General features: G+C 39.6%; 4 protein-coding genes and 1 long non-coding RNA gene across 17 annotated transcripts; 1 reads left to right on the top strand and 4 right to left on the bottom strand.

Annotated features, from left to right (window-relative positions):
• Positions 1 to 28,056: 28,056 nt before the first annotated feature.
• TMEM267 (transmembrane protein 267) lies at positions 28,057 to 67,988 on the bottom strand. Of its 9 annotated transcripts, none has more exons than XM_008963357.5 (3): positions 67,673 to 67,934; positions 37,023 to 37,408; positions 28,057 to 29,935 (listed from the first exon to the last, which is right to left on the bottom strand). In XM_008963357.5, exons 2-3 carry the CDS (start codon positions 37,332 to 37,334, stop codon positions 29,600 to 29,602), a joined length of 648 nt encoding a protein of 215 aa, XP_008961605.1. In that variant the 5' UTR covers positions 37,335 to 37,408; positions 67,673 to 67,934; the 3' UTR covers positions 28,057 to 29,599. The 9 variants fall into 9 exon arrangements, with proteins under 9 accessions (XP_008961605.1, XP_008961603.1, XP_014200409.1 ...); XM_008963355.4 differs by lacking the exon at positions 67,673 to 67,934 and adding an exon at positions 67,356 to 67,489; XM_014344923.5 differs by lacking the exon at positions 67,673 to 67,934 and adding an exon at positions 59,646 to 67,442.
• C4H5orf34 (chromosome 4 C5orf34 homolog) lies at positions 65,942 to 100,094 on the bottom strand. 2 transcript variants are annotated; one of them, XM_003811002.4, is made up of 13 exons: positions 98,324 to 100,094; positions 92,681 to 92,912; positions 92,113 to 92,202; positions 89,292 to 89,938; positions 87,227 to 87,322; positions 85,930 to 86,053; positions 78,047 to 78,138; positions 77,080 to 77,149; positions 76,261 to 76,431; positions 75,756 to 75,850; positions 74,176 to 74,274; positions 71,450 to 71,490; positions 65,942 to 70,662 (listed from the first exon to the last, which is right to left on the bottom strand). In XM_003811002.4, the coding sequence occupies exons 2-13, from the start codon at positions 92,873 to 92,875 to the stop codon at positions 70,469 to 70,471; spliced, it is 1,914 nt and encodes a 637-aa protein (XP_003811050.2). In that variant the 5' UTR covers positions 92,876 to 92,912; positions 98,324 to 100,094; the 3' UTR covers positions 65,942 to 70,468. The 2 variants fall into 2 exon arrangements, with proteins under 2 accessions (XP_003811050.2, XP_008961601.2); XM_008963353.5 differs by lacking the exon at positions 92,681 to 92,912 and having other exon boundaries at positions 70,260 to 70,662.
• Positions 67,465 to 100,483, top strand: LOC117980300 (uncharacterized). Its single transcript, XR_010112198.1, has 4 exons — positions 67,465 to 67,554; positions 71,586 to 71,684; positions 97,702 to 97,777; positions 100,092 to 100,483. It is a non-coding gene; the product is annotated as an uncharacterized LOC117980300 (long non-coding RNA).
• LOC103784877 (elongation factor 1-alpha 1) lies at positions 78,316 to 80,130 on the bottom strand. Its single transcript, XM_055113987.2, is given in 2 exon segments — positions 78,316 to 79,251; positions 79,253 to 80,130. Coding segments are annotated over 2 exon segments (1,386 nt in total). The 5' UTR covers positions 79,997 to 80,130; the 3' UTR covers positions 78,316 to 78,609.
• An 8,478-nt stretch (positions 100,484 to 108,961) lies between the features above and the next one.
• On the bottom strand, positions 108,962 to 140,642 carry PAIP1 (poly(A) binding protein interacting protein 1). 4 transcript variants are annotated; one of them, XM_055112396.2, is made up of 11 exons: positions 140,467 to 140,642; positions 138,601 to 138,770; positions 130,501 to 130,686; positions 125,784 to 125,896; positions 120,808 to 120,919; positions 118,706 to 118,831; positions 117,432 to 117,538; positions 116,749 to 116,866; positions 115,634 to 115,688; positions 111,678 to 111,771; positions 108,962 to 109,339 (listed from the first exon to the last, which is right to left on the bottom strand). In XM_055112396.2, the coding sequence occupies exons 1-11, from the start codon at positions 140,501 to 140,503 to the stop codon at positions 109,246 to 109,248; spliced, it is 1,212 nt and encodes a 403-aa protein (XP_054968371.1). In that variant the 5' UTR covers positions 140,504 to 140,642; the 3' UTR covers positions 108,962 to 109,245. The 4 variants fall into 4 exon arrangements, with proteins under 4 accessions (XP_054968371.1, XP_008961606.1, XP_003811056.1 ...); XM_008963358.4 differs by lacking the exon at positions 140,467 to 140,642 and adding an exon at positions 140,104 to 140,414; XM_003811008.5 differs by lacking the exon at positions 140,467 to 140,642 and adding an exon at positions 139,590 to 139,971.
• Positions 140,643 to 144,179: the final 3,537 nt, after the last annotated feature.

Raw genomic sequence — 144,179 nt, 5'->3', positions numbered from 1 at the left:
TTTAAAAAATAGTATGTTCTCTTTTGATTACAAAATTATACTAGGGCCATTGTAGAAAATTTGGAACATGTAAAAAAGTATAAAGGAGTAAACATTTTAAATATAAAAAAATAGCTTTCTTGATCTATTGGCATATATTCTTCCAGTCTTCTTTCTGTATGTATCTAGTAATTCATTCATTGACTAAACCTTGATAAAGGAACTGCTTACTATATGTAAGACACTGTGCTAGACATTGAGGACAAATGGTGAACAAAAGGGACATGGTCTCTGTCTGCAGGGAGGACACACAATTCAGTAAGCCACAGCAATAAAGTCTGCCTAGTGCAAACACAGGAGAAGCACAGTGCTTAGGGTGTTGTTGCAGAGGCACTTCACCTAGTCTGGGAATTAATCAGCTCTAAAACATGATTTTTTATTTTTTTAGATGGAGTCTTGCTCTGTCAGCCAGGCTGGAGTGCAGTGGCACAATCTTGGCTCACTGCAACCTCTGCCTCCTGGGTTCAAGCGATTCTCCTGCCTCAGCCTCCCGAGTAGCTCCCAGGCAAGTGCCACCATGCCCAGCTAATTTTTGTACTTTTAGTAGAGATGAAGTTTCACCATGTTGGCCAAGCTGGTCTTGATCTCTTGACCTCAGGTGATCCGCCACCTTGGCCTCCCAAAGTGCTGGTATTACAGACGTGAGCTACCATGCCCAGCCTAAAACACAATTTTTAACTGCTGCCTAGTTTAGTATTTCCTAATACAGAGGTATTGTACTTTATTGAACCAACCAACTGTTCTTAATGCTGAACATTAAGACTGTGGTTTGTTTTTTGAGACAGGGTCTTGCTCTGTCACCCAGTCTGGAGTGCAGTGGCACAATCTTGGTTTACTGTAGCCTTGACCTCCTGGGCTCAGGTGATCCTCCCACCTCAGCTTCCCGAGTAGTGGGGACTGTGGGTGCATGCCACCACTGGCTAATGTTTGTATTTTTTTATATAGATGGGTTTTTGCCATGTTGCCCAGGCTGGTCTCAAACTCCTGGGCTCAAATAATCCACCTGCCTCAGCCTCCCAAAATGTTGGGATTAAAGGTGTGAGCCAAGGCATCCAACCAAGATTGTGAATTTTTTTTCAACTATTATAAATAACTTCTGCAATGAATGACATTCAAACCTTTATACTTATTCTTTAGAATGCATTAAAAATTTTTTTTTGAAAAGCAGAATTGCAAAGTAAAAAGGAATCCTTATTTGAAAGGCTTTTGATACACATTCATGCTGTTAAGCTGAAACATTTACCTAATTTTAATTTTTTCTCGGCAACACTTTCCACATCTTGCCAGCATCTTGCAATGATGGCTCTTATTATATAAAGCCTATCACATGCATTACAATGGCTCTGGAGAGCATATGACAGGGCTCTTTCATCCTCGGGAAGACATTGTCAGGCATGGTTTTTCCCAAGTCAGGATTTAAGGACTTTTTTGGACAGAGGTTTCAAAGCCCTCAGTGCACCTTCTGTAAATAGGAAAAGGTATCCCTCTCTGGGTGGACAAAGCCTCCAGACCCACAGCTTCACAAGCAGAAGGTTCTTGCAGAAACAAAAGTCCCCTTTCCTCTATTAAAAAAAAAAAAAAGAGGGGGAGTGGATACTTCTTTGGGTGGTTGCATATGGGACGTATAACTTGGCAAGCAAAGCCCATCCTGCATATCCGCCCCACTCCTCCTTCCTCAGCAGGTAGCTTTCTGCAGTGCAAACTGCACAACCAACTGCAGCCCTGACCTTTCTGTTTTTTCTTGAGACTCTGATCTTGTTGCCCTTGCCTGGACAACCTTCACAGCCTTTCCCATACTATCTAGGAAACTCTTCCTCATTCTTTAAGGCACAGCTCCAGTGACACTCTGTGCATCTCTCTGCTGCCCATCCATGTTTCCCCATGCTCCGGTGGGTGACCCTCTGCTCTCACAACCTTCTAGGCTGGGCCTTGAGAGCAGGAAACCCCTCCCATTAGCTTTGGCTCCTCTAGTGCGGCTCAGGCCCAACACACAGAAGGTGCTATATTCTCGTTACTGAAAGGAATGCCTGTTGACTCACTGTTACTGTATTACGTCTTAGGTTTAGAAACTTTTGTTCTGACTAAAAATATACATGTTCTTTGTAAAATATATATATGAATATATAATTAGGTTTTACACTATATTATTTTTTGAAAATACAAAAATAATCTATAACCAGATACCCAATTCATATTACAAACCATCATATAATCATTTACATATAATAATTTATAACCAACAATCCAATCAAATGTTAAATAACTCTTTTTTAACATTAGGATGTACATCGTTTCATATTTTAAAAATTTGTTTGTAAGTGTATTTTATTTTTACAAAAATAGAGTCATGTAACACTTCCTGTTTTGTGACTTTTTTTCAGTTAATAAATCAGGAATCATCACCCATAGCTATATCTATATATTTGTATAGTTTTTTTCTTTCAGTGGTTTGACAGTATTCAATCACATGGTTTTGTCATAGTTTATTTACTTGATTCTCCCAGTTGCTGGATATTTAGGTAGTTTGATTTTGTCTCTTTCCTGACGATTATTATTATTGTGGAAATGCTGTGACAGTCATTCATATACCTTTTGTTCATCCATTTCAATATTTTCTTAAATAAATAAATTTACTTATTTATTTATTTTTCCGAGACAGAGTCTTGCTCTATTGCCCAGGCTGGAGTGCAGTGCTACAATCTCGGCTCACTGCAACCTCTGCCTCCCAGGTTCAGGTGATTCTCTTGCCTCAGCCTCCCGAGTAGCTGGGATTACAGGTGTGTGCCACCACGCCCAGCTAATTTTTGTATTTTTAGTAGAGACGGGGTTTTACCATGTTGGTCAGGCTGGTCTTGAACTACTGACCTTGTGGTCCGCCCTCCTCGGCCTCCCAAAGTGCTGGGATTACAGGCTTGAGCCGCTGCACCTAGCTGTTCTTAAATAAATTCTTAGGGCCAGGCATGGTGGGTCTTGCCTGTATTCCCAGCACTTTGGAAAGCGAGGTGGGCAGATCACTTGAGCCCAGGAGTTTACCACCAGCCTGGGCAACATGGGGAAACACTGTCTCTACAAAAAATAAAAATAAATAGCTTGGCATGGTAGTGTGTGCCTGTAGTCCCAGCTACTCGGGAGGCTAAGGTGGGAGGATTGCTTGAGTCCAGGAGGTTGAGGCTGCAGTGAGCAGAAATTGCGACATTACACTCCAGCTTGGGTGACAGAGTGAGACTCTGCCATGAAAAAAATAAAATAAATTCTTAGAAGTGAAAATTGTCAAAGGGCATGCCCATTTAAATCACTTTTTCATATATAGTGCCAAATTATCTCACAGTATTGAAAATATCTCTGTACATGCCTCTCTCCTCCAATAGTGTGGGCTCAGTGAAGGCAGGATCTCCAGTGCCTCGCTCAGTGCTCGGCAAATGGTAGATGACTAGTGTTCACTGACTGAATAATGAGTTGGATAACTTAAATGAGAAGGCCTTCATTACATAAGCAAAACCTTGCCAGTGTGGTCACAGAAGTCTACAATTGGTACTCTTGGCCTTTTCTGAAAATCTATAGCCTAATTGGCAATAATATTTTAAATTTTCATTTCTCAGAAGAGATTGTTTTATATACCACAGTGAAAATAATAAATTACTCTGGGAGGATAATTAGTTGTAAAAATATATCACCAGAAGATTTATAGTTTTGAAACAAGGACCAAGGGCAGTGAGAGAGAGAGAGAGAGAATTTCAGAAATCTGTATTTAGAAACAAGATGGAACATTTTCCAGCTGAGATAGCGTTTAGGAGAGCCAGGTTTGATTCCTTTCAGTGCTGTGGTTTCATAGCTTACATTCTGTAATTAAATGTGTGATGAGGTATGCCAAAGTAAACAGAGAGGAAAGAATGCAGGACTAGTCATTAGGAACAAAGTTTGAACCTGGGGCCAACGGAGGGAATTTCCCTTGCACTGGCTTTCTTATTCCTGGTTAACGCTATAGTTTCCTTTCTGGCTTAAATTTATAACTTTTTCTTTTTTTTTAGCATTTATGCTTTCCAGATATATGAATACAAATTCATTCCCATATCACCATCATCAGCTTTATTATATGCTAAAGCATAGAAGTTAGGTGACTTGCCTAAGGTCAGTCAATAATTTGGGAACCATAGAGCAGAATGGCACCTCGTGCTAATAGGAATAAAAACACCCCCAGGGAGATCAGAAAAAGGAGAGCAGTGAGGGATGATTAATGTTTCTAGATGTTAAAATATATTATAAATTTACTGTAATTAAGTTAGTGTATCACTGATGCATAAATCCAGAAGACAAAAGGCTCGTGCCAATTTAATATATTGCAAAGTTAGTATTTTACATCAGGGAAAACCGTGGATTATTCAATGAATGGTTTTGAAACAACTGGTTAACTGTGTAGAAAAAAGATAAAGTTAAACCTTTAAATTCCACGTATATTAAATATATAAAGTGAAGAATTAAAATGTAAAACCACCCAAAGAAAATATGGAAGAGGTTTTTTTTTTTTTAAGTTTTACAGCAGAGAAGGTCTTTCTAGGCATAAGACAAGACTCAGAACCCATTAACAAAAAAAACTTGACCTTATAAAAAAGTGAAATTTCATCATGGATAAATAAAATTCAATAAAAGACAAACGGTGAAAAAAGTATACCAGGGGATGATATTTGTAAGGCAGAAGACAAAAGGCTCTTGTATTAAGAGGTCTTGTATATCAATAAGGAAGAAGCCAATGGCTCAATAGAAAAACAGGCTATGGATGGCCGGGTGTGGTTGCTCATGCCTGTAATCCCAGCACTTTTGGAGGCCGAGGTGGGTGGATCACCTGAGGTCAGAAGTTCGAGGCCAGCCTTGTCAACATGGTGAAACCCCGTCTACTAAAAATACAAAAGTTAGCCAGGCGTGGTGGCGGGTGCCTGTAGTCCCAGCACTCAGGAGGCTGTGGCAGGAAATCACTTGAATCCAGGAGGCAGAGGTTGCAGTGAGCCAAGATTGCGCCACTGCACTCCAGCCTGGGTGACAGAGGGAGACTCCGTCTCAAAAAATATATATATTATAATAATAATAAAAGACAAATAGGCTGTGGATATGGATGGGCAGTTCACAAAAATAAAAAGGGCTTATAAACTTTTTTTAAATGCTCAACATTATTCAAAGTTACTTAAACACAAATAAAAACAAATGAGAGTGAGATACATTTTCACCTGCCTAACTGGCAAAGATCAAAGTGGTTCATATTACCCGGTGTTAACAAGTATTTCGTCATACATGGTTAGTAGGAGTATAAATTGGTGCAAATTTTTAGGATGTATTTGTCAATACCTATTAATTTAAAATATATACTTAAGAGTTTCACTACTGAAATGTATGCTACAAATGCAGAAAAATGCATGCAAAAATGTAAGCACAAGAATCTTATTGTAGCATTATCTTAATAGCAAAATATTAAAACAACCTGCATATCTATCAATAGTGAACTAGGAAAAATGATGGCACATCCACACAATGAACTGTAGTGCAACAATAAAAAGTAACGTAAGGAAAGATCTCTGGCCTGGGTGTGGTGGCTCACCTGTAATCCCAGCACTTTGGGAGGCTAAGGCAGGTGAATCACCTGAGCTCAGGGGTTCAAGACCAGCCTGACCAACATAGTGAAAACCTGGCTCTACTAAAAATACAAAAAATTAGCTGGGCATGGTGGTGGGTGCCTGTAATCCCAGCTACTTGGTAGGCTGAGGCAAGAGAATTGCTTGAACCCGGGAGGCGGAGGTTGCAGTGAGCCAAGATTGTGCCATTGCACTCCAGCCTGGGCAACAGGAGTGAAATTCTGTCTCAAAAAAAAAAAAAAAAAAAAAGATCTCTGGTCTTTAAGTGAAGAAAACAAGATGCAAAACAGTGAAAAATATCTGTCTATCTCTCTACTATGTGTGTACATATAGGAAATTCGTATGGACAACACATAGATGGATATAAATGCTTACACATGCATAGATGATTGTGGAATGATAAAGCACAAGTTGTTTTTTTTAGATGGAGTCTCACTCTGTCTTCCAGGCTGGAGTGCAGTGGCGCAATCTTGGCTCACTGCAACCTCCACCTCCCACGTTCAAGTGATTCTTGTGCCTCAGCCTCCTGAGTAGCTGGGATTACAGGTGTGCACCACCATGACCAGCTAATTTTTGTATTTTTAGTAGAGACGGGGTTTCACCATGTTGGCCAGGCTAATCTCAGGTGATCCACCTGCCTTGGCCTCCCAAAGTGCTGGGATTACAGGCATGAGCCACCGTGCCCGGCCAAAAGCACAAGTTCTTATTAGTGGTTGTTTCTGAGGAGGGTGAAGGTCTGGAATGGTAGAAAAATATCTCCTTTTCATTGTATATACTTTATTATGGTTTGAATTTTTACTACTTGCATTAGTTGCGTATTGTTGCATAACCAATTAGCAGAAACTCAGTGGCTTAAAACAACACCCATTTATTATACCATAGTTTGCATGGACCAGGAGTCAGGGATGGCTCAATGGGTCCTCTGCCCAGGGTCTCACGAGGCTGCAATTAAAGTGTCGGCCTGGACTGCAGTTTCATCTTAGGTTTGGGGTCCCTTCCAAGCTCAGGTGGTAGTTGGCCTCGTTCACTTCTTCACAGCTGTTGAGCTTACAGCCGCTTGCTTCTTCAACACCAGCAGGTCAGAGTCTCTGATCTCTAGATCCTCTTTTAAAGAGCTCACTTCATTAGGTTAGCTCCACTCAGAATAACATCCTTTTGAATTCACTTAAAATCAACTTTAGGGACTTTATATCTGCAAAATTCCCTCACTTTTGCCATATTCTATCAACTAGAAGTGAATCACTGCTTCCATCTGGATTCAAAGTGAGGGAATAATACAATGGCGTGGACACCAGGGAGCAGGAGTCACAAGGGCCTTCTTAGAATTCTGCCTACCACATTAGTATTACCCATAATAACCATCACCCAAACCACCACAACATATGGAATACTTACATAGAGCTTATTTTGTAGTGGGCACTGTTTCAAACATTTTGCATGTATTAAGTCACTTAATGATCAGAACAATCCTATGAAGTAGGTATTCTTATTACCTTCATTCCAGGGATGAGTTTAACTTGCCCAAGGTCAAAGAGCTTATAAGTGCTGAAGCTAGCACTAGAACCCAGGCAGTCTATGTCCAGAGTTCTGTGTTCCTCATTATATTATGTATACATTTTTCAAATACAATGTTTAAAAAAAAAAAAAAACTTGCTTTCCAGCCTGGGCAACAAAGTGAGACCCGGTCTCTACAAAAAAATCAAAAAAATTAGCAGGGTGTGGTGACACACACCTGTGGTCCCAGCTACATGGGAGGCTGAGGTGGGAAGATCACTTGGTCCCAGGAGGTTAAGGCTGCAGTGAGCCTTGTTTGTGCCACTACACTCCAACCTGGGTGACAGAGCCACACTCTGTCTCAAAAAAAATTTTTTTTAAAGTTTTTCAGTTACTAAAGTTCTATAACAAATATGTCAAACTTGTGGCTTAAACAACCACAGCATTTATTTTGCTCATGAATCTGTTCTTTAAACAGGGTAAGGCTTGGCAGGGATGACTCATGTCTGCCCCAGTCAGCACCAGTTGGAGGGTTTGGAGGCTGGAAGCTGGAATCATCTGGAGGACTCACCTCATTCCCATATCTGGCAGTTGATGCTGGCTGTCGACCAGGGACCTTAATTCCTGTCCACATGGGCCCCTCCATGTGGCTAGTTTGACTACCTCACAGCATGGTGGCTGGGTTCCAAAGTTAAGTATCCCATGAGTGAGAGAGAGAGCCAGATGGAAGCCATGTTGCCTTTTAGGTTCTGTCTTGGAAATTAAGTTCACTTCTGTTGCATTTGATTAGTCAGAGCAGTCACAAAATCCTATCCAAGTTTAAGGAGAGGGAAAATAGACTTCACCTCTTGACGTAGAGTGTCAAGGTTCTGTAAGAGCATGAGGGCCTGAAATATTGCTGTCAACCTTCCACAAAAAGGTTGATTAATTTATTCTCCTCTCTCACAGCTAGCCTGTAACCAAACCATTCCAATAATTTATCTATCCTTTTCTTTAAAAGCATCAAGAAAAAGATGCCACAACCTTAAGTAATAAAACATCAAAGTATTGTCCATTTTTCTTTTTCCTGTTTTAGTATTCCTGAAGCACTTTTCTCCTTCCACTTCCTTTAGGGCAGTGGTCCTCAACCTTTTTGGCACCAAGGACCGATTTCGTGGAAGACAATTTTTTCCATGGACGGGATGGTTCCAGGATGAAACTATTCCACCTCAGATCATCAGGCATTAGATTCTCATAAGGAGGGTGCAGCCTAGATCCCTAGCATGTGCAGTTCACAATAGAGTTCAAGCTCCTATAAGAATCTAATGCTGCCGCTGATCTGACAGGAGACAGGGCTCAGGCTATAATACTTGCTTGTCTGCCACTCACCTCTTGCTGTGCAACCGGGTTCCTAACAGGCCATGGAATGGTACTGGTCCATGGCCTTGGAGTTGGGGACCCCTGCTTTAGAGTGAAGAACAAGTGAAATTTTAAGCTTAGGTATTGGTCACTGACTTTGATGATTGTTTTCCTTCTTTGGGCTGACACTATAAGGTTCTTCAGGGAAGAATTCTGAGTTAGAAATGTCTAGGACACCTCAGCTCATCTTCTTAAAAAAAAAAAAAGGGAGGAAGGATGAAATAGATACAGCCATTCAGTCATTCATCCATTTAACAAAAATGTGTTGAGTCCCCACCTTGTGCTGAGCACAGCCCTAGGGAATGTATCCATCCTAGAGATGGAGACGACGTCTGTATCCTAGAGATGGAGACAATGTGTCTGCTCTCAAGGTGATTTTCTTTCATGGGGAAAGTCAAACACAACCACTCTTACAGGTCTTCAACTGGGTCTTCGTCTTGTCTAGGATTGACTAGACAAGCCTTGTAATTAGAACGCGTGTGGACATGCACCACTTATTATCAGTTAGTGTAGTAGGCTCAGTCAAGGCAAACACCATCTTAGTATAGTAGCCCCAGGATATTATTAGTTAATACAAAACCAGTTCAAAGATACGTTAGTGAAAGGGACCAACTAGTCCCTCTCAGCAGTCCAGTTGAGTGCTGGAGTTCTCAAAACTAATGTAAGCATTCAATATTAATTATTAAAATTAACTATGCAGTTCCCAAACTATGTGCTGAGGCAACCTAGAATGCTGAAACAAACTCAGTGGTGCTGTAAGATATTTTAAAATTTTCAGAGAAACAGAGACATCTGTTGGACATGGCACAACTAATACCATTAGGTTGTTCAAATCTAACTAAATAAAAGAAACTGGCCAGGCGTGCTGACTCACATCTGTAATCCCAGCACTGTGGCAGGCTGAGACGGGCGGATCACCTGAGGTCAGGAGTTTGAGACCAGCCTGACCAACATGGTGAAACCCTGTCTCTACTAAAAATACAAAAATTAGCCAAGCATAGTGGCAGGCACCTGTAATCCCAGCTACTCGGGAGGCTGAGGCAGGAGAATGGCTTGAATCTGGGAGGTGGAAGTTGCAATGAGCCGAGATTGCGCCATTGCATTCCAGCCTGGGTGACAGAGCGAGACTCTGTCTCAAAAAACAAACAAACAAAAACAGAAACTGGTATTTCTTTCGGACTAGTGGTGCAGTTAAAAAAAATTACTGAGACATTAAGGGCATCAACTGTGAGCCAAGAAAGTGTGGGAACCTCTAGTATGCCTCATCCATCAATTTTCCTGATATTTCCTTGTTTTTTTTCTAAGTGAACACGTACTGCTTGAGTCATTCTTTCTTTGGGAGAACATCTTCACCTGCCTGGGTCTCCTGCAGGGCCTGCTGCCTGGGCCATCAGAGGGCCTCTCCACGTGGACATCATTTCCAATCTCTCCCCACTGCTACTACCTCCCTGCAGCCTCCTCCCCATAGCTGACCTGGCTTCAGTGTTCCTTCACCCCAGGCTCTGGCATCCCTCTGTGGAAATAATCAAGTGTTAATCCTTATCAGTGCCATCTGGGGATATGCAGAATTTGCATCCTGGTCCCTTCCTCTCTGCCAAGTTATTGTTACTCAGCAAAAGGTAAGGGTGAGGGAAACACTGTGAAGTTCTTCCCTTCTGGGCTATGGTTGGTTCAGCATCCCCAAATTAATTTTCTGTTGAACCCCCAGTGAGGTGAGAAAGTCCTATCCCTTTCACTAACGTATCTTCGAACTGATTTCTTATTAACTAATATCCTAGGGCTACTATACTAAGATGGCGTTTGCCTTGACTGAGCATACTACACTAACTGATAATAAGTGGCACATGTCCACACATGTTCTAATTACAAGGCTTCTTTCCTGGCCTTTGTGGTGGTGGTGTGGGGCGGGGGCAGGGGTGGGGAGATGAAGTAGCTGAATAAGAAAAGGACAGGAAAAGCATTTAGCTCTTGCCACCACATTAATGTGATAACCACACAATAGAAGGATGCAGAAGAATGTACTCAAGTGGGAGCCGTAGCTCCGTCTTGGAGTCAGATTGAGAAGGTCTAAGATATTTTACAGAACAGGACACACTTGAGGAACTCTCTCTTAAGTAACGGCTACCCAGATATTTAAGTGGTGGAGGAAGAGCTTCTCGGAGAACAGCATGCGCTTAGGGAGCCAGACCATGTTCAGTTCTAGGCACTGCAAACAGTCCAGCGCTCTGCGCAGAAGCTGGACTTGATCCAAAAAGGGTACAATCCAGGAGACAGGGAATGTGCCTGGTTTGCTTAAGGTAGGGGTGACTTGTTTAGATATTATTTTTAGTGGGTTTTTGTTGTTGTTGTTGTTGCTGTTTTGGTTTTTTTGTTTGTTTTTTTGAGACAATCTCTCTCTGTCGCCCAGGCTGGAGTGCAGTGGCCCGATCTCGGCTCACTGCAACCTCTGCCTCCCAGGTTCAAGTGATTTTCCTTCCTCAGCCTCCCTAGTAGCTGGGACTACAGGGGCCCACCACCTGTATTTTTGTATTTTTATGCCCCACTAATTTTTGTATTCTTAGAGATGGGGTTTTACCACATTGGCCAGGCTGGTCTTGCACTGACCTCAAGTGATCAGCCCGCCTTGGCCTTCCAAAGTGCTGGGATTACAGGCATGAACCACTGCACCCAGCCTTCAGTGCTTTATTTTTAGATTGTAAATAGCCCATATTAAGAGGCAGCCCACATTATACTGAGTCTGTATAGAGGCTTCTTAGCTGCTATGCCTCTAACCTCTGAAGTTCTTGATGGGAAGTGTACATAGCTACAAGACACCAATTAAAATCTGGGAGCTTTTGGATTCAGCTCCCAATTATCACCTCTAGGAAGAAAGGCAAGCCTGATCATGCCATTCTCAGGCTTAAACCTTGCAATGCTTCTGCATTGCCTCAAGGTAAGTTCCTAAGTCCTTAAAAGGTATACAGGGTTCTCCAGGACCCAGTCCTGGTTAGCTTACCGACTTCAACTGTTGTCACTCTCCCACCTCAAACACTCTGCTCCTGTGTTTCCTACAACCCCACTGACCAGCTGCCACTCAAGGCTTTTGTAAATGCTATTCCCTCTGCCTTCAGGGAGCTTCTCAGCAGTTCTCCATCACCTTATTAACTTTCACCTGAAGACCTCTTACTCAGCTACTGGTTCTCAGGGAGCTTCCCTGTCTGCCCTAGGGGGACCTCCAAGCCCCTGTGCGTGACCTGACTGCAGCACTTACCACCGTATACTGAAATGTCCTGTCTCCCTGTCCATTTTCCAACTAGCCTAGAGATCTTTTAAGATGGGGCCTGGTTTTTTCCACCATTAGAATATTAGTTTTTAATACAAGGCCTGCTACATAATAGGAACACATTAAACATTTGTTCAATTGCTAACTGAACCAGTATTCTGTGAGGGCAAATATTGTATTCATTTCAATCAAAAGGGCTATGAACGTTCAACTGATAAAAGACTTTTTTTTTTTTTTTTTTGGCAACGGAGTCTCACTCTGTCACCCAGGCTGGAGTGCAGTGGCATGATCTTGGCTCACTGCAACCCCTGCCTCCCAGGTTCAAGTGATTCTCCTGCCTCAGCCTCCTGAGTAGCTGGGATTACAGGCATGTGCCACCACACTGGCTAATTTTTGTATTCTTAGTAGAGATGGAATTTCACCATGGTGGCCAGGCTGGTCTTGAGCTTCTGACCTCAGGTAATCCGCCCACCTCGGCCTCCCAAAGTGCTGGGATTACGGTGTGAGCCACCACGCCTGGCCCTGATAAGACTTTTATGAATTAAAATTTTTTTCATGGAGAATAGAGAAATGGTTTTTCTAAAGATGCAGTAGTTCTACATGGAGAAAATAAAGGACAAATACAACCAAAAGTGTTGATATCGAGGGAGAAAAACATATCCCAAGAATGAACTTAACTGACAAGGCAAGTTGCAGGCCATTTCCCCAGAATTTGAGGAGCCCCAGCATTACTTGGACAAAGAGCTGGAGAGTATTAAAAAATAGAGCAGGAAGGAATCTTGGGAAGCATCTGGCCTATCCCTCGTTGGCTCAGAACAGATGAGTGACTTCTCCAAAGACACCAGGAACACAGCGATGTCCAGGTCATAGTGACTTTAGAAAGTGGTTTCAGGAGTACGGGAGGTGGCCCACCAGCTTGTATTAAACAAAGAAAACCACTAACAAACTACAACAACTGAAAATACTGAAGCAATCATAGCAGGTAGAATATAGTAATGGCCTCCAAAGATTCATCCCAGTCCCTGGAACCTGGCAAAAGAGGCTTTGTAGACTTGATTAGAACCTTCAGCTGAGGAGATGATCATGGATTATCCAGGTGGGCCCAGTCTAATCACATGGGTTCTTAAATCAGAGAACCTTTCCTGGCTGTGGTCAGAGGAGGGTGTGACTATGGAAGGAGGATGAGGCAGACATGATATGAAAAGGGATTGATCTGCCATTGCTGGCTTTTAAGACTGAATAAAGGGCCACAAGCGAAGGCCTGCAGGTTGTCTGAGTCAGTTTGGGCTGCCATAACAAAGTACCATAGACTAGCCAGGCGTGGTGGCTCATGCCTGTAATCCCAGCACTTTGGGAGGCCAAGGCGGGTGGATAACCTGAAGTCAGGAGTTCGAGACCAGCCTGACCCACATGGTGAAACCCCCGTCTCTACTAAATACAAAAAATTAGACAGGCATGGTGGCATATGCCTGTAATTCCAGCTACTTAGGAGACTGAGGCAGTAGAATTGCTTGAACCCAGGAGGCGGAGGTTGCATTGAGCCGAGATTGCACCATTGCACTCCAGCCTGGGCAACAAGAGCGAAACTCCGTCTCAAACAAACAAACAAACAAACAAACTAAAACCATAGACTAGGTGGCTTATAAACAACAAAAATTTATTTCTTATAGTTCTCAAGGTCGAGTTTCTGATGAATGTTCTTTTCTGAGTTGCACACACTGAATTGTCACTATAACCTCCCAGGGTAAAAGAGGCAAGAGAGCTCTCTGGAGTCTCTTTTATAAGGGTACTAATCCCATTCATGAGGGCTCTGCCCTACCAACGGCCCCACCTACCAATGCCATCACAGGGGGATTGTATGCATTTTGGGGGGGATACACTGAGTCTATAGCACAGGTGGTATCTAGAAGCTGAAAAAGACAAGGGAGCAGATGCTTCCCTAGAGCCTCCAGATGGACACTTTCCTGCTGATGCCTTCATTTTAGTTCAGTGAGACCTGTGTTGGATTTCTGACATACAGAACTACAGGATAATAAATGTGTCTTGTTTTAAAGCACTAAGTTTGTGGTCATTTATTACAGCAGCAAAAGAAAAGTAATACTGGATACACAGACAGAAACTCATACCCTATAACCCCTAAGCAGTCCAAGTAGGCAGAATTCCCCACTTCCATACTTCCTTTCCACCCTTGTGTAGTTTTCAAAGATATCTTGAAGTTGATTTTCATCTGATCTCACCTGGATTGGTATGTGGAGAAGGAAGCAGAGGGCTTGCAGAGTGGTTTGTCTTAGATGTCACACCCTGGGAATGGGAGAGCCCTTTCCAGGATTGGCCTGGGGCCCAAGCCATCTTCTCTGGAGGCCAGATTGCACAACAGCAACCTATGCCAATCATTTTAGAATCTAGAGAAACATCAGAGTCTCTGCTGGCCAGGGAACCAGGCCTACCACTGAGAGACTATTGTCAGACATTGAGCAATCAGCTGTGGACCTCCAGGAAGAGGGAACTGTGGTATTTACACATGGCTTTCCAAGAGAAACAGGGCCTCTGCGGCATACAATGTGTTCCTAATAGTACTCTCAGGAATACTTTACTACTGTCATTAAGATATGTTATATGTGCCTGTTATGTAACCACTGTCTCACATTTTAGACTTTATTTAGTATCACCCAGATATTTAGGGGAAATTTTCTCTCTGCCTTCCACTTTATGTGCATGCTGTCAATATCACTGACCTGGAAACTTGGGCAGTGCTCAATATAAGACCAATTAATACTAAATGAGTAAGGGGGTGTGAATTCAGATGACCACCTTCTTTGAAGGCTCACACAGAAGTCTTAGGAAGATCACGGTATGTGCTAGACCTCTAAACTGACATTCCCCTCCTGTTCAGGCATTTGTGGGGTTGATGGAATTGGAATGCTGCCCAGACCTTGAAGCAACAATATTAATTGTGATACTGGATATGTAAGTCAAACTGACTCCTTGCAAAGTCAGAAGAAATGGTAAAATGCTTCATACACTCTTTCATTATTATTGTTATTTCAGGCAAGTAAAGAAATGCCAAGGAGATGCAGGTGGCAGAACCTTTGATTTATGCAACGTGCAAAGTAATTGTGGAGACTGATTATTAACATGAGTTTCTCAGATCAATGAAATGGCTGTGAAGTTTCTGGCTTGGAATAGATCTTGGTATGTAGCTGGAGTCTGATGAAATAACAAATTAAATAATAAGGACAGCTATGTGGGCTTAACTGAGGTGCTGAATCCAAAGTGGAAACAGAGTAGCTTATCAGTAGCTCGGCTCACTGACCCACGAGAACAATCAGCACCAGTCTGAGGTGTGTTACAGGGAGAGTCAGGTGCTGGTGTCAGGCCAGACCTGCTCTGTAGACTGAGAATTGCATTTGTGATAGCAAATGGAGATACCTCTATGTAATATAAAAGTATACATGCTTATTGTAAAACATGATACAATATATAAAGTAAAAGCAGAAGTTCCTCATGACCCACTCCCCGAACTCCTAAGGTGACCACTGTAAATTGCCTGGTAGCTAGGTTTCAGAATTGTTTTCTACACTACACACATGTATATGCCTATTTTACAAAAATGGAATCATCTTGTTTTATTACTGGCTTTTATTTTTAAAATATTTCATACAGACATTTTTGCATATCATTACATATATCTACTTCATCCATTTAAATGATTTAGCCATTAGTATTCCATTGTTTGCACAATAGCTTAGGCTACTAATCCTCTAGTCAGACTTTCAGGTGATTTCCAGTTTTGTCTCATTTTATTTTTGCCATCTGAAGCAACCAATATAAATCCCTCTCCTTTGTATACTTACTTGTTTGTTTCTTAGAATAAATTCCTAAAATAGAATTTCTGAGTGAAATGGCTTGTACTTTTAAAGCATGTTACCAAATTTATCTCTAGCAAGAAAGTGTGACTTTATTGTTTCACCAACAGTGCCCATTTCCTTACACCTCTTGCCAATACTATTATCAATCTTTTTAAAATGTACCAAACTGAGAATTTTAAAAAACCCTTGTTGATGTTTTATTTTGCATTTTAGTTACATTAAATATCTTGGGATTTACATTTTAATAGATTGTTTCTATAACATAACAATTACAATACTTGTAATAATTTGCAATAATCAGAAATAAGCATTTCTTTCTTTCTTTCTTTCTTTTTTTGAGATGGAGTTTTGATCTTTTTGCCCAGGCTGGCGTGCAATGGTGCAGTCTTGGCTCACTGCAACGTCTGCCTCCCGGGTTCAGGCGATTTTCCTGCCTCAGCCTCCCGAGTAGCTGGGATTACAGGCGCCCGCCACCACGCCTGGCTAGGTTTATTTTTTTTGTTTTTTTTTTTGTATTTTTAGTAGAGATGGGTTTCACCATGTTGATCTGGCTGGTCTTGAACTCCTGACCTCAGGTAATCCATCTGCCTCCGCCTCCCAAAATGCTGGGATTATAGGCGTGAGCCACTGTGCTTGGCCAGAAATAAGCATTTCTTGATGTAACTGAAAAGTTAAAAGTACTCCAATCACAAAATATCTATAAATTCATAACAAAACTAGGTGAAAATCAGCCTGTTACCACATCTGCAGATTCCATTAGAATTAAGTTCAGTATGTCTTTTCATCACGTGAAACAGACATAATGAGTCACACAGAAGAAATTACAAATTAAGATATTCCTTAAGGGCTCTAGCTTTAGAACTTTGTGAATAAAATTTAGATCAACATTTTCTTTTTTTAAGGTCATGATTTGGGCCCAGAGGAAAAACCATAGGAAAATAAATAGAAAACTTTTGACAGACACATTATTATTATTATTATTATTTGAGATGGAGTCTGGCTCTTGTCTCCCAGGCTGGAGTGCAATGGCATGATCTCGGCTCACTGCAACCTTTGCCTCCCAGGTTTAAGTGATTCTCGTGCCTCAGCCTCCCAAGTAGCTGGGATTATTAGGCACCCACCACCATGTCTGGCTAATTTTTGTCTTTTCAGTAGAGATGGGTTTCACCATGTTGGCCAGGGGCTGGTCTCGAACTCCTGACCTCAAGTGATCTGCCCACCTCGGCTTCCCGAAGTGCTGGGATTACAGGCATGAGCCACCGTGCCTGGCCCAGACACATTATTGTTTGGCCATATATGTATTATATTTTGTAGTTAGTGCATCACAGACCATCTAACATGATAGACATTTGGCAGGATACTCTGCCACACTAGTAAAATCCCATTAAATTCCTCTTTGTCTCCCCCACATGCATGTGTGACAACATTCAGAAGAGGGCACAAAATATATAAAATAGTGAACACTGCTTGCCAAATGATGCATAATTGCTTTCAGTCCCGTACATTTCCATTGAGATCCAACCATATATGGTGAGGAAGAAACCAGCACAATTGTCAAAAGTGCTTGCGCATGGTAGCTAAACTCCTCAGCATGGCACCCACACCAGCCATCAAGGAGTGAGAGTCACTTCTATGCCCCATAAATCAGAAGACTTTACTGGTTTCTAATTTGTGGGGTAGACATTTAGACTCATCATATTTGCATTTTACTGCTTCATAATCTGGTATATGAAATAGATTGCTAGGTGGCTAAGTTTGCTTTTCAGGGAGAATTTAAAATGCAACACAATATGCATCATTATCCATGCTCAGGAGGCCATGGCACTTAAAATATGGCACAGTTATATGTGAAAGATTCTACAGAAGTCCACACTCAGAGGTTTGAGCATGTCACCTACTCCATCATCCTGATGTTTTGTGTTGTTGCCATAAAATTGTGCAAGGTGCCAATGAGCCTTATAGTTCTGTTATACCACAAATCAGACTGTATGTGCAGACTATGCATACAGATAATGTGGAAAAAAAAAACCCTTGTGTTTTCTTTGGAACAAGATATAAAAAGCAGAAAGAATTTGAAATTCTCTTGAAAGCTGTAAAAGTAGGCTTGACAGTCACTGGGCTCATCCAGTTTGAAGGCAGAGCACAGGACTGAATGACCTCACTCATCATTCTGTAGCTCTGGGAAACAGAGTCTGTCAACTGAAACTCTTAGTAAAAAAGTATATCCTTCAATAAAAGTCCATAGGATGGATTGAAAAATACCCCTGGGTTTCATATAAGTTGAAAACATAAGCCAGGTGCAATGGCTCACACCAACACTTTGGGAGGCCAAGGCAAAAGGATCATTTGAGGCCAGGAATTTGAGACCAGCCTGGGCAACATAGTGAGATCCTGCATCTACAAAAAACAAAACAAAACAAACAAACAAACAAACAAAAAACATTAAAAAATTAGCTGGGCATGATATTGCACCTGTAGTCCCAGTTACTCAAGAGGCTGAGGTGGAAGGAGTGCTTGAATTTGGGAGGTCAAGGTTGCAGTGAGTTGCAGTCATGCCACTGCACTCCAGCCTGGGTGACAGAGCAAGGCCTTGTCTTAAAAAAAAAAAAAAAGAAAAGAAAAAAAGAAAAGGAAAAAAAAAAGGCCGGGAACGGTGGCTTATGCTCGTAATCCCAGCACTTTGGGAGGCCAAGGCGGGTGGATCACGAGGTCAGGAGATCGAGACCATCCTGGCTAACATGGTGAAACCCCGTCTCTACTAAAAATACAAAAAAATTAGCCGGGCATGATGGTGGGCGCCTGTAGTCTCAGCTACTTGGGAGGCTGAGGCAGAAGAATGGTGTAAACCCAGGAGGTGGAGCTTGCAGTGAGCCGAAATCGGGCTACTGCACTCCAGCCTGGGTGACACTGCAAGACTCTGTCTCAAAAAAAAAAAAAAAAAAAAAAAAGGAAAATGTAAACCTTTACCAGTTCTGCATACTTTGTGGCTTGTGCTGTCTGCTTTCTCTTCTCTAAGGTTCTAAGGTGCTTTCTCTTCTCTAAGGAATTGGTCAAATCTTCTTTATCAGGCCATCTCCAAAGACTCTAACCTGCTGTCAGTTGGCAACACTTGGGTCAAGGGTCAAGGGCACCCTCCTGTGGTATGTCAGTGTGGGGGAGGGAAGAGAATAGAGTGGGGTCATGAGGTCAGTATGATCAGTTATGCTTAAGCACCCACCCAAGTCTATGCCACTATCAGAAAGCTGTGGTGTAGCAGACATTCCATGTTACAATATTACACTACAATGTTCAGTAGTGAGTAACACGTTATCAAGTACCTGGCTGAAGTTAGATTGCATGAGTTGTAGTAAGCCAAGTCAGCATGCTTCCGTAACTACTTCAAAGACATATGGCCTAAAGTAGAACTGGGAAAAGCCCTCTACATAGACTATTCTGGATTGACTAATTTTATGATACACGAGGAAGTGCACAGTAATTTACACTGTACTGTACATTGCACTGATGGGTGACTGAACTTATACCACTGTACCGGTAGGGCCTTGGCAGAGTTAAATTGTACCCAGCAGAGGGCTGATGGACTTGGTGTTGAGGGTCATTTAAGAAATATTAAAGATATCGATAAGGCAGAACAGCTGGCTCAATTAAAAAAAAGAGAGATGAGGAAAATGAAGTTAAAGAAGCAGGATGGGTCTTCAAAATATCATTCCTGAACAGCAGCATCAACATCAATTGGAAATGTGTTGGAAATGTAAGTGATCAGGACCTACCAAATCAGAACTCTGGGGATGGGTCCCAAGCAGTCCAGGTTTTAACAAGCCCTGAATGTGATTGTGATGTATGGTAGAGTTTGAGAACTACTGGTCTAGAGAAAGGAAACAAAGCTTAAGATCTCAGAGGTGACCAGTATCATCTAAGAAGGAGATACAGGGGCCCACTGTACTGATAAGTGGCTGATGTGATGTGGCAATGAGAGTAGTGGCATAGAATAGGGGAATGCACAAGTCCAGGTTTTAGGCAGGTTATCTGTAACTGGGAAAGATAAAAGCAAGGGTTGGAATAAAAGGAAAAAGGGGATCCTTTTTGCTCATATCATCAAAGAAGGGGAAAGTGAGTCTTAGAAGGTGAGGAGGATTTGAAGTGAGCAACATAATGAGCTATCAAATGAAAAAAACTGCTCTCCCTCTCCCTCTCCCTCTCCCCATGGTCTCCCTCTCCCCATGGTCTCCCTCTCCCTCTCTTTCTACAGTCTCCCTCTCATGCTGAGCCGAAGCTGGACTATACTGCTGCCATCTCGGCTCACTGCAACCTCCCTGCCTGATTCTCCTGCCTCAGCCTGCCGAGTGCCTGCAATTGCAGGCGCGTGCCGCCACACCTGACTGGTTTTCGTATTTTTTTGGGGGAGACGGGGTTTCGCTGTGTTGGCCGGGCCGGTCTCCAGCTCCTAACCGCGAGTGATCCGCCAGCCTTGGCCTCCCGAGGTGCCGGGATTGCAGACGGAGTCTCGTTCACTCAGTGCTCAATGGTGCCCAGGCTGGAGTGCAGTGGCGTGATCTCGGCTCGCTACAACCTCCACCTCCCAGCCGCCTGCCTTGGCCTCCCAAGGTGCCGAGATTGCAGCCTCTGCCCGGCCGCCACCCCGTCTGGGAAGTGAGGAGCATCTCTGCCTGGCCGCCCATCGTCTGGGATGTGAGGAGCCCCTCTGCCCGGCTGCCCAGTCTGGAAAGTGAGGAGCGTCTCTGCCCGGCTGCCATCCCATCTGGGAAGTGAGGAGCGCCTCTTCCCGGCCGCCATCACATCTAGGAAGTGAGGATCATCTCTGCCCGGCCGCCCATCGTCTGGGATGTGGGGAGTGCCTCTGCCCCACCGCCCCGTCTGGGATGTGAGGAGCGCCTCTGCCTGGCCGCCACCCCGTCTGGGAGGTGAGGAGCGTCTCTGCCCGGCCGCCCCGTCTGAGAAGTGAGGAGACCCTCTGCCTGGCAACCGCCCCATCTGTGAAGTGAGGAGCCCCTCCGCCCGGCAGCCACCCCGTATGAGAAGTGAGGAGCCCCTCCGCCCGGCAGCCACCCCATCTGGGAAGTGAGGAGCGTCTCCGCCCGGCAGCCACCCCGTCCGGGAGGGAGGTTGGGGGGGGTCAGCCCCCCGCCAGGCCAGCCGCCCCATCCGGGAGGGAGGTGGGGGGGTCAGCCCCCCGCCAGGCCAGCCGACCCATCCGGGAGGGAGGTGGGGGCGTCAGCACCCCCACCCGGCCAGCCGCCCAGTCTGGGAGGGAGGTGGGGGGGTCAGCCCCCGGCCCGGCCAGCCACCCCGTCCGGGAGGTGAGGGGCGCCTCTGCCCGGCCGCCCCTACTGGGAAGTGAGGAGCCCCTCTGCCCGGCCAGCCGCCCCGTCCGGGAGGGAGGTGGGGGGGTCAGCCCCCTGCCCGGCCAGCCGCCCCATCCGGGAGGTGAGGGGCGCCTCTGCCCGGCTGCCCCTACTGGGAAGTGAGGAGCCCCTCTGCCTGGCCACCACCCCCTCTGGGAGGTGTGCCCAACAGCTCATTGAGAGCAGGCCAGGATGACAATGGTGGCTTTGTGGAATAGAAAGGGGGGAAAGGTGGGGAAAAGATTGAGAAATCGGATAGTTGCCGTGTCTGTGTAGAAAGAGGTAGACATGGGAGACTTTTCATTTTGTTCTGTACTAAGAAAAATTCTTCTGCCTTGGGATCCTGTTGATCTGTGACCTTACCCCCAACCCTGTGCTCTCTGAAACATGTGCTGTGTCCACTCAGGGTTAAATGGATTAAGGGCGGTGCAAAATGTGCTTTGTTAAACAGATGCTTGAAGGCAGCATGCTCATTAAGAGTCATCACCACTCCCTAATCTCAAGTACCCAGGGACACAAACGCTGCGGAAGGCCACAGGGTCCTCTGCCTAGGAAAACCAGAGACCTTTGTTCACTTGTTTATCTGCTGACCTTCCCTCCACTATTGTCCTATGACCCTGCCAAATCCCCCTCTGTGAGAAACACCCAAGAATGATCAATAAAAAAAAAAAAAAGAAAAAAAAAGAAAAAAACTGAGAACTCTGACAGTGGTGAGCAAAGACCAGTTGGTTAAATGGGCCAAACTAAGTAATCGTTCCACCAGCCAAAAGAAACAGGAGCCAAGGGTGTCTGCCTAAGGGTCGGAGTGGGAAGGTTGCTGCCTCAGAAAGGGCCGAGTTAAAGAGGTGAAAATAAAATGGAGAGTTTTGACCGGGCACGGTGGCTCACGCCTGTAATCCCAGCACTATTGGGAGGCTGAGACAGGCGAATCACTTGAGGTCAGGAGTTCGAGACCAGCCTGGCCAACATGATGAAACCCCATCTTTACTAAAAATAAAAAAATTAGCCTGTTGTGGCAGGTGCCTGTAATCCCAGGCTGAGGCAGGAGAATCTCTTGAATCTGGGAGGCCGAGGTTGTAGTGAGCCGAGATCATGTCACTGCACTCCAGCCTGGGCGACAGAGCGAGACTCCATCTCAAAATAAATAAATAAATAAAATAAAATAAAAAAGGGAGTTTTTACCCATTCACAACAGGGATTCTTTTTTTTTATTATTATACTTTAAGTTCTAGGGTACATGTGGACAACTCGCAGGTTTGTTACATATGTATACATGTGCCATGTTGGTTTGTTACATATGTATACATGTGCCATGTTGGTGTGCTGCACCCATTAACTTGTCATTTACATTAGGTATATCTCCTAATGCTATCCCTCCCCCTCCCACCACTCCACCACAGGCCCTGGTGTATGACGTTTCCCACCCTGTGTCCAAGTGTTCTCATTGTTCAGTTCCCACCTATGAGTGAGAACATGCGGGGTTTGGTTTTCTGTCCTTGCAATAGTTTGCTCAGAATGATGGTTTCTAGCTTCATCCATGTCCCTACAAAGGACATGAACTCATCCTTTTTTATGGCTGCATAGTATTCCATGGTGTATATGTGCCACATTTTCTTAATCCAGTCTATCATTGATGGACATTTGGGTTGGTTCCAAGTCTTTGCTACTGTGAATAGTGCTGCAATAAACATACATGTGCATTTGTCTTTATAGCAGCATGAATTATAATCCTTTGGGTATACGCCCAGTAATGGGATGGCTGGGTCAAATGGTATTTCTAGTTCTAGATCCTTGAGGAATCACCACACTGTCTTCCACAATCGTTGAACTAGTTTACAGTCCCACCAACAGTGTCAAAGTGTTCCTATTTCTCACATCCTCTCCAGCACCTGTTGTTTCCTGACTTTTTAATGATCGCCATTCTAACTGGTATGAGATGGTATCTCATTGTGGTTTTGATTTGCATTTCTCTGATGGCCAGTGATGATGAGCATTTTTTCCTGTGTCTGTTGGCCACATAAATGTCTTCTTTTGAAAGTGTCTGTTCATATCCTTTGTCCACTTTTTAATGAGGTTGTTTGATTTTTTCTTGTAAATTTGTTTAAGTTCTTTGTAGATTCTGGATATTAGCCCTTTGTCAGATGGGTAGATTGTAAAAATTTTTCTCCCATTCTGTAGGTTGCCTATTCACTCTGTTGGTAGTTTCTTTTGCTGTGCAGAAGCTCTTTAGTTTAATTAGATCCCATTTGTCAATTTTGGCTTTTGTTGCCATTGTTTTTGGTGTTTTAGTCATGAAGTCCTTGCCCATGCTTATGGCCTGAATGGTATTGCCTAGGTTTTCATCTAGGGCTTTTACGGTTTTAGGTCTAACATTTAAGTCTTTAATCCATCTTGAATTAATTTTTGTATAAGGTGTAAGGAAGGGATCCAGTTTCAGCTTTCTACATATGGCTAGCCAGTTTTCCTAGCACCATTTATTAAATAGGGAATCCTTTCCCCATTTCTTGTTTTTGTCAGGTTTGTCAAAGATCAGATGGTTGTAGATGTGTGGTATTATTTCTGAGGGCTCTATTCTGTTCCATTGGTCTATATCTCTGTTTTGGTAGCAGTATCATGCTGTTTTGGTTATTGTAGCCTTTTAGTATAGTTTGCAGTCAGGTAGCGTGATGTCTCCAGCTTTGTTCTTTTTGCTTAGGGATTATCTTGGCAATGCAGGCTCTTTTTTGGTTCCATATGAACTTTAAAGTAGTTTTTTCCAATTCTGTGAAGAAAGTCATTGGTAGCTTGATGGGGATGGCATTGAATCTGTAAATTGCCTTGGGCAGTATGGTCATTTTCACAATACTGATTCTTCCTATCCATGAGCATGGAATGTTCTTCCATTTGTTTGTGTCCTCTTTTATTTTGTTGAGCAGTGGTTTGTAGTTCTTCCTTGAAGAGGTCCTTCAAATCCTTTTTAAGTTGGATTCCTAGGTATTTTACTCTCTTTGTAGTAATTGTGAATGGGAGTTCACTCATGATTTGGCTCTCTGTCTGTTATTGGTAGAGGAATGCTTGTGATTTTTGCATTGATTTTGTATCCTGTGACTTTGCTGAAGTTGTTTATCAGATTAAGGAGATTTTGGGCTGAGACGATGGGGTTTTCTAAATATACAATCATGTCATCTGCAAAGAGGAACAATTTGACTTCCTCTTTTCCTAATTGAGTACTCTTTATTTCTTTCTCCTGCCTGATTGCCCTGGCCAGAACTTCCAACACTATGTTGAATAGGAGTGGTGAGAGAGGGCATCCCTGTCTTGTGCCAGTTTTCAAAGGGAATGCTTCCAGTTTTTGCCCATTCAGTATGATATTGGCTGTGGGTTTGTCATAAATAGCTCTTATTGTTTTGAGATGTGTTTCATCAGTACCCAGTTTATTGAGATTTTTTAGCATGAAGGGTTGTTGAATTTTGTTGAAGGCCTTTTCTGCATCTATTGAGATAATCATGTGGTTTTTGTCTTTGGTTCTGTCTATGTGACGGATTGTGTTTATTGATTTGTGTATGTTGAACCAGCCTTGCATCTCAGGGATGAAGCCAACTTGATCATGGAGGATAAGCTTTTTGATGTGCTGCTGGATTCAGTTTGCCAGTATTTTATTGAGGATTTTTGCATTGATGTTCATCAGGGATATTGGTCTAAAATTCTCTTTTTTGGTTGTGTCTCTGCCAGGCTTTGGTATCAGGACGATGCTGGCCTCATAAAATAGGGAGGATTCCCTCTTTTTCTATTGGTTGGAATAGTTTCAGAAGGAATGGTACCAGTTCCTCCTTGTACCTCTGATAGAATTTGGCTGTGAATCTGGACTTTTTTTGGTTGGTAAGTTATTAATTATTGCCTCAACTTCACAGCCTGTTATTGGTCTATTCAAGGATTCAACTTCTTCCTGGTTTAGTCTTGGGAAGGTGTATGTGTCCAGGAATTTATCCATTTCTTCTAGATTTTCTAGTTTATTTGTGTAGAGATGTTTGTAGTATTCTCTGATGGTAGTTTGTATTTCTGTGGGATCAGTGGTGATATACCCTTTATCATTTTTTATTGCATCTATTTGATTCTTCTTTTCTTCTTTATTAGTCTTCCTAGCAGTCTATCAATTTTGCTGATCTTTTCAAAAAACCAGCTCCTGGAGTCATGGATTTTTTGGAGGGTTTTTTTGTGTTTCTATCTCCTTCAGTTCTGCTCTGATCTTAGTTATTTCTTGCCTTCTGCTAGCTTTTGAATGTGTTTGCTCTTGCTTCTCTAGTTCTTTTAATTGTGATGTTAGGGTGTCAATTTTAGATCTTTCCTGCTTTCTCTGGTGGGCATTTAGTGCTATAAATTTCCCTCTACACAGTGCTTTAAATGTGTCCCAGAGATTCTGGTATGTTGTGTCTTTGTTCTCATTGGTGTCAAAGAACATCTTTATTTCTGCCTTCATTTTGTTATGTACCCAGTAGTCATTCAGGAGCAGGTAGTTCAGTTTCCATGTAGTTGAGTGGTTTTGAGTGAGTTTCTTAATCCTGAGTTCTAGTTTGATTGCACTGTGGTCTGAGAGACAGTTTGTTATAATTTCCTTCTTTTACATTTGCTGAGGAGTGCTTTACTTCCAACTATGTGGTCAATTTTGGAATAAGTGCGATGTGGTGCTGAGAAGAATGTATATTCTGTTGATTTGGGGCGGAGAGTTCTGTAGATGTCTATTAGGTCCGCTTAGTGCAGAGCTGAGTTCAAGTCCTGGGTATCCTTTTTAACTTTCTGTCTCATTAATCTGTCTAATGTTGACAGTGGGGTGTTAAAATCTCCCATTATTATTGTGTGGGAGTCTAGGTCTCTTTGTAGGTCTCTAAGGACTTGCTTTATGAATCTGGGTGCTCCTGTATTGGGTGCATATGTATTTAGGATAGTTAGCTCTTCTTGTTGAATTGATCCCTTTACCATTATGTAATGGCCTTCTTTGTCTCTTTTAATCTTGTTGGTTTAAAGTCTGTTTTATCAGAGACTAGGATTGCAACCCCTGCCTTTTTTTATTTTGCATTTGCTTGGCAGATCTTCCTCCATCCCTTTATTTTGAGCCTATGTCTCTGCAGGTGAGATGGGTCTCCTGAATACAGCACACTGATGGGTCTTGACTCTTTATCCAATTTGCCAGTCTGTGTCTTTTAATTGGAGCATTTCGCCCATTTACATTTAAGGTTAATATTGTTATGCGTGAATTTGATCCTGTCATTATGATGTTAGCTGGTTATTTTGCTCGTTAGTTGATGCAGTTTCTTCCTAGCATTGATGGTCTTTACAATTTGGCATGTTTTTGCAGTGGCTGGTACCAGTTGTTCCTTTCCATATTTAGTGCTTCCTTCAGGAGCTCTTGTAAGGCAGGCCTGGTGGTGACAAAATCTCTCAGCATTTGTTTGTCTGTAAAGGATTTTATTTCTCCTTCACTTATGGAGCTTAGTTTGGTTGGATATGAAATTCTGGGTTGAAAATTCTTTTCTTTAAGAATGTTGAATATTGGCCCCCACTCTCTTCTGGCTTATAGAGTTTCTGCCAAGAGATCAGCTGTTAGTCTGATGGGCTTCCCTTTGTGGGTAACCCGACCTTTCTCTCTGGCTGCCCTTAACATTTTTTCCTTCATTTCGACTTTGGTGAATCTGACAATTATGTGTCTTGGAGTTGCTCTTCTCAAGGAGTATCTTTGTGGCATTCTCCACAACAGGGATTCTTAAGCCTGCCATTAAAGAAAGCTGGGCTTGGGGATGAGTAGAACATAGTTCAGTGGCAGAAGTTGTCCAGAAGCCAGCATGAATAACACAACTCAAGAAAAGAGAATGGTAGACTGGGAGGTTGGATCAGTGAAACAGCAAAGAGAGAAACACTAGGTGAAGGAAGTTAGTCTAGAGGATGGAGAAAAATTCACACGTGCAAATAAGGTACAATCTAACTTTCAATCACAACATTGTATTGACACAAATTCTTTCATTGGAAGCAAAAACAAAGTGCGGGCATGGGGAGGTGGTTGCTAGCTTTCCAGACATTACAATCACAACTTTTGTGGTCCATTTAGAGAAGGGGTCCCCAACTCCTTGGCTGTGGAGAGGTACTGGTCCATGGCCTGTTAGGAACTGGGCCACAGAGCAGGAAGTGAGTGGTGGGTGAGCGAGCATTATCACCTGAGCTCTACCTCCTGTTAGATCAGCTCCAGCAGTAGAGACCCATAGGAGCAGGAAACCTATTGTGAACTGCACATGTGAGAGATCTAGGTTGAAAGCTCCTTATGAGAATCTAATGCCGAATGATCTAAAATGGAACTGTTTCATCCTGAAACCATCCCCACCCCCCACCCCCCCCACCCCCGCCATCTGTGGAAAAATTGTCTTCCACCAAACTAGTCTCTCCAGTCTCTGGTGCCAAAAGGCTGGGGACTGCTGATTTAGAGGACAAGGAAGATTTCCGATGGTAGAGGTAGGAACCAAGATGAATCCACACATAAAATGTGCAGATTGTTTAAGCAAGGAGTTATGTTCAAAAGTGAATTCCCATTCTAGTAAAGAAAAGTTATGACAACCCAAAAAATGCCTATGTAGCATTCTTATGTATTTATTTTATGTTTATTTTTTAAGACAGTCTCCCTCTGTCACACAGGCTGCAGTGCAGTGGCCCCATCTCAGCTCACTACAACCTCTGCCTCCCAGGTTCAAGCCATTGTCTGCCTCAGCCTCCCGAATAGCTGAAACTACAGGTGCACACCAGCACGCCCAGTTAATTTTTGTATATTTAGTAGAGACGGGGTTTCACCATGTTGGCCAGGCTGGTCTCGAACTCCTGACCTCAAGTGATCTGCCTGCCTCGGCCTCCCAAAGTGTTGGGATTACAGGCGTGAGCCACCACGTCCGGTCACTATGTAGCATTCTTAAATAAGGCCCTATATTTTTAATAATATTTATTTGTTTAATATGAAGAAAGAAAAAGTAGAAAAGGTTTTGCAATTTAGTCAGGAATTGTTACACAAGATACAGACTTTATTTCCATGGATTTCTGAAGCCAGTGCTTAAAAAAAAAACTCTAATCAAATTTACCCCCACTATATAATATTTACCATTATACCAACCAAACTTATACAATAATTACTCTTGAAAAATAAGTAGACTGTAATATCTAATCAATTGCAAAATATAATAGATTGCAACCAATTTGTTAACAACAAGAAAAAAAACTCCCCTAAAGAGCTTGAAACTTCATAATAATTTACAGAATTCTGTTTAACTTAATATACAAGAAAATCTGCTGTGGATAAGGCATTGCTTTATGAACCCTCCATCTTTCCTCAGAGAATAAGGCACCAATCACTAACATTATAAATCACAAAACTGTAAGAAAATCTGAAGACAGCAGATGCCACATATGCCACAAAGAAAAGCAGGTACCTTTAGGGCACTGACTTTAATAAACTGTGCAAATATAAGATGTATAGCAACTAAATTTTCCTTCTCTAATAAAGAGGAATCATTTTAATAGAAGATCAACCTGAAAGAAAAAGGAAAAAGCAAATTTCCTAAAACTTTATTTTGAAAAAAATATATGCTGTCTTTCAGTATCAGGCAGAGTAAAATATTTTAGAATAGTATATAAAATAGTATATAAACAAACTGATAGCAACTAAAATAATTTTAATGGTACATTCAGGAATTTACATTTGAAATGACATTTCTGGTCTTTTTTTTGCATAAATTCAAATGTTATGGTTATGATCCAAATATCAACATTTTGTTAATGTTACTTATTATTTTCAAAACAGTTAAAACTAACACACGAGATTCTAGGCTAGAGATACCAAAAAATACTACTTCAGTAAAGTGTTACTGTAGCCAACATGTTTTAATAATTATTTCCTAAATTAATTTCTGAAATAATAAGCTAGATCTAATGTTAGCTACTGGATATTATAATGATGTGTCACAAGTGCTCTGAAGGTTTTGCCAGTAATCATAACTCATAAAGTATTCTGCAAATTAAATTTCACTCAGGATCAACATATATGAAAATAAATACATGTTAGCATTAACTATACATTTGTATAGTTAAATGATTCATATCATTTATTTGGTGATTTCACTATTTCAATATCTCAGGAAAATTGGATCCAAATATAATGTTAACTCTTTACAAATTAGTTACCCTAAAATTTGAGCTGTTTTTCGTTAGGAAATGGAATAAATTCCAGGTATATTTCCAGAAAATAAACTGGATGTTAATCTAAAAGAACTACTAGTAAAGCCAGATAAACAGAAAAAAACAATAAAAATATATTGTGGAATAAATGAAACTCTAATATTGCACTAGAGTTGTCATAGAAGAGAAGTAGAATAATAACAAGTATAATTTTTAAAAAAGTTGTATATGCTTCCTGAGCAAGAGGATTCCAGAATTATAATAACTAAATAATATAAACACCTAACTGTATTTTTAAAAATTAACTTTAATGTTGGCTACTCTTAATTATCATCATCTGAGCCATTTGCTTCTCTAAGACTGCCGTGTACCTCAGACATCAATACGAACTCCATGTTTTGAAGACATCATTTGTCTGGTTCCTGTTAAATACATAACGAATGAACAGATGTGAGGTAAAGATGATGTGATTATTACATAAAGCCAGAATGGCAAAGGAGAAGTTTTTCCAAATGGGCATATCCACAAACCATGACGAATCCCATCTCGGATATGATGTGAAGTCCAGGATATAAATAACATCCAGGGAAGAAAGCACCATGAGTCTTTGAGCTTGAAAAGGTGCATAGTAAATTTCAGGGTCAGAACCACAACGGGAATCACAGTAGAACAGTGAAGGAAAGGTCTTCGCGGGAGAGTCAAAGCAGCCTGAGGGAGCAAAGTAATAGCGAGTATCATTTCCTTTCTAGCAAAACAAAATTTTATACATGCTTCTTAATATTTTAAAATATTTTCCAGAGTCTATTGGACATGCAAAAGAAACATGTTCTATGCCACTTCAGGATACATATACCAAAATTATATATATATAAAAGAATATAAAAGTGTGAGCAGGATATCCTTTACATTAAAAATAAAATCAAGGTCTCAGGAATATGGTGATTAATTTTTTAAGTTTCCCATTATTTGCTTAGAAAATTCACAATATGAACATAATTTATAATCTAAGTGTACAGTTTGTGTAATTTGGAGTTTTATATAATTATCCAGGGCCTCTAAGAGCACTGTAAAAATATCTCACAACCAAATAAAATATTCTTTAGTTAAGGCAAAAGAGGGAAATATTTTTGTTATATCCATTTTATATTAGCTATAAACACTTTTGGAATTTATTTACAACATTTAGAAAAATTATATTATTTTAAATACATATTCTAAAATTGAGTTAAATAAACTTCAGTAAATTTCTTTTTTTTTTTTTTAGGTAGAGTCTTGCTCAGTTGCCCAGGCTGGTGTGCAGTGGCGCAATCTCGGCTCACTGCAATCTCTGCCTCTCGGGTTAAAATTCTCCAGCCTCAGCCTCCCGAGTAGCTGGGATCATAGGCACCTGCCACCATGCCCGGCTAATTTTTGTATTTTTAGTAGAGACAGGGTTTCACCATGTTGGCCAGGCTGGTCTCGAACTCCTGAACTCAGATGATCCACCCACCTTGGCCTCCCAAGGTGCTAGGATTACAGACGTGAGCCATGATGCCCGGCAAACTTCAGTAAATTTCTAAACCACTATCAAAATGTATACTCAATATCTGAACCAATAAAAATTTCAGGCTTAATCCCTGAATGATTCATGAGTAGGGTTTTGTTCTCACCTGCTTTAAAGACTAATTTGCGGCGAGATAATCCCTAAACAAAAATAAAGCTGAGGATAGTTATGATTGTCTAAATCTGAATCTCTGCACATATCCTCTAAAAGTATTATAAAACATGAAGGACAAATAAAACTACACAAAATCTCAAACCCTCAGCATAAACAGAAGCCAGAGAATGCCCATATTTGAAATTACCCATAAGTATTAACATAAACACCAAATCAGTGGGTTCTCTCTCTCACACTTCCATCCAAGTCAGGAAAAACTATATTGAAGAGAGAAGAGGGGAAACCTAAGATTGATCTAAAATTACCACTAGGAAGTTCAGTTTAAGTGTGAAAATACTGAAGAGTGTCCTGGTAGGTCACAGCACTAACTGCAGGGAAAGGACTTAAGAGTGGACCTTCAAGACTCTGAAAGGTATTGATTCTGGGGGAGACGATGGTAAGAAAGGGAGAGACACCCTTTGGAGACTGGATGGTGAAAAGGAAAAGAAGAAGTAAAAGGAAGAAATGTAGTTTCCTGTCCAAAAAACACAAACAAAAATCAGACAATGTTCCGACCACATGAAAAAAAGTTACCTATTAAAGAGACTCTACCTTGTCCCACTGTCAAATCAGACCACCCTTGAACAAGGAATCCTATAAACCCTCTCCTCAAACGAGTATTCTTTACCTCTCACCTACGGTCTGAACATCAAAGAGTTTATTTTATGCTCCTCTTTCCCTGCCTTCTCCTCCACATTTTGTTTTACTTCTACTTCATCAGAACATGTACCATTTCTGTATTATTATTCTACTTTTGTCTTCACCTTTGTTTTTAAATTCTATATCCACAATATGTTAAGTTCATCACTGGTCCTTTTGCTAACACTGCCTTAACCAAGAATATGTTAGAATAAAGAATCATGTAATATCATGAAATGAAGTGATAAAATAGAACAAATCTATAAAAAGCTAGTATAGGAGGAAAATCAGAAACAGAATAAAAATATCAGGCCACGTGGAGTGGCTCACGCCTGTAATCCCAGCACTTTGAGAGGCTGAGGCGGGCTGATCACCTGAGGTCAGGAGCTCGAGACCAGCCTGACCAACATGAAGAAACCCCGTTTCTACTAAAAATACAAAATTAGCTGGGCATGGTGGTGCATGCCTGTAATCCCAGCTAATTGGGAGGCTGAGGTAGGAGAATCGCTTGAACCTGGGAGGTGGAGGTTGAGGTGAGCTGAGATCATACCGTTGCACTCCAGCCTGGGCAATAAGAGTGAAACTCTGTCTAAAAAACAACCCCCCCCACAAAAAAAACCATCTCTTGAACCCTGTTCCTAGTAACAAATACAAAACAAAAAAGAATATTTTTTAAACTACATAAAACATAAGAAAATTATATCACAAGACTCCAAAGTAAGTTAAATCTCAAACAACCATATGGGGACATAAAAAAATCTTGAATCAGAAATTCAAAAATGGAAAAAAAAAGATTAAAAAAAGATAATAATTGATTAAACTCAGTATGGAAAAAAAACAAAAACAATCTAATAAATGACTATATTGCAATGTATCCAAGGGAGAATAGGTCAAATGAAAGTTTAATAAGGCACATTGAAAAAATTAATACAAAAATTAGCTGGGTATGGTGGTGCATGCCTGCTATTCCAGCTACTCAGGAGGCTGAGGCATGAGAATCCCTTGAACATAGGAGGCAGAGGTTGCAGTGAGCTGAGATCACACCACTGCACCCCAAACTGGGCAACAGAGTAAGACTCTGTCTCAAGAAAGAAAAGAAAAAATGCAGGAAACCAACCAAGAGAATAAAAATGATATGAGGAAAAAAGTAAAAACAGGTAGAAAATAGCTGAAATAGAATACAGGCAAAAAGAAACAACATATGTGTAACTGTAGTCCCTAAAGAAGAAAAACAAAGAAATAGAATGGAACTAGTATTTAAAGCTATGATCCAAGAAAACGAAAAATAAAAATGCGAATCTATTAAAAGAGCCCATCTGAAAAAACTGACTCAATGATAAGCTTCAAGACAATTTAGTAGAGCTATTACTGTAATAATGATAAAAGAACATTTTTTAAGCCCTCCACGCAAAAGATAAAATAACTTGCAAAGGCAATAGTATTACACTGGCATTGGATTTCTCCCCCCAATAAAAGCACTTTTATGTACTATAGTAATAAAGGTTTAGTTTATAATCCATATTAGTAAAATATAAATCATAGAACTGATTGGAAAGACTGGAGACACCTTTAATAGGAAGTACAACATTTTCAACAGGATGGGATTAAGGAGCCTATGGTAATCACTACTTGCAAGAAAGCAATAACCTGATGTTGAGTTATGCTCTGGATATGTTTACAGCCACACTGATTCTTTACACTCTTATTTGTGAATTAACATCTATTTATATTAATAGCTGCTAAAAAAGAAACTGGAAATTCTTGTTGTTGGCTGATGTCTAAAATATCAATGTAGCGTTTTTTTGTTTTTTGTTTTTTTGACAGAGACTTGTGCTGTCTCAAAGCCCAGGCTGGAGTATAGTGGCACAATCTTAGCTCACTGTAACCTCAAACTCCTGGGCTCAAGTGATCCTCTTGCCTCAGCCTCCTGATTAGGTGGAACTATAGGCATACACCACCATGCCTGGCTAGTTTTTTATTTTTTGTAGAGATGGGGTCTGGCCCTGTTGCCCAAGCTGGTCTTCAGCTCCTGGCCTCAAGTGATCCTCCCATCTCAGCCTCACAGTGTTGGGGTTACAGGCATGAGCCACTGTGCCTGGCCTTTGATTTATTAATAGAAAAACAATGAATAATGAAAGAAAATGGAATTATCATAGAATCATAGAAGTAAAAATAGATCACTGTCATGAATACTTATTCAGTTTTGATATTTATTACTGATAATCACATACCACCTTATGGTGGATGTAAAATATTTTAATACTTAATTCAAAAATAATGATTAATACTAGAACTATGCTGTACTTTATGTGCACTATCTCATTTGATCCTTATAACAACTCTATGTGGTAGGTAGCATTTTACAGCAGAGGAAACTGAGGCAGTGAGGCTAGTTACTTCCCCCATACTGTGCAGTTAATGAGTGGCACAGCTGGGATTTGACCCTGGGTCTGTCTAACTCTATAGTTCATATTCTTAACAATAGTGCTTCTAAGTGAATTAAAGGATAAATACGTTATGCAGCCTAAATGCTTTTAAAAATTATAATAGAATAAATTCTAGATGAACACATTTATGAATCACATATTTTATAATGTTTCATAGCTTATCCCAATCTCTAACATTTATTGTTTTTTTGTTTGTTTGTTTTGTTTTTTTGAGACAGAGTTTCGCTCTTCTTGCCCAGGCTGGAGTGCAATGGTGTGATCTTGGCTCATTGCAACCTCCACCTCCCGGGTTCAAGCAATTCTCTTGCCTCAACCTCCCAAGTAGCTGGGATTACAGGCGCCTGCCACTATGCCCAGCTAATTTTTTTTTTTTTTGTATTTTTAGTAGAGACGGGATTTCACCATGTTGGCCAGGATGGTCTCGATCTTTTGATCTCACCTCTGCCTCCAAAGTGCTGGGAGATTACTGGCATAAGCCACCGCTCCCGGCCCATTTACTGTTAATATTTACCAGGCCATGTCACTTATCATGCTTATTTAATCCTCACAACAACCCCACAAGGTAAGTAATGTTATAATCCACATATTACAGATGAAGAAATTAAAATTTAAAGAAGAAAAGGGAACTTAATTAAACTAAAGAGCTTCTGCACAGCAAAGGAAATAATCAATAGAGTAAACAGACAACCTACAGGATGGGAGAAAGTAGGGTTCATTTGAAAAAGGGCTCATATCCAGAATCTACAAGAAACTCAAACAACTCAACAAGAATAAAACAAATAACCCCATCAAAAAGTGGGCAAAGGACATGAACAGACATTTTTCAAAAGAAGACACAGAAGCAGCCAATAAACATGAAAAAATGCTCCATATCACTAATAATCAGAGAAATGCAAATTAAAACCACAATGAGATGCCATCACACACCATCAGAATGGCTATTATTAAAAAGTCAAAAACCAACAGATGCTGGCAAGGATGCAGAGAAAAGGGAACACTTATACATTGTTGGTGGGAATACAAATTAGTATAACCTCTATGGAAAACAGTATGGAGATTTCTCAAAGAACTAAAAATAGAACTACCTTTTGATCCAGCAATCCCACTACTGAATATCTTCTAAAGGAAAATAAGTTATTATAAAAAACTAATCATTGCCAGCCACAGTGGCTCGTGCCTGTAATCCCAGCACTTTGGGAGGTTGAGGTGGGAGGATCACTTGAGTCTAAGAGTTTGAGACCAGACTGGGCAACATAGGGAGACCCTGCCTCTACAAATAATTTTTTAAAAATTAGCCTGGCATGGTGGCGTGTGACTATGGTCCCAGATACTCAGGAGGCTGAGGTGGGAGAATTGCCTGAGCCCAAGAGGTTGATGCTGCAGTGAGCCGTGATCACACCACTGCACTCCAGCCTGGGCATCACAGCAAGACCCTATCTCAAAAAAAAAAAAAAGAAAGAAAAAAGAAAAGAAATCATTATATAAAAAAGACACCTGCACTTGTATGATTATGACAGCACTATACACAATAGCAAAGTCATGGAATTAACCTAAGTGTCCTTCAGTGGATGACTGGATAAAATGTGATTGATATATAATCACACCATGGAACACTACTTGCCCATACAAAATAATAAAATCGTGTCTTGTACAGCAACATGGATGGAACTGGAGGCCATTATCCTTAGTGAAATGATGCAGAAACAGAAAGTAAAAAAAACACACATGTTCTCACTTGTAAGCGAGAGCTAAACAATGGGTACACATGGACATACAGAGTGGAATAATAGACACTGGAGACTCCAAGAGGTGGGAGAGTGAGAAGAGGTGAGAGATAAAATACTATTTGTACAGCATTAGAGTGACGGGTACACTAAAAGCTCAGACTTTACCGCTATGCAATACATACACGTTATACAACTGTGCTTGTGGCCCTAAATCCATTAAAAAAAAAAAAAAAACTAAAAAAAAGAAAAGTACTCTACTAACACCAAACAACCAGGATTCAAACTCGTCTTCTCATTTCAATCTTAAACAAAATGTTATGCTAACTCTACTCATAGCACAAAAGTTTGTCTTTAATTAGCATTACTGATTCTTTACTGATTAAGTTTCTAAATAAGTGAAACAATTTCTGAGAAATACCTGGTACTTGACGCATAATAGGAAAAAGTGAATATTTCTCATTCATTCCACAAATATTTCCTGAATATCTACTAGGTAAGCCAGGCATTGTTCTAGGCCAGGGGTGAATGAAACAGAAAGTCCTTGCTCTATGAGTTTAGATTTCTTTCCTGAAATGTTTATAGATCATAAGCACGTAAAATGCAGGCAAATCTTCTGACATTTAGAAAATATTATCTGAACCAACATTTTAAGTTTAGTTCATTTGTGAACTATATAACTGAACTCCTGAATGCCTCAGTGAAATTCCTCAATTTCTCCACAAGGGACTGTGTTCTAGCCAGTCCAATTGAAATACATGCCTTTCGCTCCAAAAGGGACTGGGAGAATTAATCTGTTCAAGTCATTCCTCAGGACTGGGAATCATCTTAAAGCTATTCAACTTTTACGGAGTACTTAGGAGCTGCATACTAACTGTAAAACATAAAGAATAAGGGGGAAATGTTAAGTGTGCTCCTGAAGAAAGTACACTGATACAGAAAGAACTAGGACAGCCTTGAGAATCACCCCTGTTAATTTAAACCGGTTTGCTAATACTTTCTTCAAGACCTGGCTAAACGCATCCTCTGTAAGCCAGCACTGAACTCTTTAGGTACAGTTCATGGGTCTTTGCTCTATGTGAATCCATAGCAGTTTGTGATGGCAAATAATTTGATTAGCAACATGTCTGTGTGCATCTTTAGGCAAGTACTAAGTGGTCAAAAAGGTTACATGAATGTGCTTTCCTATTTTAAGACAAATCCTCTCTAGTTCTAAATGATGCTGTAAAGATCAGCAAAATAGTGCTAAGGAAATTAAAGATCAGAAAAATTAAGCCTATGCTTTTTACCTTTAAAGACATGGATCCAGCTAGAAAAAAGTGGTCTACATCAATAACAGAGGCTAAAAATCCAGCTAAAATGATTTCTCCAAAGTCAGTCTTCTTCTTGATTCCAATGACTACCGCCCATGACCACATGCCAATTACACAATGTACTGCATTATCTGAGAGAGCACGAAGCCAGTCATTTTGCTGAATTGTGGAAAACTGAAGAAGTCTGTCAGCTACAAGGCAAAATGCCCCCAGACCAAGGCTGGAAATAAGAGATTCAGTGCTACAAGTCTGCAGTAAAGCATGGGTCTTTTCAGTCTCGGATGCCATGACAAACAATATGTTAGTATAGACTAAAAGCCATCAGGAATGAACAGTCTATTCTTGTTTACATTTCCAGCACCCTAAAGGAGAAAGTAGAGAAAAATATGAATGAAGATTATGGACTACCATATAATATTTAAACAAAACAGTATCAGCAATAATTTCACAAACATAAAACCAAGATGTAAATACTGGCAACTTTTACGTGTTATATATAATATGTCACATAGCCCAAGGAGAATAGATTTTTTTTTTTTTTTTAGGAAAAGCAGGGTACACGGTATGTATCAAGGAGAATTTCAGAAAGCCCACCAACTGCAATCTATTGCTTTAAGGTCATCAAATAGTTCTATCTCCCAGCTGTGTGTAGTACATGGTGGTGAATATCCGTTGGGTTTGTGTACCCAACAACTACTTTCCATACTTCTGACAACAGTAATCCCTTCCTTTGGGAAAACTTTCTCACATTAAACTCCAGAGCTCACCAATTAGAGTTTTCCATTTCCCTAATAATGGTGACTAATCTAGTAATGAAAGTGGTCCAGGCTGAGCCAGATTCCTTTCCAAAATTTGTCTTGTGGTAGAGAAAGTTCCTCTTCTTGGAGGCCATGGGCTCCATTACACGAAACAGCCTAGGAAAATAAAATCCCAGAGAGACACAAAGGAGAACGGCTAATAGAATCATGACGACAGTGAGTACTTATGTCCAATGTCTAAAGGTTCTCAGAGCTACCCTAGATCTTGCAGCTCCCCCTCCACTTCAATGAGCTACCCCAACATTTTCCCATCAAATCCCCTTTACATTTCTGATGCCTTGAACCAAATAACCTTAACTGATATAAAAATGCAATCATAATTCTATGCTGAGTTCTCACATGGCACAGAATATTGACATTATTTACCTAGCTAGAAAATATCTGTCTACCTAAAGTGTGACACATGAAGTTTTTTCTTTTACATTGTTTGTTTTAATCCTGAGACTAAAGAATAACTGATTTATTGATAATGACTCAACTTCTATTATGCAATAAAAGCTATACATAGCTCATTATATATATTCTAAAACTGCAGAGGACCTAGAAGAATAAAACAATTTTGAAAAAGAGAAACTAAGTTGGAGGACTACTTATACCATCTTATTTTAAGTTACATTATAAAGCTACAGTAGGCTGGGCACAGTGGCTTACACCTGTAATCCCAACACTTTAGGAGGCTGAGGCAGGAGGATTGCTTGAGGACAGGAGCTCGAGACCAACCTGGGCAACATAGCGAGACACTGTCTCTACAAATAATAAAAAATTAGCCAGGCGTGGTGGTGCATGCCTGTAGTCCCAGCTACTTGAGAGGCTGAGGTGGGAGGATCGCTTAAGCCCCGGAGGTTGAGGCTGCAGTGGGCTGTAATCGTGCTACTGCATGCCAGCCTGGGCAACACAGAGACCCTGTCTTAAAAAAAAAAAGCTACAGTAATCAAAACAGTGTAGTATTGGTATAATGACAGACATACAGACTAACAAAACAGAATACAGAGTAGGATCAGAAATAGAACCAAACATACCTAGTCAATTTTATTTATTTATTTATTTATTTATTTATTTATTTATTTATTTATTTATTTTTTGAGATGGAGTCTCACTCTGTCGCCCAGGCTGGAGTGCAGTGGTGTGATCTTGGCTCGCTGCAACCTCCGCCTCCTGGGTTCAAGCAATTCTCCTGCCTCAGCCTCTCAAGTAGCTGGGATTACAGGTGCCCGCCACCATGCCTGGCTAATTTTTTTGTTTGTATTTTTAGTAGAGATGGGTTTCACCATGTTGGCCAGGCTGGTTTCGAACTTCTGACCTCAAGTGATCCACCCACCTCAGCCTCCCAAAGAGCTGGGATTATAGGCGTGAGCCATCGTGCCCAGCCAATTTTTTTTTATTTAAGACAGAGTTTTACTGGAGTGTAGTGGCACAGTTATGGCTCACTACACCCTTTACCTCCCAGGTTTAAGAATTTCTCCTACCTCAGTCTCTTGAGTAGCTGGAGCCACAGATGTGTGTCACCATGCCTTTTTTTTTTTTTTTTTCAAAGAGACAAGGTCTCCCTGTCTCTAGAGAGGCCTCGAACTCCTAGCTGGTCTCGAACTCCTGGCCTCAAGTGATCCTTGGCTTCCCAAAGTGCTGAGATTACAGGCATGAGCCATCATGCCCAGCCTGGTCAATTAATTTTTGATAAAGGTGCAAAGATAAATCAATGGAGGAAGAATATTCTTTTCAACAAATGGTGTGAGAACAAATGGATATCCATATGCAAAAATCATAAACCTGAATCTATATCTTACTCCATATACAAAAATTATCTCAAAATGAATCACAAACCTAAATGTAAATAAAACATAAAAAGATAAAATTTCTGGAAAAAAATATAAAGTATTTTTGTGTCCTTGGATCACGCAAAGAGTTATTAGATACAATACCAAAAGCTTGATCCATTAAAAAATTGGTAAGTTGAACTTTATCAAAATTAAAAGCTTCTGATCTTTGAAAGACAATGTTAAGAGAAAGAAAAAACAATTTTTAAATCTTATATCTGATAAAGGACTTACATCCAGAATATATAAAGAACTCTCAAAACAGAGTAATAGGAAAACAAACCAATACAAAAATGGACAAAAGATGTGAAAATGGGTACCTACCATTGATGATATTCAGATAGCCAATAAGTATAAGAAATATGTTCATCACCATTAATTATTAGGGAAATGCAAATTTTAAAAATTAGATATCACACACCTGTTAAGATGGCTAAAATTAAAGACTGACAATCCCAGATGTTGACAAAGATGTGGAGCAACCAGAACTCATACACTGCTGGTCGGAATAAAAAACAGTATGACTATTTTGGAAAAACAGTTTTCCAATTTCTCAGAAAGTTAAACGTACTCTTACCATATAACCCAGTCATTCCACTTCTAGGTATTTTCCCAAAAGCTTATGTGTACACAAAGGCTTACACATGAATGTTCATAGCAGCTTCATCTGAATTTGTTCCAAGTTGGAAACAACTCAAATGTCCACAAACATGTGAATAAACAAAAGGTGGAATAAAAAGGAACAAACATGTGATACACATAAAAACATGAATGAATCTTGAAATGATTATAGTAAGTGAAAGAAGTCAAACAAACAAAAATTACACAGTTAAAACCCATAGAACTGTGCGACATAAAGGATGAACCCTAATGTAAAGTATGGACTTTAGTCAATAATAACATATCAATATTGGTTCCCTACTTGTATCAAATATACCACACCATTGCAAATATTAATAATGGGGAAAATGTATGCAGGGCAAAGGGCATCTATAAGAATTCTCTATAATATTGGCTCAATTTTTCTGTAAACCTAAAACTACTATTTAGATTTATGTATTAGTCTGTTATTGCATGGAACTACCTGAAACTGGGTAATTTACAAAGAAAAGAAGCTTAATTGGCTTACAGTTCTGCAGGCTGTACAGGAAGCATGGCTGAGGAAGCCTCAGGAAACTTACAATCATGGTGGAAGGTAAAGAGGAAGAAGTCACGTCTTACATGGCCAGAGTAGAAGACTAAAGTGGAAGGTGCTACACACTTTAAACAGCCAGATCTCGTGAGAACGAACTCACTATCATGAGAACACCTAGGGGGATATCTGCCCCCATGAACCAGTCACCTCCCACCAGGCCCCTCCTCCAACACTGGGGATTACAATTTGACATGAGATTTGGGTGAGGACACAAATCCAAACCATATCAGTTTATAAAGTCTATTAATTAGAAAAAACTTACAAAAACTTAAAAATAAAGTCAATTTATTTTAAAAAATTAAATAAATGAACCACCAACAAATATTATAAATTTAGGTAATAGATGTACTGTAGTTCATTATATTTTTCTCTATTTTTCTGTATGTTTGAAATTTTCATTTAGAAATGTTTTTATTAAATTTATTTATTTTGAGGACAGGGTCTCACTGTGTTGCCCACACTGGAGTGCAGTGGCTTGATCTTGGCTCACTGCAACCTTGACTTCCTAGTCTCAGGTGATCCTCCCACCTCACCTCCTGAGTAGCTGGGACTACAGGCATGAGCCATCATGCCTGGCTATATGTTTCCATTTCTATTTATTTAATTTAAAAAATTCTTTCTTTCCTTATTTTTTGAGACAGGGTCTTGCTCTGTTGTCCAGGCTGGAGTACAGTGGTGTGAATATGGCTCACTGCAGCCTCTATGTCCTGGGCTCATGAGATCCCCCTGCCTCAGCCTCCTGAGTAGCTGGAATCACAGTCACAGGCCACCATGCCTGGCTAATTTTTAAATTTTTTTGTAGAGATGGAATTTCACCATGTTGCCCAGGCTGGTCTGCAGCTCCTGGCCTCAAGCAATCTTCCCACCTCAGCCTCCCAAAGTGCTGGGATTACAGGCGTGAGCCACTGAACCTGGCCTAGAAATATGTTTTTAAAAAGAGTGCATAGTATAATTCTACTTATTTAAAATTCTACAAAATACAAACTAATTTATAGTGACAGAAAGCAGATCCATGGTTTCCTGAAGACAGTAGAGGCAGGAATGATTAAAAAGGAGAATAAGGAAACTTTGGTAAGGGATGCATATGTTCATTATCTTGACTGTGGTGATAGTTCCATGGTTCACAGTTTCATACATATGTCAAAACATATCAAACTGTATATTTTAAACATATACAGTTAATTACATGTCAATTATACTCCAACAAAGATGTTAAAAAGTTAGGAAGGTACACTTCATTGATTATAAAACAGCAGGCTTTTGTAAAAAAGGAGAAATATGAAAACAAGAAACTATGGAAATGAAAAAGTTGATTACCCAAATAAAAACTCAATGCAAAGTCTACTATGCACTGAAGGAATGCACAGTGGTGTGAATCTTGCAAACATCAAAATTAGTAAATGAGAACATTTGCAAAGAATTTTTCCAAAGCTTAAGGGGAAAATATAAGACAAAGAGTTGGGCATTGAAAAAAAATTTCCAAAAATAAAGAGAAAACATTTAGAGTTTCAGAATGTCAAAGAAAAAATTATCTTCAAAAGAAAGAGAATGTGATTATCATCAACCCTAAATGTCAGAATACTGTGAGGTAACATTTACAGAACTCTGAGAGAAAAAGATCATAGACTGTAGCATTCTACGCATAGCTAAATTATGGCACCTATGTCGCAACTGTGAATTTTAAAAGTTTTGCCTTAGAAATTATACACCCATGTATGATTTTGGGGGGTAGGGGAAACTGAGCAGTAGAACTTCTCAATCTGTAGCAGGAAGGGAGACAAATAAAGAAAATTTGATCAATACAGCAAGACAGAAAAGAAAAAAAAGAAAACCTTACTTCCCTCCAGCTCACCCCCACTCTGCAAAAAGCAATAGGGACCAAATAAAATACAAATACCACAACAAATGTGAATGTGTTAAATTTCTCTATAAAGAGACAAACATAATCAGATTGGGGCAAAAGAAAACATCACTAAATTATTGTTCAAAACAAAACACCTCAAACAAAAAGTCTTAACAATATAGAAAATAAAGAGATGAGAAAATATATGTCTAAGAAATACAAACAAAATTAAGTAGCAATGGTAATATTAACTGCAAACACAGAATTCAAGGTAAAAATGATTAATTAGAACTGAAAAGGATAAAATATTCACATCACAGTAAAGTTCTATGGGGTAAGAGGATGCTTACATGTCAAACAACATAGCAGCAAAAAATTAAGTGGTTAATAAAAGGCATAATCTGAATAATATAATTTATAAATTTTATTTCATACTCAGGTATACAACTTCATATGCTATGAAGCAGTGGTCCCAGTCCTTTTTGGCACCACGGACTGGTTTTGTGGAAGACAATTTTTCCATGGACTGTGGAGGGGGATGGTTTTGCGATGATTCAAGTGCATTACATTTATTGTGTACTTTATTTCTATTATTATTACATTGTAATATATAATTAAATACTTACACAACTCAACATAATGTAGAATCAGTGGGAGCCCTTAGCTTGTTTTCCTGCATCTAGAGAGTTCCATCTTAGGATGGTGGGAGACAGTGACAGATCATCAGGCATTAGATTCTCATAAGAAGCACGTGACCTAGAATGTGCATGTGCACATTCTAGACCTAGAACTCGCATGTGCAGTTCACAATAGGTTCACTCTCCAATGAGAAGCTAATGCTGCCACTGATGTGAAAGGAGGTGGAGCTCAGGCAGTAATGTCAATGATGGAGAGTGGCTGTAAACACAGATGAAGCTTCACTTGCTAGCCTGCCATTCACCTCCTGCTTTGCGGCCTGGATCCTAATGGGCCATGAACCTGTACTGGTCCATGGCCTGGGGGTGGGGACTCCTGCTATAAACAGTACACATTCTTTTCAAATGTTCACGGAACCCCCACAAAAGTTAACCACATATTTGAATTAGGGAGGCAGAGCAAAATAGCAGAATAGAAGGCTCCACCAATCATCCCCAAACACAAGTTAACAACTATCTACACAGAAAAAAAACACCTTCATAAGAACCAAAAATCAGGTGAGACTCATAGTACCTGGTTTTAACTTCACACCACTGAAAGAGGCACAGAAGAGATTAAAAAAAAAAAACACACACAGAAAAGCAAAAAACAGTCCTGAATCACTAACGCCACCCCTCCCCTACACCCCAGAAGTGGCAGAGTGGGGCAGAGAGCATCTCTGGGCACTGAGGGAGGGAGAACACAGCAGTTTTGAGGCACTGAACTCAGTGCTGTCCTGTTAGAGCAGAAAGGAAAATCAGACTAAACTCAGCTGATGTCCAGCCACGGAGGGAGCATTTAAATTAGCCCAAGCCAGAGGGGAAATGCCCATTACATTGGTCCGAATTTGAGTTTCTGCAAACCTCACCACTGAGGGCTACAGTGCCCTCTGTCTCCAGGTAAACTTGAAAGGCAGTGTAGGCCTTAAGGACTGCAACCCTTAGGTGAGTCCTAGAGCTGAACTAGGCCCAGAGACAGTGGACTGCGTGGGCACATGACATACTGAGACCAAAGTTGGGGCAGCCAAAGGCGTGCTGGCATAACCCTCACCTAACCCCATGCTGCACATCTTGAAGCTCCAAAAGAGACCCCTTCTTTTTGCTTGAGGAGAATAACAGCTCAACCACAGCAAGACAGGACACTGGTCAGAGTCATGAGGGCCCTAGTTCCCAGATGTCATTTCTAGACATACTCAGAGCCAGAAGGGAAACCCCTGCCTTGAAGGACAGGACTCAAAAACTGGCAGCATTCATCACCTGCTAACTGAAGAGCCCTTGGGACCTGGACAACCAGCAGTGATACACAGGTACTACATCAAGGGCCTTGCGTGAGCCTCTGAGACTTGCTGGCTTCAGGTGAGACTCAGCACATTATCAGCTGTGGTGGCTATGGGAAAAAACTCCCTCTATTTGACAAAAGCAGAGAGAAAACTAAAGGGGACTTTGCCTTTCACCTTAGGTATCAGCACAGGCATAGGAGGATAGAGCACCAAGTGAGCTCTTGGGGTCCCTGATTCCAGGCTATGACTCTTGGATGGCATTTCTGGACCTGCCCTGGGCCACAGAGGAGCCCACTGCCCTAAAGGGTGGGTCTCAGGCCAGGCAGCATCCACCACAAACTGACTTAAGAGACCTTGTGCCTTAAGGGGCATCAGCAGTGTTCTGGCAGTACTCTTTGTGACCTGGGCTGGTGGTGGCTATGGAGTCAGGCTCCTCTGTCTTTGAAAAGGGGAGGGAAAAGTGGGAAGGACTGCATCTTGTGGTTTGAGTGCCAGCTCAGCTGCAGTGCAATAGAACATCAGGTAGACGTCTAAGGTTTTTGACTTTAGTCCCTGACTCCCAGATGGTACCTCTAGACCCACCCAGGGCCTGGGGGACCTCACTGCCCTGAAAGGAAGGACACAGGCCTGGCTGGCTTTGCTACTGGCTAACTGTAGAGTCCCAGGGCCTACGGCAAACATAGGCAGTAGCCAGGAAGTGAATATAGCAAGCATTGTGTGAGACCAAGTGCCATGCTGGGTTCAGGTCTGACCCAGCACAGTCATGGTAGTTGTGGCCACAGGGGTGCTTGGGTTACTTCACCCTAGCTTTAGGTGGCTCAGAACACAGAGACAGACTGTTTGAGAGAAAGTAAAGGAAGAGAACAAGAGTCCTTGGCTGGTAATCCAGAGAACTCTCCCATATCTTGTCCATGACCATCAAGGCGGTACCTCTATGAGTCTGCAAGAACCACAGCATTACTGGGCTTGGAGTGCCCTCTAAAGCAGATATAGTTTAGATTATAACACCAAAGTCCTTTCAAATATCTGGAAAACCTTCCCAAGAAGGCCGGGTACAAACAAGCCCCAACAATGAAGCCTATAATAAATACCTAAGTCATCAATGCCCAGACACTGAAGAACATCTACTAGCATCAACACCATCCAGGAAAACATGACCTCACCAAATGAACTAAATAAGGCACTAAAGACCAATCTTGGAAAAGAAGATATGTGACTTTTCAGACAGAGAATTTAAAATAGCTGTGTTGAGGAAATTCAAAGAAATTCAAGATAACACAGAAAAGGAATCCAGAAATCTATCAGATAAATTTAACAAAAAGATTGAAATAATTAAACAGAATCAAGCCGAAATTCTGGAGCTGAAAAATGCAAGTGGCATACTGAAGAATGCACCACAGTCATTTAATAACAAAACTGATCAAGCAGAAGAATTAGTGAGCTTGAAGCCAGGCTATTTGAAAATACAGTCAGAGGAGACAAAAGAAAAAAGAATAAAAAACAATGAAGCACACATACAGGATCTAAAAAATAGCCTTAAAAAAGCAAATTTAATAGTTATTGGCAGAAAGCAGGAAAGACCCAAAATTGACACCCTAACATCACAATTAAAACAACTAGAAAAGCAAGAGCAAACATATTCAAAAGCTAGCAGAAGGCAAGAAATAACTAAAATCAGAGCAGAACTGAAGGAAATAGAGACACAAAAAACCCTTCAAAAAATTAAGGAATCCAGGAGCTGGTTTTTTGAAAAGACCAACAAAATCGATAGACCGCTAGCATGACTAATAAAGAAGAAAAGAGAGAAGAATCAAATAGACACAATAAAAAATGATAGAGGGGATATCACCACTGATTCCACAGAAATACAAACTACCATCAGAGAATACTAGAAACACCTCTACGCACATAAACTAGAAAATCTAGAAGAAATGGATAAATTCCTCGACACATACACCCTCCCAAGACTAAACCAGGAAGAAGTTGAATCACTGAATAGACCAATAACAGGCTCTGAAATTGTGGCAATAATCAATAGCTTACCAACCAAAAAAGGTCCAGGACCAGATGTATTCACAGCCGAATTCTACCAGAGGTACAAGGAGGAGCTGGTACCATTCCTTCTGAAACTATTCCAATCAATAGAAAAAGAGGGAATCCTCCCTAACTCATTTTATGAGGCCAGCATCATCCTGATACCAAAGCCTGGCAGAGACACAACCAAAAAAGAGAATTTTAGACCAATATCCTTGATGAACATTGATGCAAAAATCCTCAATAAAATACTGGCAAACCGAATCCAGCAGCACATCAAAAATCCACCCCACCACGATCCAGCCCACCATGATCAAGTGGGCTTCATCCCTGGGATGCAAGGCTGGTTCAACATACGCAAATCAATAAACGTAATCCAGCATATAAACAGAACCAAAGACAAAAACCACATGATTATCTCAACAGATGCAGAAAAGGCCTTTGACAAAATTCAACAACTCTTCATGCTAAAAACTCTCAATAAATTAGGTATTGATGGGATGTATCTCCAAATAATCAGAGCTATCTATGACAAATGCACAGCCAATATCATACTGAATGGGCAAAAACTGGAAGCATTCCCTTTGAAAACTGCCACAAGACAGTGATGCCCTCTCTCACCACTCCTATTCAACATAGTGTTGGAAGTTCTGGCCAGAGCAGTTAGGCAGGAGAAGGAAATAAAGGGTATTCAATTAGGAAAAGAGGAAGTCAAATTGTTCCTGTTTGCAGATGACATGATTGTATATCTAGAAAACCCCATTGTCTCAGCCCAAAATCTCCTTAAGTTGATAAGCAACTTCAGCAAAGTCTCAGGATACAAAATCAATGTACAAAAATCACAAGCATTCTTATACACCAATAACAGACAGAGAGCGAAATCATGAGTGAACTCCCATTCACAATTGCTTCAAAGAGAATAAAATACCTAGGAATCCAATTTAGAAGGGACGTGAAGGACCTCTTCAAGGAGAACTACAAACCACTGCTCAATGAAATAAAAGAGGATACAAACAAATGGAAGAACATTCCATGCTCATGGGTAGGAAGAATCAATATCGTGAAAATGGCCATACTGCCCAAGGTAATTTATAGATTCAATGCCATCCCTATCAAGTTACCAATGACTTTCTTCACAGAATTGGAAAAAACTACCTTAAAGTTCATATGGAACCAAAAAAGAGCCCGCATTACCAAGTCAATCCTAAGCCAAAAGAACAAAGCCAGAGGCATCACGCTACCTGACTTCAAACTATACTACAAGGCTACAGTAACCAAAACAGCATGGTACTGGTACCAAAACAGAGATATAGATCAATGGAACAGAACAGAGCCCTCAGAAATAATGCCACATTATCTACAACCATCTGATCTTTGACAAACCTGACAAAAACAAGAAATGGGGGAAGGATTCCCTATTTAATAAATGGTTCTGGGAAAACTGGCTAGCCATATGTAGAAAGCTGAAACTCGATCCCTTCCTTACACCTTATACAAAAATTAATTCAAGATGGATTAAAGACCTAAGTGTTAGACCAAAAACCATAAAAACCCTAGAAGAAAACCTAGGCAATACCATTCAGGACACAGGCATGGGCAAGGACTTCATGTCTAAGACACCAAAAGCTATGGCAACCAAAGCCAAAATTGACAAATGGGATCTAATTAAACTAAAGAGCTTCTGCACAGCAAAAGAAACTACCATCAGAGTGAATGGGCAACCTACAAAATGGGAGAAAATTTTTGCAATCTACTCATCTGACAATGGGTTAATATCCAGAATCTACAATGAACTCAAACAAATTTACAAGAAAAAAACAAACAACCCCATCCAAAAGTGGGCAAAGGATATGAACAGACCCTTCTCAAAAGAAGACATTTATGCAGCCAAAAAACACATGAAAAAATGCTCACCATCACTGGCCATCAGAGAAATTCAAATCAAAACCACAATGAGATACTATCTCACACCAGTTAGAATGGCAATCATTAAAAAGTCAGGAAACAACAGGTGCTGGAGAGGATGTGGATGTGGAGAAATAGGGACACTTTTACACTGTTGGTGGGACTGTAAACTAGTTCAACCATTGTGGAAGTCAGTGTGGCGATTCCTCCGGGATCTAGAACTAGAAATACCATTTGACCCAGCCATCCCATTACTGGGTATATACCCAAAGGATTATAAATAATGTAGCTATAAAGACACATGCACATGTATGTTTATTGCGGCACTATTCACAATAGCAAAGACTTGGAACCAACCCAAATGTCCAACAATGATAGACTGGATTAAGAAAATGTGGCACATATACACCATGGAATACTATGCAGCCATAAAAAAGGATGAGTTCATATCCTTTGTAGGGACATGGATGAAACTGGAAACCATCTTCAGCAAACTATCACAAGGACAAAAAACCAAACGCTGCACGTTCTCACTCATAGGTGGGAACTGAACAATGAGAACACATGGACACAGGAAGGGGAACATCACACACCGGGTCCTATTGTGGGGTGGGGGAAGAGGGGAGGGATAGCATTAGGACATATACCTAATGCTAAATGACGAGTTAATGGGTGCAGCACACCAACATGGCACATGTATACATATGTAACAAACCTGCACATTGTGCACATGTACCCTAAAACTTAAAGTATAATAATAATAAAATTTAAAAAAAAAAGAAAAGAAAAAAAAAGAAAGGAGTATGTAGGGAATAAACTTTTTAAAACTTTAAAAAAAATAGTTATTGGCTGTAAAGATGAGACAGAGGAAGAGATAGGGGTAGAAAGTTTATTGAATGGGATAACAGAGAACTTCTCAAACTTAGATATCGTTATCCAAGTACAAGAAGCTTGTAGAACACCAAGCACATTTAACCCAAAGAAGACTACCTTAAGGCATTTAATAATAAAACTCCCAAAGGTCAAGGATAAAGTAACAATCCTAAAAGCAGCAAGAGAAAATAAACAAATAACATACTATAGAGCTTCAATACATCTGGCAGCAGACTTTTCAGTGGAAACCTTTTCAGGCTAGGAGACAGTGGTATGACATCTTAAAAGTGCTGAAGGAAAAAAAACTTTTATCTTAGAATAACATATCTGGCAAAAATGTCCTTCAAACATGAAGAAGAAATAAAAACTTTCCCAGACAAACAAACACTGAGGGATTAAATCAACACTAGACCTGTCCTATAAGAAAAGCTAAAGGGAGAACTTCAGTCAGAAAGAAAAGGATGTTAATGAGCAATAAGAAATAATTTGAAGGTACAAAACTCACTGGTAATAGTAAGTACACAAAAAAATAGAATATGATAACACTGTAAATGTGGAATGTAAACTACTCTTATCCTAAGTAGAAGGAATAAATGATGAGCCAATCAAAAATAATGCCTACAGCTTTTCAAGACATAGTCAGTACAATAGGACATAAATAGAAACAACAAAAAGTGAAAAAGTAGGCGGGGGGGATGAAGTTAAAACAGAGTTTTTATCAGTTTTCTTTTTGCTGTTTGTTTATGCAGACAGTGTTAAGTTGTTATCAGGCAAAATAATGGGTTGTAAGAGTATCTACAAACCTCATAATAACCTCAAACCAAAAAACATGCAATGAATACACAAAAAATAAAAAGCAAGAAACTAAATCACATCCCCAGAGAAAATCATTTTAACTAAAGGAAGACAGGAAGGAAAGAAAGAAGGAAGAGGCCAGATGCAGTGGCTCATACCTGTAATTTCAGCACTTTGGGAAAGCAAGGTGAGTGGATCATTTGAGGTCAGGAGTTTGAGACTAGCCTAGCCAACATGGTGAAATCCTGTCTCTACTAAAAATATAAAAATTAGCTGCATGTTGTGGCGCACATCTGTAGTCCCAGCTACTTGGGAGGCTGAGGCAGGAGAATTGCTTGAACCTGGGAAGTGGGGGTTGCAGTGAGCTGAGACTGTGCCATTGCACTCCAGCCTGGGCAACAGAGAGAGACTCTGTCAAAAAAAAAAAAAAAAAAAAAAAGAAGGAAGAAAAGACCATAAAACAACCAAAAAATAAATAACAAAATGGAAAGAGTAAGTCCTTACTTATTAATGATAACATTCAATATAAATGGACTAAATTCTCTAATCAAAAGTCATAGACTGGCTGAATGTATGAAAAACCAAGACCTATTTATCTGTTACCTACAAGAAACACACTTTACCTATAAAGACACACATAGACTAAAAGCAAAGGGATGGGAAAAGATATTCCATGTTAATGGAAGCCAAAAAAGAGCAGGAATAGCTATACCTATACTAAACAAAATAGATTTCAAGACAAAAAGTATAAGAGACAAGGTCACTGTATAATGACAAAGATGTAATTTCAGTAAGAGGATATAACAATCTTAAATGTATGTGCAACCAACACTGTGGCACCCAGATATATAAAGGAAATATTATTAGAGCTAAAGAGAGAGATGGGCCCCAATATAATAATAGTTGGATACTTTGACACCCCACTTTTGGCATTGGACAGATCTTCCAGACAGAAAATCAACAAAGAAACATCAGACTGTGAAAGGAAAATATCTTGGGTCCTTTCAAGCTGGGAACCACTCAGGGCAAATCTGCCTCTCATTCTATTCAAGTCATCCCTTTGCTCACAGAGATAGATACATATTCTGATTGCCTTCTTGGGAAAGACTTATCAGAAACTCAAAAGAATGCAACCATCTGTCTCTCACCTACCTGTGACCTGGAAGCCCTCAGTTGGGGGGGGCCTTACTTTGAGCTGTATCTGCCTTTCTGGATGGAACTAATGTACTTCTTATTGATTTGTTGTACCTGAGCGAGTTAGAAAAATGCCACATTTTGAGACGAATTAAGAGTCCTTTATTAGCCAGTGACCAAGAGACAGCTAATGCTCAAAATTCTCTCGGCCCTGAGGAAGGGGCTTGATTAACTTTCATACCTTGGTTTAGGAAGGGGAGTGGGGGGGGGGTGTCTAGTTAGAACAATTTTACAGAAGTAAAGTAGGCAAAAAGTTAAAAGGATAAATGGTTACAGGAAAGTAAACAGTTTCAGGTGCAGGGGCTTTAAGACTATTACAAGGTGATAGATGCGGGGCTTTGGGCATTATCAATCAGATGAATTCCTGGGAACTGCGGATATAGCTTGCCACAGTATCTTATCGGTTAATTGCATTCTTGGATGTGCTGGGAGTCAGCTTGCACAAGTTAAGTCCTTGAGGAAGGGGCTGCCAGTGAAAGAGCCAAGATGGAGTCTGTCTAGTTCTCTTAGCTAAGGGAGAGTCCATTCAGGTGGAAACAAGGCTAAGTGATTAAAGGAAAAAGGGAGAGTCTAAAAACAGGGTTAGTAAAAGTGAGGTTGGGCATTACAGATTGATGTCTTATGTCTCCCTAAAATGTAAAAAACCAAGCTGTGCCCTGACCACCTTGGGCACATGTCATCAGGACTTCCTGAGGCTGTGTTATGGATGCAGCCTCAACCTTGGCAAAATAAACTTTCTAAATTAACTGAAACCTGTCTCAAATTTTTGGGGTTCACAAGACATAATCTGCACTGCAGACCAAATCGATCTAATAAATATTTACAGAACATTTCATCTAAGAGCTGCAGAATATACATTCTTTTCCTCAGCACATGGATATTCTCAGGGATAGACTATACAAAACAAGTCTTAAAACATTAACAAAAATTGAATTAATATCAAGCATCTTCCCTGACCACAGTGGAATAAAACTAGAAATTAATAACAAGAGGAATTTTGGAAACTATACAAATACATGGAAATAAAACAATATTCTCCTGAATGACCAGTGGGTCAATGAAGAAATTAAGAAGGAAATTTAAAAATTTCTTGAAACAAGTAATAATGGAAACATAATATATCAAAACCTATGGGATATGGCAAAAGCAGTACTCAGGTAAGTTTACAGCTATAAATGCCTACATCAAAAAAGAGGAACTTCATATGAACAATTTAACAGTGCATCTTAACTAGAAAAGCAAGAGCAAAGCAAGCCCAAAATTAGTAGAAGAAAAGAAATAATAAAGATCAGAGAAGAAATAAATGAAATTGAAATAAAAAATACAAAAGATTAATGAAACATAAGGTTGTTTTTTGGAAAAGTTAAACAAAGACACACAAAAAAAGAAAACTAAAGGCCAATATCTCTGATGAATATTGATGCAAAAATTCTCAATAAAATACTAGCAAACTGAATTCACCAATACATTAGAAAGATCATTCATCATGACTAAGTGGGCTTTATCCCCGGGATGCAATGATGCTTCAACATACGCAAATCAATCAGTGTGATACATCATATCAACAAAATGAAGGACACAAACCATATGATCATTTCAATTGATGCTGAAAAAGGGCTAGGTAAAATTCAACATTTATTTGTTTTAAAAACCCTAAAAATAACTGGGTATGGAAGGAACATACCTCAACATAATAAAAGCTGCATATGACAGATCCATAGCTAGTATCATACTGTGAAAGGAAAATAAATCTCGGGACCCTGAAATCACTAAATCAAGAGAAAAGTAAACTTGGGAACTATGTCAGGTAAACCTGCCTCCTATTTTATTCTCAAATAAGATAGCTACAAAGACAAAAAGCTACATACCTCCCTCACAATTTGCCCAGAAGGAAATTCCTTGTGGATCTCAAGATCTTTACCCTGAAACAGTTCCACTGAATTTCACCCTGGCGATGTAAACGGATGGCTTATCTTCACAGGTGCAGGAGAGTAAATCATCCCCTTGCTCACCTGAGACAAATGGATATCTGATTGCTTCCTTTGCCCTATTTATGTAAAAATGCAGATTCACTGAGCCAGATAAAATTGTGTATTCATTAAAAGGCTGGGCCATGACTCAAAATAATGCAACCTTTTTTCTCTTATCTACCTATGACCTGGAAGTCTTCCCTTTGAGTTGATCCCTTTCCAGAAGGATCAACATACATCTTTTTTGTTTTGTTTTGTTTTCAGATGGAGTCTCGCTCTGCCACCTCAAGGCTGGAGTGCAGTGGTGCAATCTCAGCTCACTGCAGCCTCCACCTCCCAGGTTCAAGTGATTCTTGTGCCTCAGCCTCCCAAGTAGCTGGAATTACAGGCACACACCACCATGACCAAACAATTTTTGTATTTTTAGTAGAGATGAGGTTTCACCATGTTGGCCAGGCTGGCCTTGAACTCCTGATCTCAAGTGATCCACTGCTTCAGCCTCCGAAAATGCTGGGACTACAGGTGTGAGCCACCATGCCTGGCCCCAACATACATCTTACACATACTGATTGATGTCTCATGACTCCCAAAATGTATAAAAGCAAGCTGTACCCTGACCACTTTGGGCACATGTCATCAGAGCCTCTTGAGGCTGTGTCATGGGCACATCCTTAACCTTGATAAAATAAACTTTCTAAACTGATTGAGAGCTGTCTCAGATATTTTATGTTCACAACACCGAATGGGGGAAAATTGAAAGCTTTTCCTCTAAGATCTGGAACAAGATAAGGATGATGCCCATTGTCATCACTGTTTTTCAGCAGTAATAGACATCCTAGCTAGAGCAATCAGATAAGAGAAAGATATAAAAGGCAACCAAATTGGAAAGGATGAAGTCAAATTAGCCTTGTTTGCGGATGATATGATCTTATATTTGGAAAAACCTAAAGACACGACAAGAAAACTATTAAAACTATTAAACTAGAAAAGCATGAGCAAACCAAGCCCAAAATTAGTAGAAGAAAAGAAATAATAAAGATCAGAGAATAAATAAATAAAATTGAGATAAAGAATACAAAAGATCAATGAAACACAAGGTTGGTTTTTTTAAAAGTTAAACAAAATTGGCAAAACTTTAGCCAGACTAAGAAAAAAAGAGGGAAGATAAAAGAGAGAAGATAAACAACTTCAGTAAAGTTGCAGGATACAAAAGCAACATACAAAAGTCACTAGCATTTCAATATGACAATAATGAACAATGTGAAACAGAAATTTTTAAAGTAATTCCATTTATAATAGCCACACATAAAATTAAATACCTAGGAATTAACCAAAGAAGTGAAAAGATTTCTATAATGGAAAGTATAAAACAGTGAAGAAAGAAATTGAAGAGGACACCAAAAAATGGAAAAATTACCCATGTTCATGGACTAGAGGAATCAATATTGTTAAAATGTCCATAATACCCAAAGCAATCTACAGATTCAATGCAATCCCTATCAAAATACTAATGACATTCTTCACAGAAACAGAAAAAAAAAATCCTAAAATTTATATGGACCCACAAAAGGCCCAGAATACCCAAAGCTATCCTAAGCAAAAAGAACAAAACTGGAAGAATCACATTACCTGATTTCAAATTATACTACAGAGCTATAGTAACCAAAACAGCATGGTTCTGACATAAAAACAGACACATAAGCCAATGAAACAGAAAAGAGAACCAAGAAACAAATCTGCACACCTATAGTGAACTAATTTTTGACAAAGGTGCCAAGAACATACACTGAGGAAAAGACAGTCTATTCAACAAATGGTAATGGGAAAACTAGATATCTATATGCAGAAGAATGAAAGTAGACCCCTATCTCACACCATATACAAAAATCAAATCAAAATGGATTAAAAACTTAAATCTATACTTCAAACTATTAAACTACTACAAGAAAACATTGGGGAAAATCTCCACGACATTGATGTGGGCAAAAATTTCTTGACCAATATCCCTCAAGCACAGGTAACCAAAACAAAAATGGACAAATGGGATCACATCAGGTTAAAATGCTTCTGCACAGCAAAGGATACAATCAGTAAAGTGAAGAAAAAAACACAGAGAATGGGAAAAAATATTTGCAAATTACCCATCTGACAAAGGAATAATAACCAAAATACGTAAGAGCTCAAACTGCTCTATAGGAAAAAAAATACAATAATCTAATAAAAAATAGGCAAAATATTTGAATAGACATTTCTCAAATGAAGACATAGAAATGGCAAACAGGCATATGTAAAGGTGCTCAGTATTTTTGATCATCAGAGAAATGCAAATCAAAACTATAATGAGGTATCATCTCCCCCAGTTAAGATGGCTTATATCCAAAAGACAGGCAATAACAAATGATGATGAGGATGTGCAGAAAAGGGAAACCTTGTACTCTCTTGGTGGGAATGTAAATTAGTACAGCCACTATGGAGAACAATTTGAACGTTCCTCAAAAAACTACAAATTGAACTACCATATGATCCAGCAATTCCACTGCTGGGTATATACCGAAAAGAAAGGAAATCAGTATATCAAAGAGATATCTACACTCCTATGTTTGTTGCAGCATTGTTTACAATAGCTAAGATCTGGAAGCAACCTAAGTGTCTATCAACATATGAATGGATAAAGAAAATGTGGTGCATATTCACAATGGACTACTATTCAGCCATAAGAAAGAATGAGATCCAGTTATTTGCAACAACATGGATGGAACTGGAGAACATTTTGCTAAGTGAAATAAGCCAGACACAGAAACACAAATATCACATATTCTCACTTATTTGTGGGATCTAAATATCAAAACAATTGAACATGTGGACATAGAGAGTAGAAGGATCATTACCAGAGGCTGTGAAGGGTGGTGGGGGGTCAGCAGGGGGAGGTGGGGATGGTTAATGGGTACTAAAAAAACAGAAGGCCGGGCACAGTGGCTCACACCTGTAATCCCAGCACTTCAGGAGGCCGAAGTGGGCAGATCACAAGGTCAGGAGTTCAAGACCAGCCTGATCACCACAGTGAAACCCTGTCTCTACAAAAAATACAAAAATTAGCCAGGTGTGGTGGCGTGCACCTGTAATCCCAGCTACTCAGGAGGCTGAGGCAGGAGAATCGCTCGAACCCAGGAGGCGGAGGTTGCAGTGAGACGAGATCACACCACTGCACTCCAGCCTGGACTACAGAGCGAGACTCCATGTCACAAAAAAAAAAAAAGAATGAGTAAGACCTAGTACTTGATAGCACAACAGGGTAACTACAGTGAATAATAACTTAATTGTACATTCAACATAGTTCTGGCCAGGGCAATCAGGCAAGAGAAAGAAATAAAGGGTATTCAATTAGGAAAAGAGGAAGTCAAATTGTCTCTGTTTGCAGATGACATGATTGTATAATTAGAAAACCCCATCATCTCAGTCCAAGATCTCCTTAAGCTGATAAGCAACTTCAGCAAAGTCTCAGGATACAAAATCAATGCGCAAAAATCACAAGCATTCCTATACACCAATAACAGACAAACAGAGAGCCAAATCATGAGTGAACTCCCATTCACAATTGCTACAAGGAGAATAAAATACCTAGGAATACAACTTACAAGGGATATGAAGGACCTCTTCAAGGAGAGCTACAAACCACTCACTGATCAAGGAAATAAGAGAGGACACAAACAAATGGAAAAACATTCCATGCTCATGGATAGGAAGAATCAATATCATGAAAATGGCCATACTGCCCAAAGTAATTTACAGATTCAATGCTATCCTCATCAAGCTACCATTGACTTTCTTCACAAAATTGGAAAAAACAACTTTAAATTTCATATGGAACCAAAAAACAGCACACATAAATAGCCAAGACAATCCTAAGCAAAAGGAACAAAGGTGACCAGGCATCACGTGACCTGACTTCAATCTATACTACAAGGCTACAGTAACAAAAACAGCATGGTACTGGTACCAAAACAGATATATAGATCAATGGAACAGAACAGAGGCCTGAGAAATAACACCACACATCTACAACCATCTGATCTTTGACAAACCTGACAAAAAAAAGCAATGGGGAAAGGAATTCCTAGTTAATAAATGGTGTTGGGAAAACTGGCTAGCCATATGCAGAAAGCTGAAACTGGTTCCCTTCCTTACACCTTATACAAAAATTAACTCAAGATGGATTAAAGACTTAAACGTAAGACCTAAAACCATAAAAACCCGAGAAGAAAACCTAGGCAATTTAGGACACAGGCATGGGCAAAGACTTCGTCTTTTGTTACCAAAAGCAATGGCAACAAAAGCCAAAATAGACAAATGAGATCTAATTAAACTAAAGAGTTTCTACACAGCAAAAGAAACGATCATCAGAGCAAACAGGCAACCTACAGACTGGGAGAAAATTTTTGCAATCTATCCAACTGAAAAAGGGCTAATATCCAGAATCTACAGAGAAACCAATTTACAAGAAAAAAGCAAACAACCCCATCAAAAAGTGGGTGAAGGATATGAACAGACACTTCTCAAAAGAAGACATTTGCCAGGAGTGGTGCTCACGCCTGTAATCCCAGCACTTTGGGAGGCTGAGGCAGGTGGATCACCTGAGGTCGGGAGTTCGAGACCAGCCTGACCAACACGGAGAAATCCCATCTCTACTGAAAATACAAAATTAGCCAAGCGTTGTGGCGCATGCTTGTAATCCCGGCTACTCGGGAGGATGAGGCAGGAGAATTGCTTGAATCCAGCAGGCAGAGGTTGCGGTGAGCCAAGATCACGCCATTGCACTCCAGCCCGGGCAACAAGAGCAAAACTCTGTCTCAAAAAAAAAAAAAAGAAAAGAAAAAAGGCTCATCATCACTGGTCATTAGAGATATGCAAATCAAAACCACATCTCACACCAGTTAGAATGGCGATCATTAAAAAGTCAGGAAACAACAGATGCTGGAGAGGATGTGGAGAAATAGGAACGCTTTTACACTGTTGGTGGGAGTGTAAATTAGTTCAACCAATGTGGAAGACAATGTGGCGATTCCTCAAGGATCTAGAACTAGAAATACCATTTGATCCAGCAATCCCATTACTGGGTATATACCCAGAGGGTTATAAATCATTCTACTATAAAGACTCATGCACACGTATGTTTATTGTGGCACTGTTTACAATAGCAAAGGCTTGGAACCAAATGCCCGTCAGTGATAGACTGGATAAAGAAAATGTGGCACATATACACCACAGAATACGATGCAACCATAAAAAAGAATGAACTCATGTCCTTTGCAGGGACATGGATGAAGCTGGAAACCATCATTCTCAGCAAACTAACAGAACAGAAAACCAAACACCGCATGTTCTCACTCATAAGTGGGAGTTGAACAATGAGAACACATGGACACAGGGAGGGTACACAGGGAGGGGAATACCAGGGCCTATAGGTGGGTGGGGGGCTAGGGGAGGGATAGCATTAGGAGAAATACCTAATGTAGATGACAGGTTGATGGGTGCAGCAAACCACCATGGCACGTGTATACGTATGCAACAAACCTGCACATTCTGCACATGTACCCCAGAACTTAAAGTATAATTTAAAAAAAAGTCAGAAACAGTATAGCTATTATAACATCGTTTTGGCAGTTTTAATCAATGTAATGAGGAAAAAGAATAAAGGCAGGAGAGGGAGGGAAGAAAATGTATCATTACATTATCAGGAAGGAAAAGATAATTACATTAGTTTGCAGGTGAAATGACTGCCTACCCAAGAGAACCAACAGAAAACTGTTGGAATTTAAGTTGAAAAATGTGGTTAGTTCAAGGTATGAACTAAAACAATTTTTCAATATAATAGCAATAATCATAAGAAGATGGGAAAATGAACATTCACAACAGCAACTCAAAATGCCAAGAATTAAAATAGCAAGAATGAAACAACAAAACTCTATTAAAAGATGAAAAAGATCAGTTAACTAGAGCTCTAATGGCTTTGTACTATATCAACTCAGCTAACTCGGACTTAAAAACATTTCCCAGAATTCCCTTCCTTATATAGTTCTGGGTACTGTTGGCTATAGGAGACATTATATGGAACTCACAAATGAAGCAAGTCATATTTTTTACACCGTGAAGGTCAATGCAGAGCACACTGTGAAGTTTGCATGTGCTGCCGATCTGTGAGCTCACCTTGCTGGCATGGGGAAGAAGCTGGACCTGCAGCTCCTTCAACTCCCATCAGACCTTCTCTCCACTTCTCCAAATCCTGGGCCCACAAGTGCAGCTCTGACATCGAAAGTGTCATCCTCTCCTGCAGGTTACTCAAGCATCAAAACTAGGGTTGGTGAGAGGCTGATGCAGGTTCCGTTTTGTTCCCAAGGGTTTCAGTTTGTCCTTTCTCTCATCCACATCCAGTATCCCTGTCTGACTGCCAGTCTAGTAGATCTGCAGCAACTTCAGGCTGAACAAGAGACTCAGAGGCAAGTCTGCAGACCGCTCTGCCACCTCCCACAATTCCATAGGTCTTTAGCTCACAAAGTAGTTCTGCTTCTTTGACGGATCCTAACTGATACAAAAGCCAGACCTTTTTTTTTTCTTTTGTTTTTTTGCATAAGAAGACAACACTGATGGTGTTATTCTCTCCAAATTAATCTACAAATTTGATGCAATTTTAATCAAAATCATAAAGGGATTTTCTTCTAGGAACTTCACAAAATAATTTTAAATTTCATTTGAAAGAGTACATGCTAATAAACTTTTGAAAAAAAAAGTAGCATAATGTGAGTACATAAAGGTGAACACAAAATCGAGAACCAGACCCAGTACATATATGGTGGGGAGAAATGTGTACATAATTCTGAATTGGTAGAGGAATGATGTAATATTTGACCCAGATCTCGTTATCAGCTATGGTTCCAAGTGCAAGGAAGGGCAAAAACAGTTTTGTATAAGTAAAAAAAAAAAAATATTAAAATTTTTGAGGCCAGGTGTGGTAGCTCCCACCTGTAATCCCAGCACTTTGGGAGGCCAAGGCAGGAGGATTGCTTGAGGCCAGGAGTTTGAAACCAACCTGGGCAACACAGACTGTCTGTACTAGAAATAAAAAAAAATAGCCAGGCGTGGTGGTGTACACCTGTAGTCCTAGTTACTCAGGAGGCTAACGTAGAAGGATCACATGCGTCTAGGATTTTGAAGCTGCAGTAAAGAACTACGATCGCCCTACTGCACTCCAGCCTAAATGACAGGGTAAGACCCTGTCTGAAAAACAACAACAACAACAAAGGAAATCGGGAAATCACAGACTTGTCGGGTTTTGAAAACCAGGCTTTGAAACTATCCCTCAAGAGCTTCAGTTAAAATGACACCAGACACAGGCCGGGGGCGGTGGCTCACGTCTGTAATCCCAGCACTTTGGGAGGCCGAGGTGGGCGGATCATGAGGTCAGGAGTTCAAGACCAGCCTGATCAACACCGTGAAACCCCATCTCTACTAAAAACAAAATACAAAAAAATTAGCCGGGCATGATGGCGTGTGCCTGTAATCCCAGCTACTTGGGAGGCTGAGGCAGAAGAATCGCTTGAACCCAGGAGGCGGAGGTTGCAGTGAGCAGAACGCGCCACTACACTCCAGCCTGGCAACAGAGTGAGACTCCGTCTAAAAAAAAAAAAAAAAAAAAAAAAAAAGGACACCAGACAACTGGTCTGATGAAGATCTCCCTGCCACCAAGCCCAGCTTGCACTGACCAAACTCCTGTCACCAGGTATTTCCAATGGCATTGCTGCCAGTTCTGCCTTGTCTGCTGCTGCTATAAAAGATTCTTGGCAGTATTTGTTTCTTGCTCTCAATACAAAATTCGGAGCGAGGTAAAGTATGTGTCTGATTGGCTAAGTCTAGGTCATATGACCACACTCAAGCTGCAAGGCTGGAGAAGACAGAAGAGTATGTGGCCTTTTCAGTATATACAGATGGTTTCAACCTATGATGGTTCAATTTATTATTTTTTTGACTCTACAGTGGGTTTGTGGGCGTTAATGTATTTTCAACTTATGTAATTTTTGACTTACGATGGGTTTATCAGGACATGGACACCATCATAAGTAAAGGAACATCTGTATAGATGAACATGGGTTCTATCTTCCTTCACAATGGATTGGAAGAGGAACCTCCCAAATATATTACATTGAACAGGAAATGACCTGTCCATATCGGTAATCACTAGGTAGAAAAGGCTATAATTACTAAATACCACTGAAGAAAATCAATCATCAGACAAAACCTAGTTTGGATAATCAACTTTCAGTCTGTATAATGTAATTTTATATAAACAACTTCAGATTTTAAAACGTCACACCCCATGTTTTACAATATAGACTCTTTCTCTGATTAAATTAAGAAAGGGAATCAATTTGGTTGACTAGCTGCCTGGAAAACTTCCATGGTTAGATAGCTTTTGTGATCAACTGGGTTATCAAATTTGGGATATTTATATGAATTTGTCAACAGAATTCTACATAGTCCAGCTAACTAGAGGAGCTCAAAAATATTTTTAAAAATCTAATAGGAATGACTATACAATAATGTAAAGCTTTTAGCTAGAAGAGCTCAAAATTATTTTTAAAAATCTGATAGGCATGACTACACAATAAAGTTTCTGCATGGCAAAGTTAAAGACAAATAAATGGAGGAAATTTAGAACATTTATGACAGAGAAAGATTAGTAGCCCTAATGTATTAAGGGCTCTTAAAATTAATACAGAAATAAGCATCCCAATAATAATGTGGGCAATGTACATAAAAAGACAATTTGGAAAAGAAATACAAAGGGTCAAAAAATATGAAAAGATTTCAATCTTATTAGTAATCAGTTGAATTCAAATTATAACAATGAGATTTCAATGTAAGACTGACAAAAGATTACTAATACTCTGTGATAGTAGGAGTAGGGAAATAATGATCACTCTCAAAGATTATTGACAAGAATGTAAATTGGTATAAACTTTCTCGTGGTCAATTTGACTATTTATCAAAAACCACAAAAAATAAGCAAACACTTTTGATGCTACATTTCCAATTCCAGGAAAATAAGGAAATAATTAGATAAATACGAACAGCTATATATGAATATTCAGCATAGCACTGTTTACAAGAAAAATTTTAAAATAATGTATATGTCTGAAATATGGCACTAGTGAAATAAATTCCACAAATATGCAGCCATTAAAAAATACTTATTCTCATATTTACTGAAATAGAAAGATGTTCATTAAGCATTAAAATTTAAAAGATAACCTATAAAATAATAGGTAAAAAATTACATTTTTGTTAAAAAAATATATACAGGTCTATTAAAAAATCTGGAAGACTGTTTATTTGGTTTGTTTCTCAGCGGTGGGCTTACAAATGTAATCATTACTTTTTTTCCTTTTTTGAATTTTTGAAAAATTTCGATGTCTTACTACTATGACCATAAAACCAATAAAGCTACTTTGAAAAGTTAAAGTCAGGAGTAATTAAACAACTCATACTTGATTGTTAAAGTCAGTCTCTTAAAAGTGTAATTTTAAAAAGGTAATAAAAAAGGTATAACATTATAAATATATATTAATATGCACATTAAATATATAACACTAATTGGTATTAATAAAATTACATCCAATCTCATAAATCAAATTTATTGTATAACATAAAAAACAATTTGTTCATAGTTATGTAATAATAGACACAAGAAATAACTTATGCAGATTCCTTATGTGAAGCATACTTACTTTGCAGATAACAACTATTTTTTAAATGATAATGGAGTCTACAACAATGCTCATTCTTGATCATTTGCAATAATGAAAATTGTTCTCTAAAGCATTAAGATGGATTATTTTCTATAGATTCTTCCAGGATCTGGAAGTAATGATTTCCAGGTACTCTCAACCAAGAGATGTGACCAAAATACAAAAAATGCAAAACATACCTCCATTACAAAGTCATGAATCCTTTCTATAAACCTCAGGATTTACAGTGTCACAAATTATGAATCATTGTCTCCTTTAGAAAACAAACATTCAACACTTGAATGGATAAAGAAGTCAACATATTTAAATATTTAATGCATATAACTTTAAAGTTGATAAAATGTCCCTTTCAACTAAAAATAAATGCCCTTATCCACTTAGCTGGACTGAAACAGGGACACTGAAAACTTGAATTAATGGCCAACCCAGAGCAGCGGCAGCAGCAATATTCCCCTCCTTCAATAAAGTATGGCCTGTAAGTTAGCCCTAATGAGAAAGAAGGCCATTCAGGTATGAGAAGAACCTAGGCTGGGCACAGACTACACAGACGCCTAACACAGAAGCTCTGCTGCCACTCAATCTTTGTTTATATATTATCACAAATTTTCTTTTCTTTTTTTAGAGACAAAGTCTTGTTCTGTTGCCCAGGCTGGAGTGCAGTGGCATGGTGCTAGGTCACTGTAGCCTCTAACTCCTAGGCTCAAGCAATTCTCCTGACTCAGTCTCCTGAGTAGCTGGGACTACAGGCAAGTGCCACCAAGCTTGGGCATTTTTTCTTTTTTCTTTTTTTTTTTAAGAGACAGGGTCCCTCTATGTTGTCCAGGCTGGTCTCAAACTCCTGGCCTCAAGTGTTCCTCCTGTCTCAGCCTCCCAAAGCACTGGGATTACAGGAGTGAGCCACTGAGCCTGACCCAATTACAAATTTATTTTCAACCCTCATTCCAGAAGGAAGACAAAAATAAAAAGCCAATATCCACTTAACTGCAAATTTCATGATGTCCTTATAAAGCCAGTGCATTATATTTTCTTTCACTCATGAAGCAATTTTTAATAATCACAATATATATTTAAATGTTAATAACCTTACTTTTTTTTTTTTTTTTTTTTTTTTGAGACGGAGTCTTGCTCTGTCGACCAGGCTGGAGTGCAGTGGCGCGATCTCGGCTCACTGCAAGCTCTGCCTCCCGGGTTCACGCCATTCTCCTGCCTCAGCCTCCCGAGTAGCTGGGACTACAGGTGCCCGCCACCACGCTCAGCTAATTTTTTGTATTTTTACTAGAGACGGGGTTTCACCATGTTAGCCAGGATGGTCTCGATCTCCTGACTTCGTGATCCGCCCGCCTCGGCCTCCCAAAGTGCTAGGATTACAGGCGTGAGCCACTGCGCCCGGCTTACTTTTTTTTTTTTTTGACAAGGTATCTCTGTTGCCCAAGCTGAAGTGCAGTGGCACGATCATAGCTCACTGTAACCTTGAACTCTTGGGCTCCTGCTTCAGCCTCCTGAGTAGCTAGGACTACAGAAATGCACAACTATACTTAGCTAGATTTTTGTTTTTAAAGTATTTTGTAGAGATGGGGTCTCATTGTGTTGCCCGGGCTGGTCTTCAGCTCCTGGCCCCAAGTGATCCTTCCACTTTGGCCTCCCAAAGTGCTGGGACTACAGGCAGAAACTACCACACCGAACCTACTAACTCTACATTTTACATGATGAGTTCAGATTTTAAAAGGATTAGTTTGCTAATAAAGTGTCGTGAGCAAAGTGAAAAATCAAAAGATTACTTGAAGTATTTACATGATGATCCAAATTTAAAGCGACCTCAACAAGCAAAATTTACTGTTTACAAATAACTGTATCACGGTTTACGAATAGGAACACATATATTATACATAATGGGTATAATGCGAATGCATTTTATCAATGGAAAGTACAAAACAGCTTGCTGATGAAAGAGGAAGGAAAAAGCTCACAGTGAACTTGGAAGCAGATCCTTCAGCCCCAGTCAACCCTTCAGATGTCCGCAGCCACTGCCGACATCCTGACTGCAACTTCATGAGACCCTGGGCCAGAACCGCCAGCTAAGTCTTGACCCCACAGAAAGAATAAAATTATTGTCTACTGTTTTTTGTTTGTTTGTGTTTTGTGTGAGATGGTTCCTCGCTCTGTCACCCAGGCTGGAGTGCAGTGGCATGATCTCTGCTCACTGCAAGCTCCGCCTCCCGGGTTCACGCCATTCTCCTGCCTCAGCCTCCCGAATAGCTGGGACTACAGGCGCCCGCCACCACGCCCGGCTAATTTCTTGTATTTTTAGTAGAGATGGGGTTTCACCCGTGTTAGCCAGGATGGTCTCGATCTCCTGATCTCGTGATCCGCCCGCCTCGGCCTCCCAAAGTGCTGGGATTACGGGCGTGAGCCACGGCGCCTGGCCCCTACTGTCTACTGTTTTAAGCCTCTAAGTTTTGGTGTAATTTATTACACAATAGATACGTAGAAGAGAACTATTTCTATTTTTAAGGAAGGTATAATTGCAGTTCCAGAACCCCACATTTCTGGCATCTATTCTACTCCAACTTTTGGTGCAGATATATAACATCTGGCTCAGAGTCTGAGTATTAGAAAAAGAGAAATTTACTAAGTGTTCTTCCTGTATTACTTATTGTCTCTGAATAATACACCTAAGGGTACCCATTTTTCTTCTTAAACTTTTTATTTCCTTTTCCACTTCCTATTCCTCCCCCTACAAATAAAACGGACTCCCGAACCTCCTTTTACATATTCACTTTTGTTGATAAGGTTGCTTAAGAGTAGTGATCTCTTTTAAACTTGTCATGCTTAAAAATCCAGTGTGCTCAAGGTATTTAAAAAATATTCCATTTTACTAATACAAGGGATAATCACATAATAAATCCTCAGCCTATGAACTAAAGATACTGTTTGGGATAGCTTCTCTGACATAACTGACATATTATAAATTCCTCCCTATGACTCGCAGAAGCCACTTTCTGCAATGGCCAAACTTTGTCACACCCCATCCCCCTTATAGCAAATACCACTAACTTTGGGGCCTTCAGAGTATAGATAGCAGTACTTTTCTCCTTCCTGAATTCCACAAACATATAATTAGCTGGTCACTTTAATTATACGCTATCATGTATTGTTTGCTAATAATCTCTTAGACATTATTTCTGTCAAAACAAATAAGAGCTGATACATTCTCTAAGTAAGTGTCATCTGTTTTAACTTTCCCTCTTCCCCACCAACCTTACACATTATATGCAAAAACCCAAGGTCAAAACACGGTCCAAATTCCAGAAACCGCCTTTATTATGCTTTACCAGTAAGTCTTCTTCACTGAACTGTAGTTGCTGTAAACTTAATATATTTCATTTCTTTCATGGAAAAATATCAAAAGCAGATGCCAAATCTGATGCAACTAACTGACAAAGAAAGGAAACACAAATCTTGCTTACTTTCACTGAAACTTTTTATAGCCATCAGATGTCTGCACTTAAAATGTTTAGTTCCTATGCCCATTACGAATACAACAAAATTCTGTATTTCAACATGTTTCAAGCCTCAGAAGTTCCCAGACATCCTTTTCTGAGTCTGGTGTGATGCAACAATTTTTTAAATGTCATTTAAAAAAATGGGCCAGGCTGCAGGGAAAGGACCATGTCACACTCTCAGCATTCAAGCCTCAAAGGCTCCGGGGCACGAAAGGCTCTTACAACCGGTTAAGGACGGCAATGGGCTCCTTCGGCACGACTCCCGGAACCCTACCCTGGGCCAGAAAAAGGCCAGAAAAAGGCCAGGGGCGCGGAGCGCAGGCGGAGGGCTGGGGTTCTAGGGATCTAGAAAAAGCGCGAAGCCGGAGGGCGGCGCCAGGGCTCCTCGCAGACCCCAGGGCCGCGGGACGGTGCCGGCTCGTGGGTCACACGCACCCAGGAGGCTCCTGGCTCCCGCGTGGCGGCTGTTCCAGCACGCCCTCCGACCCGCAACCGGACCCTCCAGACATCAGACTCAGTGGTCCCCACCTCCGGTCTCCCACCTCAGGACGCAGTTCCGCGGCGTCCACCCGGCCCCCTCCCCTCAGTCCCACGCAGCGGCTCAGCCGTACCCACTCCGGCTTCTCTGAGTTCGATCCAGCAGCAGCTCGAGCAGCGGCCCCGCCCCTCTCCTCCGCCCCTCGGTCGGAGCCATAGAGACGTCGGCTGCCGGCCAGAGTGGCTTCAGACCGCAGCGTCGGCCGAGAGGACGCCGGGATACTGGCCAGCTCCAAGTCGAAAGGAAGCGACGCTTGAGTTCTGTTTGGTGCGGTGGGTAGATACCTCGAGTTTCTCCTCGCCCACCGTAGGCCCCGACCCCTAAAAAGGAAACTTTTGGGACGTCAGAGTGAGAGGAGAAAAGTGCCTTTTTAGTTTAGTTTTGTCAAACCTGAGGATTCGTTTTTCAGTTTAGCCGGAGCTGTGCCGCAAACGTAGCTGCCGACATCCCCACGACGCACCCAAGTGGTGGCCCGGAAGCTGGGGATAGAAAAGTGGCCTCCCCGAATGCCAGGCATACAGGCCTTACTACCAGAAGCTTGAGCTGGGAGCCTCGGCCGTCGCATCTCTAAGGTGCAGCGATACGGCCAACTTCCTTCCGCGAAGCCCTCAGGGTGGGCAACGGAGCTTTTCACCAGACTGAGGGACCGGGCGACCTGGCCGACCGGCGGCTCCTCACCGCCCCCTTGGGGATTTCTTGATAATTCTTTGCCACGATGCGGGCGGATGTTGTGGAGCTACTGTTTGTAGATCGCAGTAGCGTGACAACACTTAATCATGACTACTGAATCCTCAGAAGTCGAAAAAGCAAGTCCATACAGAATAGTTTGACCCTAATTAAATTGCGCTTACAAGATACAGTTTGTTTACTGGGACTTTGGCTAGGTCCCATCCCGTCTCTGCCTCAGAGTGGTGGTTGCTCTTAGCACCAAGGAAATACCAGCTTGACATTTGACTCTAGGAAGCACAGGCCCAAAAGAAGAGGCCCAAGGAGGGACATTCTTCTTTCCCTTTCCTACCTACAGTTTCTCAAACCAAGTGTCAGATGGAAAGCAAGGGGTGGTATCATCGTAATTATACAGTTGACCATAGAAAATAAATTTCAATCTCAAAGTAAACTCCTAGGCCACCCCCAGAATCTTAGAGTTTCTCAATCATAGAACTCATTTCTTGTCACAGTCTTGGTTCTTAGCCAATGTAAAAGACCCAACTGACAGGGAAAATTAAACACCTTTTAACTCACACACACCTTAAATGAGAATTTAAAGTATCTCTCAGCAAATGTATTTATAATTTTGAGTGCTTTTAGCCATGTTAAGGACAAATTTTCTCCTTCTGAATGCAGTAATAATTTGGCATTACCCTTTTGGCAGTGTGGTACAAAGTCTTATAATCTAGGCTTTATGGAGCTATTGAGGAACAACATAGATGGCTTCATGCAAACCCAAACAATGTAATAGTAGTTCTTTTCTCTGTAGTCGGTCTACTGCCTGTAGATGTTTATTCCTTTTTTTTTTTTTTTTTTTTTTTGAGACAGGGTCTCCCTCTGTCACCCAGGCTGGAGTGCAGTGGTGCAATCATAGCTCACTGCAGCCTTGACCTCCTGGGCTCAAGGGATTCTCCGGCCTCAGCCTCTGGAGTAGCTGGGACCACAGGCACATGCCATCGTGCAGGTAATTAAGTTTTTTGTAGAGATGGGCATCTCGCTATGTTGCCCAGGCTGGTGTTGAAGTCCTGGGCTCAAGTGTTCCCCCCTCCTTGGCTTCTCAAATTGTTGGGATTACAGGCGTGAGCCACTGTGCCCAGCTTACTGATTCATTTATAAAAACAGAGTGCTCTCAGTGTGCTACAGAATGACTATGGAGCTCAAGTTCTAGTGGAGGGTGTGAGCCACAAGGAAACAAGCTAGACAGATTGTAATAAGTACTATAAAGGAAGTAAATAGGGTGATGTAATAGACTTGGGAGATGCTAACTTTAGTCAGGTAGTAAGGAAGGCCCTTTTGAGGAAATGGTACTTGTTTGAGAATTGAAATGTGAAGGAATCCAGTGTCAGAGGAACTAAAAAAAAAAAAAGGCATTGTGCCCCTTTAACTTAGTGACATTATCATTCCTGATCTACACTCTTCTCCCCATTTTTCTCGTTTTCTCTGTTACTGCTTCCCGTTTATTTGAAGAGCCAGGTCTTTTATAGAAATCAGAAAATTAGAACATTTCTGGTTGTGTTTGGTGTAATCTTGACGTCATTATAGATATGTGGTTTTGTTCTTAATAGACAAGCTTATAATAAATAGCACTTTTGGTGAGCTCATTTCTGTTAAACACTTTGCAGCATAAATCTTTTCCTGTGTTCAAAAGAAAGTATCTGGTTCATGAGACAGTTTAGATACAGTCTTTGCCAAAGTGCCTGATTTTTAGTTTACAATGTTGCTTGTCTCCTTTTTTGTTTTTGAGATCTAGTTCTTGTCTCATAGCTCTACTGAAAAATACTTGGAGTAAAGGGACCAAATAGCAAGTGAACAAATGCACAATTCTGCATATTAAAAAAAAAAGAGGCTGGGTGCAGTGGCTCACACCTGTAATTCCAGCATTTTGGGAAACGGAGGCAGGAGGATAGCTTGAAGCCAGGAGTTCAAGACCAGCCTGGGCAAGATAGGGAGATTCCTGTCTCTACAAAAAAAATTTTTTTAAATTAGCCAGGCGTGGTGGTACATGTCTGTGGTTCCAGCTACTCGGAAGGCTGAGGTGGGAAGATCCCTTGAGCCCACAAGTTCAAGGCTGCAGTGAGCTATGATTGCACCACTGCATTGCAGCCTGGGTGACAAAGCAAGACCGTATCTCAAATAGTAAAAACAAACAAAATGAAAAAACCTGAAGATTAATAGTGAATGCTCCACAAGATAAAAACAGCAACAACTTTATAATGTTACAATTTTTTTTCTTGTTAATCTGAAATAAGAATTAAATGTGAAACGTTCAAAACTTCGAAATAGTTATTTATTATTAAGATATAAATACATATTTTAAAAATGTACAAGTTAAAAATACCTTCAAAGTTAAATGTCAGTTCTTTCACAATCATTGTGCAGGGGTAATACGTACAATATCTTGGCTTACTAGTAATTTTATACCAGTCACTTGAAACAACATCCTTAAACTTTAATAATATGTTGTAATAATTCCATTTTTCACTTTTTAGAGTTTGATAGAAGACAGTCAATATCGTGAAGGATTTCAGAGGTTTTTTTCAATGCTATTGATACTCTATTTTCATTAACTTCTCCTAGCAAGGTTTCTGAAGATCCTGGTTTATAATGATCAAAAGACTGTTCATTTTTCTTGTTAGAAATCTGGTTTAGGATACCACTATTCTCTAGTAGCACTAAGTTGCTTAGTTAAGGAGGTTTTCCCCACATTTTTCACTATATAAATATCTTTATATACAGGCTTCATATTAAAATATTTCTCAGCTGGAAGACCTCTTGGATTCATAATACAGTTGGAACTGCAGGGCTTATCAAGTCTGCTCCTTGTAGATGAAGAAACTAATTACAGTATAAGGGAGGGGGAAAGAGAATAGAGTGTGTATGTGTGTGTTTGGGTGGAGGTTTGGTGGTAAGGAGGAAATGAAAATTTCAGTAACATTTCTTTAAGTGAAGAAATGATACGGGAATTAAAGAGTAGGATGACAGGATTATAAGGAATCTGTGTAGTGTCTATTTTTAATTTAAAAAGATTTAGAGTGAAAAACCTGTTCGCTACAGAACTAACTTATTTGAATAAGATTAGAGAAAAACCACAAGAGAAAACGAATTTAGATGAATTGGGTGAGAATGTACAGAATGAAATATTTCATTTAAAAAAAGAGGTCTTAACAGTTATAATTTTATTATATAATTATGTAAGTGAAAAAGTCTCCAAAGGAGACCTTAACCCTAATTAACTGTTCTTTGCCCAATTTAAACTCAAAGAAAAGTATAAATGTTAACATGCTATATCTTCTATGGACAAGATCCATCTTAAATTACAATCTTAGGTATTTGCTGACTCAATAAAGGTTAGCAATATATTAAGTATAGATTAATATTCACAAAGTACTGAAGTCATGAATTAAGCCTAGAATGAAAGAGAGTAATTATGTAGCACAGTGCATTCTGTTTAAAGGATACAGTTAAACTTCTGTATCTTTTCAAGTTCAGAAGCAACAGACCTGTCCAAGGAAAAAGAAAAAATTCATTGAGTTGTCTGATTCTTTTGTATTCATGATATTTCAAATAAGCATACCTGACTTTTTTTTTTCATTAGAATTTTAAACAGAAGAACGCAGAAGAATTCTCTTTATGTTACCTTCATTTAGCAACAAATCAACTTGACTCAACTGATACTTACTGAGTGCCTTTAAAGGTAAGTGAATAAAAGTCTACCCCTTGTAAATCCACTTCAAGGAATTTGTAATCAAATATTGATGTTTGAGGATAATGGGCCTTCCTGTTACTTCTTAGTACTAACCTAGCTTACACTCTACTTTCCTCCCTAAAGTTTACGCAAACTTTAAAAACCTATTAAAATCCCATTCCTTCTGTGAAAGAACTGCTCTCTCCTTCCTTGAATTCCTATAGCATATTAATTAATCACATACATATTTGTAATATCTTCTCTTGAACTATTTAACTTCCTGCTCTTCCTACCTAGATTGTTTCTCTCAGAAGAAAGGATTTTTTATTTTTCTGTACTTGTGCATATATTAAGACTTCATTTATATGGAACTCTTTGGGAATGGATGGTATGGGAGATCCAAGTTTTTAAATAGTTGAATTACGTGTCAAAACAACTATTTTTTATTAAATTCCTTCTGGAATAGACTACCTACTTATTTCATTGTTTTTTTAAGCACAGAGGGTTAACATGATGAACATTAGCTCTTATACCATGTTCTACAGAAAGATAGTGGGACAACTCGTATGGAGTAGAGGGCTAATATATACATCTCCAGCAGAACCCCTAAGTGTGTGTTCTTTATCCTTTTTCTTATCAAGTTAGAATGAAATATGAGCAATGGCATACAACTACAAACTGTAACTTGACTAGCTCTCTGCAAAATTAATGAAGATATTAGTCTAAAATATTCAAGTCACTAGAAAAATCTTCACAGTTCGTAGTAGGGTGTGTGACTTGTCTGCTTTATTGGCTTTACTACAACAGATCACATGCACCTCCCTGTCAGCTTGTACTCTTTCCCTTGTACTCCAGCCTATGGATGGAGAATGAAAAGAAATATTTCATAATTTTAAACACCTGTGGCAAAGAACTTGGATACAACTTACCCCAACAACCAGCTGATTGTTCATTATTGCAAAATATCTTTTTTTTTTTTAAACCCGACACATTTTTCTGGATGTAAGAAACAATACAACCTTTATTGTTATTGCTCTCATAATGAACGAACTTTTTATGAAACATGTACTATTTGTTGACTAAAAAGTTGAATTAATAAGCTAATAATGGAGGGTGTGGCGGAAAAAAAATACTAGAATACAACTTAGGTAGCTTTTTATTGTACAATCTTGTTTCTTCCTTCAACCTACCCTCTTTGATAAGAAAAACCGAAGTGGAGATACCTAAGGCTTTATAGGGGGAATGGAGCTACTCCTCAATTTCTTTATCTTGCCTCTGCTGTTCCTAGTTGCTTTCACCTTTAGCTACTATCACCAATCTCTACTTACAGTTTTTAGTGTGTATTGACAGCCTCTTCTCAGCTTTCAAATAAAAAGGCTGATGATATTTTACAAACTGCCACCTAAGCAATGGTGAAGTGACGGTTTTATAGACAAGCACAATTTTCCTTCCATCACAATTGTTTTTTGCTAGTTACTTTAGCAACTTTTCTGCTTCCAAACAGGCTACAGCTAAAGGATGAGGGATCTGCAAAGCTGGATCCTTAAGCTACCTGAGATATTCAAATAACGCTTACTGATATGATTTGATTTGTTCTAAGAAAGGGCTTAGGAAAAGGTAACAAAAATTGGCTTAATGTTTACATTTTGTTTCACTACACTATGTTAGGTCACCTCACAAAACTTACTTAGAAAGCTTCCCAAATTGTTCCTGGTATCCCTGTCTTCCCACATATTCAGGTTAGACTCTCAGTGACACTAATCTTCTAATGACCTTTCTTCCTATCATTTTTCCATTTAGGACTTTCTAATTCCATCAGGTCTGAACTCCTATTTATTATAAGATCCATTCCTAGCCCTCAAAACTCATACTATATACTAATAGATAGCATATGTTCCATAAAAACTATCTTCTATCTCCACAGGCTAAAATATCCTTTTTACTTCTGCCCTTATTTCCTCCCTAAAATGTCTTATATTTTCACAGAAAGTTCCCTTGAAGCCCAGTTCTAGTACCCTGCACACTGAAAAGCACACAGGAGGGACTAAAATACTTGCTTTATTTGATCTGCCAGTTAATTTGGGGGAAGTAACTAATATGACAGAAATTGTTTAAAAATCAATGTTTTCTGAAAGCTTATGTTATTAAACCTTTTATTTCCTTCAACATTACTAAAAATTTAAGAATCCCCTTTAAATTTTTCCATAAAGTTTTCAGGATGAATTTGTCACATAAAAAGAGCCACTCATTTTCATGTTAAGTTTTCAATGCAAGGTTTTCTTACCTTTAGGTAAAATAGAATATGATGAAATGTAATAAATTAGATGTCTGATTAGAAATTATTTTCAAGCTTAAGCTATCAAAAATACTTTAGGAGTTAAACATATTCAAAACTAAGAAAGTTTTTTTGGGGAAAAAAGTCTCAGTTTACTGTTTGACATTTTAATTTTTTTTAAAGTATTAGCTCTTCTAAACAGATTTAAGTTTAAAAGAAAAATACCAATTTTCTTGGAGAACAGAAGATGATGAATGAGTGGGTATCTCTCTGGGACTAGTCTGGGTCAGTCTCCTGCACCATGATGTTACTGTTGTCACATACCTAAAGTGAATACATTAAAAGAAATACTTGAAAAATGAACTTGAATACATTATAAAATTATAAACAAATGTAAAAATAAGACAATTTGGGAAAAAAGGATAAAGAAAAAATGTTAAAGTGAAGCATTTACTGGGCAATTCTCAAAATATTTTTCACTGGTCATAGAAAAGCCAAGTTTTTTCCATTATTCATCAAGAATAAAATGATTTACTTATATTTGTGATTAATACAAGTGACATTTAAGAATCAAAATAAAGGCGATATTTGGATTTCATTTAAAGTTCAATTTTAAATGTTCTAATTCTTTTAGTTTTTCAAAGTAAAATGCGTTTAAGTTTTATCAAAAAATATCGACACAAAATAAGACTGACTGAGCATTTGCTTACTAAAATTTAAACCAAAAAACATCTGCTAATGCATATACACATATGCTTGTATGCATATGTATAATTATATGTAACTTACTACATATCTAAAACAAGTATCAAGTTTAATAAAGTGAATGATCTGAAATGATTGGCTGAATCAATAGAAATGTTTGCTAAAGAAACTATCTTTTTTGAGGCAAATCATTAATAGCAATGAATGAGCACTTAGACTGAAACACAATAAAACCCAACAGAAAAATACATTCAAGAGGTAACAAAAAGCTATTATTTTGTGAATATTCTCAAGTAAAATCACTAAAATGTGAAGACTATCACAAGAATTACTGTAATAAATTAGATAAACCAAAAGAAAAAAAATTCATAAAAAGCTGAAGAATCTTCCCCATTTTAAGATAATCATTGGGTAATTTTATCCACTTTATAGAAATATACACAATTTTAGTTATTTGTGGTTGCAAACCTTATTTCAAATTGGCTAGAGGATTAGTTAATTGTTAACACAGCTGACCATATCCAACCTCCACAGCAAATCAGTATGTCTATAACACATTTCATTTTGAAAAGTTACTTGAATACAAATGAAATGATTAAAGCTGACCTGAAGGCCGGGCATGGTGGCTCATGCCTGTAATCTCAGCACTTTGGGAGGCCAAGGTGGGCAGATCACCTGAGGTCGGGAGTTCAAGACAAGCCTGACCAACATGGAGAAACCCCATCTCTACTAAAAATACAAAAATTAGCCGGGCATGGTGGCACATGCCTGTAATCCCAGCTACTCGGGAGGCTGAGGCAGGAGAATCGCTTGAACCCAGGAGGCGGAGGTTGTGGTGAGCCGAGATCGTGCCATTGTACTCCGGCCCAGGCCACAAGAGCAAAACTCTGTCTCAAAAAAAAAAAAAAAAAGCTGACTTGATCTATTTAGTTATGCTAAACACAAGTACAACTATCAACTCTGAAACGACTGAAATGCCTTCATTATTATCCACATGGAAAAACTAAAAATATATATAACACTTAAATAATGCTTATTGCTTATTCTCCGTTAGTTAAAAGTAAAACATAAAAATAATTTTTAAAATTGCTTTTCAGTACCTTTCATATGGTTCAGGGTGTTCAATTTGAATTAACTGCTCTTGTCCATCAGGAAAAGTTAACTTACACCAACCTAAGTTAAGACCTTGATTTACCTGAAGAAGTAGAAAGATAAGTTTTATCATTTTAGAACTGAAAAAAAGAACATAAACAACCTATTCTAACTTCATTAACTTAAAGAAATAAGTAGAGGAATCATTAAAGATGCAACAGTTTAAATGTTGTTTACATGAGATATGGGTGTTATTTAACCACCACTCATATAGGTAATTATCAAAGCAAATGAAAATACCAATCCCTTTCTCTATAATCAGTTATCTTTAGAAAAGTGACTATTTGTCAAATCATTCTGATTTTTGCTAGGAAATCCAAAGAGATCAGTAAAGCTTCTTGACAGATTTTATACTTCAAAAAATGAACTGAAATAGTGTGGTACTTTGTTTTCTTTGTTCTGTTTTCCACAGATTACCAATAAAAAATAGATCTAAGTCTGAAGTATACCCACCTGTCTCTTCTCAATAGGAGAGCTGAAATTCCAATTTAGGGTTAGAGTAATGCCATCTAAAAAGATAGCATGTACTTTGTCATCAGAGTAGGCAAGAAATCTTCCCACACTGGGTATGAGTGACTCTTTCAAAACCAAAGGCAGTATATTGCTATCATTTATCCCAGGTACCTAAAACCAAGTAAATAAAAATAGCAGGAAATAGAGTTATCTAAGAACAAGATTTAAATGAATATTAATGACTCTAGGGCAATTTTGGATACTTATTCAGAAGTCAAATATTATAAAATCCTTATATTTTAATTTTTCCAGAAGTGGATACCCAAGTCTTTTTTTCAAGCAGATTCAGTTCTAATATCTTTGTAAAGTCACTGTTCTGCTCTGAACTTTACATCCATTATAGACAAAAATTAGGAGCTTACAGGTTTGTAATTAAATGAATATAGATACAGAAATCAAAGTCTGAGAATCACTTCCTCCAAATCAGCATTAAGGAATTTATTTTTATGGTTATGAAAATATAGAACACTATAATATCATGGTTTATAATGACTAATAATTTTACATACTTCAAATCCAATCAGTTCCCCTATCCTTTCCTCTTCATGAAAAATAAGAACCATATACAATAAAACTATAACATAAAAGCCTGAACTTTCAGTGTTTGTCTACTAGGTAGGTATTTTTCTGAATAAACCAACATTAATGTTACAAGAATTTCTCACATGACTTAGAGGAAAACTGTTTGAACTCACAAGTATGGATACAAACAATAAAACAATTTAAAAATATCTTGCTTTTAAAATAATTTTAACATACCATTTTCCAGCAGCATATATGATAGTTATGGCTTAAAGAAAGTCTCATCTTCACACAATGTTGAAGAATTCTGTGAACACAAAAAATACTACTTAAACATTTGCAAATGACATTTTCCAATTCTAGCAACCCATTTTCACTGCCATACAACATTTTAGATGATCAGTAAATCATTTTCACTGAAATGTGTTGGGAACTCTTTTTTTCTCCAGAAATCCTTAAGCCCCTAGAAGGGAACTACTGTTGCTTCCCTTTGTGCTAATCTTACCTACTTAAGGCTATTCCTTTAATTTTTAGCAATGAAATGATTCCATGGACAGAATTTTCAGGAACTCCTTTTTTAAGAGGTGATAGATTCACACTGCCTGGAAAGTTTCACATAGCCTAAAAATGGTAGGGATGTGAATCAACTATCCCTAGGAAATCAAATTACAGAATATGCTTCTTCAAATCTATTTTGGAAATTGCTTGTACATAAATTTATAAAAAGAAACAACAGTCCACTTGCATTCTTCTGGGTGTCATAGATTGAGAGAATTTTAAAAACATATGAACCAAAGAACCAATCTATGCTTTATCATTAGTATATTTTCAGAAATCTATTACTCTGAAGATAATAAAGAAGTATAAAAATTTTAAATGTAACATCAAATCTCCAACTTGATTTCAAGGAACAATAATGATGCCACACTTATGCAAAGAAAGGGCACTTACTTCCTCTCAGCACTTGCTCACCATATATGGATATTTCTCCATATTTAAATTATAAAGCCAGAAGTAATCTTAATAAATGACACAAAAATTACCTTATTTTATAAATTATGACACCAAAAAAGTTGACAAATTTTACTGAAGGCATATATTTCCATTGTACCTGCCAATTCTTAATCTTATCCTTAATCACAAGAAAATGTGCCAAGATGTTTAGACACATAACATTTGATTCAATTGAATGGGAAGAACTTACCTTGTTGCCTGTTTAATTAGAGAACCGACAGAGAATGGACTTCCCGGTCTATCTGGAGGAAGGTTATTTACTGAGTAAGTTTTCTCTTCTCTCTGAAAATTAGTTAAAATGAAAAATTTCATTAATAATACATTTTGGCCTTTATTACTTAGCTGTTTTTCCTTGAAATATGTTTTTACAATAGTGACAAGACGAGTAGTTATTTTAACAAAATAAAGCCCACAAAATCATGGTATTTTATGATGCTTTTTCATTTTCCCATTTTTTTTTTCTCATTAAACTTTTTTAACGGGTCTCAAAATTCTGTGACAAATTTTTGGTCAAGTTGTTTCCATTAAAAAGTACTGATTTTAAAAACTAATAACTTAAAACTGCCACATGCAAAAAAGAAAACCAAAGTGGTCCACAAAACATTCTCCTTTCCTTCTGAAGGTTTTACGATGCATTGTTATCATTAACCAGTCTTTCACTACTAAACTTAAATGGCCAATTGAAACAAACAGTTCTGAGACCGTTCTTCCACCACTGATTAAGAGTGGGGTGGCAGCTATTAGGGATAATATTCATTTAGCCTTCTGAGCTGTCTGGGCAGACTTGGTGACCTTGCCACCTCCAGCAGCCTTCTTGTCCACTGCTTTGATGACACCCACCGCAACTGTCTGTCTCATATCATGAACAGTAAAATGACCCAAAGGTGGATAGTCTGAGAAGCGCTCAACAATGGGCTTGCCAGGAACCATATCAACAATGGCAGCATCACCAGACTTCAAGAATTTAGGGCCATCTTCCAGCTTTTTACCAGAACTGCGATCAATCTTTTCCTTCAGCTCAGCAAACTTGCATGCAATGTGAGCCGCGTGGCAATCCAATATAGGGGCATAGCCAGTGCTTATTTGGCCTGGATGGTTCAGGATAATTACCTGAGCAGTGAAGTCAGCTGTTTCCATTGGTGGGTCGTTTTTGCTGTCACCAGCAACGTTGCCACGACGAACATCCTTGACAGACACATTCTTGACATTGAAGCCCACATTGTCCCCAGGAAGAGCTTCACTCAAAGCTTCATGGTGCATTTCGACAGATTTTACTTTTGTTGTAACGTTGACTGGAGCAAAGGTGACCACCACACCGGGTTTGAGAACACCAGTCTCCACTCGGCCAACAGGAACAGTACCAATACCACCAATTTTGTAGACATCCTGGAGAGGGGAGGCGCAAGGGCTTGTCAGTTGGATGAGTTGGTGGTAGGATGCAGTCCAGAGCCTCAAGCAGCATGGTGCCGCTGGCATTGCCATCCTTACGGGTGGCTTTCCATCCTTTGAGCCAAGGCATGTTAGCACTTGGCTCCAGCATGTTGTCACCATTCCAACCAGAAATTGGCACAAATGCTACTGTGTCAGGGTTGTAACCAATTTTCTTAATGTAAGTGCTGACTTCCTTAACAATTTCCTCTTCTCTCTTCTGGCTGTAGGGTGGCTCAGTGGAATCCATTTTGTTAACACCAACAATTAGTTGTTTCACACCCAGTGTGTAAGCCAGAAGGGCATGCTCTCGAGTCTGCCCATTCTTGGAGATACCAGTTTCAAATTCACCAACACCAGCAGCAACCATCAGGACAGCACAGTCAGCCTGAGATGTCCCTGTAATCATGTTTTTGATGAAGTCTCTGTGTCCTGGGGCATCAATGATAGTCACATAGTACTTGCTGGTCTCAAATTTCCACAAGGAGATATCAATGGTGATACCACGTTCACGCTCAGCTTTCAGTTTATGCAAGACCCAGGCATACTTGAAGGAGTCCTTTCCCATCTCAGCAGCCTCCTTCTCAAATTTTTCAATGGTTCTTTTGTCGATGCCACCACATTTGTAGATCAGATGGCCAGTAGTGGTGGACTTGCCCGAATTTACGTGTCCAATGATGACAATGTTGATATGAGTCTTTTCCTTTCCCATTTTGGCTTTTAGGGGTAGTTTTCACAACACCTGTGTTCTGGTGGCAAACCCATTGTGGGAAAAAAAAGCCATTTTCCCATTTTTAAAAAATATAGAATTACTCCTATTCATTCAAAAGTTTTTTTTAATAGGTTTTTTTTTTTTTTTTTTTTTTTTTTTGGAGACAGGGTTTTACTCTGTTGCCCAGGGCTGGAGTACAGTGGCGCAATTACAGCTCACTGCAGCCTCTGTGGCTCAAGGAGTCTTCCCACCTCAGCCTCCCAAGTAGCCAGGACCACAGGCACATGCCACCATACCGGGCTAATTTTTTAAGTTTTTTGTAGAGGCGAGGTCTTACTATATTACCCAGATTAGTCTCAAACTCCTGGGCTCAAGGGATCCCAAAGTGCTGAGATTACAGGCATGAGCCACTGTGCCTGGCCCAAAAGTTACATTCTAATAACTTATAACTTATTGTGCAATTTAAATATTAGCTACATTTACATTAACATGGTAACCAAACTAATTTTCCTACACATTAGCAGGAAATTTATCATGAGCCACCCCTTTCCCTTAAGACAAAAAGAAATGGATATATAGATTTAAAAAAACTATTTTAATTGAATGAATATACCATTTTGCTACATTAATGGAAGAAATACTGCTACAGTTTGTGGAAGAAAAAATTATTTACAGGCGGAGGTTACTGAAATTTGAAAAAAATTGTTCTTTTAAAATTCTTTCTGAGTTTCCTCCTCCTCAGACTTGCTAGTGTTTCCCAGCACTCTGTCTCCAGCCTTCTCTTCTGACTTCTTGATTTCTTTTTAGATAATACTAAAAGGGTCCAAAGCTGTGTTCACATTAAATATCATAATAGCAACAGCTAACATTTGTGGAGCAGATACTATGTACTAGGCACTACCCTACTCACTTTACATGGATTATCTCATTTATTCCTCAAAATAATTCTGAGATAACTATTAATGCTTGTTTTTCAGATGAGAAAACTGAGACTGAGGGCTAAGAAACAGTGGAGATCTGATTTAAACCACCAAGAGAGTGCAGCTCATACTCTTTACCATTAGGGGAAGAAGAGGGGCTTCGAAGTCAGACAGATGTGGATTCAAATCACAAGTCTGCCTCTTACCAACTATAATGATGGGCAGGCTATACAACCTTTTGTAAGCCTCAGTGCCTGCAGCCTGTGAAATGGGGATACTGCCTACCATCCAGACTTATCTGAGGATTAATGATATAATATACATATGAAGTTCCTGGGACAGAATTTAGCATATAATAGGTACCAAACAAAAGTCTTTGTCCTTTTATCTTGGTCTACAGACCTGACTATCTAAATCTCTATTGGGCTTCTCTTTTGGCTATGAAAACAGACACCTCAACATCACCATGTTAAAACTGGAATTAGCGTCATTTCAAAATTTGCACTTTCACTTTCTCTACGCTGTATTTACCTTTGGTATGTCATTTATCACGTTGTTCCCTCTACCTAGAACTCAGTTCCCTCCTCCAGCACCTCCCTTTGCCTGGCTAACACCTGTTTTTCCTTCCGTCTCAGGGAAGCCATTGCAGAGGTCTCATAGACTAGGAGAAATCCCCTAGTTATGTCCACAAGCACAGTTCCCTCTAATCCTGCCTCTTGGTCTTAATTACAACTTCAATTTAATAGTTTTTTACTTAATGTCTGTTTTCCCTGTTAGAATGCAGCTCCATGAAGGAAGGGGCTGTGTCTGTTTTGCTCATGTCTGTATCATTATCATTTATTAGCACAGTGCTTAGCACATGGGAAGCACTCAAAATACCATATTTTAATTATTTATGTCTTTCTCTACTGGATATTGAGTTCCCTCTGGGTTCTTATTTCCAAGACCCTATTTCATCAACTCTAAAATGCTCATTTTTCACAATTTAACCTCTCTGAAATCTGGATCCATCTTAAAATTAAGAGTGTCTTATAATCTATTAGGCAGGTGGGGTTGAGATATAGTTGAATTTTAATAATCTCAAATCCTTAATTGACATCTCATGGTAGGCGCAAAAGAAAAAAAAGCCATCATCAAAAAAATTTAGATTTGATAAAAATTTTGGTTTCACACAGTACCGGGCACCACCATTCATTGATTAATAATTTGGCATCCCTTTCAACTCCTTCCTCATCCTCAGCGTCCAGTCAGCAATCAGTTCTGTCTCCTTAATATTCCTTCTCATTTTTCCTACCACTGCCTGGCCTTCACTTGAACTACTATACATGTCTTCTCACTGGTTCTACAGCTTCAAGTTTTACCTCTTCCCCACCCAGTTCATCTTCCTCTGAAATAATCTAACAAAAATCTGATGTCACTTCCCTACTTGAAATCCTTCAATGGTTCCCCAAATGCAGTGAGGTTACTCATGCTCCATTTGTGAGCTGGCCATCTTAGTGATCTGGCTTCTTCTCTGGACATTTCCCCCAGCATCCCATCTATGTTTTGGCCTACCAAACTACAACATTTTCACTTCCTTCAACACTCCACACTCGCCCCAGGCTCTTGTGTCCAGTTAGGTGCCATTTATAAACTGTGCTAAGAAGCAGCAATAATAATGTGTTGAATAAGATAGGGCTTAACTCTAGTGTAGCTGATAAAGAACATACATCATTAAGAAAATGTCACCCAATATTCAGTGCTTTGAAGAAAAAACATGAGGATGTCATGATAGGGAGTGTCTTGGGTAGCTTCTTTAATTTGAATAGTCAGGAAAAGCGTCTGTGAGGAGATGACATTTAGATAGAAATCTGAGTGACAAGAAGCCAGCCATGCAAAGAATTGAGAAAGTAAATTGTTCCCTTAGCTATATGCTCCTCCTACCTCCATCTGTCTTTTGTACAACTCCTCCTTTGGAATTATAGATCCTAGCTTAGCCAAGTTTTCCTTCAGGAGTTGTTTCTGGAGCCTCAAACACTGGGTCTGGTGCCCTTTCTTATGTGGTCCCAAAGCACCAAGTTCTTATCTCTATGGAAGTACTTACACTGTGAGTACTTGTCAATCTTTCCTATTTCAATTTTTAATTACACAATAAATAATACATTATGTTTTTGTTAAAAAAAGTTCAAAAAGTATGAAAATTGAGTCCTCTCAGACTTCTCCTCCCTCACAAAATCCCACACTCTTTCCCAAACATAGCTACTTCAGTGTGTATTTGCCCAGGATCCTTTCTTGTGCTTGTGCATGTGTATTACAGAAAGTACTATATAGGTATGGGTTTATTTTTTGTTCTTTACACAAAAGATATCATTGTACGTGTTCTAACGCAAGTTTCTTTATTCACTCAACAACCCGATCTTTGAGATCTTCCAGAATCTATTACTGTATGCATCGACATCTACCTCATTCTTTTCAACTACTGTACACCATTCCCATAATTTGATAATTACAACTTATTTCACCATTTCCCTATTAATGAACATTTATTTAGGTTGCTTCTGATTTTTTGCTGCTACAAATAATGCCACAAAACACAACCTTGGCCGTGCTTCTTTGAACACATGTGCAAATATTTTTCTAGGCTAGATACTGAGAAGCAGAATTTCTCATCAATTTCATTTGATGTTATCAAATTGTCCTTTAAGAAAGCCAAACCAATTAACACTTCAACCAACACTATGAAAGCACCACTTTTCCCACACCCTTCCCAGCAGATGTCATCAGTCTTTTTAGTTATTGGCAATTTGGTAAGGGAAAAATGTTATGTCATTTATATTTTAATTTGCATTTCCCTGATGCAAGTAGTAAAGTTTAATATGTTTTCAAATATTATGACTTTTTAATTTACATTATCTTTTCTATGGCTAAATCCATTTTTACCCTTTGCCCATTTTTCTATTAGGGTATTTTGGTTTTTTGGTCTATTACTGATTTATAGTGTGGAATATCTTCTGGGCCTTTGCTTATCTTTTTAACATAAATTCTAAAATTTTCTTTTAATTAAAAAAATTTTTTTGAGACAGAGTCTTGCTCTGTCTCCTAGACTGGTGTGCGGCGGTGTGATCTTGGCTCACTGCAACCTCTACCTCCCAGGTTCAAGCGATTCTCATGCCTCAGTCTCCCAAGTAGCTGGGATTACACACAAGCACCACCATGCCTGGCTAATTTTTGTATTTTCAGTAGAGACGAGGTTTTGCCATGTTGGCTGGGCTTGTCTCGAACTCCTGGCCTCATGTGATCCACCAGCCTTGGCCTCCCAAAGTGCTGTGATTACAGGCATAAGCCACTGTGCCCAGCCTAAATATTTATAATTTAACGTAAGTTTGAAGATTTCAAGCTTGTCAAACTTTTCTTTTATGCCTTCTGGTTTTCTGTATTCTACTTAAGAAGGCCTCCTTTACCCAGAGATTTTAAACATTGTTCTTCTATATTTTCTTCTAACACTTATAAAGTTTGGTTTCTTACATTTAGCTCTTTAATTCATCTGAAATTTATTTTGGAGTCTGGGTTAAAGTAAGGAGCAAACAACTTTATCCCCAAAAGAGGGTCAATTGTTTCTAAACCTTTGCACTAAAACAGACAGAGAAAGGTGAAGGTGTTGCACACAAAGGTTGGAGAGTGAAGCCCAAGGCAGTCCACCACAAATGTGTTCTAACCCAAAAGCTCATGCTTCTACTCCATGATATATTTGCTTTAGTATAAAAATTATCACCCCCTCCCACAACAGCTTTGAGTAAAATTGAAGCTCCAGGAAGACACACTCCTTTTATCTTGCAATTTTGCAAACCCTCTGATATATAGCAGTCAGCAACATGACTATGCATACCTACTCTATTTGCTTGCTCACTTGATTGTCTGATGCACTATATACACACACATACACACATATATACATATACATGTTACTGGGCATGCTTGTATCTCATTTGCTTGTTTGCCTGTCTAACTGAACACAAGACTGTGAACTCTTGAGGGCAGGAACTCTTCTTCATCTTCATCCTTGTCAGTGCTTACCAGAATGCCTGCCAAAGAGTTACTGTTCAATTAATATTTATTTACTAAATATTTTCCTAGAAATAGGCCCCAGTTGGGAATCTGTTCCAATATATACTAAAGTATTTATGAAGAAAACAATATTTGGTTGGGATTTACTTAAAAATAAACAGGGAGTGGAGGGAGAAGCAGGAAGTATAAATGAACAAGATGGGTGATGGGTACATAGGGGTCCATTATATTTGTCTACTTTTGTATATGTTTGAAATTTCCATAGTTAAAAAAATCTCAATTTTTAACTCTATTCCCTAGGGATTCTGATAATCTGATTAGTATTTAAATACTCCACTCTGTAATGAAGAGAGAAAACATACTTATTTTGTTCTAGCATGCAAAGTAGTGTGATACTATAGTGATTGCTGTGAAATGGTGGATGTCAAATATCAGAGGGGCAATAAGCAAATTAAAACTCATTAACAAAATATTGACATTATTAAGACTATGGGCTGGTAATTATACCATGTTATGTTTCACTGTTTTCAGCAACAGAGAACAATCTTATTCAACTGTCTAGTTGTACATAAAGATTTAGAAGTTAAGAGGTGCTTCAAATACACAATTACATGGTGGGGAAAAAAGAATGTGCTTTTGCTTTTTAATGTACAAATATTAATTCAAAGTAGTGTATTAACTCAAAGTCCTGGTTTCAGCATTTTCCACCAATAAAGTCTATGACAAAAGAAAGTTTCTGATTTAAACATGAACTGCTTAGGCAAATGGAGATAGCAGGTGAAAATACAGTAAAAATAAGGTGGTTAATAATTACTGTACCAATGCTGGCAGTAAGATTATATTAATACTCCAGACTGGGGAGTAGGAAGCAATGTTATATAATGACCAAATTTCCCATATATATTTGGAATTATTTAGAAAGAGCTATACAGCAAAGCTCTTCTTGAGTTGAGTTCATTGTTGGCTTACCTTTTCTGATCCTTCTTGAATGGAATAATAAGTAAAATAGTTCCCAAAATAAGCCCCTTCTGATTTGAAAACAGATCCATCCCCAGAATAAATCTCTATTGAGTTCATATTTTGATGGGTAAGTCTAAGAAAGAGAAATAACCATTAAAATTTTTTTTCCACTTGAGATTAAAACATGCATGAAGATAGTCATCAAAAAACAGTAACAACAAAATCTAAGCAAAACAACACAGTCTTTTTGCCTGTCCAGTGAAGCAGATAATTTCATATTCTGAACCCAACCAGCTAAATTAACTCTTTCACAAAAAGATAAATAGAATTGGCTTATGCATTTATTTCAACAACTAAACTAAGAACTTCTGGAATTCAGGCATCTTGTCTTATCATCTTCTTGATATCCCCACTGCTAATCACAAGGCTGGCATATAAGGGTCACCAAAGCAATGTCTATTGCATACGTGTTAAATACAACATTTCCAGAACCTGAAAATAAATAGATTAATGAAACTAGTGGAATCAATACTTTATGGATAAGATTAGCCGTCTGCACAAGGGGCTATCTCTAAGAAAAGGTGGCTGTACCTGGAGCAGCCAGGTACAATCAAGGTACTGGGTATATACCAAATAGAAACTTAAGCCAAGTTAATTTTATTAACATACATGTTAGAATATGTTGTTAGAAGGAATAGGTCTTCACATAGGAAAAGGAGAGCCCCCTCGCTCTCCAAAAATTTAGCAGTGCTCTTCTAGCATTGTTCATGGAAGTGAAACTCTCAATCTGGCTAACACTAGTATTCTAGTCACTAGAAGGGTGTCCTTTGTTGTGGGGTACGAATAATTCAATGGAACAGTGCTGGCACAGAGCGGCCACTCAATGAGTATTTGCTTTGTGAATGAAGGCTAAAATCTCCCTTAGGTGATCTAACTTCTCTAATTCCATGCTCAAGCAATTCTGTTTTGACTATTTCAAACAACTTGATCCTCCAATGCTTGGAAGGAGTATCCTAAATAACTGATATGAATGTTACATTCACTAGCAAACCAATCCCTCATTGGCTTTGGAGGTACCACATAAGTCTTATAAAAATGGTTAATGTGAGTGAGTCACAAGACCCTTGTGTGCACTAATAACATTAGTTTTGAGACCTGTAAAACTCAGGATCAAACACAGGAGCACAGTTGGCCCAACAGAACTGTGTCCTCTTCTGAGAGTCTGTCTATAAGGCTCGTCCCATCTTCTCTGTGACATCAATGAACAGCTCTAACTCCAACATAGAAGCCAACATAGGTGCCTTACCTATATGTAACACCTTTGTACCAAACCATTTTCACTAGTTCAGGATAGGAATATTCATCAGATTGTCTCTGTAAAAGTGAATCACAAAAATTCCACCTGTGAAGGATAAAATACAAGCTATTACTTCTGGTTGCTCAATATAATTGTCTTTAGAAGTCAACAAAATGTTGCTACTGTAACAGGATTAATTTCTTGTTTAACTCACTAGATCAAAGAATAAAAATTAATATGAAGGTATATTAATGAAATGTAAAAAGCAAGTCTTTTTCCATGTTTTTTTCACTATTTTCAATAATCTCATTATTGAATCTCAGCACAATTACATAAATTAAGTTTTAATAACATTTAAAATTTAGCCTGGATTCGCTAGGCACGGTGGCTCATGCCTGTAATCCCAGCACTTTGGGAGGCCAAGGCGGGCGGATCACGAGGTCAGGAGTTTGAGATCAGCCTGACCAACATGGTGAAAACCCGTCTCTACTAAAAATACAAAAATTAGTCAGGCGTGGTGGCACGTGCCTGTAATCCCAGCTACTCAGGAGGCTGAGGCAGAAGAATCGCTTGAACCCGGGAGGCGGAGGTTGCAGTGAGCTGAGATCGTGCCAGCCTGGGTGACAGAGCGAGAATCCATCTCAAAAAAAAAAAAAAAAAAATTTACTAAAATATCTATAGTGGGCCAAGCACTGTGCTATACACACTGTAGATATAACAACCAAAAAAAGGTAGACATGGTCTCTGCCCTCAGCAGGAACGTTAAATAATAAACATTGAGTGTAAAGAAGAGGCAAGTACTGCATGCTATGGAATTGTATAGGACTTAACTTGTTTAGGGTCTTCAGGAAAACCACTCTAAAGAAGTTAGGTTTAAGCTGAAACCCAGAAATGAGCACAAGTTAGCCAGCCTGCAGAGTAAAGAGTAGGTGCAGTGGTCACAGAGTGCTTGAGCAAGCATTTTAGGGATTGCTAAAGTCCAGCTTAGCAAGAATAGAGAAAGCAAGGGCAAGAGTAGTGACAGAGTTGAGGATTACAGATATAGGAAGGGACCAGGTCACAAAAGACCTGGTAAGCTATGTGAAGGATCATGGATTTCAACCTAAACATCATGGTAAGTTATTGAAAAATCATTACTTTTGAAGCATAATTCCCTTTTGATGTGTACTCATAATACTTTTCTCATTTTAACCAGATAATCATGACAAGCCTAACAGTCATTCCCATATTTTTGTTTTAAATAACAAATGTATACTCAGAGATTGCCTGGGATCAAATCTCAATTTTACAAGTACTAGCTGTGTATCTTTCCTCAAGTTATTTAACATTTCTATGTCACAAATTCCTCTACATATAGGGATGATACGTTTTTTAACTTCATGGGAATGCTTTGAGAATCAAATGGGTGAAGTCCAACAGTACCTGGCACATAAGTGTTTTGTAAGTGTTAGTTTTTATCATTATGATTTGCACTGTTTATGCAAAGTTGATGTTACAAATCTACAATCCTTAGTGGAGTTAAAAGTTTTATACTTAGCCTTACAGAAGCCACTCCATGTGTACCCCTTTTGAAAACAGACGTATTTATAGTCAGTGAACCAAAGACACGGGTAGCCTCTGAAGCTAGGTATGGACAAAAGAACTGTGTCAGATCCACACTCCAGCAAGCAAGGTCATGGGCTCCAGTGAGCGGCAGCAGGTGCTCCCCTGGGCCCACAGAGCCCTGTGCAGACTCCTGTCCCATCATTTAGCATACTTTAATAATCTTTTTAGTTACAGTGACCTTCACTAGATTCTAAGTTGCTATAAAGCAGGGACTGTGTCTTAGTCATCTCTGCAGTTACTGGACTAGCACAGTATCTAGTGTAGAGTCAGCCTTGTACATTCAATGCATGGACACAGAGTAAAAAACATAAGCAACACATTTGCTAGGGAAATTATTTACTATCAGTTAAAAGCAAAATTTTGGATGAGATAAACTTTCCTTGTGAATGGTATCAGATAAAAAGAAAATTATCCAGGTTAAGACTGGTTCTGATAAAAGCTTCATGACCAATAGCCATTACTGCATTACCTGTGTAGGTGTGGGACTGGACAGCTGAGTGACAGGGCCCTGGGAAGAACAGAAACCACTTTTCCTCTTTCCTCTGAAATATCAGAAGTTAAAAATCTACTCTGAGTTATATGTGCATCAATTTTAGACATATTGCTGATTTTATTATGAAAATGAAGTGCTAAAGACAAAGGATATTTCCATTCCTCTGGACAGGCGGCCACAGACCAGCACTGCTTGACCCATGTGTATACACATGTGTGCTTTGTACCAGGCGAAGGCAGCTCTTCCCTCCCTTCAGTTCCATTTACACAACTCATCTTCTTTAAAGTTTCTTTGGATTTCATGATCTGGCAATGAAACTCATTTTCTTTATTCTTCAGTCTCTGTCCTGGTAAATTTCCACGTATACAGATTTTGCCAGTTTTTTCAACTAGTTTATCTTTTGAGGCTTTATTATTTGTTTCTGACGACACTGCAGATGAGTCTGACTTCTGGCTAACTTTACACAAAAAATGTACTGTAAATTCATGCTGAGATCTGGGCAGGCAGAGGTATGCATGACCATCTAAAGATGTTATCTTCACAATGCCACTCTCCATATATATCATGGTACCATCTGTATCAAGACTGGGCCATCTCACTTCTGTTATGTCAATGAAGATATGCTGCAATGAGGGGGGAAAAGAGACGGTGAGTATTTTCTGTTAACAGTCCAATTTTTCCATACATTTGATATTTCAGTATTGTGTAAGAAAGCTCTTAAATATTTGTGTTTTACTATCTACAGAGAATGAAAAAATGGAGGGCAAGATCTCAGCCTATATATGATTTTCCACAGAATATTTGATATTGTTAAGATTATCACCCTTAAAAAAAAGAGATGTAAAACAGACACAAAATGAGAGAAATGGTCATATTTAGTGTTAAATGTATTTTGGTTTTAAATGTACAATGAATTAAACAGATTTGTATCCCTCCCCTCACCCTGCAAAAGTTTACTCTGAAAAAAAACTAGAAATAAGGGAAGACCAACACTATGATACATTATATTAAAAGCAATCATAGCTAAAAATTTTTCTTTAAGTTTTAAATAAAAAAAAAAAGCAACCATAGCTTAAATGGTACAGGACTACCATAAAAATTATTGACAGAACAACTCAGAAAATTCAAAAACAAACTCAATCATATCTTAAAATTTACATGAGATAACATAAGTTTTTCAGAGCAAGAGGGAAAAGAGAAAATTATTTAAACTAGTACTAGAATTACTGAACAGCATTTGGGAAATTCTGTCTTGCAGGGTTATCACATGAACCAAATAAGGTAACATGTAAAAAGTACCCATCCTAGGTAGTACCTGGCACACCATACACTAAAATAAATTTCAGGAGGCTTAGAGGAAACTTTAAAAAAGTTTAATTACTCAAAGAAAAATTGATTCTGACTAATAAAAGACTCATAACAAGTAACAGTGTTGATTGTGTCTTTTCATATAAGATATAAACAGTAGATATTGCGTGAGAGGTTTTTACTGAATTTTGCCAAGCATTTAGCATTTCAATTCCATTTATGTAAAACCTTACATTTACACAAACTATTGTCAAGAAAGCTTCCTAAATTTACCATGCTATCTATATGTACGATGTTAGGACACTAAAATTGAGGGCTGTATTTACTGACAGCAAAGCTGGTTTGTAAGGATGGTCATCAAACTCCTCTTTTAGAATTAGACTATCTAATAATCCTGCTGCAGCATCAGCAACAAGCTAGGCAGTTTCAGTGAATAAAGTGACTCAAAAGACACAATGGAAAATTACCATTCTAGGCTAAGTTACAACTTATAATTTTTTATGGCTCCTTTGCCACGAGACAATATAAAATTAGCCGGCAGGCAAGCATCTTGACAGCATAGAAAGGTAGCAGAAAGTAGTTGAGAAACAGAGTTTACAGAGTCAGATAGACTAGGTTCAAATCCTGACTTTGCCACTGAGAAAACTGCCATAGACAAATTAGGTAAACTCTCTAAGACATAATTTCCTTGCCTATAAAAAGAGGCTGCCGGCCGGGCGCGGTGGCTCACGCCTGTAATCCCAGCACTTTGGGAGGCTGAGGCGGGCGGATCACGAGGTCAGGAGATCGAGACCATCCTGGCTAACATGGTGAAACCCCGTCTCTACTAAAAATGCAAGAAATTAGCAGGGTGTGGTGGCGGGTGCCTGTAGCCCCAGCTACTCGGGAGGCTGAGGCAGGAGAATGGCGTCAACCTGGGAGGTGGAGGTTGCAGTGAGCCGAGATCATGCCACTGCACTCCAGCCCTGGCGACAGTGTGAGACTCCGTCTCAGGAAAAAAAAAAAAAAAAGAGGCTGCCATCTAGCCAATATACCTGTTTTGATTGGATGGACATCCATTTTGATCAGTATGGTGTTATTAAATATTTCTAATATTGTTCATAGTTGTTGGACATAGTAAACCCTCAGTAAAAGACAGTTATTATTCCTAAAAGTCCAAACACAATACTATATAAGCAAAATAATAAAGGTCATACCCATAGTTACATATCTCTACTATACATTAACAAATACGCTATTACTGAAAATGGTCACATAATTTCTTAATTTTGAGACCTCTGAGAATGAAAAAGTCACCTATCTAAAACATTCTGATTATAATGCTTGGATACAAAGAAAATGGCAAGGGGATACACTATGTAACTTCGATGTTTTATAGCAATGTATCCCCAGGTGTCCTGAAAAGGAAAAAAAGGCTAAATATTAAATTACCTGTTTCTAGTTACTTGTCCTCAAATAATACTAACAAAAATGAAGTTAAAAAAATCACCTTTTTTCTTTCAGAAGGTATGATGGTTTCAGATAAAAAAGGGCAAGTAGCTGAAGAGTTTCGAAAATCTAGGGCTCGCTGTAGTTGCTCCTATGAAAAGAAATATAAAATGTAACCTTAATGTAAAATGATTTGAAAATCAATTAAAAATGACAGTACAGTATAATCCATAATACTAATTACTTTTCATATTCTAGCCACGTCAACAGTATTTTGGTATTCAAAGAGTAGTTTTGGCCAGGCACGGTGGTTCGCACCTGTAATCCTGGCATAATGGGAGGCCGAGATGGGAGGATTACTTGAGGCCAGGAGTGTGAGAACCAGTTTGTGCAACATAGCTAGACAATGCTCTACAAAAAATTTAAAAATTAGCCAGATGTGGTAGTGCACACCTGTAGTCCTAGAGTAACTCCCTTGTAAAAGGAGGCTGAGGCAGGAGAATCACTTGAGCCTAGGTGTTCGAGGCTGCAGTGAGCTATGGTAGTGCCACTGTACTCCAGCCTGGGTGACAGAGCAAGAACCTGTCTCTAAAAAACAAAAAAGTTGTTTATGTGATATCTTTACTTACTCTGTAAGTGCTAATGACAAAATGTGTCCTTTGACGAATTCTTTCTGGTTGTTCTAAAGGATGTGCTGAAACAGGTGGTGACTTTTCAAATAAAAATTCAGAGCCACAGGGAGAAAGTTGCAATGTGGAACCATCAACATATTGTACTTGTACTGAATCATCTTCATAAAGTACCATTCGCAGTTCGGCTGCCATTACTACGGCAGGATAAGATATCCTTCTAAGTCAAAGACTGAATGAAATAGGAAAAACAATAGCATAAATAGTTCTCTTCATGTACAAAAGTTTTATCAAAATAAATGGGTGCATTTTCTAAGAAGATGACATTGCCATTGCATTTACTTTTGTTAAGAATACTAACTACACTTGATAAATCTGAAATGAACATCCTTAACAAAATGCCTTAATTAACCCCTAGAAGTTTACTCCAATGGAGGAACATAACCAAGAAGAGACAACCACAAGTGATAACTGTCTTTATAATTTTAATAGCTTCACTTCTACTGAAATTTAATTTTTGTAAATTATATGCTTATTATTTAGAAGCTTATAACTTCTAGAAGTTTACTCCAATGCAGGAACATAACCAAGAAGAAATCTAATTTCTTTTTTTGTTTTGTTTTTTGAGATGGAGTCTTGCTCTATTGTCCAGGCTAGAGTGCAGTGGTGTGATCTTGGCTCACTGTAACCTCCGCCTCTCAGGTTCAAGTGATTCTTCTGCCTCAGCCTCCTGAGTAGCTGGGATTACAGGTGTGTGCCACCATGCCTGGCTAATTTTTGTAATTTAGTAGAGACGGGGTTTTACCATATTGGTCAGGCTGGTCTGGAACTCCTGACCTTGAGATCTGCCTGCCTCAGCCTCCCAAAGTGCTGGCATTACAGACATGAGCCACTGCGCCCGGCCTAAAGAAATTTAATTTCTATAAATTAAATGCTCATTATCTCATTTTAAATTTCAAATAATAAGCAAATTCCACCTTTATGGTAAGAATGCAGCAAATTGTTTGTAATACAAATTCCAAAGACAGGCAGAAAGTCACTATTAGGCCTATGGGAAAAGGACCCTGAAGAAGAAATCCAAATACCTGGAATCCTGTCTCTACCCTAGCATTAAAGAAATAGCTCTTTATTACTACTGAGCAACTTAATCTCCTATTGTCTTGGATTTGTCCTTATTTCACTGCATTCAGTTTCCTCTTCTCTACCTCTAAAATACTATGTCTTCACCTATGCTCTCCATATAGCAGTGACAGAAGGGGAATTAAAGAGTTGGGTTTCCTCCCTCTCCCTCTCCCCACAGTCTCCCTCTCCCTCTCTTTCCACGGTCTCCCTCTGATGCCTAGCGGAAGCTGGACTGTACTGCTGCCATCTCGGCTCACTGCAACTTCCCTGCCTGATTCTCCTGCCTCAGCCTGCCCAGTGCCTGCGATTGCAGGCGCGCGCTGCCACGCCTGACTGGTTTTCGTATTTTTTTGGTGGAGACGGGGTTTCGCTGTGTTGGCCGGGCTGGTCTCCAGCTCCTAACCGCGAGTGATCCGCCAGCCTCGGCCTCCCGAGGTGCCGGGATTGCAGACGGAGTCTCATTCACTCAGTGCTCAATGTTGCCCAGGCTGGAGTGCAGTGGCGTGATCTCGGCTAGCTACAACCTCCACCTCCCAGCCGCCTGCCTTGGCCTCCCAAAGTGCCGAGATTGCAGCCTCTGCCCGGCCGCCACCCCGTCTGGGAAGTGAGGAGTGTCTCTGCCTGGCCGCCCATCATCTGGGATGTGTGGAGCCCCTCTGCCCGGCTGCCCAGTCTGGGAAGTGAGGAGCGCCTCTTCCCGGCCGCCATCCCATCTAGGAAGTGAGGAGCGTCTCTGCCCGGCCGCCCATCATCTGAGATGTGGGGAGCGCCTCTGCCCCGCCGCCCCGTCTGGGATGTGAGGAGTGCCTCTGCCTGGCCGCGACCCCATCTGGGAGGTGAGGAGCGTCTCTGCCCGGCCACCCCATCTGAGAAGTGAGGAGCCCCTCTGCCCGGCAGCCGCCCTGAGGAGTGAGGAGCCCCTCCGCCTGGCAGCCGCCCCGTCTGAGAAGTGAGGAGCCCCTCTACCCGGCAGCTGCCCTGTCTGGTTAGTGAGGAGCGTCTCCGCCCGGCAGCCGCCCCGTCCGGCAGCCACCCCGTCTGGGAGGGAGGTGGGGGGCCAGCCCCCACCCAGCCAGCCGCCCCGTCCGGGAGGGAGGTTGGGGGCAGCCCCCACCCGACCAGCCGCCCCATCCAGGAGGGAGGTCGGGGGGTGCCTCCGCCCGGCCGCCGCCCCATCCGGGAGGTGGGGGGCGCCTCTGCCTGGCCGCCCCTTCTGGGAAGTGAGGAGCCCCTCTGCCCAGCCGCCACCCCATCTGGGAGGTGTACCCAACAGCTCATTGAGAACGGGCCATGATGACGATGGCGATTTTGTCGAATAGAAAAAGGGGAAATGTGGGGAAAAGATAGAGAAATCAGATTGTTGCTGTGTCCGTGTAGAAAGAAGTAGACATAGGAGACTCCATTTTGTTCTGTACTAAGAAAAATTCTTCTGCCTTGGGATGCTGTTGATCTATGACCTTACCCCCAACCCTGTGCTCTCTGAAACATGTGCTGTGTCCACTCAGGGTTAAATGGATTAAGGGCAGTGCAAGATGTGCTTTGTTAAACAGATGCTTGAAGGCAGCATGCTTGTTAAGAGTCATCACCACTCCCTAATCTCAAGTACCCAGGGACACAAACACTGCAGAAGGCGGCAGGGTCCTCTGCCTAGGAAAACCAGAGACCTTTGTTCACCTGTTTATCTGCTGACGTTCCCTCCACTATTGTCCTATGACCCTGCCAAATCCCCCTCTGTGAGAAACACCCAAGAATGATCAATTAAAAAAAAAAAAAAAAAGAGTTGGGTTTCATTCACACCTTACCATTTACTAGCTAGCTATAAGTCTCAGGTTGTTCCTCATTTGTAAAATGGGAGTAGTAACAGGATTGTTGTGTGCATTAAAAGAGAAAACAAATATGACAGTGACCAGCACTGTGGATGCTGCCTTGCAGGCACTCAAGCAATCTTATGAAATGTTTTTATTCCTTTCTAACACTAACCCCATCCCCTTCCACATTATCCCCTTCTACTACCCAGATGATCAAGTTTTACCTGCCAGAAAAAAATAACGTTCTATAGAAAACACTTTCACTTTATCCCTATTTCCTACCTATAAACAGCTCAAGTGTAGTATTCACTCACTACCAACCTTCTCTCCTATCAGTCTTCAATTCACTGCAATCCAGCTTTCACCTCTATCTCTTTACTGACATTGTTTCACAGTGGTCACCAATGTCTTCTTATACCCAATGACTTTAGTCTTCATCCTACTAAACCTCATCAACGTGTAACAGCATTGTCTACATTCCCTTGCACCAAACTCTCTTTCCCCCTACTTTTCTCCCCTAACATTGGGCTGCCACAGTTTTCTTCTTCACTTCTACCTGTTTTTAGTTTAATCATTCTTCTTCACCATTCCCTTAAATCAAGGATTCTTCAAGACCTGACCTTAGTCCACATTTCATCCCTTCTTAACATAACACTCATGTCACTTTTATGCCCCACCTTGTCTTTTTTTTTTTTTTTTTTTTTGAGACAGAGTCTCACTCTGTTGCCAGGCTGGAGTAGAGTGGTGCAATCTGGGCTCACTGCAACCTCTGCCTCCCGGGTTCAAGTGATTCTCCTGCCTCAGCCTCCTGAGTAGCTGGGACTACAGGTGCGTGCCACCACGCCCGGCTCATTTTTTGTATTTTTAGTAGAGACAGGTTTTCACCATGTTGGCCAGAATGGTCTCGAACTCCACACCTCGTGATCCGCCCGTTTTGGCCTCCCAAAGTGCTGGGATTACAGGCGTGAGCCACCGCACCTGGCCCACCTTGTCTTTTTTTAACCTTACCCCCTTTAATGTATGTAATCAGCTGTAGGTGATATCCTCTGTAATCTTCTGAGGATATGTCAGGATATAAGTAAATATTTAACCACATGGTCTCTCCTGAGGAGATTCACACACTTTTAATTTTCTTTCTCTAGAGAACTAAATGTACCTGACCTCTCACGAGCTTTCAGGTGGCTGCCTGCTAGACCGCTCTCTATGTCCCTGTCCCATAGATAAATCAAACTCAACATAACTAAAATGGAACTTAATCACTCCTACCAAAAGCAGGCTTCTGTAATACCCCCTAATTGCACTTTCACTCTCATCTCTTCCCTCAAATCCAGTCTGCATACAGTAGTACCCACAGGGATCTTTTAAAATGAAAATCACATCTATCACTTCGTGGCTTAAAACCCACCAGTACCTTCCATTTCTACTTAAAATCCAAACTCCTAAACTATGGCCTACAAAGGCCACACAATCTGGTCCTATCTACCTCTCCCAATGTCATTTCTCAACTCTCTCCTACTTCTACAGGGCACTTTAGATACATTGGCATTTTAAATGTTCTTTAAACAAGCTCTTTCCCATCTTTGCCGTTCTTTCTGCCTGCCTTGTCTTTTCCTTGGCTAATCACAAGGCTGGTTCTTTATCATCATCAAGGTTTCAGCACAAATGTAACTCCTACAAGGGCCCAACGACCAACTAAGTTAAAGTTACTCCCAAACATCTCCCAATCATTTGTCATCCCTCTTCAAGTTTTTTCTTCATAGAATCTATCATCAAAATTGATTATTTACTTGCTTTTTATTTTCTCCCACTAGGATATAAACTCAACCGAAGCAGGGGCCTTATCTGTCTTATATGCAACAGTATCTCTGGCATCTAAAACAGTATTAGGCAAATAGTAAATGGCACAATAAACATTTGAATGATGAAAAATAAGTAAATTGCTCCTCTTGAATTTGCAATTTGAATTAATGGTGTCTCATTGTTAGCAGCCAATATTCTAAAACTTGACTTTCCTCTCCATGCCCCTGTAACAAGTCCTGTTGATTTTCTGTCTTTGGAACCTGGCTCTCTCTACCTCTTTCTCTTTTTCAGGCCATAGACTCTCCAACTCCTGCAACTGTCTGGAATTTCTTCTCTCTCCAATCCATCTCTAGTATTGATGACATAGGTAACTTTCCACAAGTCACTCCATACCAAGTGCTTTACATCACCTGTTTACGTACTTATCAAATGGCAATATAGATTACAGATATATATATAAACACACACGTATATATCGGGTATGTCTACTTGGTATTTTAGGGGAAAAAACGGGTGCTGATACATAGATGGAAGACATTTTCTGATTCCAATTTGGGAAAAATAGTCTATCTTTGGTCAGGTCTTTCTTTTCTTTTTTAAATAGCTTTACTGAGGCGGTTTTCTAATTTTAAATAATCAAGCATACACAACAAACAGTGTAATGACTAAGGTTCTTGGCATACCATAGGAAAGCATAACCCGGCTCCAACCCACACTGCCATTCTCATCTCTACAGTCTCATTCCCGCTTGCGTTCTCATCACCCAGCACATTAACGTCAGGGTATGTTTAACACTGAAAAATCCACACGTCTGTTCTTGACATGAATGAGAATCTCATTTCTTTCAAAATGCTATAGTCTCTAGTTACAGAAGGAGCCTGATCAAAACAACCACCAAAAGTCTTCCACTCACAGCAGTTCGGAGCCGAAAAGTTGCGGAAATGTCGCCCAGCAACGGTCCCTGGCTTTGATTTGCCAAAATGCTCTGGAAGCCGCAGCGTCGGCGCCTGCCCACCACTACTTCTTCAGGGGTTTCTTCAGTTTGACAAATTACCAGCGAGTGATATTTCTTGGTGAAAGAAAAAAATCACAACCCTAGAGGAATAAGGTGGCAGGGAGAGTGTTTTGGCCAAGACGCCCGCCACGCAACAGGAAAGCGGAGACAGCGCCAACTGCAACCACTAAGAGAAAGCGCAAACCGCACAAGACCAGTTCAAAACCAGCGCCCTCAGGGAGCCGCTTCAGAGCTCCGCAACAGGGAAGACAGGAAGTCCCGCCCCTCCACAACAGGAAGGGCCGGACGTCCCGCCCCTCCACTCCGGAGTTTGCCCTCGCTGCGTTCCGTACTAAGGGCGGAGCAGGAATTGGGGTAGGAAGGGGACGGGTGTTTCCTTGTTCGGAATCGGGTTGGCTCCTCTTTGATTTTTTACTTCTGGTGTCCCACGCAAAAGCAGTCCCGACCTGGTTCTATTAATAATAAAGGCTGTAAGGATCAGCCTTTTGAACGGTCCAGCCGAGAACTAACCACAGAGCGCGTTTTAGTAGAGTGGTACTTATTTTTAAATAAGGTAAAAAACGATTATACTTCAGTAAAGCTGTTTAGAAAAAAAAAAAAAAAACTTGGCCAAAGATGGAGAACTCTTCTTTTCCTAATTTGGTATCAGAAAATAGGTCGTCTATGTATCTGCACCTTTTTTCCTTATAAAATGGCAAATAAATGTGTCTGCTATATTTATTGCCACTAAACAAGTGTTTATGGAACACTCACTCTGTGTTTAGGCATAGTGGGGATAAAGCAGGGGAGGTGGCCCAGTTCTTTGCGGGTGAATATCAGAGCTAGAGATTAACTAGAAAGAAAGAATAAACAATCATTTATTACAGTTGTGGTGAGTGTTTCTAAGATAAAATACAGAGGTTTGTGAGAGCATAGAGAGGCATACCTTGTTTTATTGTGCATTTTATTGTGCTTTGCAGATACTGAGTTTACTACAAATGGAAGGTTTGAGGCAACCTTGATGGAGCAAGTGTATGGGTGCCATTTTTTTCCAACATCATGTGTTCACTTTGTGTCTCTGTGACACATTTTGGTAATTCCCACAATATTTCAAACTTTTTCATTATTTTTGTATCTGTTAGAGTGATCTGTGTGATCACTGATCTTTGATGTCACTACTGTAGTTGTTTTGGGGGACCACAGATCATGCTCATACATTATAAAATGGCGAACTGAATCTGTTACAGGTAGTTAGGCATGAGCAAGGCAGGAGAGGGCTCTCCCCTGCCACCCACCCACTAGAAACGTTGGGTGATGGTTCAGCAATTATCACATGGCCTCTCTAAAAATGAAAATTTGGCAGCGCCAGGGAAAGGCCATTTCCTGATGGCCCACACCTGTTAACATCAAAATGTTAATTGAATGCAGGCCCCAGAGAGAAGCAACTTCCTGGGCATGCCGGTTAAGAGACAAAAGTGATGAAGTATGATTTTTCTGATACACTCCACCGGAAAAAGGAAGAAAGCCTCAGATGGGCATGTGTATAAATCCATAAAATCACTGTGTGTGCTCACTTCCCAAGGGTAAAGAGGGCTCTGAGCATGCAGGGAGCCCATCCTAAGATCATGGTTAAATGCGGCACTTGACCTTCTCTCTCTCTCTCTCTCCTTTTTTTTTTTTTTTTCAGACGGAGTCTCACTCTGTCGCCCAGGCTGCAGTGCAGTGGCGCGATTTCAGCTCACTGCAATCTCCGCCTCCCGGGTTCAAGCAATTCTCTGCCTCAGCCCCCTCCCCGAGTAGCTGGGATTACAGGCGCCCACCACCATACCCAGCTAATTTTTTTGTATTTTTAGTAGAGACAGGGTTTCACCATCTTGGCCAGGCCGGTCTTGAACTCCTGACCTCATGATCCACCTGCTTCAGCCTCCCAAAGTTCTGGGATTATAGGCGTGAGCCACTGCACCCGGCTGGCCTTCTCTCTTTAACCTTCACATGCCCACTTGGGTCTCTTCCATGCGTACCTTCCTTTCTTTCCTGTTCTAATGCCTGTTTAAATAAACCTCCATTCCTACTCTGGAACTTGCCTCAGTCTCTTTTCTGCTTTATGTCTGTCAGTCAAATTCTTTCTTCTCTGAGGAGGCCAGGACTGAAGTTGCTATGGACCTGCAAGGATAGGCTGCTGGTAACTTGGGGTAACTCAGATCTCTTCCACTAGTAACAAGTCGATTGATATATATTGTGTGTGTCTGGCTGCTATATTCACTGGCCACTCTCATCTCTCACCCTCTCCTAGAGCCTTCCTATTCCTTGAGACACAACAATATCAAAATTAGGCAAAGTAATACCCCTACAGTGGCTTCTAAGTGTCCAAGTAAAAGAGGGTTGTATGTCTCTCACTTTAAATCATAACCTAGAAATGCATGATTAAGCCTGTAAGGAAGGCATGTTGAAAGCCAAGATAGGCTGAAAGCTAAGCCTCTTGTGTCAAACAGCCAAGTTGTGAATACAAAGAAAAAATTCTTAAAGGAAATTAAAAGTACTACTCCAGTGAACACATGAATAATAAGAAAAACCAAAACAGCCTTATTACTGACAGGGAGGAAGTTTGAATGGTCTGGATAGAAGATCAAACCAGCTACAACATTCCCTTAAACCAAAGCCTAATCCAGAACAAAGCCCTAACTCTCTTTGATTCTATGAAGGCTGAGAAAGGTGAGGGAGTTGAAGAAAAGTTTAAAGCTATCAGTAGTTGGTTCATGAAATTTAAGGAAAGAAGCCATCTCTGTAACATAAAAGGGCAAGGTGAAGCCACAAGTGCTGATGTAGAAGCTGCAGCAAGTTGTCCAGAAGATCTAACGAAGACCATTGATGAAGGTGGCCAAATTAAACAGCGGATTTTTAATGTAGATGCAACAGCCTTCTAGTGGAAGATGTCATCCAGGACTTTCATAGCCAGAGAGAAATTAATGCCTGGTTTCAAAGCTTCAAAGGACAGGCTGATTGTCTTGTGAAGGTCTAATGCAGCTGGTGACTTGAAGTTGAAACCAATGCTCATTTCTCATTTCAAAATCCTAGGGCCCTTAAGAATTATGTTAAATCTACTCTGCCTGCACTCCAGAAACAACAGAGCCTGGATGACAGCACATCTGTTTAGAGTATGATTTACTGAATATTTTAAGCCCACTGTTGAAAATGACATTCAGAAAAATAGATTTCTTTTAAAATATTGCTACTTATTGACAATGCACCTGGTCACCTAAGAGCTCTGATGATGTACAAGGAGATTAATGTTGTTTTCATGTCTGCTAACGCAGCATCCATTCTACAGCCTAAGAGTCAAGAAGTAATTTTGATTTTCAAGTCTTATTATTTAAACAATACATTTCGTGAGGCTATAGCTGCTATACAGAGTGATGTCTCTAATGGATCTGGGCAAAATCAATTGAAAACCTTTGGGAAAAGATTCACCATTCTAGATGCCATTGAGAACATTTGTGCTTCATGGGAGGAGGTCAAAATATCCAATTAAGAGAAGTTTGGAAGAAGTTTATTCCAATCCTCATGGTTGAGTTTGAGGGCTTCAGGTCTTTAGTGAAGGAAGTGACTGCAGATGTGATGGAAACAGCAAGAGAACTGAATGAGAAGGGGAGCCTGAAGATGTGACTGAATTGCTGCAATCTCCTGATAAACCTTGAATGGATGAGTTGCTTCTTTTTTTTTTGAGATGGAGTCTTGCTCTGTCACCCAGGCTGGAGTGCAGTGGCACAATCTTGGCTCACTGCAACCTCCGCTTGCTGGGTTCAAGCAATTCTTCTGCCTCAGCCTTCCGAGTAGCTGGGACTACAGATATGCGCCACCATTCCCGGCTAATTTTTTGTATTTTTGGTAGAGACAGGGTTTCACCATGCTGTCCAGGCTGGTCTCGAACTCCTGACCTTGTGACCCGCCTGCCTCGGCCTCCCAAAGTGCTGGGATTACAGGCGTGAGCCACGGCGCCTGGCCTGAGTTGCTTCTTATGGATTAGCAAAGAAAGTGATTTCTTGAAATGGAAACTACTCCTAGTGAAGATGCTGAGTATTGTTGAAATGACAATAAAGGATTTTGAATATTACATAAACTTTGTTGATAAAACAGCAGCAGGGTTTAAGATGATTGACTCAAATTTTTAAAGAAGTTCTATTGTGGTTAAAATGCTATCACACAGCATTGCAAACTGGATAAATCTTTCTTGAAAGGAAGAGGCAAACCTCATTGTTGGCTTATTTTAAGAAATTGCCACAGCTGTCCCAGCCTTCAGCAACCACCACCCGAATCAGTCAACAGCTATCAACACTGGGGCAAGACCCTCCACCAGCAAAAAGATTACGATTCACTGAAGACTCATATGATCATTTGTATTTTCTAGCAATAAAGAATTTTTAAATTAAGGTATGTATATTTAAAGAATATGCTTTCGCACACTTAATAGGCCTCAGTATAGTATAAACATAACTTTTATATGTACTGGGAAACCAAAGAATTCCCAACTTACTTTATTGCAATATTTGCTTTATTGTAGTAGTCTGGAACGGAACTAGCAATATCTCCATGGAATACGTGTAATGAGCAGATTTAACCTAAGATGAGAAAATATTTCCACTGAAGTTTGAAATTTAAGTACGTGTTAGCCAGGTAAAGTAGGGGGAAAAGTATTTCAAGCAGAGGTTAAGGTCCCTGTGTTAAGGCTGTGAGGCCCAAGGGAAGGAGCTTTCCCTTTAAAAAGGACTGAAAGAAAGCAAATGTGGTTTAAGCATGGTTAGGGAGGAAAGAGGCCTGAAGGGGAGGGAATCCTGGAGTGGGATACAGAGGTAGGCAGGCAGAGTACAGAACATTAGGGATTTATGGACTCAAGATTTATATTCTGTGACACCAAATTAGGAAAAAAAGAGGTCTCTATTTTTGGCCAAGTTGTATGTGTGTGTGTTTTAAACAGCTTTATTGAGGTATAATTGTTTATTACAAGGTGTTTAAGTAGGCTGGGCACGGTGGCTCACATCTGTAATCCCAGCACTTTGGGAGGCCAAGGCAGGCGGACCACCTGAGGTCAGTAGTTCCAGACCAGCCTGGCCAACATGGTGAAACCCCATCTCTACTAAAAATACAAAAATTAGCTGAGCATGGTGCCAGGCACCTGTAATCCCAGCGACTCAGGAGGCTGAGGCAGGAGAATTGCTTGAACCTGGGAGGGGGAAGTTGCAGTGAGCCAAGATCGTGCCACTGCACTCCAGCCTGAACAACAGAGCAAGACTCCATCTCAAAAACAAAAACAAAAACAGAAAACAACAAGGTGTTTAAGCAAATGTGGCAGCACCACAGGATGGGGGGCAACATAAACCCTAATTTACCTCCATTTAAAAAAGGCTGATATGCAAATTGATATCAATCTTCCATGAAGTGTAAATAAAGGCATCTTTAGAAGATCACATTTTCATTGACCTGTAACATCAGTTTGTATGACATAATGCTAACTTAGTTCCTGTCCCACCCCCACCTTTTACCTTCTAAGAACCTCCTATATCGAAATCCTATCTACTACAGAGTTTTGTGATGCTATTTGTCCATTAGAAAGATTCTTGGAACTGCTAAGTGGAGAAAGGATTATAGGATGCAAGGTTGATGTGGATAGCTCAGTACAAGGTTTTTGAAAAAGCAACAGTAGAGATCATGGCAGCTTGGACGCAGGACCTGGGCAGTGAAGATGATGAGCACAGCTCCAGGAAATATTTAGGAGATTGACTGTATACTTGATGGTGGTTGAACCTGGGGCTAAGGGAGGGGTAGGAGTCATAAGCAATCAGGGTTTCTGGTTGGGACAAGTGGATAGGTGGCAGTGCTACTGATAAGAGGGGGGATGTTAAGAGGAAGAGCAAATTTACTGATAGCATGATTTAAATTTTGTTAGTCCACCTGATCGAAATGGTAAATTAGTAAAGGTCTGCAATCAGGAGATAGAAACAAATCTGGAGGTCACTGGCTGATAGCTGCTAACTGAAGCTACAGGAGAGGATGAAATAGTCCAAGAATATTGTGACATGAGAAAAGAATGTTTAGGACTGAACTTTGAAGAACACTAGTATGTACAGATTAGGTAAAGGAAGAGAAGCCCACAAAAACATGGAGGAGGAACAGCATGAAGATGGAAAGCAAGTTAACTGTGTCCTAAATGCCTAGAGGTTTTCTTTTTCTTTTTTTTTTTTTTGAGACAGAGTCTCACTCTGCCACGCAGGCTGGAGTGCAGTGGTGCAATCTGGGTTCACTACAAGCTCCGCCTCCCAAGTTCACGCCATTCTCCTGCCTCAGCTTCCTGAGTAGTTGGGACTACAGGCGCCCACCACCACGCCCGGCTAATTTTTTGTATTTTTAGTAGAGATGGGGTTTCACCGTGTTAGCCAGGATGGTCTCGATCTCCTGACCTTGTGATCCGCCCGCCTCAGCCTCCCAAAGTGCTGGGATTACAGGCATGAGCCGCCGCGCCCAGCCTGAGGTTTTCAATTTTAGTGTCACTTAACAATGTCACATATTGCCACAGGATAAGCTAAGAATGAAGTCTCTCCAGGACTTAGTGTCACAGAGGTCATTGGTGACTCTAGTGAGGGCCACTGTATATAGTGGGGGCAGGAGCCATAGTGGGTTTTAAGCGCAAATAGGAGGTAAGGACATGGAAAACATGGGAAGGCACTTGAGAAGTCTGACTATGAAGCAGAGATAGGACTGTGGTCAGATACAAATATGAGAAGCAGATTTCTTCTGATGAGAATGGTGTGTTCAACTGTCCATGCAAAGAGCCAATGGAGAAAGAGAGGAAAAATACAGACCAAGTAACAACAGACTCCATGAGAGAACGAGAGGAGATAGGATTGCAGCACATGTTGAATAACTGGCCTTTAATAAGAGGGATTCTTCCTGTACAGGAAGAGGAGGGATGAAGTGAATGCAGATGCATTTGTGTACATGGGTATCATGTTTTTTGTTTTTTCCCTGCGAAGTAATCAGTTAGGGGGTGAAAGGGGCTTTAGAGGGAAAAGGGTTTGAAATAGTTACAGAAGGATTGAAGAGAAACACATTAACATTGTTGGCAGTACTGACAGCCTAACTCAATGTGCTGAGCATGAATTTACAGTGATAAAAACCTACCAGAAACGACCTCCAGCTGCAAGGATGCAGAAGCAGTGTTGGGTTCTTCCAGGGCTGGTATTTTGCCAGGCTGACACAATAGAGCAGCAGCATACATGAGCTTAAATTATTTACATCTGCTGAAGTCTAGTCCGCCAAAGATCACCAGGCTCAAGCCTGTCTTCTGACAAAACCATTTATTGATTTGCAAGCAAGGGAACCAGAAGCAGCAAAGATGGTGCATTCCACAAGAGGGCAGGGGGTGCCATCTTTGGTAAGGTTTGGTTTCCCAATGTAGGGTTCTGAGCAAGCTATAAGGGAAAGGAGACCAGTTCTGGGTTGGATGCTATTTCTGTAGCAAGATTAGATGTGAGAATTAACTAGAGATTGGTGCTGCAATGAGGTGAGGGCAAGTTTAGCAACTGGATATCCCCAGTAGTAGATGGGTTATAGCAAAATAGGTCTAAGGGTGTCACAGCCAACAAAGCAGTGGTCACATGAGGGAGTCATGATGGTATTTTATAGCTGCTGCAGGACCTAACAGTTTCATGTTAACTTTGCAGCTGCCTTGCCTGTCCCCCTGACAGTGGTGGAGCTTTTTTTTCAGTTTGAGCCACTTTGAGTCCTAGAGTTTACTTTCATACCAAACATCCTCCTCTCATTAAATGTGAATGATTTTTCCCCCTAAAGTACAACTTAATCCATATGCATCTGTCCTCTCTAAAGATTTAATGAAGTACCTAATTATAGAATTAAGCTTGCTTTCTGGCAAGACCCAGCCTAGAGTGAACGTTAAGTTTTAGACCATCCCCTAAATCACCAAAGCCCAAATCCTATCACAGATTCTAACACACTCTTACTGATGCATCCCACAACTCCCACAAGGTGTATGTTCTCCTTTACTGCAACAATAAGCTCAGGCCGGGCGAGGTGGCTCACGCCTGTAATCCCAGCACTTTGGGAGGCCGAGGTGGGCAGATCATCTGAGATTGGGAGTTTGAGGCCAACCTGGCGAAACCCCGTCTCTACTAAAAATACAAAATTAGCCAGGCATGGTGGTGTATGCCTGTAATCCCAGCTACTTGGGAGGCTGAGGCAGGAGAATTGCTTGAACCCGGGAGGCGGAGGTTGAGGTGAGCTGAGATCATGCCACTGCACTCCAGCCTGGGCAACAAGAACAATACTCTGCCTCAAAAAAAAAAACAAAAACAAAAAACAACAAAAAACAACAAAAAAACAAAACCTAGTAAGCTCAACACGTTCAGGTACAGTGTGTTCCTGGTAGTCTATGGCTGAAGAGCATTAACAACATAAAGACAGAGGGTCAGAGTTGATGACAGCTTCTAGGTTAAGACCAATATTTGTGTTTTTTGTTTTTTGTTTGTTTTTTGTTTTTTTGCCAGAACGCAAGACTATATTTACTAGCAGCTCTGTGTCCTTGCTCATTGGAAAATGATCTTTCCTCAAGACTTACTGACACGTTTCTGTTTAAGGCATGACAATCGTAAAGGCCAACAATTGTGGACGGGGGCAACTCTTCCTTTCATTATGTACTGGTGTAGTCAATTATGCAAAGTCTGGTCAACCAAAGACCACCAGGCTCAAGCCATTAGTTTTAAAATATGGCCACATGCTCCTTGATGGCCTATGTGATATGGCTTTAGTAACTCCCTTAGGACCAAGAGAATATAATGGAACTAATGCTGTGTAACTTCCAAATGCAGCTGCTTTCTGGGTCTTCTGAAATGGCCCTTCAGAATCCAGGCAACATGCTGTGAGAAGTTCAACCTACATGGACAAGTGTAGATGGTTCTGGTGAACGATTCCAATCTAGTCTTGGCTTTAAAAGTCATCTCAGTACCATGAATTCAGATGATTATAGCTCTCAGATATTCAAATTACCCTCAGCCCTTAGTTTTCCTTGCCTAGGCCTCAGACATCATAGAATAAAGCCATCCCCATTGTGCCCTCTCCAAGTTCCTGAACTATAGAGTCCATGAGCATAATAAAATGATTGTTTTAAGATGCTAGATTTCTGTGCTTTTTTTATTAAGCATAATACCGGGAACAGATATTGATCTTGTCGGTAGCTACTGTGAGTAGAGCAGTAGTTGGTGACAATGAGCTAGTAGACAAATACTGGACGGTTATTCACAGAGCAGCTGCTAGAAGTTTCAAGTATATGCAGTTAGCATTCCTTGTCCCTGGTCTAATGCACCATCCCTTCTCTACACCTCCTCTCCCTCCAATATTTATAGTCAGTGCTATCTTTAGAGAACTGCAGATTATGTTAATAGCTGCCATGTTACAGGAGCCATTTTGAAAAACATTTCTTACTACTACAACTTCCAAAAACCACAATTACGTACATTATTTCCTTTATAGAAGGAATTTTAAAGTTTTAATGTTTTATATTTGCTAGTTTTTCAAGGTAGACTTGTTACTGAATTCTTACTCAGAGAATGAATAAAATATCTTCTAATATGATTTCTTTGATTTCAAACCATTAAGTAAATTCATTATGTCATTTAAGTTCAACAGCAAATTATTTAAAATACCAGATGCTACTTCAAAAATTTAGAGGAAACAGAACTATTTAAGCTTTATTTTCAAAGTCTAATTTTAATTCAGACTGAACAAACAAGCAGAAAAGTGAGAAAGCTAACTGTATTAGCAGACACAGATGTACCAAATGTAAAACAGTGGGTTATTAACAGAACTATTTACATGCATATTTACAAGCAATCCTTTTGTACATAGTTTTTAGTTAGCTGGAAAAAGATTTGACATTAGGTAAAAATATTATTTATTAGGGCTGAGGTGGTACCACATTATAGTAAAAGTATTAGAAAAGTGACCCTCAAGGTGTATCAATTATAAAGCAGATGAAAACTTGAATGACAAATATCTAGTAAAATTCTCTAGTAAAAAAGTCGATGCAACCCATGCTACAAAATAAAAGTGAGAAAGCCATATAAATAAAGCAGAATAATGTTCTAGGCTTTAAGGTAATGAAGTTAGTCAGTTGAAAAAATAAAAATAAAAAAGAACAATTCTAGAATTGGAATAAATCTTCAGTGAAGTCTTGGTTGTTTAGCTGGGAGTTCACCAAGTTGGGTTTTTCCCCCCCATGACATTTAAAAAGCCCTTGGTATCAAATAGCATCTGCATATGTAAATCAGTTGTTGATATATTCCAAGACTTTAGTGCTAAAGATTTTCAAGATTATGATTCATATTTGAAATTCAATTCATTGGGACACTAAATGTCAAACTAAAATGAAAGCTATAATACTCCTACCTAAAAAAGGATGCTACATTTTTGCAGTAATATGTATTTCCAGACGAAGACTTTTTCCCCTCAAGAAAAGTAGAATTTAAAGGATAAGCATCTAACCAACTAGCAAAATTTTCAACATTTCATTTATTTCAAAATCGATTTTATTGCAGCCAAAACAGTAGAATTAACTGTACATAATAAACTATTATATATATATACACATTTTAAGTTATAGGGAATAAAGTTTATTTTGGCAGATAGTGTTAAACAAAATTAAAGTTGCATACATTAGTAACATAACTCAACATCCTTAATTTGGTATAGATGTGACACATTTTCTTGCTCTCCTGTGTTCTGCTAAATCACCATACCTAAACTGCTTTATAAAACTGATATGCTGAAATTTAACTTTACTGTTTTCGCTTACGCTCTGATTCCAAACAAAACTTTTCATAAGCTTCTTCTATCTCTGGGTCCATCTCATCATCAATATCATCCAAGTATCTGTAAAAGCAAAGATGATTCATAAGTGTAAGGTTTTTCAATTCAGAAAGTAAGATGCTAAATCATGAAAAAAATAATGTAATACAACTTTCCTAGACTGAGTTATAATAGAACACAAGCCTAACTTTAGAATTACATTAATGGCAGTCTTCGGACAACCAAATGCTTAATTTGGTAAGTAAAATTTTACAGATTCTGAGTCCCTTGTGTGTGAAATTATAGTAAAGAATATATATACTTTTAGACATAAGTTAAATTCTATAACTTGAAAGTTAATCAAAGGCTTGACATATAAACTTGGGGCTCAAGATTGATATTAATAAATTTACCTTACCAACAAACAATTAGAATATAACTATTAATAGAACATAATTTCAAATATGCCATTCACCTCTAGTGATGCACTAATATTTTATGTCTACTTAATAACAGAAAGTGCTATTCCTGCTATGATTTCTGCTGGGTTATTCCCATGATGACAATTTAGTTACATTCCCATTTATTTGGAATCAGATTTTCACAGGAAGCTACTTTTGAGATCATCTATTCCAGATTTTTTTCCAACTATTAGGTAGTTTAAAATGGTGGAAAGCAAGGTTTCCCATAGTTAAGTATGGGGGGAAAGATTTAAAGTGTCAATTAAGGATTTAATCTACACATTCTTACTGAATGTCCATAGCCATCTTAAAAAGATATGCATTACGATCATCTTCATTTTGGAGATGGAAAATAAAGAGATTCTGGAAGGTTAAATGAACAATGTAAAATTTTAAGTGTGTGGCGGGGCCAGAATTTGACTCCAGGTCTTACCCCTTTTCCTCCATAACATGATTCTATCAACATCTTCCCCACCCCTCCAATAATCCAATCCCTTCCACCTACAAGCATGAAAAAACAATCTTGCCAACCCTACCAACTGCTGATGAGTCCTTTTCTGTTTCTTCCCCATTTCCAATACAGGGCCATGTGTTGAAATAACCATGAGCTCATTAGGGCAAGAGAATATGATGCTTACCAAATAAACTTAAGAGGATAACCTGAAGTTCAATGCCAAGAACAACTTTATCTTCCAGCGATATACCCAAGTAGATGGAACTTTCCTAGTTCTGCCTGGGTCCTTAAATCCCTGTATTTTTTTTGTTTTCTATTAAACTAGAATATAGAAGTACAGCAACAATTGTATTTCTAGACCTCAAACCGACACATAATTAAAATATCACTAGAATAAAAGTGGTTCACTTTTTAAAAAAAATCTACAACACAGGAGATATTAAAAAAAAATAAGTTCAAGATATAATTTATTCCCTCCCATCTCCTACTTAGGAAGAAAAGAAACTAAGTAGCCTGTCCAAATATACACAAGTTGTTAACAGAATTGGTACTAAACCTCACAATTTCCTGGTCCTTCTATAAGAAAATGTAGTGCAATCTGATGGTAAGTGAGTAATATGTTAAAGGGATCTTTAATTACAAAGAGTGGCAGGTGAAGAAACAGATATATAAACAGTCCTATAATTAACATCTTATCAGTTCAAACATTTTTACATAGTAATCTGTTTTATTTACTCTTAACTTACCCTTTAATAGCTAAGATTTGAGCCTTCTACTGTGTGCCGGAAGGCTAAGTATTTATGTATTCTCATGTAGTTCTCAGGAAAAAAAAAAAAAAAAAAAAAAAAAGACTCAAGGACAGGTACTACTATTCTTATTTTATAGATGGAGAAGTAGAACAGAAGTTGCCCAAGATCTTACATAAGTTTGAGAGCTTCTTAAAGTCTAAATACAATAGAATCTATTTTAAAAAAATATTTATGCTTAAGTATACTATATTTTAATGGTTATTTTCCTCAACTATACATTTTTCAGAACTAGTCTGTGAGTTAATACAATTTTCTGAAATTTTTAGTACATAAACACTACCACATAGCACCATCAAATCAAAATGCCTTTTTTTTTTTTTTTTTTTTTTTTTTGAGACAGAATCTAGTTCTGTCTCCCAAGCTGGAGTGCAGTGGCACGATCTCGGCTCACTGCAACCTCTGCCTCCCAAGTTCAAGCAATTCTTGTGCCTCAGCCTCCCGAGTAGCTATGATTCTGTGATCCTGGCTAATTTTTGTACTTTTAGTAGAGACAGGGTTTCGCCATGTTGGCCAGGCTGGTCTTGAACTCTTGGCCTCAAGTGATCTGCCCTCCTCAGCCTCCCAAAAGTGTTGGGATTACAGGCACGAGCCACTGCGCCTGGCCCCAAACACCATTCCTTCATGAGCTACTTTGTCTAATCTCCACCTACAAATTAGATACAGAAATTTCACGATGTTAGTAACTGAAGAAAACTTACGCATCACCAGCCCCGGATAAATCTGTTCCATTTTCTTCATAATCTGGAAAAAAGTCCTCTCTTTCAAGTAATTCTTGATATTTCTCTTGGTAATCTGTAAACATAGGAGAAAAACTAAATACTGAAAAAATATCGCATGAAATGACCAATCACCCCTAAATGTTTTTTAATATTATGACTTTTGCCCCCCTGCCTGCTCAGAAATCTTAAAGTAATTACATATAGTACTATAGATATAAGTTGGAAATCAAAGCCACTGTAGGTGATGTACATTCATAGCCAATGTGTTTATATCCTCTACTGCTGCTTTCCATCAGACAAAATAATGGTTATATAACTGTTGGGGAAGAACAGTCCTTCCATTGGAAAGATATTAATCAAATACTACTGGTTTCCAGCTCCCTCTATACTCCTCCACAAGAAGTAAAGAAAGCTATCTGGTAAAGTAAGCAGGTAACAACAATTGGTCTCTGTTCCTCAGATGAAGTTAACCTACCAAAAGTTTTAACAGTGGGGGATTTTCCTTCCCTTTCTTCCCAGAGAGATGGGAAAGGCAGCTACCTGGTAAACGTTTCAGCTCTGCCAACTTTCCTTTCATTGGGTCCTCCAAGGTAATACAGGTGATATTACACCTATCTGCCAATTGTCTTAGGAAGAGTTATTGGGTACCTTTTAAGTTAAATATTTCTTTATGAAGTCCTAACCTCTGAATAAAAAAATGAATCAGTATATATTAAGACTAGTTACCTTATAGTTTCTTATGAACAGAAGCCAACGGAAATTTTGCAATTATATTAGACTGGGTAAAAGCCATGTTTTTCCAAGACGGTGTCAGTCTGTATAAAACCGTAACTCCAGCTTCAAGGGCTGGGGACATTTTGATACCCAATTTTGACAATTTAGAGACCGTTTTAATAGTAAGACCTTCCTGCTACAAAAAGACAGGCATTCTTTTAAATGTATGAATAAGTTCACAAAAGAGAAAAACCAAGTCATCAGGTCACAAATGAAGAAGGAACTGAAAGCCATATATAAACTGCAGCTGCTGCAGCTGGGAGGCTGACAGATGATGTTGGTCTCGGTAACTAAGGGGCTTGGATTTTAAAACCCACAGAAAGTCAGAAAGCAAGGTCTTGGGCCCCATGTGAAACAGGAAAATGAAATCCATGCTCCATGCCCAACCTCACCTGCACAAACCTGGGACCCTCAAAGGTCTGGTATCTTAAACAAAAGGTGAATCAGGAAAAAAAACCAAGAAATATCTCAGTGGTGTTTTATCTTCCCTGCGAGATAGCAGGAAGCTTGGTCATGTCTGCCTGGGTTTGGAATAGGGACAGAGCACTTTGTAGAAATTGGTGCCCCAGAGAATTTTTAACAATGGGCCTGCACCTCAAATTCCTACTACGTACATAAAGAACCCCTATGACAAGAAAACAAAAAATTTGTCCAAGTCAGTGATACCTACTCTGTGGCTCCTGGCAGAAGGAAATGTAAAACCATTTTGGACAGAGGTTCCTATAATCCAAGCCACAGTGTTTTTCATTTAAAAAAAAAAAGAAAAAAGAAAAAAGAAAAAAGAAAAAGCACTGAAGCATTTAATCAGGGTCATATTAATATGAAACTTCAAATGGTTTAAGAAAAAAAAAAAAGTGTGTGGACAAGGTCAGGAAGTCAAGACCAGCCTGACCAACATGGTGAAACCCTGTCTCAATAAAAAAAAAAAAAATACAAAATTAGCCGGGTGTGGTGGCACATGCCTGTAATCCCAACTACTTGGGAGGCTGAGGCAGGAGAATTGCTTGAACTCAGGAGGTGGAGGTTGCAGTAAGCCGAGGTTGCGTCACTGCACCCCAGCCTGGGTAACAGAGTGAGACTCTGTCTCAAAAAAAAAAAAAAAAAAAAAGAAAAGTGTGTGGAAAGAGCACAAATGATAAAGCAAGTAACTGTTAACAAAAAGTACACCTGGGTAAAAGGTATTCCTTGTACAATTTTACTTTTGTAACTTTTCTGTAAGTTTGAAATCATTTCCAAATAAAAGTTTAAGACAGTTAAGGCAAAAATTTTATGTGTGATGATCAGAAATAACAGAAGGGTTATAATTAAGAGATAAAACAAAAATATGAGACAGAAGTAAGCATGTTTAGAATGATGAGAAAAAATAACTTGAAACTCTGAGAAAAGGTCAAGATTATTTGAACAAAATGCAGAAACAAAATTTAGCTTGATTTTTCTGTAAAACTGTAAGATTTCATTTACTTTCATGAAGTATAGCAGATTAAAAAACGCTTAAGAAAAAGAAACTGAGATCTACTGGCTGTCTACATTACTTCTTTTCCTTGAAAAGAAACTGAACAACCAAACTGAATTTCTGTAAATCGAACAGTACTAGAAACAATTAAACAGGTTAGAAAAAATAAAAAATAATCAAAATAAATCAAGGTAATTTTTAAGAATAAGAGGAAAGATTTGTCTTACCAGACATAGCAAGATTCACAGTAAGGTAAAAATAATTTAAGTGTAGTATTGGCATAGAAAGAGATTAACAGAAAAAAAGATGCACACAAACACAGGAATAAGACACACAATTTGATAGAAGAGTTACATAGTATACAACAAAGGGGGCTTATTATAACTAGGAAAGGAAGGATGGCTTAATACCAATTGTTGAGACAACAGGCAATGGAAAAGATACTTAATTCCTATGATACCATCCTATATAAAAACCGCACTGGTAGATTAAAGACCTAAAAATAAAAAGGAACAATGATTTTTAGAAGAAAACAGAAATGGTAAGGAAACTTTCTTAAACCACAGAAATTACAAACAAGACTGATAAATTTTGTTCACATTAAAACTCAAAGGTTCTACATGACATTATAAACAAAATGCAAAGACAGGCAAATACTGAGAGAAAGAAGGTAACCGAAACCCTCAGCTAAGAATCACTTTGTTCTAGACTACAAAAGGAATTACAGATCAGTAAGACAGACAAATGATCCAACAGAAATATGAACAAAGAGTATTAGCAGGCAATTCTCAAAGAAAGAAATCAAAAAGGTCAACAAGAACAAGAAAACTTCAATATCACTTGTCAGGGAAATAAAATATCAGCAAGATAGAATTTCATACAATCTGATGGACAAAAATTAAGTTTAATAAAAAGTATTGCCAAAGATGAGGAGCAGGAACCCTCATGTGCTGCTGATGGGAAGATTAAGTGGCATAATCATGCTGGAAAACAATTTAGTAACATTTAGTGAAGTTTAAGATGCCCATAGCATGTAACTTAGTTCTACTTCCTTGCCCTAAAAAAACTTCTCTGTGCTAGAGACACAGGACAGTCAATGCTTGGAATCCAGAGGAAACAAATGGAAAAATTCCAACCATAAGCTGGTTGCAGTTTGTACCAAATGGGAAAAATTTCTCTTCCTCACTCTACAGTTCCATCTAATACAATTAAGGCAATCTTTCTATAAATGGTCCTCTTCTGGAAGAGGAAATGCGCAGAGATTTGGATTTTAATTAACTGTCACACACCAAGTATGAATGAAATGTGTAATTCTTCATGTAAAGTATTAACCCATATTAATGTATGTTGCTGACTATGCAGTGAACTAGAACCGTCTTTCCCCTCCATTCTAATCACCTGAAAATTTAAGATTATAAAAAAGTTAGAGGAAATATAAAATTAAAATAGTTGCATTTAATTGAGAATTCTTCCCATCCTCTGTTGTTAAGTGACAAGACATTATATGTGGAATCATACTTTCATTTGAAATGTTTCAAGTGGTCACTATGAACAGCATTCTGTATTAGACAAACCATTACACTGGTATTTTAGAATGATGTGAAGACATCAAAAAGTTACAATTTTGTGCTGGTGAGGATGTGGTTTTCTGTAAATTTACTACTTTACCAAACAACTGGGAGGAGGGAATGACTGTGAGACAACATACCTGGATCAGCCGCAGTGAAAGGAACACCATCAGATGTATAAAATGTTGGTTCATTCTAGGATGAATCAAAGTGATAAAAATATGTAATCATTTCAGAATTGATTTTTGTAAGTACAATAATGAAGCATGGCTGATGTCACTCGTCTGCACCTGATAATGCAAGAACAAGCAAAGGAACCTAACTTCCTGGTAGCCATTTTCACTTCACTGAGAAAGTCTATGGTTTTCAGATTTCCATTCTATTATCTCAAGTTCCTGTGGTTCTAACGGTGCTGTCTATTGTCTTTCAGTGAACTGTTCTGTTGTGCATTGTCATTTAGTGTCAGTGCATTTTTAGCTGTGGTTTCCAACCCCACCATTTCTTTTAAGAATTTCCAAGACCAGGGCTGGAGGAACATTTCTCCACAGCTGCTTTATGTTCGTTCATGTCAGGAGCTTCAGGGCATCATTGGCCTAGTAGCCATTTTTTTTTTTTTCCCTGAGACGGAGTTGTGCTCTTGTTGCCTGGGCTGGAGTGCAATGGCGTGATTTCAGCTCACCACAACCTCTGCCTCCCGGCTTCAAGCAATTCTCCTGCCTCAGCCTCCCGAGTAGCTGGGATTACAGGCAAGTACTGCCACGCCCAGCTAATTTTGTAGTTTTAGTAGAGACGGGGTTTCTCCATGTTGGTCAGGCTGGTCTTGAACTCCTGACCTCAGGTGATCTGCCCACCTTGGCCTCCCAAAGTGCTGGGATTACAGGTGTGAGCCACCACGCCCGGCCAACCATTTTTATTTTATTTTTCGTTACTACAACATGCAAAGTAAAAGTCTGAGATGCAGGTCCTTGGTTATAAATTCTCTGGAAAAGCTGCTTCCTGGCATCCCTGTGCTCACCTAAGTCCAAGCCTTGTCAATCTCTCTTGCCATTGGATATATCTTTCTCTAGTCCACCCTTTCACTGGAGAATTCCAGGTCTCTTCTCTTTTTTACCCAGTCTGATGGCTGCCATGTCACTCAAACCAGTGAAGACAGTTATTAGGCACTGAATTCTGAGAACAGCTTTATGTAGCTCTTCTAATTTCCAAAACGGAATTCAAGCAATAAGTAAAACTTAAAATATAAACACTGGCATACCATAAAGTAATTAGGATCATTTTCTGGTGTTGCTTCTCTATATGTTGAAGTTGCATGGACTCTACCCCAGTTACTTGACCGGAGTTCTACAAGCTTCAAGAGCATCTGTTTCACATCTCTGTAGACAAAGTTGAAAATGAGTTAGTGTATCCACCATAAGGGCTGTCAGACCCTAAAATATCTCAGATTCCCAAAACTTTATTTCCTTAATTTAACAGGTACATCTGATGCCTTGACTTTCTAGACGTTTCCTATATGACATAAATTCATTTAAAAAAAAATAGCCTTGAATTATGTTCCACGTAACTATGACTATATGGACCTTAAAGGCAGTGGCTATCCTTCAAACAACATTTTTATGTGTCCTACTATACTTACAGTAGTACTTTTATTTGTTGGACAGTTAATATTCGGATTTTGTTTTTCATTTAATTCATATCTTAAGAAAATTAGCTTTTTCAATTTCTAAATGTAATTGAGCAAAAATATCTGACATGTCTATCACAAAAATGTCTAGTGAGCAGAAACTATAGGTAAAATACTATTCCTTTAAAGAAAAGCATTTTTGTATATCCGTTAGCCATCAACTCACCCTGCTGAAGTATAGCAAATTAAAAAACAATCTCCAAAGAAAAAGCAAGAAATTGAGATGCACTGGCTATTTACATTACTTCTTTTCCTACCTACTGCAGTTTGCATCTAGGACAACGTTTTCAATTCTCTGAATAATTTCTTCCATATCCATCTTTCCTTTTTCCTTCCAAGCATCTTCCAAAACTGATCCTGTCAACTAAAAAAGCAGGTGTCAGTAAAATAAGAAATTCAATAGTGTATTATAGAAATTCTAAAAAGATACCAGTAACAGTTCAAGCATTCTCTAAACAAGATGAATTTAGCAAGTTTAATATTCCTAATTATTCTGTCTACCATCTAATATTCAGTAATCTCTACGCCCTCTATATTTCTCTTGACTGAGAGAAACTAAAACAAAAAAAACGATAGCAGAACTTTAATCATGGGTTTTATGTCAACGACTGTTATATTCCCTGTATGACTAAGATAGGCTATTAGATTTTAATGAACATGTCACTTTTTTGAAATATACAGCATGCAACAAGTATAGAAGCTTTGAATTAAAAAAAAAACACAAACATGCATTTCATCAGGAAATAAATCAGTTAAGGATTTAAACAGGTAATTTATAGGAAATAATAAACAAATGGCTAATAAACATGAAGAAATGCTTAAAATCATCTGACAAAACAAAAACCAAGATTGATTATATCCATCACTATAAGGATGTAGGAAGAGATGTACTCATTCTGCTGATGGGACTATACTCTGGTTCAGCATTTGGAAGGCAAATTAGCCATTACTTGTCGTAAAATACATATGCTCGTCGACCCACCAAATCCGTGTTTAAGAATTTAACCTACAAAAGTATCTGCACATATAAAGACAAGAGGAAAGATTACAAGCAATGCTGCCATGGCTAAACTGAAGATAATCCAAATATTCGTTAGTAAACATTGATAGATGTTACGGAATGGATAAACAATGCATATGCATATGACAGAATACTAGGAAGTTATTCAATAAGAGGTAAATCTGTGTGCCATGGAAAAATCTAAGATGTTTCATCAGGTGGCAAAAACAAAAAGCCAGAACAGAGTAAGATCTTATTTAATAAGAGCACATATACAGAGATAAGAAGGGAAGAAGACAGAATTTGCAAATGGAAATGGCGTAAAGGACTTCCATTTTTCACTTCTGAACTTGCTTCATATATTAAACAATAAGTATATCTCGCTTTTCCAAAATATTCGAGAAAAAAGTAAAATGTCAATATTTACCTTAAAGTAATAAATCTTGAATTCATCTGTATACTATACAGACTAACCTTCCTCTAAATCATAAGTAAATACGTAAATTAGTTAAATTAAAAAAAAAAACCTACCTTTAACAATTTTACTGCACAAATTAAATTGTCATCCATAGGATTAGAAAACAGGGCATTCAGCAATTCTCGAAGACCAACCTGAAGAATATCTGCTCTTGTAACCTGTCCATTTGTTCCCTTGATCTTTCGGGACCAAAAAAAAGAACAAAAGGAATGATGCCAAAATATAATACAGATACATAAATGAACTAACAAGGTGTTGGCAAAATAAGCATTTTAGCTAAATCACAAAAGTCACAGGAACACACTCTGATATCTTCACAGAATTTGTTAGAATTACTTTATATGTAACTAAGACCTCTAATAAAACTGGTAAGCTATGGGTAAAATTTAATACCAGAGTCAGCATAATTTAAGCCAACTTTGATGTTACTACTTCATAAAGCTTTCTTTAGTTTGTTCAACTACCACTTTTTTTTGAACACACAGCATTTTATTCTGCTTTTAAAATATTTTAAAATATTCTATTTTGCATCAGAGTGGTATATGTATCTTATATCACTGTGTAGAAGAATTTTAGGTGCAGGAACTAAGCCTTATCTTTACATCCCCCATTGACCTAGCATCATTATCTCCATATAGAAAATGCTCAACAGTATTTATTTTAGATTGCTGTCCATATTTTGGCTTAAACAAAAATTAGACTGAAAAAGAACATGGCATAAGATTTTTCAAAAAACTAAGTCTACCTGTGGTAAAAAGGCATAGTAAGTTAGGCTCTGGACTGGACATAGACCTTTTAGATAGAATGACTGAGATGCACATTTGATAGATTCACATTGTCTTATGATGTTTCTGATATTATGGCGTTTATGATCTTAAGTTCTCAAATCAGGGTGTAAGAAGGTATAAACTTATATCTGATATTCACTAATTTAAAAAATCAAGCAGAGGCTGGGCATGGTGGCTCATGCCTGTAATCCCAGCACTCTGGGAAGCTGAGGCGGGTAGCACCTGAGGTCAGGAGTTTGAGACCAGCGTGGCCAACATGGTGAAACCCCATCTCTGCTAAAAATATAAACATTAGCCAGGCGTAGTGGTACGTGCCTGTAATCCCAGCTGCTCAGAAGGCTGAAGCAGGAGAATCGCTTGAACCCGGGAGGCGGAGGTTGTAGTGAGCCGAGATCACGTCACTGCACTCCAGCCTGGGTGACAGAGCGAGACTGTCCCCACCCAAAAAAAAAAAAAAAAAAATCAAGCAAATCTATTACACAGTAATAATGCCGTGCTGAATCCAGCACTTCTATTGCCTACTAACAAGCATATACTTAAGTATATACCACCCAAATTTATAAATACGTTTAGCTGTAGACTTTGTACAAATGCATTTTTATGTGGAAGATTAATATATAAAATAGGACAAAAAAGAACTATTCTTAGGGGTTGGGGTATTGGGGAGATGTTGGTCAAAGGACACAGAATTTCATTTAGGGGGAATAAGTTCAAGAGATCTCTTGTACACCATGATGACTATAGTTAACAATATATTGTATGCATGAAAACTGCTAAAAATTTTAAGTGTTCTTAACACAAAAAAGTATGTCAAGTAATGCATATGTTAAATAGCTTGATTTAGCCATTCTACGATGTATTCATATATCAAAGTGTTGTGTACCATAAAGATATAATTTTTGTCAATTAAAAAAATATTTTAAAAAAACTATTTGGGTGAATTAGAGTGAAAAGCCTAGAGAGACTCTAGTCTCTCTTTTCACTCAGAGTTCTGCAGAGTAAACTGCTTTGAGCCACCATCTGAAAGTCAACATACTAAATGTATTAATATATAAGATGTAAGAACTCAAAAAGGTATCACTGTTGATATCTCAAGAACTTAAATTTGCGTGTAAACCACAGCTTCCTAAAAGTACGCAGATTTTTACCTCAGTAATTATTTCCTAACATTCTGTCCATGAGTAAATGTTATGGACAGACGGTCCAGTAAACCACAGACACTAGCAGGTGCCGAAACATGTTTTCTTTCCTCTCTCTTTCATTTCACTCTTAATGTTGTAAAAGTACAATGTGAACACAAATTCCTCATTGAGATCAACTTATGTTCTCAGGCCTTGTTAGTACTTAACAAAAGAAAAACTTCTCACCTCCAGGTTAAGATAAAGTTCTCCCAGAAAGAGTACAAATGCATGAAATCGTTTTCGAGTAACTTCATCCCCTTTTGCAGCTTGATCTTTAACTTCATATTCAGTCCGACATCTAATTAAAGACATATCTTTTATAATCTCACATTGCTTTGCTTTTTAAATAGTCAAACAAAATAACCATTTGTCAGTTTGGTTGTCCACAGCAAGAGGCAAGGACAATGTCCCAATGCTCTTTCTACAATAAAGAAACTGTTTCTGACTACTGAAGAGGCTAGAATATACACCATCTTTTCATACTAAGTCTCCCAGTTTGAAAAAACTGATAGTTTTATTTTCAACGATTTTTATCAAATTTATAATATGTTTAAGCAACATAGGTGTAATCTGATTCACAGCATACTGGCAGCCCAAAGAGGGGAGAGAGAGCCTCACCTTGTCTTATAGGTTTTTTACTAAGAAAGCACTGATTTTACCCAAATTGTCTCTGTAATTTTTTTTTTTAATACTACAACTTTGAAAAGGATCTTTAAATACATACATACACACACACACACACACAACCTCCAACTGAAAATAAAATGAATTGTTTTTAAGTCCATTATTCTTGTAATTTCCATTATACGTATCAGAGAAGTACTAATGTGAGGAAAAAATTCCCCCATTAAAACCACAATATAGAAAGCACCGGACTTGTTTTCTATTTCCAATGAGACTGACAGCTTCAAATAACTGATTTTTCCTTGCTCTCTTTGCCCCTGACTTGACCCATTTGCTTCACACAGATGAGAAAAAGAAGAAATCCTCTTCTTGGAGCTTATTGTCAGTCATAGTTCCTACACGGTAACTAAACTAGGCACAATAACCCTGTCACTGCCTTCATAAGTGAACTACAGTGTCAGATATTGTTACTAACATAGATTTTTTAAATGGACTGTAAAAGTTTATCATTTTGTTATTAAGTATTTTTAATCTTTATTGATAAGGTGAGAAAACTCTGGGAAAGTAACTTGCTTCACAAAACTGGTTATGACAGTTTTCCTTTTAAAGACAAAGGGAAAAGCTATGGGTACTGAATGGTTTCCACGCAGCCAGTTTAGGTTGACTTTGTAAACAATTTTTAATAAAGAAAAAATAAATTACCTCTTGTTCAGTAATTGACTCTGGGTCAGTTTGCCAACCACGAAACCCCAGCACAGCTTACTGTGCTTACGTGGCCAATTCCAATGTTTACGAGGTATATTAACTGAGCAACACCTTCTGTTTAAGTCAAATGTGGTAAGATATTTGTTATCATCTTGTACATATTAAATTCCTCATCAGAAAAAAGTTGGGATATTTATAGATAGTACATTCTGGTTAATAATGGAAGAGATCAGTTAATTAATGCCAAATCAGTTATTTAAAAACACCTGTTGGCTGCTTTTCTGTTACAACTTTGTCGGTAAGAGTTGATGAAATAACTTTTTTTTCATAAAATGCTATGACAGACTGTACGTTAGGATATGATTATGTACATGCAAACATAAATACCTACATAATTGACTAGGTGAAAAGTCAAATTTTTAAGCTAAAGATTTTCAATTATAAAAGCAATGTATGTTTATTTTGGAAAGGTTAAAACAGAAAAAGGATAAAGAACAAAGTCACCTGTACTACTACTAAAAACGAGAGATAACTGCTGTGAAGGTAACTTCCGTTCCATCTTTTTCAAAGTATGTATATATTTTTTAAAGGGGTAGCAGAATTATGCTTTGCTTTTTACTTGTTAGCTCACTAGTATTTCTCCACATTATTTTTGACAGGATTACAGTACTACAGAAGCACATATGGTGGCTAACAGTCAATGAGAAGAGTGGGTCTCAATCATAGCTATACAGTAGAATCACTTGTGAAGCTTTAAAAAACCATGTCCTAGCTCCACCTCGTCTAATTACACCAGAATTTCAAAGGGTTCAGACAGGATCTCGGCTTTAAGTATCTAGGTAACTCGAAGGCACAGCCGGGGGTGAGAAGCACTGAAAAATATGAGTGAGCATTCCTGGCGTCCTACCGCCTACAAGTACCCACTCTGAATCTTTACAGAAGCTATAATTTGTGTTTCTTTAATTATAAGTATGGTTAGATATCTTTTTATAACTTTGACATTTGTATTTTTCCGAACTGTATCTATATCTATTTGGGGCTATTCCAAGTATTTTCATTATTATTATTATTTTTGATACGGAGTCTGGCTCTGTCATCCAGGCTGGAGTGCAGTGGCGCGATCTCTGGTCACTGCAAGCTCCGCCTCCCGGGTTCACCCCATTCTCCTGCCTCAGCCTCCCGAGTAGCTGGGCTACAGGCGCCCGCCACCACGCCTGGCTAATTTTTTGTATTTTTTGTAGAGACAGGGTTTCCGGGTTAGCCAGGATGGTCTCGATCTCCTGACCTCGTGATCCGCCCGCCACGGCCTCCCAAAGCGCTGGGATTACAGGCGTGAGCCACCGCGCCCAGCCCATTCCAAGTATTTTTATAAAGATACTAGTCGGCCGGGCGCGGTGACTCACGCCTGTAATCCCAGCACTTTGGGAGGCCGAGACGGGCGGATCACGAGGTCAGCAGATCGAGACCATCCTGGCTAACACGGTGAAACCCCGTCTCTACTAAAAATACAAAAAATTAGCTGGCCTGGTGGCGGGCGTGCCTGTAGTCCCAGCTTCTAGGAAGGCTGAGGCAGGAGAATGCTGTGAACGGAGGCGGAGCTTGCAGTGAGCCAAGATCGCGCGCCACTGCACTCCAGCCTGGGGTGACAGAGCGAGACTCTGTCTCAAAAAAAAAAAAAAAAAAAAAAGATACTATTTTTTTCTTACTCATTCCCAAGAGGCCCCTCTTTTCGTATTAAATAAATAAGCTCATTGCCATGTGTTATACACTATCTGATTTTTACTTCACAAATGTATGCCTTCCCCCCAAAATGCTGCAATCAATATGTAACTAAATGTATTAATCTCTTGTTTTAGGGCCTGTGGGTATCATGTCTTGTTTAAAAGGTCTTTACCATGCCAAGATTTCTGTTTACTTGCCAATTTCCCACTTAGCATTTATCATTTCACTTTTTTTTTTTTTTTGAGACAGAGTCTCGCTCTGTCGCCCAGGCTGGAGTGCAGTGGTGTGATCCGGGCTCACACTGCAAGGTCCGCCTCCCGGGTTCACGCCATTCTCCTGCCTCAGCCTCCCAAGTAGCTGGGACTAAAGGTACCCGCCACCACACCCAGCCTTTTTGTTTGTTTGTTTGTTTGTTTGTATTTTTAGGGTTTTTTTTGTAATTTTAGTAAAGATGGGGTTTCACCATGTTAGCCAGGATGGCCTCAATCTCCTGAACTGGTGAGCCGCCCACCTCAGCCTCCCAAAGTACTGGGATTACAGGCATGAGCCACTGTGCCCCGCCTATCATTTCACTTTTAATAAGTCTCTGACATATTTGGGATTTCAGCACAGAGAGTGAGATGGGAACTCATCTTTTTTTCCCAAATGACTATCCAGTTATGCTACCAGCACAATTTATCCTTTTTATCAACAGCTTGAATTTTCAAGGGTCTCTGGGGTCTACTTCTAGAATCTTTATTCTGTTCCACTGCAGTTTAACCACACAATGGAATGCTTTGCAATCATTAAAAGTCACTTAAAAAACTAATGGACGAACTATAATAAACTTGAAAATAACCTTGTTACTGAAGACATCAAATTATAAGAAAACTAATTTTCTCTAAATTAGCTTATAAATTGAGTATTATCTCCAAAATATCTAACATACTAGCAAGACTTGTGTAATTTCAAACACTGATTCTAAAGTTCATTAGACAAAACAAGCATAGCAAAGAATATTTGACAGGCTGGGCGTGGTGGCTCACGCCTGTAATCCCAGCACTTTGGGAGGCTGAGGTAGGCGGATCACTTGAGGTCAGGAGTTCGAGACCAGCCTGGCCAACATGGTGAACCCCATCTCTACTAAAAATACAAAAATTAGCTGGGCATGGTGGTACGCACTCATCATCCCAGCTACTGGGGAGGCTGAGGCACGAGAATCGCTTGAGCCTCAGAGGTACAGGTTGCAGTGAGCCAAGATTGAGCCACTGCACTCCAGCCTGGGTGACAGAGCAAGACTCGGTCTCGGAAAAAAAAAAAAAAATTCCACAAAAGAACAAAAAACTAATTACCCTAAGATATTTTTAAAAATGATAGCTTTTGGCAGTGCAGGGTGGCTCATGCCTGTAATCCCAGCACTTTGGGAGGCTGAGGTGGGTGGATCACATGAGATCAGGAGTTTGAGACCAGCCTAGCCAACATGGTGAAACCCGTCTCTACTAAAAATACAAAAATTAGCCTGGCATGGTGGCGGGTGCCTGTAGTCCCAGCTACTGGGTAGGCTGAGGCAGGAAAATCACTTGAACCTGTGGGAGGCAGAGGTTGCAGTGAGCCAAGATCGTGCCGCTGCACTCCAGCCTGGGAGACAAAGTGAGACACCATCTCAAAAAAAAAAAAAATCTTTTTAATAGCTATTGTATGAATTGTATGGTAATAAAAAGGAACAGAATAAGTGATAAATGGAATGAAAATCCAGAATCAAAACCCAAATAATGCAAGTGTGATAAAAGTGGCAATTCAAATCAATAAGGAAAAATGGATTATTCACTTTTATTCTAATCTAAATAAAATTAGATCCTTATTCAAACCAAAGCTACCAAAGTAATAAGAATTACTTAAGTGTTTATTTTTAAGATCTTGGAAAAGGAAAGATCTTTCTAAACACAAAACCAAATTCACAGACCATTACAGAAAAAAGACTGGTATATTGAACTATAAACTTCAAATATAATGCACATAAGAATAGGCTGCCCTATTCTTTCCTGCAGCTTTTTATAATATATGGTCTGAGGAATGGTCAAATTCTAGTATATTTAGAAGTAGTTTTCCTTTAATTTCACATTTACACTGACCTTTGAAGTAGCAATTGGCGGAAGTTGCCACTCTGTGGGCTAATTGTCAGATGATGGGACAGGTAATTACACAGGCGAGCTCCCATATAAGAGAAATTTGGGATAGACGTGGCCTTTTAAAAAGAAGAAAAGTGTTATATGACATAGGTACATCATTATTAATGCAAATACTTAACAGCAACATTCTAAAGAAGAAAAAACTGACTCCCCAAACTGACCATATATACAAGTCTTTTGTTATTGTTAGGCTTAAGGAAATTAAATTCACTTTCCCTCCCAACCTTACAGCAAGAACCACAATAAGTACAAAAAAAGTACAAAAAAAAGAAAAAACCCATCAGTTACCTGAGGCTACAAGAAAGCGAAGAGATAATGTCTCCTGATGCTAACCCATTTTTTGCAGAAAATCTGTACATGTCCTCAACTGCACAGTGACAATTATGAATGAGAATATTGCCAAACTGTTGACCAGTGGGGCTTCTTGGGGCAGGAAAGCACAGACTTTTTAGTGTATGGCAGTCCAGGACAAGATTCCCTGGCATTTTGCTTCATGACTTTGGACATCAGTAAACCTCCCTGAGCTTCAGTTAGACTTTAAAGAGGTGATTAATGGTAACTGGCACAAGCAACTAAGACTTAAACACTCCAAGAATGATTGGGTAAAGGGGAAATGAAAACAGCTAAGCTACTTAAAAACAGAAAAGAAAAAAAGACAGTAAGAAAACACTACACATCAAAGATTGTTGATATAACTGAAGCAGTGTTCAGCAAGTTTAACTTTAATTGCAATTTCTAAAGAATAGTAGAGAACATAGTTTACCATCTAATATTAGGTAAGAAAACACACATTAAAAGGTTAAGAAGTCGGGCACAGTGGCTCATGCCTGTAATCCTAGTACTCTGGAAGGCCAAGGCCAGAGGATCGCTTGAGGCTATGAGTTCAAGACCAGCCTAGTCAACACAGTGTGACCACCATCTCTATAAAAAAATTTTAAAATTAGCTGGGCACGGTAGCATGCACCGTAGTCCCAGCTACTCTGGAGGCTGAGGTGGAAGGATCACTTGAGTGCAGGAGTTCAAGGCTGCAGTGAGCTGTGGTCACGCCACTGCACTCTAGTCTGGGTGACAAAACAAAGCCCCCATCTTTAAAAAAAAAAAAAAAAAAAAAAGCTAAGGGACTTGGCCACAAATGTAATTGAACATAGAATCTAGATCTAACAAATGTCCTGCTACCCCTCTGACTCCATGTTGGGTCTACTTACTAACTTTTATTTCTAATTATTTCCTTGCTCACATGGGGCCAGTATATGTCACATTAAGGGAGAAAGAGTGATTTCTCCTGACATCATGTATGTTTAGCTGGTACCCAAGACTTGGTTCACCCTTACATTTTTCCCATTATTGGCACTGCATGTTTTCCTTTAGCTTCTTTTTAGTGTTATAACACGATTTAAAGACAAGTTCTATAAGGCCTGTCATTCAACAGTTTCCTACTTACATCCCGGTTTTACTCCCAAAGACAACCACTTTTGACTTCTTCAGCTAAAAATGTTTTAACCCCCATATCTCCGCACTATGTAATTTTTCAGTTTAGATGTTATTTCTTACTGCAACTTGAGCATCCCTGTCCAAAAATCTAAAATCCTCCAAAATGAGAAAATATGAGTGTCCACATAATGCCAAAAGTGGAAAATTCCACACCTGACCTCATGTGACAGGTCAGTCAAAACACAGGTGTACAACACATAATTTATTCAGCATCCCCAAAGGAAAAAAGACCCTGTCAACCCCCTTCAGCTGTAATATACTTAGGTACCCTCCCTGAGGTATCTCATTATATACTGGATATGCTAAATCTGAAAAAATCCATCTGAAATGCTTGAAATCTCAAGCATTTCAGATAAGGGATACTCAACTTACAGTTTCCCATCATGGAAGATGAGCTTTTAGCTTTCACCCTGCTTAATTTCACCCCACTCTACTATTTCCTGCTATCACAGTATGGTTATGATTTTATTCATTTGCTGTGTTTTCATTTATAGCTGAACCATGTATTACACTGCTTTTACCTTTTTTTGCACAACTTTGTTTTCCCTAGATTCAGTTTTTACTACACTTTTATATTCTTCTCATTGATTTGTCCCTAAACTCACTACTCTGTAAATTTCTTCTTATATCTTACAGCATGTGTGCTCATCTTATTACGGAAGTCTTTCCTGGAGCCTTCTGACCTAGTCCAGTGAAGCCTGGCTGCTTCAGACCTACTATGCATGCTGCTACTGTTTTGAGATCTCCTTTGAACCATCATCTGGACAGTTCACTTAGTCTCTCCTGTAGAGTTCCTTTTCCTGGTTCCCATGTCTTCATCCGTGGCATAACTCCTCTTTTTGACAGAGTACGTCCTTTGTTAATTTCATAAGAAGGGTTACAACAAAATTTCAAACCGGCTGGTCAGTGTAAAAAGATCTGGATGGTCTAACTTTTTAGATTCTCAAGCAATCCTTTTATCCTCATTCCATCCTTATTTTAGAACCTTTTAGGTTTTGCACTGTAAGTCATGGTGATTCTCAGCTTTACCACCACTGGCTTGGAATTCAACGTTAGATCTGCCAAATCAGGTACCACTCACCCACCTGCTTTCTAGTCTTCAAAACTAGTGCTTTTCTTTTCCTCTTCTCTGTCCCTATGAGCTTCCGCCTTTTAAAAATCCCCATAGTATCATTTTAGTGGTGTTTGGGAGATATCAGAGTTGAATGTGTATTTAATCTGTCATTTTTTTTTTTTGATTCAGAGTTTCGCTCGTTGCCCAAGCTGGAGTGCAATGGCGCAATCTCGGCTCACTGCAACCTCCGCCTCCCGGGTTCAAGCGATTCTCCTGCCTCAGCCTCCCGAGTAGCTGGGATCACAGGCATGCACCACCAAGCCCAGCTAATTTTGTATTTTTTTTTAGTAGAGACGGGGTTTCTCCATGTTGGTCAGGCTGGTCTTGAACTCCTGACCTCAGGTGATCCACCCGCCTCGGCCTCCCAAAGTGCTGGGATTACAGACATGAGCCACTGCGCCTGGCCTAATCTATCATCTTTTGTAATACTTCCTCGCTTGTTAGTTGCTATGAGTAAATTTCCATAAATTACCTCAATGAAACTTAGCAGCTATTGATAAACCTATGCATCATTGATCATAGAATATTAAAACATTAAACATACTGACTACATATTTGACAATCAGAGAAATAGTTGAAGCTTATCAGGTTACCGACCCTTTGTCCAGCCCTGAATAAGTGTAATTACGCAGCCTACTGAATAACTGAAACTAAATAGTGGAGGAAGCCAGAAAGGCAGCAAGAAATAAATACATTTGTTTCATTTTCTTATCTCATATTCCTTTTCAATCCATTTATCAGCAGAAAGCAGAAATGAGGACAAACAGTGCAGTTCTGTCTTCCTAACATCTCAGGTGCTTCCTCAAAACTGACAGTTGGCTAGGTAATCTTGGGGTCCAGTAACCATCCAGAATAACTTGGAAAAGCAGCCAAATGAAACATTAGGATAGAAAATAATCATTAATTTGCATTATAATCTCCCTTCCATATATTCCAAATTTGAGTTGCTCTTGTAACAGTGACTTAAAGAACCTAAAGTTTACATTTGATCATGGCCCATTTTTTTTGACCAGTCTCACACTGACTAAGAAATTTTGTGTTAAGCCAGTGTTGTCTACTGTATTTTTCACTTTTAAAATAGCATTAATGAGGCCAGGTGCAGCGGCTCATGTCTGTAAAATCCCAGCATTTTGGGAGACCAAGGCAAGCAGATCACTTGCGGTCAGGAGTTCGAGACCAGCCCGGTCAACACGATGGAACCCTGTCTCTATCAAAAATACAAAAATTAGCTGGGCATGGTGGTGCACACCTGTAATCTCAGCTACCCGGGAGACTGACGCAGGAGAATCGCTTGAACCCGGGAGGCGGAGGTTGCAGGGAGCTGAGACTGCGCCACTGCACTCCAGCCTGGGAGACAGGGCAAGACTCCATATCAAAAAAAAAAAAAAAAAAAAAAAAGCGTTAATATGTTAATGACCAATATGCTGGGATAAAAACTAAATGTTGTATAATGAAACAATTTCAACTGACTAAATTAGACTTTCGAGGAATTAAGATGAAATCCTTAAATTTTAAAAGAAAGCAAAGGCAAGCAGAAATGTTAAGACAAGACATTTTATGGTTTGGCTTTCTTTTTTTAAAGACCTACTTATGAGGCAAGCAAATTCTCTCAATTTTTTTCCTCCCCTACTCTAATACTACTATTCAATTCAACACATAGGGGAAAAGAATTGCAGTCTTTTCTGGTACTGCTAATTTCAGAGCCTGCAAAACAAGGGGCAGGGTTTTGGTGGGGGTGACACTTATGTAGCCTTCATTTTCAGTGCCCATATCACCTTCTATACTATACTGCTTGTATAAAGCTTTGGCTAAACAGGTGAATATTGCCTATATTGAACCTTGACTACACATGTGAACTTGTAATCCTGTCTGGCTCTACCCTTGGATCCCTAACTATAAGAGTTTTATACAAGACAGACTTAGAACTCCCAGAAACTATAAAGAGTAAGTGTGGAGGCAGGTGATCATGAATCTGGTCTCCCTCAAGGAGTAGCCACTATCCTTACGCTTCAAGGAAGCTATCTGAAGGTCATTGCATGCTATAAGCCAACATACCTGTTGATAGATGAGTTCCACAAGTTCTTGCAAAGCATCATCTGTTGTAACGCAACCATTCAGGGTCTCTGCAAACTGTTCAATTTCAGTTTCAAAACTGCCAGGCTGCTCTGTAAGATGATTCAAAAAATCCTGAACATATTCTGATAGAGTAGGATAATCCTCACAACCATCCTCATAGGATTCCTACAGATCAAAAATGAAAAAAAAAATTTAATCTGTGCAACTGGCTAAAACACACAAGGTGGTATGTCTCTAGCACAAATGCTTTTTTAAAGATCCCTCACATGATAAAAATTTATGTTCATCAATAAAATTGTCAATTGAGCTATTTTTCTTCCTTGCCTAAAAGCTGAAGTGTTATAATTAACAGCAGAAAGGTTCTGTTTAGCTAAATAGGGAATTGTCTTCTCATTCTGGGTCAACTTCTAAGATGGCTGAGGAATAAAGTTTAAACCAATATTTCACTACAATGCCAATATAAAAATTAAGAATCTGATCCACTTACGAATGAAATAAGATCTAGGATTTGCTTCAAAGTGGGAGGGGAAGTATGGACTAGGGATATAAAAACAAGAACGGCCACATGTAGCTTACTGTTGAGGCCATGAGGATTCATTATACCATTCTCTGTATTTCTGCAAATGTTGACAACTTTTTTATTGGGGAAAAAGAAACAAAAACAAAAACCTAATAAGGTTTATCATCTGTGAATCCCCAAGGGCAAAGAAATGCCATAAAGCTGCTAGAGTAACTAAAATTTCATCACGGTATAAATGGAAGGAGACCTTTTGGCTGCTACATCCAGGTTGCTAACAAAACCTTGATAGCAGCAGTAGTTTCCAGCTAATGTTGTTTCCACCACTGTCACCTTTGGCAGTTTCCAACCTTTTCGTTAATGGCAGAAGGCTGAGTGGGCGAGTTTTACAAAAGATAATAGACTTGAGCAACAACTTTCACATCTCAATACCTGGAATACCACCCGAAGCGCTTTAAAGTTTACCAAACAGTTAAAATCTAATAATAACTACACTGCTTGTATGAAATTTAACCTTCTCCAAACAGAGTAAATGAAAAGCCACATAAAAAAGTTATGACTACAAAACAGAAGCATTTTGTGAAGGGGTTAAGTTCTAAAGTCAGTGAGTGCATAGAAGAAAAAAAAAGTCATACATGGTCAAAACACCCTTAGAAATGCTCCATGTTGGAGAAAGACAGTCTTTTTTTTTCTTTGAGACAGTCTTGTTCTGTCGCCCAGGCTGGAGTGCAGTGGTGCAATCTTGGCTCACTGCAACCTCCGCCTCCCGGGTTCAAGCTATTCCTGTATCTCAGCCTCTCAAGTAGCTGGGATTACAGGCATGCACCACCATGCCTGGCTAATTTTTGTATTTTTAGTAGAGACAGGGTTTCACCATGTTGGCCAGGCTGGTCTCAAACTCTGACTTCAGGTGATTCCCCCACCTTGGCCTCCCAAAGTGCTGGGATTACAGGCCACTGCGCCTGGCCCAGGACACAGTCTTAGGAGAAAGACCAACATTGCCAATTGTCCACTTGTTCCTTTACTGTTGGTGCTTGATATGGTTTGGCTGTGTCCCCACCTAAATCTCAACTTGAATTGTATCTCCCAGAATTCCCATGTGTTGTGGGAGGGACCCAGGAGGGAGGTAATTGAATCAATGGGGCCAATCTTTCCGGTGCTATTCTTGTCATAGTGAATAAGTCTCACGAGATCTGATGGGTTTATCAGGGGTTTCCGCTTTTGCTTTTTCCTCATTTTTCTCTTGCTGCGGCCATGTAAGATGTGCCTTTCACCTCCCGCCATGATTCTGAGGCTTCCCCAGCCTTGTGGAACTGTAAGTCCAATTAAATCTCTTTTTCTTCCCAGTCTCGGGTATGTGTTTGTCAGCAGCATGAATATGGACCACTATAGTGCTACCACTTCAAATGACCACCATTTGGAGGTCATGTTGTACACTTTTTATTTTATCTTTATTTTTTATTTTTATTTTTTGAGATGGAGTCTCGCTCTGTCACCCAGGCTGGAGTACAGTGGCAAGATCTTGGCTCACTGCAACCTCTGCCTCCCAGGTTCAAGCAATTCTCCTGCCTCAGCCTCCCGGAGTAGCTGGGACTACAGGCATGTACCACCAGGCCCAGCTAATTTTTTTTTTTTGTATTTTTAGAGGAGACGGGGTTTCGCCATGTTGATCAGGATGGTCTCGAACTCCTGACCTCAAATGATCCACCCAACTCAGCCTCCCAAAGTGCTGGGATTACAGGCGAGAGCCACCATGCCCGGCCTATGTATCTTCAGAGACTGAAGTGATACTTAGCAAAAGTTGCATGTACTATGAGAGGCAGTCAGGAAGTAAAACCAGCTGCAGAAATAGCAGATTCATGTGCCTTTTTCATTCACATATAGTGTTCACTGAATAGAAGGATAAACTCTAATACATTAGATTTTTGTCACGCATTTGAATTCAAGTTAAACATTCTACTATAATAGGAGGTATTAATGTTGATGAATTTATTTACTAATCATAAATATTATCACTGTGACTCTGAGGATTAAGTGAATTAATCAAATTCACCTAGATTGGTGAAGAGCACATAGTAAAGCACAGAATGTTCAACAAATGAATTACATTTTAAATTTCTAGGAGAATACTGAGTCATATTCCAAATGCAACAGCCATGTATTCATACATAAAGGGACTAAAGTATAAAAAGCATCCAAAATGAATGATAAAAGCCTGTATTTCTTGGCACCTAGGATGGTACTCCAGTTAATAAGCTAATAGCCACCAGCTGCATATATGATATGTGATAGACACCATAAGGGCTTTGCCTGCATCTTGTTTAACCTAGAACATTTTGAGGTAAGCATTACTATCCTCCCTGCATAGAAGAAACAGGCACAGAGTAGTTAAGTCACTTTGGTTATTCATTCAAAATGGTGTGGCTGCTGAGTACCTACTAAGTGCCAAAGACTGTCTTAGGGGATGGGATACTGCCATGACATGAATATCTGCCATGAATAAAGCAGACAAGGCTCTCCTCTCATGGAGCTTATACCCCATGATGGAAGACACATTCAGAAGTTGAAATATACTACAAAAAAAAAAAAAAAAAAAAAAAAAGCAAAAAGCCAAGTAAAGATTCTTAGAGTTAATATATAAACTAAGAAAGAAAAAAAGATCCAGCCATACAAATATCTAAGGAAAGATATTCTCTTTCTATGGGCACAAGAAGCACACAGGCCCCAAGGAGGCCTAATAACTTTGAAAAAGACAATAACTAGAATACAGAAACTGAGGATGGGTGGTAACTAATGAGGTCAATGAGGCAGATAAGGAGATCTTAGAGGGCTTTGGGGGCCAAATTAAGGAAACTGGCTCTTAAGGAAGTAGGAAAAACAGGATGGGGGAAAGAGGGTTTGAACAAGGAAGGACCATGCACCAACTTAAGTGACTGTGCATGGTCACAAAACTGATTAGAAGAACTGAGTGCAGAACAAAGCCTATTTTTTAACCTCTATGTGAAACTCAAAATAAAGGACAAAAGCTTAAAACCCAATTTTATGTACAAAGATGTTCATTGCCAAAAAATCCACGTAACAATCCATTAACAAGGAATTGGTTAAATACATTATCATATATCTGTATAACGGAATATTATAGCCATTTAAGAAAACAAGAGACAACAGTACTTACCTCTAGAGTGAGAAAATGTTCCCATTATAAATACTGACATTATAAAATTGTGAAAGCAGTTAGGCATAATTGTACACATTCATATACTTAATGTTAACTACATACATGCGTGAATTTTATAACTAAAAATTAGTCTTAAGTTTTTGATATACAGTTACTAGTTTTACAGACTTGTAGTATCCTACCACTACTAATGACAAGGAACAGCAGAAAGGCAAAGGTACGGGTCCCAGCTGAAAGTACTAATTTCCTGTTTCCATCAAATGTCATTCTTTGTGGCAAAAATGCTGCTTAGAGCGCTGATTTGCAATCTTTTTTTTTTTTTTTTAAGTCAACAGAACTCTCTTTTAAGAAAATGTAAAATCTGATCAGTAAAAGAAGAAAGTAGAACTGCTCTGAATATAGCAGAACAGAGGATCCAGAGCCTGCCATTTTAAGCAAAAAAAGGAGGCATAGAGTATTTGGAACAGACAGGCACTCCAACGTGTTTGAATCAAAGCCTGCATTACTTCTCTAGCACCAGATTTTTTAAAGCCACAAATTTCTTCAGTCTTCAATGTGGAGTCAAATGGCTTCCAAACAGGGATATTTTCAAGTTTTATTTTTCTTAGAATTCTATGGGAGATTGGGAGAAATAGAAAATGTACTTTTTCATGGTAGGTACTCTATATACATTGTCAAGAGATGAGAACCTATTACAGAACCGTGGGAATAAAAGAAAACTGATCAGACACTACAGAGAGTGAATATAGTCACGACTACTTTAGCTAGCTGGATTGATTTAAGGCAAGGGTGTGCAGGAGAGGTGAGTCAATATGCCACCAAGTTCTTAGTGTAAGCAGCTAGTTAGAAGAGATTCGCATGAGATAAATAATTCTTACACTGTGTATAGATTTTATACTTGCATTTGAATGTGAGGTCCTCAAGAAGTGGTCAAATAAATGAAAATGTATGCCTAGAGTTCACTAGAGTTCAAAGGAATAATTAGATGTCAGGGTTATTAGCACATAAATAAGTGATAGATTCTATGGAATAGGCGGGATTAGCAAAGGAGGTAATAAAATGGAAGAAAGAATGTCACCAACTGTCATCTGAGGGGAAAAGCAATGATCTGCAAATTGGGAGGATAAAGAAAGTACTGCCACAGAAGCCAAAGAGGTAGGGGGAGAAGAGGTGCTCATAACAACAAATGCTACAGAATAAATTCATAGGTTGAAATCTGGAAGAGAATTATCATTGCAGAGTCTCGGGAGTGAAGGAGATTATACTCAGAGAGAAAAAAGAACAAAACTAGTACCTCAAATACTTAGTTCTTAAAAAAATGGGAGGGAGCTTCTGATAGACTAAAAAGGTACCTTTGCACCTAGCACAGGACCTGGCACATGGGGATTTATAAACTGAATAGATCCTACAGTGCTCAAAGTTTTAAAATGAGATTTAGGAAGATAAATCTAAAAATCGGAAGAACATCAGTCACAAAAATAGTATCAATACAATTAGGGAGATCAGACTGCAGAGGTCTGAACAGTGAGAGACAGTGAATAATTTTACCTATTGGAGAATGATACTACTGTAAGGCAGAAGGAAAACTGGGAAGTAACTTGAAGAGGGATTCTGTTAGAAAAAAAGCTCGTTTTTTGCAGGGGAGGAAGGGGACTTCTGTCTCTTAATCAATGCTTTATGAATTCCTATGTTAAATTTTTGGCTCTGGTAAGTGAACTGTGACAAATATTCAAGTCATAATGGTTTGTCTGAGAAGAAACAATGGCCAGGGATAAATGGATATAGCAACTCACTGGTAAGAAGACATGGAAAGTAGGAAATTCTAGCAGCAGGATTAGAGGAAGAACTGAAGATAAAAGGGCTTGGTGCCTTGAAAGAGTTAAGAAAGCACAGCAGAAGACTACCATAAAGGCTGTTAGAAAAAGGATACCAGGAAATAGATTTTCATGTGTAGAACAAAAGCAGATTCAATAAATGTCTGGAAACTGAGCCAGGAGACTACTAGAATAGAGACTCCATGAAGACAGGAATTTCTGTCCATTTTGTTTGTTGCTGTATCACCGGTGCTTGACTCATGATAAGTACTTGACTATTTGTTGAATGAGTGAATGTAGCTAACTTTGGATTATGGCTACTAAAAGGAAACGTTTCCTTTGCAACAGGAGCTTATCCTAAGAGTCGGGGGAAAAAAGGATCCTGCTGTTCTGTGACTAATTGGATTGAGAAAAACTCTCTTAGCCTTAACTATGGGTAAAGATTAGGGTAAACCAGTAAGCCTAGAGAATATACCAGAACAGGGGTAGTAAGCCTGAATGCCTGTAGAATTCAGGTAGATTACAAATGAATGAAATAAGCCAGAAAGCAAATTAGAGCTCATAGACTCCATCTAAAGAGAATGCCTCTACTCAGCTCCCACCAATTTTTGCTGTATCAAAATGCCAGTCCACTAAGGCCAGATTTTATGACAAACCAGAACATTCAAGTTTCTAATATCTAATTTAGGTATTGGTTAATTAAATAAAACAACTTAAAGAAAAAACAAACCCATTCAGGGCTAGAGAAGACACCTGCAGGCCACACAGGTTTCCAGGTGCCAGGCTGCAATCTGTTTTGGTAAATTGAGCACAGGAGGTGCTGATCTATTAGAGGATGGCAACGAATGCCTAAAAGATGCAGTGGCTCAAAGTAGGTGGACTAACATGACTTTATATACTGCTCGACAGTCCCAAAGTCACTTGAACCACGTAAAAATAGTTGATACACGATTATTACATACACAAACACACCCCTGTATCCCTCCATCATAAAACAGCCCAAGTCAATAGGGAAGAAAATAAATGGGAACCTGCTTGTAGCTGCTAGAACAAGCATCCTTAAGAGTTTATTCAACCTCTTACAGTGCTCTAATGGTTCTTTTCCTGTGTGAGCTAAATACAATTTTCTGGCAAGAACTCAAGATGCTCTCATTTCTATCTTACACGATAGATGGCCTTTTTCACCCCATATCAATTGCTTTTCCTGCTATGCCTGTATCTTTTTCTTTCCAATCCCAAAGCTTTTTCCTATACAGCATAAGAATCATGGAGTATCTAAAACATGGAACACAGCTTTTTCCATACTTTTACTGTCAAATATGGAAGGAGAGCCAAAAAGAGGTAATAAAAAAGGTGTGTCATTATCAGTTATAAGGGAAATACAAATTAAAACCACAACTAGATACTATATGCCCACCAGAATGGTTAAACAGAAAATACCAAGTGCCGACCAGGAAGCAGAGTAACTGGAAATCATACACTACTCAGAATGTACAGTGGAACAATCTCTGGAAAACTACTTGGCAGTCTCTGCTAAAGCTGGCTACCCTAACTCCCAGCAACTCCATACCTTGGTATATACCAAACAGAAATAAAGGCATACAGCCAGCAAGACACAAAATGTGCCCTATTCACAATAACCCAAGAGTGAAAGCTACCAACGTTCATCAACAGACAAATGGGATATATTCATGCAATGGAATGTTATAAAAATAAGTCACCTCCAATTATATGCTACAATATGGAGTAATCTTGATATTGAAAGTGAGAAAGAATATATTCTATATGACTTTATTTATATAAACTTTGAACACAGGCAAAACTATCCTATGAAGTCAAAACAGTGCTATACTTGGACAACTGGAAGGAGACAGAGTGGGTTTTCGGGATGTTGATAATGTTCTATTTCCTGACTGGGATGCTGGTTAGTTGAGTGTTCACTTTATGAGACTGAGCTAACACTTAAGTACACTATTCTCTGCTATACTTCAATAAAACTAAGAAGATAGGAAAGACAGGATTTAAGCTAAAGTATCATCAATCATTTCTCCAATGATTCCCTCCCACTTCTCTATAATTAATCCCTATGCATTTACTCATCTGGGTTTATCCAGTACAACAAATTCCTTTCTACATATTCCAACTGCGCTTTGTACGGCTATTTAAGAAAAGTGACTATTTTTTAAAGTTGTTATATAAGTGACAAAGAAAAACTGAAAGTTTAAACGTTCTTTATACCTATGTAAATACTTTATCACAACCCCGTAGGACATTTCTGCATACAATAATTAGGATCAAAACTATGTCTATTTTAACATAATGGAATAATCACTAGAAACAAGAACACAGATGTGTATCTCAAGCTTACATTCTAATACCTTGAATATAACTACAAAATGTATTTCTGAATCAGCTTTGTTTCCTTCTGAGTTCAATAATTCAAAACATTCACAATAAAAAATTTTTTTTACGTGTAGTACAGAAAGCACAAACATACTCTGATTAACAAAGTAACAACCACATTATTCCAGTAAATTAACCCAGAGTTGTAGGAAAAAGGGTGTACTTACTGTGTAACTGGAAGAATAACCTGAAGGGTAAAATTCAGGGGCATTCACAGACAGCTTAGACATTAATACAGGAGCTACAACCACCTGGGGCTTAGCCATTGCTGACTCCGAGTTCTGCTGTGGGATTTTATCCTGTGAACTAGGTGGAGCTCTCAGGGGCCTCGTTTGCTCTGCAAAAGAAAAAAAAAACGGGGCGTCAGATGCATTCTTTCCTTTGTACAGCAACTTGCTATATACTGAAAAACCATCTGAAAAGCGTCTGTTTTTAAGAGTTAAATAGGAACCATCATGAAATTCATGGTTATCGCCGGAATGTGTACAGACAGCCTACAAAAAGGAACAATAGACTTGCTGTGACTCCGTTATGGGCATACCTGCCTCTCAAATGAGTGCTTGCGAGCTTTTTTCCTCTCTGTCGTTTTAAAGGGGTCGGTGGAAAAGAGGTGGTTACTCGCTAGGGTCTCGCTTTAGAGGGCTGCTGAGGGAAGGCGATTTTCACTTCCTCCCGGGACCGCGAACTCCGAGACCGCGCACCCGGCCCCTCCCCCAGCCAGGCGCACAAAGGATTCCAGCAGACACCTTCCAAACCCGGTTCCGGGCCCGTCCCTACCCGGTCACGCGGCCCTCTCGGGGAATGCTTTCGGGGAACCGGGGGTGGGGACCGCAGACAGCGCGTCGGGCCTCGGCACGCGTGGAGGCCCGTGGGGAAGCGTTCGCCAAGGAGGACTGGGGCCCTTAGAGCTGCTCCGTACCTGGGAGCGCCCCGGGCCGGGAAGGCCGCTGGGGGCTGGCGGGGACCTCGCACTGGGCCCCTGGCGGCGGGGTCGTCCTGGGCTGGCGCAGCGGCGGTGGCTGCAGGAAGCCCGGGGCTTTGGGTTGCGGCGGCTGGTGCCGCGCCCGCTCAGCAGGCCCCGCTCCGTTCGGGAAACCGCCGCCCTCAGGCCCGCCCCCTCCGCGGCCCAGGCCCCGGCTCCGGCCCCGACCAGCACCTGGGGCCCGATCGAAACCGTCCGACATGCTCCTCCTCCTCCGCCTCCTCCTCCAGGGGCCGCTGCCGCTGCGCTCGCGATAGGACGCGGGGGGAAGGCGCCGCGGGTCGGCTATAGCCGCCGCGCCTCACTCGGGCCTCATGGAGGAGGAGGGCGGCGGGCCCCGGCTCGGCTGCTCGGTGGTTCTGGCGGAGCGGACGGCAGCCCGAGGACCCGCCGCTCCAGAGCGCCCGCCCCGCTCGGCTACCCTCGGCTTTCCAGTTCTCCCCCAAAACCCGGCTCCCCGCCTTCGGCGCGGCAGGGGCGCAGGCGGGTCACAGCGGCCCCCTGCGGCCCGGAGGCCCGGGACGCGCCCGCGAGGCTCCTCCAGTTCGCGGCTGGCCGGCCGCCGGGCCCAGCAGGCCGCCCGCCGAGTGGCGTCTCGGCCACCTGCCGGCCCGCAGCCAGGCTCGGGCAGGGGTATCTCGGTTCCCGGGGCTAGGTTGGGGGGATGAGGGGTGAGGGGGACGCTTACCACAGGCAGGCCCGACCTACTCGGTAGTTCTCAGGAGAGACGTGCGAGACCGACAGTTGACGCCCGGAAAATAAAAACACGGGGGGAGGGGGCGTGGACCCTGCGCCAGGGTTCGCTGGCGCACAGGTGTGTTCAATGACTCGGCTCCGGCCGAGACCCGCGGACTGCTGAGGAGTGGTCCCTGGGAGACTGTCACCTGCTCCGTTAGCATCGGGGGAAGGGAGTAGAAACGGAATCAAAATATGTGTCCCCTCTTTTTAATTCACACTAGGTGTTTACCACAGTAGGTCACACCTACGTTTAACAAGCTTCGTTCTCTTCCCTTTAACCTTCCCCTCCAGAAATTTCAAGAAAATGTGCTACCTTTCAGTGTAACTCTGCCCTCTTTTTCATCTTGCATCAGTGCTGTCCAATGAAAATATAATGCGAGCCACAAATGCAAGCCACTTATGTAATTTTACGTTTTGGAGAAGCCACATTAAATGAGTGAAAAGAAACAGGTGTGGCCAGGCGCAGTGGCTCACGCCTGTAATCCCAGCACTTTGGGAGGCCGAGGCGGGCGGATCACCTGAGGTCGGGAGTTCGAGACCAGGCTGACCAACATGGAGAAACCCCGTCTCTACTAAAAATACAAAATTAGCCGGGCGTGGTGGCACATGCCGGTAATCCTAGCTATTCGGGAGGCTGAGGCAGGAGAATCGCTTGAACGCAGGAGGCAGAGGTTGCAGTGAGCCGAGATCTTACCATTGCACTCCAGCCTGGGCAACAAGAGCCAAACTCTGTCTCAAAAAACAAAACAAAACAAAAACCAGGTGAAATTAATTTAAATTTATTTAATCCATTATGTTCAAAATGGTTTTTTAACATGTGATTTAAAATATTAAATATTGTCTCTGTTTTTTAGATACTAGTTGAAATCCAGTGTATATTTTACACTTATGGCACATCTTAGTCGGGATTGGCACATTTCAAGGGCTCAAGAGCCACATGTGGCTAGTGGCTACTGCGTTGCACAGCACAATTCTAGATTTTATTAATATGTAAATTGTTGTTTTTGTCATGCCTGACAGTATTAATGCCAAATAAAGGATAGATGAATATAAGTAACGACAAGGAAGGAAAAATTGATTTCTTTACTGTTGGATTGATCCATCTCCATAAATTCTGATTTTAGCTTTTTGTTTTAAGCAGGGTTTCATGTTTTTCTATCTTTTCATCTTAAGAATCATTTCAATTAGGGACACAAACTCTTGTTAACCGTTTTCTCTTCTCATTAATAAAGAAAACAATGTCTTCCCCTAAACGAATGAGAAAATGGCTTCACCGAGGGCAATCATGAATAAATGGTTCATGCTATTGATGTTAGGCAAAATAATGAAGTCAGGGAAGGAAGCCAGCAGTACGTGTGGCTCTTCGGTGTACGGAAAGTTTAGGATTCAGTCTGCCAGAGCTTAGTTGGGATTCCACTCTTGACTATTGCTGGCTGTGTGATTTTGAGTAAGTAAGGGGTTTAGCTTCTCTGAGCCTCACTTTCCTCATCTGTAAAATAATAACTGTGTGGTAACACTCAGCATATATTGCAGAGACAAGATTACAATTTAAAAATTACAATTTTAATATTTTCAAATTCATTATTGTATGTGGTCACCAGTCACTTCTTGCCTGGACTTTTTTATCATACAGGAAAGACCCATAAACTATGCTAAAAAACTAACAATGAGTTATGTTCCACTGAAGTAGATGCCCCAACTCTGTCCCAAGCTTTTGTTTGCACTCACCACCTTTTCATTTCCCCTTAAAACTTTTATGATGAACAGCACCTTTTCTAACACCTGGGACTTTCCTATGTGAAGATAAGGCCATTCTGCATCCATGGTGATGTCACGACATCTTCACACCCTCTTGTTAGGAAAATTAGGTAAGATATCCTTTGCCTTCTCTGTATTTGTTACTGTATAACTTTTGCCCTATTCTTATAATGTGTGGATGGTGGACTTGGAGATAACACGAATGGATTTTGCATCATGATAATAAAAATATCTAATATTTATTATGCGTCAGTCACCTTTTAAGAGCTTTTATTTTATCATTTTATTTTATCCTCATATCCTGTGAGATAGACATTCCAATATCTTCATTTTACAGAAAAGGTGCCAAGATACCGCAAGGGCTCAGATCCATCTTGGGACTGTTTTAGAGCTAACTGGCAGGTATTGCAAAATGCATAGACAGAAACACATGAACGTGTGAACACCATGTGGAACTCCCTAAAGAGAATCATCAAAGTGCTCCTCATCCACGTGTATGCCTTTTTTATTAATTTATGGTGAAAGGAGAGTAGAACTAAATTTGGACAAGTTGGAAAATATGTTGTAATATGGAAAAGGACCTGCTGTGAACTATGAAAAAAAAAATGTTTCCTTAAACTGTACTTGAAAGGCATTCTCCAGTAAGACTTCCCAAGCTGCCTAATCTTAGATTCTCTCCCTTGTGATAAGTATACCCTGGGAAAACTGTCTTGGTACTTAGCATGCCAGATTATCGTTAGTATTTGGTTTATTTAAATGTCTCCTTCCCTAAACTAGCCCTCTGAAGACAGAGCATGCCTTTTAATCCTTTAGGTCCAACCCAGTACTTAGTCCATAATAAGCTTTTAACAGAAATAGGACTCACCTGCAATGGTCCTGCCTTTCCTTAGGTCACCAGTCTAGTGATGGTAAAAAAAAAAAAAAAAAAGACGGTTTTTTAGAACTTATTGACCTCAGGATCATCATTAGACCTTATGGGAGTAGACAGTGCAGCCTTCAAGGCCAGCTAACAGGAGAAAATTTTCATAAATATGCAAGAGGAAATATTTGCAAACTACATGGTATAGTTTGTATATTTGACCCTCCAAGCCTCCTGTTGAAACTTGATCCTGAATGTTGGAGGTGGGGCCTAATGGAAGGCGTTTGGGTCATGGTGGCAGATTCCTCATGAATGGCATGGTGCCATTCTCACAGTAACGAATGAGTTATGGTTTTACTAGTTCCCAAGGAGTTTCCCCAAGAGCTGGTTGTTGAAAAGAGCCTGGCACCCTCCCCTGTCTCATGCTTCCTCTCTTGCCATGTAATCTCTGCACACTGTCTCCCCTTCACTTTCTGCCATGCATAGAAGCAGCCTGAAGCCCTCACCAGAAGCAGATGTTGGTGCCATGCTTGTAGTACAGCCTGCAGAATAGTGAGCCAAATGAAACCCTTTTCTTTATAAATTACCCAGCCTCAGCTATTCCTTTATAGCAACAAAAATGGATGAAGGCACCACATATTTGACAAAAGACTTGTATCTAGAATATATAAAGTACTCTCAGAACTCAACTGTATTGAGAGTACTATAGCCAGGTGCGATCCCAGCACTATGGGAGGCTGAGGCAGACAGATTACCTGAGGTCAGGAGTTCGAGACCAACCTGGACAACATGTGAAACCCCGTCTCTACTAAAAATACAAAAATTAGCCAGGCATGGTGATGCGTGCTTGTAATCCCAGCTACTTGGGAGGCTGAGGCAGGGGAATCGCTTGAACCCGGGAGGCAGAGGTTGCAGTGAGCCGAGATTGCACCACTGCACTCCAGCCTGGGTTGAGCGTGACTCCCGTCTGAAAAAAACCCAAACAAACAAAACACCTAACTCAACTGTAAAAGGACAATTCAGTTAGAAAAGGGCCAAACATAAATGAAAGAACACTTCACTGAAGGGAATATACAGATAGCATAAGCCTATGAAAAATGTTCAACATAATTAGCCAGTAGGAAAATTTTTTTAAAACCACTGAGATTTCACTACCTACTTATTCGAATAGCTCAAATAAACAATAATGACAATGCAAATTCAAGGATGTAGAGAAACTAGGAACTGTGTTGCTCATACATTGCTGGTGAGAATGTAAAATGCTATAGTCACTCTAGAAAACAGTTTCTTTAAAAAACTATACATATTAAGTACTGTACGACCTAGCAATTGCACTGCTGGACATTTCTCACAGAGAATTAAGATTTATATTCACATAAAATCCTGTACCCAAATATTTAGAGTGGCAT

The sequence above is a fragment of the Pan paniscus genome, chromosome 4 (genome assembly GCF_029289425.2).
Source record: "Pan paniscus chromosome 4, NHGRI_mPanPan1-v2.0_pri, whole genome shotgun sequence".
Classification (NCBI taxonomy): Eukaryota; Metazoa; Chordata; class Mammalia; order Primates; family Hominidae; genus Pan; species Pan paniscus.
Note: the sequence above shows the minus strand (reverse complement) of the source record. Positions and strands in the feature narration are given on the sequence as shown.

Excerpts from the sequence above, each read along its gene's own strand:
- TMEM267 (XM_008963357.5), bottom strand. The coding sequence starts at position 37,334 with ATGGCATCCGAGACTGAAAAGACCCATGCTTTACTGCAGACTTGTAGC. Across the intron at positions 29,936-37,022 it reads CTGGATCCATGTCTTTAAAG|GCTGCTTTGACTCTCCCGCG; the intron begins GTAAAAAGCATA and ends TTGCTCCCTCAG.
- C4H5orf34 (XM_003811002.4), bottom strand. The coding sequence starts at position 92,875 with ATGGCAGCCGAACTGCGAATGGTACTTTATGAAGATGATTCAGTACAA. Across the intron at positions 78,139-85,929 it reads TTCAAGAAGGATCAGAAAAG|AGAGAAGAGAAAACTTACTC; the intron begins GTAAGCCAACAA and ends ACTAATTTTCAG. Across the intron at positions 76,432-77,079 it reads ATATATGCTGCTGGAAAATG|GTACCTGGGATAAATGATAG; the intron begins GTATGTTAAAAT and ends ACTTGGTTTTAG.
- PAIP1 (XM_003811007.5), bottom strand. The coding sequence starts at position 139,617 with ATGTCGGACGGTTTCGATCGGGCCCCAGGTGCTGGTCGGGGCCGGAGC. Across the intron at positions 125,897-130,500 it reads TGGAACTCATCTATCAACAG|GCCACGTCTATCCCAAATTT; the intron begins GTATGTTGGCTT and ends TCTTTTTAAAAG. Across the intron at positions 118,832-120,807 it reads AACTTTATCTTAACCTGGAG|ATCAAGGGAACAAATGGACA; the intron begins GTGAGAAGTTTT and ends TGGTCCCGAAAG.